Source organism: Leuciscus leuciscus (genome assembly GCF_965113295.1).
Source record: "Leuciscus leuciscus genome assembly, chromosome: 1".
In the NCBI taxonomy this organism is placed as follows: Eukaryota; Metazoa; Chordata; class Actinopteri; order Cypriniformes; family Leuciscidae; genus Leuciscus; species Leuciscus leuciscus.
In genome coordinates, this window is record NC_138725.1 from 54,066,619 (window position 1) to 54,210,797 (window position 144,179).

Genomic DNA, 144,179 nt, shown 5'->3' on the forward strand with positions numbered 1-144,179 from the left:
CAGGTAGTTAAAACACTGTTTGCAAATCTCATGCACTCTTTTTTCAAAACTCTAAACACATTCTCACTCACCACATTCTCACTCACTAAAACACATTTCGCACTGTGATGCACTTATGTTTTAAAAATGCTAAACACAGGCAGGCAAAAGTTAAATACAACTACAACACAGTTGTCATCGTTTACACACAACGACTCAAAATTGTTCACACTTATTTCTAATGATGTGATCAAACCAACTGTACATAATACAAGTCAGTTCAGAGTCCCAAAATGGACTCAAAATGTTGCTCTGAATGTTGATACCATGGTAACAATATAAGCGAGAGAGGAGGAAGAGTATGTGTGTAAGAGGTGGTGAACAAGGAGGAAGAGGAGGAGGACGAGAAAGAGCAGGTGTGGAGAATGTTGTCAAGGCTGGATCTGCTTTAGGGTTTTTCCCTTCGCCTGCAGAGATGACATTGTCTGTGATGTGGACAAAGTCCTCTGGCCGGACCAAACATGAAGACATGATGCTGAAGCAGAATCAGTCTCTCATTGACCTTGATTCTGCAGTTGCACAAATCTTCTGAGTGACTATAACATGCTTTTCATTTAGAGTTTTTTTACTGTAACCTTTTTGGCTTTTGCAGTTGGGTCACTGTATTTTTACAGTATGCAAGAGCTGAATACAGACATTCGATGGGCCTACTATACAATATCCATTACTACACTTGCAGTGCATACAGTATACCATTTATTCACCTTACTACTGTACGTTGTCATTACTATACTTTTTTATGTAATTGAAAAATTAGTTTACTTTGTTACAATATACTTTTTTCCCCTGTAACTGCATGCTTTGGATTCTGTGTTGTCCTTTTTTTTTTTTTTTTGTAGTGTCTAACAAATGATCGGTAGTGTTTTATGATTTTGGCTCGCTGTGTGTATGATCTGAAAGCATTGTTTGATTTTGATCACAGATAAAATGGTTTTGAGGCAATTGTTTGATTTTGCCAGAAGAGTCAGAGGTTCTCTGAATGTGGTTTGAAAATTTGGCTTTGTGTTTAAGGTTTTGAGAAAGTGATTGATGGTTTCAAGAAATGTGTTTTAGCAATTCAGAAAAACTGTAACAGATACATTTGCAAGATAAAACATAATTTGCAAGATAAACACAAATTAGTAAAGCACAGAAAAATCTAACATGCTGCTTCAGTTTGTACTGCCATGCCACAGTCAGAGAGACAGCAGCTCATTAAGAGGAAACTAAAGAGTGAGCGTGTTCATTTATCAGCCGGTAATCTTGATCTCCCGAACGAAGAGGCTATTACCTGATGATTGATTTGTCTGTTTAAATCTGTTGATTTTTTTCCTTTTTCCACAATATCGTAATGAGGAGAGAGGAAGGTGGGGGATAGAATTTGATTTGCCGGATGAGAAGAATGGGAAAGTTGATGCGAGAGACGTCGGAATGTGATGAAGGAGAAAAAGGACAGAGCGAGTGATGAATGTGTAAGGGAGAGGAGGATAGATGGAAAAGAGAGCGAGAGGAAAAGAAAGGAGCAAGAGCGATAGATGGGGGAGGGGGTGTAGTATGCAAGTAGATGATTCACTGAGGGAGGGAAAAATGAGGGATTGTGCAGGGGAGGCAAATTAAGGACAAGCATGTTGGCCCAACAAGATGGATGAGGGAATACACGGAGTGGGAGAATGAGGGAAGCATTTTAATTCAGAGAAGTGAAAAAAAGGCATAAAACACTGCTTGTGTGTGGTTGTAATTTCACACTCTCTCTGCCTCCTCAGTCGAGGGAAGATTCACAAAATGGCTGTCGCTTATAGACGGCGAGTCAGATTTCGGCATATATTAAGAAGGCATGAATCCAATATGTATATTCATTCCTCCCAGGAAAGCTTGTTGTCTAGATTGACATATCCTCTTATTGAGCATGAATTCATGCTTATATGAACTAATTCTCAAAGTAAAACTCAAGCCCTTCGCTGCTCTCTGAGGCGATTCTGTCCTACGCATGAATCCGGACCTGTTACACGCAAGTCTTGTGAAGTGATGCTTTTAGCATGCTGGTTGTAGGAGAACGCTTGAGTAGGTCACGTTATATTACAAACCTGTGTTGTTTCTCGGAAACATGGCACATCTTCTCGTCTGTGTTTTTTTCCCTCCATTTTTCCGGGTTCGCTCCATCAAAGCAAAACATACTGAATCATTCACACTCATTATTAGCGCAGCAGATACATTACATATTTAAGAGACCGTTTCCCACTTATAGATGAGCCTGGAACAGATGAGTAATTACGTGGCCTGTTACTTCACTTCCCTACTGTTACTTACTCACGTCTGACTCATTTGGAAAGCCTCATGCTCGCTCACAACACGGCCTGCTTTCCCGCTGAATAGTGCTCGAGACTTCGTCAGGTGCGTGAGGGTTCGCAAACACAGAGAAAGAGCGAGTTTGTTCCCCCTTGGGTTTGTCTGTTTATTCATCAGGACTTGATGCATCCAAGTTTAGGATCATTCTGTTTTGGCACCTTTAGATTTCATTTCAAATAAAACGACACGTTTAAAATGAATCCAAAGAAATACGAAATGACTAAGGCGTGTGTTTCTGAGAAAAAAAGAATGAGTAAAAGAAATACATGTGGATACAAAGAAACAACTCAGCATTAAAAAAGCAGTTTTGTCGTAATTTGTTTGTTTGGCTTATCGCCCAATGAATGTTATTATAATGATGAATAATAATTAATAATAAAAACCAAAACAGAAAGAGTACACAAAACATTAATATTTAACATTTTTAACATTGCTTTTCCCTTTATAATTATCATTATCCTTTAAAACTTAAGTTTCAAGAGCAGGTTTGCTGTAAATTTATAGCATGCATTTAATCTTTGTATTCGTGAGTCACTTAGCTTCGTTTCTCGTAATATTTCGTACTTTATTTGTCGCTTGCGTTCTTGCAAGTATTTATTTAGAGTTCAGCATCCTCTTCTTTTCCTCCCCCCCTCCTCCTTCCTTTTTTTTCGTCTTGGCAGTCGTTTCTGGAGTCTTTCAGCGAACTCCGACCCCTTTTTTGTCGCTCGTGTCAGCGAAGGGCGTTTGGTTTTCTGTCGTTCGCTCCCATGACGACCGAATGCGATAGTAGAGAAAAAAGGAAGCAAAAAGGGACTGAGAAAAAGATGAGAAGGTTCTTTTAAAAGAATAGAATTTTGTCTAAGGTCGAACGTCTTTTGTCAGTCTCGTGTTACAGCAGCTTTGCAGTGAAGATTCTCTGTGCATCGTCCATTCGTCCATTCGTCCAGCCACAGTCGCAGCTTAGGGACACAGAGTCTCTTTTCCAACAGATCATTACCCAGCAAACAGGTTTGACTTTTTTTTGCCTCTGAAAAGTCTTGATTATTATGTTAATTTATTTATAAAATTAATAGCCTACATACATGTATGTATGTATATATATATATATATATATATATATATATATATATATATATATATATACATACATACATATATTGTACCTTTTGAAAGAGATTGCAGACCAGGCTATTTCTTACTGAATACCCTACTGCTGTGGTTCACAGTTTTTTTTTTTTTTTTATGCAAATAACAAATTAAAAATATAAATAAATATGATGAATATAGTGGAGAGGGGAAGAAGACTTATGAGGGAGCAGTAGCTTGCTGATCCATGTAGACCGACGACGGGTGGTGAAATGTTTTCTTAACAAAAACATGTCAAATCAATGCCACAAGCTACAGCTCCCGTGTCACGGCACGAAAGAACCCTTCTGCAAATCTCTTATCGCCTCTCTCCATTTCAAACCAGCCTCATTTTGTCAATGGCAAATGGCAAAATCATGCATACATGTGTAATCTTTGATCGAAACGTAAAAATCCTCCCGGTTCCTCCGAATCGTGAAAACGCATGGTACATGAAGTTTGATCTGTAATATTCCGGGCCTCCACCCCCTCTGCCCTGCTCCCGTCTCCCTCGCCCTGCTATCTGTACGGGGGGAGGTTGTGCCTCATACAGGGGTGGTGCGTCGGTTGGCTGTGTTAGTGTGGGATGAGTCTTTCAGGTCCTTCTGGATGCAGTTGTGGACCTGCAGGAAGTTGTGGTCCCTCTCCGAATTGTAGGTGGCAGTGGGGGTGCCGTGGCCACCCTTTAGGGTGTCGCCCCCACGGGTGAGTGTGTACATGGAGATCTCGGTGGAGGGCAGAGCTCCGAAACCCTTCAAGCCCACCGGCGAGGTGTCGCGGGAGTGCGAGGGGTCCGTGGAGCGGGACGAGGAGCGGGAGCGGCGCCGGTAGCGGTACCGGTAGCTGGGGATGCGCGTGATAGCCGAGCCCTGCAGGTAATCTGCAGCCCGCGCACCCGCCCGCAGCTCCCGGTGCCGGTCGATGAACATGTGCACGGCCAGCACGCCCACCATTTCAGCCATGATAAAGGACAGAGCACCAAAGTAGAAACTCCAGCCGTACGAGTAGCTGTTCTTTTTGGAGTCGCTCTTTGAGGGATCCCCCGCATTGGCTGATATGTACACGATCATGCCAATGATGTTACTGAGGCCTGTGGGGAAGAAAGCAGAGATTTTAACCCCCTAGCTATGGCTAAAATACTTATTCACAATCTAGCACGTCTTCAAGTGACTTTTATAAAAATAAAAAAGTGCCATCCCTGCAATAGAATATAAAGTAATTGACATGTAAACTAAGGTTAATAGGCCTCTAACACCATGTCCTAACTACACGCGACGCGTGTTAAAAGGTATCTTTTCCATGTTAACCAGAGTTTTTGTCCTAACCATCCACGACGGCGACACGCAACGATTCTATTTTAGAAACGGTTTCTATTTTTCTGCGACGTCGCGCTGGAACAACAAACACAAAGTGTGGCAATGATAATCTCAAGAACTGTTTATGTGCTTTATTTAATGTTTAAAGCATGCAATGTGACTTTGAATATCATTTACTGCTTCCAGCTTTGTTGCTGTAGCCTAAAAGCAACAATGGATAATTCACCTCAGATCTTGAAATTAAACAAATGGAAACAAGAACGTTGAAGAAACAAGTGTATTCTTTGACAAAGATTGTTTTTAGTAACCTAAGTATTTTTAATAATGTTTAAATGGTGTAATATTTGTGAATTTGATTATGTAGCTACTTATCCATTTTCTTGCGAGTGCCACTCTGTGCTGTGCCAGTGCTCTCTGGTGCTGTGAGCTTGCCGCGAGAGCCCGCCCACATGCTGTTCTGATTGGCTGTGGATTTTGATTGATTTTGACGCATCTCGCAGTCGCTTTGCGTCTAGTGTGGACAGACACATTATTTGTCGCTGGAATCTTATCGCATCGCGTCTGGTTGGGACACGGTTTGGGGGCTGTTCAGTGATATACACGCCAATAACAAGGGTAAGAGATATGATGAAAAGAAGAAGAAGAATCATTACACAAAATGAGAGCTATTTGTGTTTGAAGACGTGTACTAAACACAAACATTTGCTATTAAGTGTTTTGCAAATTAAGGACAAGCATTTACCATGAGCACATTGCCAGTCAGTATAATTATTTCTAAATAAAAAATATAACCTGCAAAACTTTATAATTAAATGTATATTAGTTCCCCCTTTAAAGGAGATCAGTCATATATATATATATATATATATATATATATATATATAAATGTTTTGAATTAAAACAGGATCATTAATTTGCCTGTGTCTGTGAGTTTTGATGCTGCACCAATTATTTACCTCAAAAAACAGTGACTTGTCCCTTTAAATGATCTGAGCATGAGGAAGTGACATCAGTCTTCAGAGGAGCCTTCTTTAAAAGCTGGTAAGTTTGACTCTCATTCAACAGTTATAATTTGATGGGTTTAAAAAAAAAAGTTTGACAAGTTTTGTCCAGCCCAGCATGACAACATAGAAGTAAACTGCGTTTATTAATGCTAATGCTAGGAGGCTGTGTTCTTGATTACATGGATTAAAATGTGAAATCCCACCACTTTCCATCCTGGCATGAATTGAGGTACACCACCTATACACTTCTGACTTTAATTCCTACAAACATATGAATTTTAAATCAGAAATTATAAAGATGTTCCTTATACAAGTAGAGGTTTATTCAAGTTATTGTCTGTATGAATGTTTGTGGTTTTGAATAGATCTGAAATATAAGAATTGCAATATTATAAGTCATACAAAGACATACAAACTGACATTTAAAGAAAACCTGACATGCTGTGCTTCTTTAAACAACTTATACCTCAGTTGTACAGTTATCATCAGAAGTTGATCTTTCATCATTTATATGATCTGCACTGTGTTCCACAAAGGTGCAAGGATGAAATAACTTAAATTAAACCTATTATCACAAGAAAACATATGTAATTTCAATAATAGACAAAAATTGTTTCACATTTATACATTTTCTTAATTCATCCACCATTAGTTGGCAAAAATAAATAATCATTTTAGACCCTGGATGTGGCTGAGGATGACAGAATCTTCCTGTCATCTCTATGCCTCACAAAATAAACTGTGACTGCCCTCTAAATGGTAAGGTTAACACAGGCAGTTTCACAATATCCTTAACCCCTTAGCCATAAACTAAACACTGAGTGCCTTAATTTGTCAGAGGGAGCAAGTAAATGAGAAGATCAGAGTGAAGAATTGAACTTATAACAGAGACTAGAGTGGGTGACCTCACAGGAACATGATCTGTGGCTCACTGCTGACTTCAGTCACACTCTGGTGGAGTTGTCTGTGACAGAGTGAAACCACCATGATGGATCACTGGGAAAGTGTGTCAGGGACACCATATTTTTAGAGTTTAATCCCAAATGGCCTTTCTAAGCCTAGCTACAGAATCAGGACCAAAGTGAGACCTGAAATCGACTTGCTAACTGGCTACTGTATATCACTGAGGCAGCTTGTTCAAAAAAGTCCAGTGCAAGACTGTTTCTAAGTGATACCGTGCTGATCTGTGCATTTAGGTCAAAGGTTTGGTTTCAGAAAATCTTTGTTTAACTGAATTGCACTGCTAAACCATATCGGGGGCCAGCTGACTGAACTGTCACCCTGTTGAGTCAGAGGGATACATGCATGTACATGCATTATATCTTGCCAAGTTAAAGTTTTCTTTTACATTTAGTTGCAAATTCTGCTTGTCAACTTGTCAACTTGTTGGCTTGTCAGCTTGGTAAAATAAACTGGCTAAGATCAGGCTCAAAGCGATTTGTGGTAGCATGTATAAGAAGGGGTTGCAAATGACAAACTAATTAGTAATGTTTATGTATGCTAGGGGTTGGGCGATATGACTTGATTTTATTTCACGATAATAATACACTCACCTAAAGCATTATTAGGAACACCATACTAATACTGTGTTTGACCCCCTTTCGCCTTCAGAACTGCCTTAATTCTACGTGGCATTGATTCAACAAGGTGCTGAAAGCATTCTTTAGAAATGTTGGCCCATATTGATAGGATAGCATCTTGCAGTTGATGGAGATTTGTGGGATGCACATCCAGGGCACTAAGCTCCCGTTCCACCACATCCCAAAGATGCTCTATTGGGTTGAGATCTGGTGACTGTGGGGGCCATTTTAGTTCAGTGAACTCAATGTCATGTTCAAGAAACCAATTTGAAATGATTCAAGCTTTGTGACATGGTGCATTATCCTGCTGGAAGTAGCCATCAGAGGATGGGTACATGGTGGTCATAAAGGGATGGACATGGTCAGAAACAATGCTCAGGTAGGCCGTGCCATTTAAACGATGCCCAATAGGCACTAAGGGGCCTAAAGTGTGCCAAGAAAACATCCCCCACACCATTACACCACCACCACCAGCCTGCACAGTGGTAACAAGGCATGATGGATCCATGTTCTCATTCTGTTTACGCCAAATTCTGACTCTACCATCTGAATGTCTCAACAGAAATCGAGACTCATCAGACCAGGCAACATTTTTCCAGTCTTCAACTGTCCAAATTTGGTGAGCTCGTGCAAATTGTAGCCTCTTTTTCCTATTTGTAGTGGAGATGAGTGGTACCCGGTGGGGTCTTCTGCTGTTGTAGCCCATCCGCCTAAAGGTTGTGCGTGTTGTGGCTTCACAAATGCTTTGCTGCATACCTCGGTTGTAACGAGTGGTTATTTCAGTCAAAGTTGCTCTTCTATCAGCTTGAATCAGTCGGCCCATTCTCCTCTGACCTCTAGCATCAACAAGGCATTTTCGCCCACAGGACTGCCGCATACTGGATGTTTTTCCCTTTTCACGCCATTCTTTGTAAACCCTAGAAATGGTTGTGCGTGAAAATCCCAGTAACTGAGCAGATTGTGAAATACTCAGACCGGCCCGTCTGGCACCAACAACCATGCCACGCTCAAAATAGCTTAAATCACCTTTCTTTCCCATTCTGACATTCAGTTTGGAGTTCAGGAGATTGTCTTGACCAGGACCACACCCCTAAATGCATTGAAGCAACTGCCATGTGATTGATTGATTAGATAATTGCATTAATGAGAAATTGAACAGGTGTTCCTAATAATCCTTTAGGTGAGTGTATATATCACCATATAGTTTTTTTGTTATATTATTTTATTTTATTTTTGTCATAAAAAAATAAGAACAAAGAAGCAAATTACATACAATAGGACAAATTCAATATAACGTTTTTAATTAAACTAAGTTTTTCAGGTACAATAGGTTTATTTAACATGCAGCTTTCCTGTAGCTCAGTGGTAAGAGCATTGCGTTAACAACGCAAGGTTGTGGGTTCGATCCCAGGGGATTGCACATACCTATGTATAAATGTATAGGATAATGCAATGTAAGTCGCTTTGGATAAAAGCGTCTGCCAAATGCATAAATGTAAATGTAGTTAGAAATGTAATTGTAAACAATGGGCATTAATTGTATTCGACCATTCAAGTACAATAAGCACCACATCAAGTTTAATTATTTTATTTTTTTTACATCAAGTACGTCCCAAATTCATGATCGCCTTCTGAAAGAGGCAGCTTTCTGTGCGTGCACTTTGGCAGTGTGCCACGTATTGCGCTTTATAACTTTTTTTTTACATCAATCATGTCCCGCTCTATTGTCTCATTCATGCGTTTCATGACTCTAAAGTGTCAATAGTGCTGTGCTACACATATATATTTACATACCGCGATATACAAGATATAGCAACATCTATAACGATAGACATTTTATACCGTCGCCACAACATACCGTCATACCGCCCAGCCCTAATATATGCCATTTATTTTCTGACAAAATTGTTTATGAACTTATCATGGAGTTTCTGTGTAACTGTATAATGTCCAGCTATAATGTAAACTTTACATAAAACTATACATTTGAGAAAGAAATATGTGAAAAATCGATAATAAATAACTTTAAAAAATAATTTAATAATATAATATAGCCTAGACTACCTTTCAAATGTTTTTTTTAAAGAAATTAATACTTTTATTTAACAATGATACATTAAATTGATCAAAATTGACGCAAGACATTTATAATGTTACAAAATATTTCTATTTCAGATAAATGCTGTTTTTTTAACATTTTAAAATATATTCAAATAGAAAAGGTCATTTTAATTGTAGTAATATTTCAGTAAATACAGTAAAAAAATCAAAATAAAATACTGTATTTTTGATCAAATAAATGCAGACTTCTTTCAAAAACATTAAAAAGTCTTACCAATCCCACATTTTTTAATGGTAGCATATGTAAATGGTAAATGATAAATGTTAAAAAGTATACATATAAAAGATGCATACAAAATGTAAATATACACAAAACTGATTAACTGGTGGGCAAGTAGAAATTTGCTGGCATGAGTTGGCTAGCAGGGAAAAAAAATCCTTACTGTTGAGCCCTGATTGGGGTAATGCATTACACAACTGAAGGAATGCAGGCATTGTAGGAGTTGTAGTATGTGTGATCATGATGAGTAATGTATTTCTAGAGAGTGCGTGTGATGGCTATCCGGGTCATTTTGTGTCAAATAAACCTGAGGCCCCTAGCTCAGATCTTTTAATTTGTTAATTGTTTTTCTGTAGAAAGACAAACATAAAAAGTGATGAAAGCCAAAATATTAAATGTCACATATGTATATTGCCTGAGTAATCCACTATTTTGTAGTGGGGGGTCAAAATGACCATTTTCACCTAAAATTGAGACAAATTAGAGGGGTGTAAAAATTACTTAAGAAAGATGGCAGCATTATTATTTTATTTTTACACAGAGATTGGTAGGTCTATTAGTAAAATCGTTTGACTTTAGCAATCTTTGTTTCATTATATGCCAATGGTGACAGTTCAAAAATGGCCAGAAGATAAAAGTGACCCAATACATTTTTCTAAAGTCATTTTTACCCCTCTGTAATTTGGCTCCAAATCTCAGGTGAAAATGGTAATTTTAACCCCCCTCTACAAATAGAGAATTTAGTAAATTTAATATTTTAGCTTTCATCACTTTTTATGTTTGTCTTTCTACATGAAGAATATTAACAAAATAAAAAAATTGAGCCGGGGAAGTTTCTGAAGTTTGTTTGATTTGACACAGAATGACCCATCAGTGACGTACAGGATTCCGCAAATGTTGGTCAAATACTCTTCCTTCATTCATTCCATAGTCTCACCTGCAGACACAAAGAGGATTCCTGCGCTGAGGATGATATTGTGGCGGGACTTGTAGAACTCGCTGGCAGCTATACACAGGCCACCCATGAAGAGCAGGATGACGCTGAGGATGGGGAAGATACTAGACGCTCGCACGGCCCCTACAGATGGAGAGACAGAGAAGAAGGTGGGGTGAGTATAAGATGTTCTGTTACTTGTTGAATGAATCCGTGTAAAGAGCAGAGAGAGGGAATGAGACGAATGAAGAAAGCTGTCATTTCGGGTGATTTTAGCAGCTGTTCTTCTCTGAGCACAGCCAATCAACACTTTGTCAGTAGAGTCAACAACTTCCACACCCTTTAAAATGCCTGTGGAAGAACAATCAGAGGTCAAGAGCCTCACCAAACACTTGTGCCTAACTCAAACACTCATGTAGTCCAGGACTGAACAGGACAAGAGACATTAGGCCATTTACAGATGCCTCTATTTGCACGCTTTTACATAGTATGTTCGTAGTGAGACTTCAACAAGACTTGGCTTCATTCGAGCCATGAAATGACAAGTGAATGTGTTAATGAATGTTTTTAGGCCTGTCTGCCAAGCCTTCAACTCACCAATTAGTTTTTCAACTGAACGTTTGTGCTGCTTAAAGGGATAGTTCACTCAAAAATAACAATGTTGTCATAATTGTCTATTGTAAATTTAGACCTGTTTTCCTTCTTCTGTGGAAATCAAAAGGAGATACTTTCCAGAATGTTCATGCAGCTCTTTCCTATAAGCACACAGTAACCAGTGCCAACCTCCAACCTTTCATTTTTTTGCACTGGGCAGAAACTTTTATCCAAAGTGAGTTACATTGCATTCAGTGCATGCATTTTCATACTTGTCCTGGGAATCGAACCCTTGAACCAATTGATAACACCATGCTCTACCGTTTTGAGCTGCAGGAAAGCTATAGTGAAAAAAAAAATGAAAAAAAAAGTGCTTCATAAAAGTGCCATGCATGTACCAATCTGTCTCTTTCTCTCCGTTTAAAAAAAATATATTTCAGGTCTTCTGAAGCTATACGATTGCTTTTTGTGATCAATAGTTTGAAATTATAGACATATTTCACTTAAACTCTTTGCTGCCACATTGATTTGCAATGAACAATGGGTGAGAAAACGATAATGTTCATTTTTGAGTGAATAATCCTTTTAAGATTGTCAACATCATATAACTCAAATACTTAACAGTTCTGTTAACTCTTTCATGGGTTTATGTGAAGAATGAGGCCTATGCAGTATTATGAGCTGTGACATTAGAGTACAATATTTTGTAGTTTGAGATGATTACTGTACATATGTAAACCCTAATGCTCAAAATAATTAATTGGTTTAAGTAGGGTAAACTTAAATTAAACAAATGAGTTAAATCAAATTAACATTTGAGTATTTAGAACTTTCTTTTTCTTTGAGTTCACAAAACTGACACATTTGAAGTAATCTGAATTGTTTCATTGTTTTATGTTTTATGAACATTTCTTTCTTTTAATTTAGACAAATTTAAATTGAACTGAAACTCGGCTCTGATTTCTATTACCCAGCATGCTTTGCTATGACAATCGAAAGGGATAGTAAATGCTAAAATTAAGTGTTATATAATGTTTTTTGTGCAAGATTAATGTTAAGTTAGATATTTAGTAGTGTTTAATGTTTTGCTATGCTAATTTAGAAGAGTTTCTGGGTTATGCTGGGTTTATAGGGTTACCATTATGGTGACGAGTGAAGCACGAGGTTGGTTTGAGAACAGATATATGTAATGTGTTATATTGTCCTACTCATTGCTATATTATGCTAATGCTATCAAAGCATTGTTATACCAATTAGCAAATTAGCATTTATTGAATTAGTGAATTAAAACAAGCCAAGTTTCCACAACAAATTTTTTTTATAAATTGAGGTTAAAATGTATGGATTATCTTACTCAAATAAGTTAAGAACAATTAATATATATATGAATTCAAAATAAATAAATACCAGTTCTGCTTACTTAAACTTTACATTTCTTAACTTACATTTTTTTTATATAACTGATTACCACTTTGAGGTTTTTCCAACTTATTCGGGTTTAAAGTGTACTGTAAGCGCAGCTAAATTTTTCTAACCGTGTCTGTACGCTCATCTCGCACATGCACTTTGAATTTTTGCACTAATTTGTTGGTCCACAAGGTGGCAAAACTGGTTCGGCCCATTGTCAAAAGAATTGAATACAATAATGAGAAGGGACAACAACAAACTACTGGAGATGGCAACAACAATAGACGCGAGCGCTTGTTTAAGAGATTCACGTACGGTAACTCAAGTTTAAGCAAGTACAATTTTTATCAGTTGTAACTTCTGGAAAGAAATAGAGCAGGAAGTGGACAAATCTTTCTAGTGTGCATGTGTCAAACGCCTGTGTTTGCACATGCAAAGTATCAATGGAGTATACTTTGAAAGGCTATGCATTTGGTTGTATGCATATGCTAAGCATTCACGTCAAAACTGAAGTATACTTTAGTCTGCTTTTATCATGCAGTACTGTTGTTCTCTCATGTCCTTTTCCTTTCACAGTCTTTCTCAATTCTTACTGCTTACTCATCTCTTACCTCTTCTCCTTTATCTATCTCCGTTTATAAAAAAATACTTGATATGCAAAGTTGTGCTTTCATCTGGCTAGTTAAATTTTCACCACTCCATCTAGTCTGCAAGCACAGCAGTTTTTTTTTCTGTCTCTCTGTCCCTCCCTGCTGTGCTGTAAACCCTGATATGTGGACAGTATGACAGGACTGTGAACTCTTGCTGGCTAAAGCGGGGTCTGAAGGTCCCCTGAGAGGGTCATCTGCTCTCTTGTCCTGTCCTGTCTGCCCTCACCTTCACCCTAAAACCACTGCACTTGTGCCATCTGCTGCAGATCACACGAGAAGCCAAAGTCAGCTATACCACAAATGTGCGTCAGTTTTACTGCTAAAACAACTATAGTGCAGTTTTAGCCAAATGTTGCCAGATAGAAATACCTAAAGTTCTTAAACTGTTCTTTTATGAATATTTTACTCGGTAAATGCATTGAATATGCACTGTGCTAAATGGCGATATCTGCTGCATGTGTTATATAAGGTGAGATTTTTCTAGTGCCGCAGTTCTTCTCTCCCTCTCTGAGAAAACTAAACGAGACTTCACTCGAAGTGATGAACGGCATTTTAATTTTCTTGTGCTTTGTTCCGTCCTCTCCTATCTGTCTCTTTCTCTCTGTGTTTCTCTCTATCCACTCAATCTAAGTGAGTCCCTAATAATTCTCAGTGTCTTGTTCTTTTGCTACCATGTTCCACTAGTAAAGCCACATGAGGTCAGGAATTGCCATTTGTACATGTAAATTGGTGTATGATCAATTCCTTTGCAACCAGGGTCCAAGGGTCCATTCTGAGAATGATTGTCACTCATCAGGGGAGTTAAGGGAGGCACCCAATACCCCAAATTCCGAGGTGGAAAATGGGAGAAGGCCGATTTAAATGTTATTCAAATTCTCAGTTTTTCATTTCATGTCTCAGAATGTGAAATTCTTGTTTGTAATTTCACCATTGTAACATAAAATATAACTGATGTCAGAACCACCACTGTTCTTCCCCGAACGTGCCGAATCTGCCATTGGCGCGTTGGAAAAAACAAAACAAAACAAAATAGCCAATCACTACCATATTTCACTTTCAGTGTTGAGAAAAAATACGTCGTTGAGGAGGCTAACCTCCCTTGGTATTTCAACCAATCAATATACTTGATTGGATTTCAACCAATCAATATACAATAACTGAATATTTTTTTCAGTTATTGTTTGGATGACAGCATGAATACCAATAAAAGAAAAAGACACAAAACACACAAAGGACACAAGGAAGGGTAACTTAAAGGGAACATACAAATAAACCCCGGCTGCCAATTACAGCACAGAATAATGCATCATCAATTTAAAACAATTATTTTAGAGCTTGGGCTGTACTACTCCAATAAGTGACCGTTTGTAGATATTGAATATTTGATTGCCAACAAATTTACCAAGATGCTATTCAAGCAGCAGCTCAAATAAAAAATGAAGGAAAACGCCACGCCTAAGTCAGATATAGGTAACAGCAATCCGCTTTACTAAATGGCCGAACATGTTCTTTTAACATGGACATTTAAAAGGACAGAAGGATGGATTTTTTCCTCAAGTGATAGGCTAGGTGAGTGGCAATATATTTATATTTTCTTGCTGTATGTTTTTTTTTTTTTTTTTTTTTTTTTTTTATATCTAAAAGTGACCCAAGAAAGCCATTTTAAAGCAGTTAATAAAAAATAAAAATCCTTGAGAGAGGATCCGTTAAAATTAGTGTGCCTCTATTTTAAAATACAAGAGCAGCCACTGGTCACAACTCTACAAAGAATAGTGAAGAAAGACATAGGCCTACTGACAAACTCGCTAGCAAAATGAAGCCAGTAATAAACTTATGTTCAATGATGAGGAATTAAAAATATATATTTTAATTTATAATATGTACATTTAATATATAAATGTATATATGTATATGTAATATAATATGATAAATATGTAGTGACTGTACACAAAATATATTCATTATAAACTCTCTTTCTGTAGGCTAATATTTATTCCACATTTGACTTGTATGCCAAACTAATGCAATGCTTTTAAACTTGTTTTATTTGGATGGTTAGGGTTAGAAAATTTTACTATATGCATTTAATTGTGATGATTTGATGAATTATTCAGCATATTCAGTTGCGTTGATTGCAGTTTTAATCAGTCGACAGCATTAGCATTTTTTTTTTTTCGTTTTGAAAAAAGGAAAAATACAGTTTCATGGCCTGTAAATATTGTCTATTCCGACGCCATTGGCAGAAAGGTTTATTTTGGACCCTGTTTGTAACTAAATAAAGGTGGATTTTTTTTTAGATGGATGTCCTTGCATGTTCTCTTTATCCTGCCTCTTTTTCCTCATCCCTCTCTCTGTAGGGTGTAGAGTTGCTGGGAATGGTCTGATTAAATATTAAGGTGTTCTGGGTGCTGACCCTGGTCCTGTCTCCCAAATCTCTTTCTCTCTTACACACACACACACACACACACACACACACACACACACACACACACACACACACACACACACACACACACACACACACACACACACACACACACACACACACACACACACACACACACACACACACACACACACACACACACACACACACACACACACACACACACACACACACACACAGGATGTGAAAGTGGGAAAGGAAAATATAATAACCTAAATCTATTGATCGTTGACACAAGCGTTTAAAACGACAGGCTTGAAGGTGACAGAAGTGTCCTCGGAGACCAGGATGCCGTGTTGATTTTCGGCTGTTGTGAATGGGATTCGCCGCTAATGTTTCAAGCTTTAAGGTAACAAATATTTTCAATAGAGAGAACATGCTTTACAAAAGTCATTCCAGAATACCTAATAATATGTAATATGTTCTATAAACTCAGTGAGATGCTTAGACATTCCTAGAAACAGTGTGAATCTCACACACAGACTTCATACGTTCCTAATCAGCCCTGTGGACTCACGTGGGCTCATAGAGACATGCTTTCACTCATAAAAATCTCCGGTCGGCGCTCGCAGCTCTGTGACCTTGGCTTTGACCTTTCGGATCAGGCAGCAGCGCTGTATACATGGCTGCAGAGGCTCTGGAGGAGGAAGAGAGAGAGGCGGATTCTCCCCAGGCTCCTTGCACTGATCACAGCCGGAGACTGACCAGCCTGAGGGCCTTTTCACACTGAGGCCGAACATTTGTTGGCAAATTTTCATTGCAAACAAAATTTTGAATAGAAACAATGGGTTTTCATTCTACCCCGTGCACAAATATTAGTCTGTCATTAGACCAATTTTCTTTTCTTTACGAAGAGTGGTGCTATTTTCTTTGTTTGTCCATTAATGATTCTTGAGCCAGTTCATTTCACTTACTACTACAGAAATTGCTGGTCTCTTTTGTAAGTCTGATAATATACATTACCGGTTCAAAAACAAATTATTTGGAACTTTTTATTAATCAAAGAAAAATATTAAGCAGCACAACTGTTTTTAACGTTGATAACAATAATTAATGTTTCTTGAACAGTTATTCAGCTTATAGCAATAGCATCATGTGACACTGAAGACTGGAGTAATTTTTTTTTTGCCACTTTGAGTTAATCTTGCTATTTCCCACAAAGTATTAAAAAATGCTATTAAGCTTGTTAAAATGTTCACTTTGAAAGGTGTGTGTGCACCTAGTCTCACGTAGCCAGAGCTTCAGACTGACGGCAGAAGGTCTGGACTCCATCGCAGCTTTCATTGGCCAAGGACCCACCCAGATGATGTCTGACTGACATGTAAAGCAACCAATCACAGTTCGTTTTGTTTCCGGGTCATGTTTAGAGGTGTGGAAATGTAAAATCGATGTCCCTACAATAACAGACAGGTGTGTAAAACTCTTGGACGTATTTAAAGAGTCTCTGCTGCGACTTTACATATAACTTAACATACATAAATCCAGCGTTTAGTTGATCCTGATAAGCGCTCATTGTCACAGTTGTAAACATGACGCAGTTCTTCTTCCATGAAGGGGTTTGGTGTCACGGCATCTTTATTTCCAGGCGGACCGTTAAAGAACGTGACACACGTCACCTGGAAATCCTGTAGAATTTAACCAATTAGATGATGACATTGAAAATCCTGAAGTGTGCCACATGCATTGGACGTTCAGCCGTGCGCATGATGTCTGAGGCTGAGACTACCTGTGGTAAATTGTCACAACTTATTTGCCGGTCAGTGCCACCTAGTGTACAGGAGTGAATTTAATTTTAATTTAGCCCTTTGAATATTCATTTCATCTTGGTGTGAATATACTTTTTGTCTGTGATCTGTTGCACTTTCATCTTTTACATTTGTTATGACTTTGGCTCCATTCTGTAAAGTTACATCAAACACATTTTCGTGGGCTTTTCAATTTATGTATGAATAAGTATATTTTCATTGTCTTCTGCTCTGTGTGTGAGTCTGTGAGGCTATTGTGGACCGAGGATGGAGGTTTGTTGGGGAGCTGGACTGATAATGTTGCCCCAGGGTAAGCGCGTCTCTTTCGGCAATCTGCCCAGACTCCCCAGGCATGACACTGGCACGAAGCACAGGGAAATTTTCACACAAGCCCTGTGTAGCGTTTGAGGGTCTGTCAGGGGCAGAAACACTGCCTGCGGGGTTGTTATTAACATGGTGGAATGGGCAAAGAGGAGAGAAGAGTCAGGGGCAAGTCAAGCCTGAAGCAAGGAAAAGAGAGGAGCAAAGCAGCAGTGTTTTTTTTTATGCCGCCTTCTATTAGAACGCTTTGTGCTGGTGAACTGGGGCTTTTATCAGAGGTTGTTCTCAGACTCAAAGCTGTACACAGCCGGGGCTATTGATTAAGTTATATTACCAGTCATTCTTATATTTATGCTTTCGAAAGTAAAAAATAAAAATCTACCCCTTATAAAAAAGTACTGGGTTGTGATAGGTTGTAAAGCTATCCGATAGTAATACTATAGTGCCTACACACCATAGTACTGAATGATTGTCCTATTTATGGACCATGCTATGGTACTTTAAAAATGACCATATAGTACTGTGATAGATGTCCAAATTAATACAATACTCTACAATGTTTTCATAATAGTTCTTTTATCTATCTTTATCTATCTATTTATTTTCATAGTAGCTGATCTGCCTTGCTGTCTGTCTGTGTTCGTCCATCAGTCCAGTAAACCTTCAAATCCGCTATAAGCATTTTTCAAAACTGTCAAAGAAGTCATTCAGTGTGAATTGTATTTGTGCATCCTGTTGGCTACGCCAATTCAAATGCAGTTAAAATGTTGAAGTCCTTCTCAATTAAGTTCTGAATGGCTCACAATCCTGGTAACAATCTAATAAAAGTTCCTTTGTAAAATCGCCCTTTTTCTAAAAGACAACCCTCATGTTTCCAGCAGTCACACGGTAGCGCAGAGTACGTGAATAATATCCTGTCACTCCCAGACTCTGTGCCACAGCTAACACTGACCTGGGCCAAATTAGCACTTTCACCTCTCGCCCTGCTAATGGCTGGTGAGGATACGAGGGTGTGAACTGAGGTTCTTGTCCCATAACAGATAAGAGAGGGAGATCTGATCAGAGAGGAGGTTAGGAGACATGCGATTATCTAAGAGGTCATGGTTTTGATTTAAGTGGAGGTCAAAGATGCTGGTGGCTCGAGCAGATCCTTCAGGGTGACGCTGCTCATGATGACGAGCGGCTTGCACAGCACAGGACTTTAGGTTTAGGTATCTGTTCAGAAATCTGTTAGCATCCCTATTCACCTCAAGTTATGGTAGTTAGTGGGGGCTAACTAGGCTATGCTGACTAGCCAAACCTTAAACATTAGGTGCAACACACCAACCAACTCATAGATATGCCTTCATAATGCTGCATGTATGAAATAACTGCTTATGAACAACTGCTTGGAATTAGCGGGAGCTGCTACACATGGGGCGTACATAATGCTCTCTCACACTAACATGATGAATGCACACACTTTCTTTCTGACAGTGGCTGTCTTTGAACTTTCATTCTATCCATTGCTCGCCGTCTTTCCCTCACACTCTCTCTCTCACGCTCATGCTCATTGACAGCATTGTGGAAGAAAATTAACATTCACACTTAATCAGCCTCCCACAGGCTTGAATGTGCTGATGTGCAGGACAGGGTCATGCTAATCAGGTGCTTTAGCTTGCAGGCACATTGATTGAATACTACAAACGCTTATTAATCTAGCCCTGCCCCAGCACCTTGCCCTCTCACCACACACACACACACACACACACACACACACACACACACACACACACACACACACACACACACACACACACACACACACACACACACACACACACACACACACACACACACACACACACACACACACACACACACACACACACACACACACACACACACACACACACACACACACACACACACACACACACACACACACACACACACACACACACACACACACACACACACACACACACACACACATCACCCATCTAATAATTAGAAATGGCATATTTTCAAAACCAACTAGTCTGTGGGTTGTCGGTACAACTAGTCGATGAATCAGTTTTAAGGGAAGCAGGTTGATTTCAGGTTCATCTGACCCTAATTGAAAGTGTTGTTCACACAAGATGTGTTTTTGTGTTCTATAAAACTAGACAGGTGAGGAGAAGAGAATGCAATGATATGGTGATTGGTTATTAAAAGTTGGACTATTTTTTACTTGAAACTTCAGACGTTCGAAGCAGGACACAAAAAAAACAGTGTGAGATTTGTTTGCATGCATACTCAGAGAGGCTTAGGTAGCAGATAGGTCATGTTGGTTGTCTACGTTGTCGATTTTGACATTTTTATATATAGCGGTGCTGCTATTAATTTGCATGTTGTGCTTTCGCTTTTAAACACTTTGCACGTTTAAATCTTTAAATCTTTCAGTAAACATTTGAGATATATATATATATATATATGTGTGTGTGTATATATATATATATATATATATATATATATACTGTATGTGTAGTTTTAAGGGGCGTGTCTGTGTGAGACTTCAGTGTAAATGCCCACTGCTGTGATTGGCTAACATATTTGCATATGAAGTAGCTAAGTATTACAAGTGGAACTCTCTCGAAATATTTTAGCATTTATTTACTATTACAGCTCTCAAGGTTAACGAATCGTGAAAAGTGTTGATTATAGCATTTATATTTAGATAATGTATTTTCATCTTACTAAGATAAACAATGTGAAGTTGACCATTTAGTCACTGGTTTGATTTACTTTCACATAAACGGCAATAAATTATTTTGAGACAGAACATCTGACTGTACATGAATCATTACATATCAGAATCATTTTAGTCAGACACGTACACGTAATCAGTGCATATCAAACGATCTGTAACAAAGTAATAGTGACACATAGTAAACGTTTTTTACTCACGTAAGTGTGTTGCGCCATTCCTATTTTTTTTTTTTCAGTCTAACAGTATCCTCACAACTATGTTCCTTTTTAGAAAGAAATGGTAACTGCGAGGATTTTGCAGTCAGGATTTAGACCGTACCATAGTACTGAGACTGCTCTCATTAGAGTTACAAATGATTTGCTCTTATCATCCGATCGAGGTTGTATCTCTCTATATTAGTGTTACTTGATCTTAGTGCTGCATTTGATACCTATGACCACAACATTCTTTTAAATAGACTCGAAAATTATGTTGGCATTAGTGGAATTGCATTAGCATGGTTTAAATCATACATATCTGACCGTTATCAGTTTGTAGCAGTAAATGAAGAAATGTCTTATCGATCACAAGTTCAGTATGGAGTACCACAAGGCTCAGTACTAGGACCGTTGCTGTTCACTCTGTACATGCTACCTTTAGGAGATATCATTAGGAAGCATGGGATTAGTTTTCACTGTTATGCCGATGATACTCAGCTCTTAACCTCTTTGCGCCCCGACGAAACTCAATTCAAGTTAACGGAATGCATTGCTGATATATTTTTTTTTGGATGACTAGTAAATTCCTATTTCTTAATTCTGAAAAAACAGAGTTTCTAATGATTGGACCAAAAACCTATGCATGTACTAACCTAGAATACTGTCTAACAATTGATGGTCAAGTCTTCGTTGTCGGTTAGGAACCTGGGTGTGCTCTTTGATACCAATCTTTCATTTGAAAGCCACGTTTCTAGCATCTGTAAAACCAAATTTTTCCATCTTAAAAATATATCTAAATTACGACATAATGCTTTCAATGAAAAATACGGAACAGTTAGTTCATGCGTTCATGACCTCAAGGCTAGATTATTGTAATGCTCTTATGGGTGGTTGCCCTGCATGCATAATAAACAAACTACAGCTTGTCCAAAACGCAGCAGCTAGAGTTCTTACTAGAACCTAGCCTGGGTGTGCCCATGCTGCCTTGCGCGCAGCGCGATTTTATTCACGCTGCTAGGCAGCCTGGACACCATGGACCAGATTTTCCCCTCAAAAAGGGAACCAATCACAGAACGGGGAGGGAGCAGCAAGACGATGACGACGTCTATGCGACACACCGAAGCAGTTTGTTTATATCTATGGATCCAACATGGCATCAGACGCGAAGTTACCTTTCGATGCAGCCTTATAGTGTTCTAAGTAGTTTAGAACTCAAGTTTATTTTGTCTTCTTCCTCGTCGAATTTCTGTCGCTCTACATACGTCATCTGGTATAATTGAAACGATTGGCTATGAGCTACATACAGGCGCATTTGATAGACATTCGTAGCGCCCAATAAACGGCTCCGGGCATTCGTAAACCATGCCTCAAATACGAGAAAATGTACATGTGGTTCCCAGACCACGTCTCATTGAGACGAGGTCTGACGTTAGCCAGGCTAACTAGAACCAGGAAGTACGACCATATTAGCCCGGTTCTGTCAACACTGCATTGGCTCCCTATTAAACATCGTATACATTTTAAAATATTGCTGATTTACTTACAAAGTACTAAATGGTTAAGCTCCCCAGTACTTGAGCGACGTGTCCGAACTACACACAACGCTGCGACGAGCGATAAAAGGTATCTTTTCCATGTTAATAAGAGTTTTTGTCCAAACCAGCCGCGACGACACGCGACGATTCTATTTTAGAAACGGTTTCTATTTTTTTGCGATGTCATTTAAATGGTGTAATATTTGTGAATTTGATTATATAGCCTACTTATCCATTTTCTTACGATTGCCATCAAGATTACTCTCTGGTGCTGTGCGCTTGCCACGAGAGCCCGCCCACACGCTGTTCTGATTGGTTGTGGGTTTTGATTGATTTTGACGCATCTCGCAGCCTCGTCGCGTCTAGTGTGGACAGACAAATTATTTGTCGCTGGAATCTTATCGCATCGCGTCTGGTTAGGACACGGTGTTATAGGGCCCTATTTTAACGATCTGAAACGCAAGTGTCAAGCGCAAAGCGCAAGTAACTTTGTGGGCGGGTCTCGGCGCTGTTGCTATTTTCCCGGCGGGATAAATGACTCTTGCGCCAGGCGCAAATCTAAAATGGGTTGGTCTGAAGTAGCTTCATTATTCATAGGTGTGGTTTGGGCGTAACGTGAAATAAACCAATCAGAGCGTCATCTCACATTCCTTTTAAGAGCAGATGCGCTTTTTCCATAGCGGATTGCTATTGTAACGGCGGATTTGCCAGGCGCGTGCCAGGAGCGGTTCACAGCCGAGGAGAGCAACGCTCTCGTCACGGCCGTAAAAGAGAGAAGTTACATTGAAATGGAGAAACCCACCCAAATGAACTTCGGTTAAACATGATAATTTGGGTAAATGTGTAAGCAAGATGTATGCTTTTATAATAAATTGTCTGTCTGTCTATCTATCTATCTATCTATCTATCTATCTATCTATCTATCTATCTATCTATCTATCTATCTATCTATCTATCTATCTATCTATCTATCTATCTATCTATCTATCTATCTATCTATCTATCGTAATAATGTATGATTTGCAAAAATTAAAACTGCTGCTTCTGTGTAGATGAGAGAATCAAAGTGTATGCGCGTTGTGCACACGCTACATTGATTATGGCCAAGCATGCGCCCTTAAAATAGCATATGAATAACATGCGCAACGCGCCACTGACTTTAAACTATTTTTTTCCTGGTTAGTGGCGCAATTGTTTTCTAAACCATCAAAATAGCATGAAGGAACGTTTGCGCCAGAACACGCCTCCTTTTTTGCGCTGAACCGCCCAGGGAGCGCAAGTTCATTCCCTAGTTTAGCGACGTGCTTCTGTGGAGGGAAAAGCGCGCTTTTCGCGGGTGCAAAATAGGAATGATACATGCGTCGGTGTACAAAGTCAATTGCGCTGGGTGCAAGATAGGGCCCATAGTCCTTCATGTCTATTGCGATCTCAAAACTCTGGCCAGTTGATAATACCTATAATATCAAAATCGACTGCTGGGGGTAGATCCTTTTTTTATATCCGGGAACACTTCCTATAACACCCGATGTACTCGTGATCATAAGAAGAATGGCATCTACGCTAATGTTAGTCTTTATGCTTATTCCGAGGTTCACTGTAATCAGCTAGATCCGGGCCGTACCCAGATCAGATGGTGGACCTGCTCCTAGACACGACCACAACGCATGATGTAATCAGCCGGATCCGGGCCGTATGCAGACCAGATGGAGGACCTGCGCCTAGACACGACCACAACGCATCCCTGAAGTGTCAGCAGAGATTGTGTCAACTAGACTCTCCCCTGTGAAGGCCTCATCGACACGACAGCCATCGGCACTGGTCCTCAACAAACTCGTCCCATGCCGGCGTGACTTCGATCTTCAAACAGACGGAACTGGATAATATTCTGATTGTTCCAAACCAATCTGACTTCTGACCTATAATGCTGCCTGGATCATAATCATACACTGTTCGTTCATTGGCCAGAGGAGAACTGACCCCTGACTGAGCCTGGGTTCTCCCAAGGTTTTTTTCTCCATTCTGCCACCTGATGGAGTTTTGGTTCCTTGCCACTGTCACCTTTTTCCACCTTTGTTGCCATTGGCTTGGCTTGCTTAGTCGGGGACATTAAATTTAACATTTAATTTAATATTCAACAATAATATTGATCTGCCTGCATTGACACTATTATACAAGAACTGAACTGAGCTGAGCTGGACGATGAAATCACGGTTTACTCCAGAGCAGCTATATATTTATAAATTAACTAAATTAATAACTTTTTTTAAACAAAAACTTACTTAAGCTGGACTGTGATGCTATTTTCTTCTGGAAACATTTTTTCAGAAGAATGTTGTTATGGTAGTTAAATTCTGAATTTTTTTCCTGTTATGTCTATAAAGCTGCTTTGAAACAATCTGAATTGTAAAAAGCGCTATAAAAAAATGTGACTTGACTTGACTCAATATTTTTGTGGAAACCGTGATACATTTCCCCCCCAGGGTTCTTTGATGAATAGACAGTAAAATGATTTACTGTCACAAATTTTCAGTATTGTCAGTGAAATTTCTCTGAACACAGCTAAAGCTTTTCTTGTCAGTTATTTCTGAGTAAGTGAAAAACATTGACACAAACCCATTGACAGTCTTTGCATGAAAGCAGTCAACAATTTAGGTCATTTAAACCAAGGAGTGAGTACTGTTCTCAAGATAACGCAATTATAGTGAAAACACTTTGGGAGTATAAAATATCTAAATTATAAGCATGCAAGACCGCAAACTCCATATAGCACATCTGGGTAAAAGCTCCAGAAGCTGATGTGCATCTGTAAACCCAGCATTTACCATCATTTGTGTTACTCAGCTCTATATCATACACTGCTCCACAATCTACTAGCCCCTGCCAGTTTCCCCCCAAAACAACAATAAATTCTCCAAAAAAAATGTGCTTCATGGCAATTCTGAGGAAACTGAGAACATTACATTACATAGGCTACTAGATTTAAGGTTTGTTGCTGTAATGCTCTTAAACAAAATTATTAAAAATAAATAAAATATAATTTTCAGACACAAATGGCTGAGAATGACATTATCACTCTAAACGAATGTGCTTTTATCATAGTAGTGATAAGTCTAATGGGGATTGTGTGTCTCACATACCTATATGTGACATCTACTGTAGATCAGTGGTTTTGTTTCTGAACCCTGATTAACACTGCACATTTACTGGCAACCCAACATGGAAAGTATAAAAATATTGTTGATCTAAAAAAGTAAACAAATCTCTTTAAAGGGGTCATAAAATCAGAAATCAATTTCCTTGAGGTTTTGACATATAAGAGGTCATCATATTATAAGAATATCCTGAAAGTTTCAGAATTTAAAACGTCCTTGTTAGTCCAAAATCAGCTTTTATTGTTACCAGGCCCAGCGAATTGTTGTTACCAGGCCCACTTTATGACGTAATAAGGTAGTGAAAGACCGCCTCTGCAGAAGAAAATCAACTTTGGCCCCGCCCACTGGTGTTGGTGAGATGAGGAAGAGGGAAGAGCACAGGGTCACTCACTGGACTAAAAATAACATTACCTTCCAAAGGATCCTAATGCTGGGAATGTTGTTGTTTATTTTCAACAATGTGAATGTCTCAGTTGAACATTATTTATTTGTATCCGGTACATCTCACTGGATTCTTTGGTAAATCAGTCCGCAAATTCTGCGCAGACTTTGCAGGCTTTTTCGATATGGACTCGACAGTATTGCCACAACAGGTAGTAACCCTGTTCATTCTAATGCCTGATCTGTGACCAGTGATTTCTGATGTAATGATTCATGTGGCTACAGTCAGATGTTCTTTGTCCTGTCAGTAAATCAAACTTGACATTGTTTATCTTAGTAGAGTGTAAATAATCTGTTATTTAAACTTACAATAGCTGTAGCTGTCAATCAAACAGCGCATGTTTATCACTGACTGAGTTCTGGACTCGCGCCAATACTCCCGCAATAATCAACGAATCTCTTATTTACATTGTGTTTGCACTGTTAGTTATGAAAGCATTCGTTAGTGTGCAGAAATCAAGTTGTAATGACGAGATTGCTGCATACATGTCTCTGTGATCGGCTATGCTCATCACTGCAACCTTTCATGCCACAATCTAAATATAATGCCATAGAACTAATTGCATAGCTATAATTATCACTTTTCACAAGTAGTTAACATTGAGAGCAGTAATAGTAAAACATGCTAAATGAAATAAACGTTTTCGAGAGAGTTCCACATGTAATACTAGCTATTTCATATGCAAAGATGTTAGCCAATCACAGCAGTGGGCGTTTACACTGAAGTCTCACACAGACACGCCCCTTAAAACAGAGCGTTCAAATCAGAGGGCTAAAATCAGGCTAGGAAAATGCCTTTTATTTCTAAATTATGACCATTTTTGAAGTAAAAATCATACTAACATTATGAAACAATATAACAATGCAGTTCATGACAACTTACCCATGATGACATTTGGTCAGAGTTTGAATGCCATCAACATAAACAACAAAATATATGGGAAGCAGTTTCTCCTTTTCAAAAAACCTATTTACAGTATGTTGTTATGGTAGTTGAATTTTATTATTTGCATTTTAGAATTATATTTTTCCCCTGCTATCCTATAAAAACAGACCTGCTGTGATCCATTTTTGGGTCACAACCCACCAGTTGGGAGCCACTGATGTAAGTGCTACCCACTTTTTCTGCCCATTTCACACTAGACATGCAAGCAGAGCGGAAGCAGCGCGGAAGCAGCGCACAAGCTGCATGTATACAGAGCAGACGCAGCACAGTGCTTTCACACTGGCAGCATGCCGAGCACGCAACTGAACCGCTGCTGAATGTACAGACCTCCAATCACGTGCTTTTGTTTACGATCACCAGAATACAGCTGTGATGCATATAACATGTTAAACCATAACATGCTGTGTAGCGTGGTCAAAATGAATCTTCAACTTCAGCTATACTTGTAGTTTAAATAATTTAAACATGCTTTTGTGGGCTTTGCAACTCCTAGTACAATAGTCTCTTTTGTTGTTGTATTTTTTACACAGTGCTGAAAGTCATATGGTGACTGTGAAACACAGTAGACTTCACTTACATGCTTTTATGGTGAAATTGTTCCTTTTTCGTGTCAACCCATGTTTATTTTGACCATGAACAATGCACTGTCACTTTAATTCAGCATGAGCAGCACAGCTAAATAGTTCTGAGCCAAAAAACAAAAAACAAAAAAAAGTGTGTTGTGTGAAATGGGCCCTACAGCTCCTTTTTTATTTTTTATTTATAGCCTAGAAAACATTAAAGTAATTGATATACTTACTCCAAGCCAATCATCCTGTATTTACCTTTTTCAATTGCTATAAAGTCTTTTATCTGTCCATTAATGACCATTACATATCCACTAATACCTTAAAACACTCGAATCATTAACCAAACCTGGTCAGATTCCTCACTTTTTTAAATTCAAAGTCCTCCACCTATTTCCATTGAGCTCCACTGATCTCTATCACAGTGTGCAGTATCATCCTACATTTCGTGCCTCTTGAGCCCAATAAGCGGCTGCTGCGGTCCCGGTAATGCTGGGAATCTGGTACAGTACACAGTGATGCAATTCACATGACCAACTGTGATCTAAATATATCAATAATGCAGAGCATGGCCTTTGCTATTATGACCATGGATCCGCCGGCTGGGCATGTGGAATCTCTATAAGCTAAGCGATGTCATATCAGGTGACACAGGCAGTGGCCTGCACTCTCATGTGTGTGTGCATGGGTGTGTGTGTGTGTGCTCCATGCCCAGGGCCTGAGGCTTCAGTGGCATGTGCCCCATCCCCCCTGCCAGCCCTATGATGGATTGTCATGTTTGGAGTAAGAAAATGACAGAGCGCCAGGAAGAAAGAAAGGTTAAAAAAAGAGGTGGCGAGGGAATGAGGATTAATTAAATCCCCGCTCGTACCGGTGATCAGGCCGGATGGTGGGCCTGATGGTGTCAGATGGTGTCTTCCTCTTTTATTGCAGGCTACTATAGCAGCAGTCCATCCTCTGCCTTGAGCTAACCTACTGCAGCCTCCGCACATGCAAACCCGTTGCTGTTCGGCCAGCCTCATTGATTTTATCGGCCAGTGTTTTGGTATGTGTGTCTGTGTGTGTGTGTCTGGGTCATCCAGTCACAGCCAGTTTTGGCCACACCGTGGGCCCGTGAGGGGGAGAGCCATACAGACACTGATACTCCAGAGCACCTGCTGGTAGTCGACATGTTCAGCAGTTCACACCATCGTGATAACTAATGTAAAAAAACACTTTGTGTTTATGATAAAACTTACAAAAGCTTTGTCTTTATGAAACTTATGTGTCCCTGTTGTGAAATTCTTTATTTTTGTTGTGATACAATTTTATTTAGTGTAGTTTAATGCAAAAGTGTCATACTTATTCAAACTAGAGGGGGAGATGTTTTCAGGCGAGCTGAAAGTTCAGCTTCCTCAAAAATAATACTTTTAAATGAATAATTAAAATCTGTACTGGGTCAGGATTTGAACCTATGTCCACTTGTACTCTAAACGAATCATATATCATTTTAATAATTTTTTCTTTCATTTTGTCAGAGCAGGGCTTTTCAAACTTCATGTTAAAAAATCCTTTTTGTGCGAGTAAAAATAAGAAGTGTAATAAACACACACACAGCATTTATTTGACCACATTAGTATAATAAAACAGTAATATTGTGAAATATTATTAAAACTTAAAATATCTGTTTTGAAATATAATTTGTTCCTGTAATGGCAAGGCTGAATTTTCAGAATAATTTTCAGTGTCACATGAGCCTCCACAGAAATCATTCTAATATGCTAATTTGCTGCTCAAGAAACATTTATTTTAATTATCAATGCTGAAAACAGTTTATCAAAACTTAACCAAAACATGTAACCAGTCTTTTGAAATCAAATAGTAATTTTTGGGTGAATTTGAATGTGTAAAAATGCATACATTAATTCTGACAGCCCTAAAAATCTATAGTACTTAGTACAAAACCAAAATTAACCCTAGTCATAGGCAGTGGTGGATACAGAACGTCATTAATAGGTGGGCCTGGTGAATATACGGAGGGGCCTCGGTTTTTTAAGCTTATAGCTACACGCCTGATAAATATGTCAACAATAGCAGATCGGTACTTCGGTAGTGAATCTAAATAGGCCTATGCCTTGTACTCATGTCAGTCAGCCCTCCCGGCTGCTTTAAACCTGAAGGTCATCTGTCTGTCATTACACGCGACTCGCATGTAGACTATCACAACGTTAAGTCAGTGCGCGCACGGAGAACGTGTGGCCGACCCGTAAAAATAATAAATTTTTATTTTGTAGCTATTTTTCGTAGCTACTGTACATAAATGTCCTTAGGAAACTATTAAAATGAAATTATTAATTAATTAATTATTATTATTATTAAAATTAAAAACGTAAATTGATTGGGTGGGCCACCGGTCAATCTGGGTGGGCACGTGAATCCCATAAATCCCACGCCCATAAATCCGCGCCTGGTCATATGGCACCATGTTAGGACCACCCTCTCAAAATGAATGGGTGCATGATCCCCCTTGTTTAATGGTCAATGTTAGTAGTATATTTTAAACAGAAACAGGCTAAAGCTAATGGCTAATGCTGTGGCTCTCATTAGCTGGATGAAGGCAAAACAAAATTGCAGTGAAAAAGAGAGAAGGCATGGCGTAGAGTGCATAAAAGAATACATGTGAAATTAATTCAGACATTATCTCTTTTACCTTTTTCACCCTTATTACTCCTCTCTGTCTGTCTCTAACACCCTCTTGTCCCTGCTACCAGCTGGTTCACTTTCTCAAAATCTCTCTCTCGCTCTCACTCTCTCAGTCCCTCTTATTCCTTCTTTTTCGTCCTCCCCTCCCCCTCCTCACAGCGCTGTTTGGTCCTGTGGAAGATTGCAGCTCTGACACGGCATGATCTAAAAACCCACTGGCGCTTCAGAATGCTTCAGCACTCTTATATAACAGTGTGTGGATGTGTGAAATGCCTGATTCCACTGCCTAGGCTACATACCCATGATCACTCCAGCAAAGAGAAGCCTGCCACTGATAGGGCCTGTGTGAAAGTGTGTGTGTGCTTGTGTGTTTGTAGATGATGTGCTGTTACTATGTCGTATATTTCTTTCATGATTACCCTCAGCGAGCGTACACCCGTGGGTGCTTGAGAATCAGTGCAGAATTCCCTCATAATAAAATGTGCATGAATCCATACAGTAATTTTGTATGTAAGTATGCAAATGATGGGCTCTAAAAATACAGGCATGAATATACATGCGCTTTTATGTGCAGTGTTAGAACAGATGTGAACACTGAGCTGTTTTTTATTTCCCCCGGTTTTCCCCAAATCTTAATTTGCACTGTGTGGTTTTTCAAAAAACGTCAGTTCTTTGGTGTATCGCTGAACAGTATGACGCTTTCTATGACATCACTTATGTGTCACTTCACTAATGTGGCTCCTCGGTTGAAGCTCTGATTCTTTACATAACGTTTTCACGAGTGGTGGAGATGAGAGCATCCAAACCACAGTGACTACTAAAGCACAAGTCATGATACTATCTGAAATCTCACTTCTAAATGCATAAAAAATGATCCTATTCAGATTTAGCCCAAAAGCTCCTCCAAATGTTTGTAAGGGAGTGAGTTGTTGAGAAGATTTTAGTAAAAGATGCCGTTGTTATGCAAGACCCCAAAGCAATTCCACTAGCCGTGAAAATTATTGGTACTTTCTTTGGTGCCCAATTAGAAATGATAGAAAATCACTTTAATATTTAGTATATTTCAGTATTCAGGCTAAATTCAGAATACCATACTTGCATGCTAACCTCTTCACAAAAAAGATGGTTCTTTAAAGGTTCTTTTACACGTAGTAACAGTTCTATTTAGTACCGTATCATCCTGAAGAACCCTTTATATGCTGAAATGGTTCTTTGTGTTAGAGTTCAGGGTTCTTTATTCCCACCTTATTGTTTTTCAAATCTGTAACTGCCAAAGCCTCCTCATTACTGATTTTCTGGAGCTCAGCTATACAACTAAAGTTACTACACAGACTGTCAACATACTCTCAACAGGTAAATTATTTCTTTCTTAAAATGTCTATAAATTATAACTTTAAAAATTGTAACAATCATTTCCTAACAATCATGTTTTTAGTTTTTTTACTTTAACAGAAAATGTAAGTGTGAGCAGCTTTGTTCAGTTAAGGATACTCCTCTTCTCCACAAAGTAAGTAACAGAGATATGGAATTTATGATTCATATTGTTTGAATTTTTTTTTTTATTATGGCTTTATGCCTAAACATACACAGTCACAAAAAACATTAAAGCTATACCATGACTTTAATACACTTTTTCCTTTAATATGGTAAAGGGCTCATTCTGTCCATTTTTGCTAATTTTGGCCTTCATGAACATAATTGTTTTTACATAATCAAATGGAAGAGACACAATGTAACTCTAAATTGTGTATTTCAGATGCTGTCACGTATCATAACCTCATCATCTGCTGAGATAAACTGCCACTCAGAATACACACATAACGAAGGACGTAAAGACATCATAGAGGATTGTGAAAATATTTCACTGAAACTTGGTCTTCATTACATCTACATCTTGTTCAATGTCAATTGTTATTTATTAATGTATTCAGCTAACCTCTGTTGTTAGAGCACTGTAATTATTGCTACAATCTGCCATGTCAATAAAAAGTACCTAATTGACACAACATGCTGTTTTGTTTTAATGTAAAACCCAAATAGAGGCAACAAGATATAAGACCAGGCAGATAGAAAAAAAAAAATAGAAAATAAATCATAAATAATTTATATATATATATATATATATATATAAAAATTAATAATAGTAATATTAATAATATGAAGATACTAATATACTAATATTAATGAAAATAAGTATTGTTGAAAAGGTTATTTATAACATCATTAAGGTTTTATATAGCACTTTCAAAGCATGGTTCTTTATGGAACCTTGGCACCAAAAAGGGTTCTGCTACTGCTACAAGCCGAAGAACCCTAATTCCGTACTGTTTAGAACCATTTTTCTTAAGAGTATACTATTACTATTTCTGCTGTTTAGCCAGTTGTGTACTACAAATATTGTTGGATCTCATGACTAATTGATTGTGATGTTCCTTATTGTAAGTCACTTTGGATAAAAGCTTCTGCTAAATGTAAGTGTAAATATAGCAGTAAGAGTAGAATGGTAGTATGCTGTTCCAAATTCAGCCTTGGTCTTAATCATGAGAATATGTGACCCTGGACCACAAAATCAGTCTTATGTGTAATTTTTTTTTTTTTTTTGAGATGTATACATCATCTGAAAGCTGAATACATAATCTTTCCATTGATATTAGGTTTGTTAGGATATGGCAATATTTGGCCTAGATACAACTATTTGAAAATCTGGAAACTGAGGGTGCAGAAAAATCGAAATATTGAGAAAATCGCCTTTAAAGTTGTCCATTTCTATTGGCGATTGTGCTGCATCCACTCACAAAAATAATTTTTTTATATATTTAAGGTGGGAAATTTACAAAATATCTTCATGGATCATGATCTTTACTTAATATCCTGATGATTTTTGGCATAAAAGAAAAATCGATAATTTTGACCCATACAATGTTTTGTTGGCTATTGCCACAAATATACCCGTGCGACTTAAGACTGGTTTTGTGATCCAGGGTCACATATGGTAATTAATGTATTTTAAATTACATATCACATTATATTGCCAAAGCTAAAATTGATCAAATCAAACATTTCCCTTTGTGTTTTCAGTCAGCCTTTAGTTAGCAAGCTAACAGCTAAGCCTACATGTTTAGCATAGCGTTAACTGGTAAAGAAAAGCTATCATATAAGATATATAAACAGTGCAAAAGTGACAATACAGACATTTATAATGTTTCAAAAGATTTCTATATCAAATAAATGCATTTTTTTTTCTAAAAGTGTCCTGATAAAAAAAAAAAAAAAATGTATCAGGCTTTCCACATGAATAACAACTGTTCTCAACATTGATAATGATAAGAAATGTTTCTTGAGCAGCAAATCATCATATTAGAATGATTTATGGATTGTGTGACTCTGAAGACTGGAGTAATAATGCTGAATTCAGCTTTACATCACAGGAATAAATTACATTTTATAATATATTAAAATAGAAAACAGTTATTTTAAAGTGTAATAATATTTATTACCGGCCCCAAACTTTTGAACTGTATAATCTCTTTGCAGGCTTACATTTGTAATCAAAACTCCCATTGCAAATCAGGTTTATTGGCAAAATTTACAGACTTTCAGCTGTTTGCAATGAACAAATCAAAGAAAAGTAATTGAAATTGCTCAACACAACATGTGTTTCAATGGTTTCCTCAAATTTAACTGAAAATGCAACTTTTAATGACTTCCGTAGTCTTAAAATGATTCAACCCCCTGAATAGAATCCCTCACAACAGCACAAATCTGCAAAACAGGTGTTGTTAGTGTGGGTTTGAGGGTTCAGAAAAGCCCTCGAGTGACTGCAAAGGCCTGCAGTAAGATTTGGTGGCAACATGCACTGCGGTTTCAGCTTACACAGTAAGGCGAGTACTAAACGCATGCGGTTTCCATGCCAGAACTACAAGACGTACACCAGTAATGACGCAAAAGCACAAGAAAAGTGCTCAAAATTATATAAATAAGCCATAGAAGTTTTGGGATTCTGCTTTGTATGTCTGGAGGAAGAAGAATGAAGCATCTGCTGAAAAGGACACTCTGTCTACAGTTAAGCATGGTGGTGCTCAGTGATGCTCTGGGGCTGCTTTGCATCCTCTGGCACTGGAAACCAGCAGCGTGTGGAAGGCAAGATGGATTCATTGAAGTATCAGGAAATCTTAGGAGAAAACGTCATGCCATCAGTGAGGAAGCTGAAGCTTGTCCGTCATTAGACCTTCCAACAGGTCAATGATCCCAAGCATATTCCTCATTTCCACCAAGGCCATTGCTCATGAGGAATGGGCTAAGATTCCTCAGAAACGCTGCCAGAAGCTGGTGTCTGGTTAGACATCTTGGTTGCAGCAGGTCATAACAGCAAAAGTGTGTTCTACTAAGTACTAAAGATGCTTGCCAGGAAGGGGTTGAATAATTTTAAGACTGCAGAAGTCATTAAAAGTTGCATTTTCAGTTGAATTTGGGGAAAGCACTTGAAACATTTGTTGTGTTGAGCTATTTTGATTACTTTTGTTTGATTTGTTCATTGCAAACAGCTGTTCATTACAAAAGTCTGTAAATTTTGCAATAAATGTGATTTGCAATGGGGGTTGAATAATTTCGATTACAACTGTATATTAACAAATACTCTGTATTACAACATGCTTTTTCAACAAGCAAATATCAATGCTAAAAGTGCACTTGCACTACCTATTCAGCTAGTCAGTTCTTGTGGCAATGCATATAGCGCATGTCCTATATGCAGTGACTGGACTGCTCTTGAAGGATTCAGAACAACTTGGTAGTTAAGGTTAGCTAAAACACCCATTTTATACCCACAATGTTTGTTACCTTGTATTGGTAAAAATAAAGAAAATGTAAATGCATGACTTACTTTTTGAAACCTACACCACTGTATCTGCTCACTTTGTAGATCTCCAGTCACTCAGGACACAGTTGGTGACCAAAGTTACTACAGAACAGATGTCTAAGAGGATAAGACATAGACAGGCAAGGAGAAGAAAAGTAGGAAGAAGAGGAGAGAAAGTGAGAGAGACAGAAAACTGACCTATATAAGAAAGAGGCTGAAATATTTATGGAAGTAAGTGTCCTAATTCACAAGCCACTGGGAGCGTTGCGGCCTATTCGTCCAATTGCAGCTAAGGAAAAGGACAAACACACATGCGTTCATATATACTGTACGTGCACACACACACTCAGAGCGTGTAAGGTCTGCGGTAGTTCTCTGTCCCGGCTTGCATGTTAACTCGACCACTCCTTGTCCACTAGTCCCACTATTCTCCCCTTTCTCTGGGTGTCGTTCTTTGAGCGGTTTGAACTTGTTATCACAACTGTCTTTATTGCTAAACATATGGGAAGGCACAAGTGATCAAAGCACCAAGACTCATTGGCAAGGCTTTATCTGTGGAGTTAGCATGCAATGTGACTGACTCTGCACCCACCCAGCAGCCCAAAGCGCGAGACATGCTTGGACAGATCCGACTCAGACGTTCAGATTGAGACCTGGGCGCTCAGAAATTGAATGCATCATTATGACACTGTCGATTAACGATCAACCGCAATGGGGTCAATGCTGCCGCATAACTGCGTAACCTGCGCTGTTTAAATGCATGAGCTATAATCACAGGCTTAGTGAAGATTCAATTACAGCAGGTCAGGCACCTGTTTGGGGTGATGCATGAAGCTTTGATACCGAAGAAGGCTATACTGAGATAATTGTATGGTCTTTTATCTGATATCATCATCTAACCAATGGGTGTTCGGTTAAGTAGGTTAAACGGTTCTGACTGGATGGGCAAATGCTCTGAAGGATGAGCCTGATTCCTTGGCTGTGATTCTAAGGCTCTTGGCTGTACATGACATTCTAATATATTATTATTGCTAAATGTTACAGTCTGAGCTGATATAAACAAGAAGTAACATAGTTGAAAATGTTATATGTTCATTTGGATCAGTTAGTGGTCATTCAGCTGGACGGAGCATACGTGAATAACACAAAACTGTGTGTTTTACTTGACACAGCATTTCAAAAACCTGGTGTTCATGGTGATGCGTCACAACGGCCATGCTTAGTTATTAATTGTCAGTGTTTTTGTTTATTTATACGGAACAAATGTATTTACATTGTGATTTACACATTCTGCATAGTTAAGTTTACTTTACTGTGCATGTGCATAATTTTGACTATGATTGGATTATTCAAAACATTTATTTTCTTTATATATTCTATATACATAAAATTGTTGGTAAGGCTCTTTTGCTTCAGCATGCATGTTTATAGAACAAATGGGGGTAAAAGTGGGAAACTTCTGTGTGTGCTGATTGTAATTTAAAATTCGTTTTATAAAATAAGTTTATATTGATATATATTTAATATAATAATAATACTTATATTACTGCAGCGGGAGAAGTGCATGATCCAAGTTGTCCAAAACATTAGATTTGCTTTATAATAAGCACTTCAAAACTAACTCATAAGCTTGCAGTTTAAAGTGGCTTGTCCTCCTGTCAGATGCTTCTGCTGTTTAATGCATTGAGACCTTTTTTCCTCAGCGCATAATTTACATTTTACGGTTGTATCATTATCTATAAATATTAAAGGTCACACAAGTATTTCCATTTTGCATAATGGCTCATTCTGACAGCAAGCGAGTCTCTGTTACACTTCAATAAAGGAGTTGCGGACCACGCAAACAAATGGATTGTAATAGCCTAGTGTTCATTTCAGTAACAAAATCTATGACAAAAAAACGTTGTTGATGACCTTTTTTTCCGGGACTAAGGGCAACCTCACACTACAGGACTGTAAGACTACCTGAACTGCTGTGGTGCTGCCAGTTTAAGTTTTCTTGTCATCTGTCGTCGTCTTGTCATAGGGGACAGCAACGCACAACCTAACGCTTTTTGACTTTCTCAGTTTGTGTAAATCTACTTAGGGTTTAGAGTATTTATTTTTTCCCACATTAATTTCCCACGTCTAGTACAATTATGTGGTTTTGTTTTATAAATACAGTGTATACTTTTTTCTTGATATACCCCGAAAGAATGGAAGTGAAATGTGACAACATGCCCCATTGGTGGGGCACATTGTAACATGACCATATGACAGCTTAAAATGCTATCTGATCTTATCTAAAAATATATATAAAAGACAAACTAAAATACTTTCTCAGTAAAATACAATTATTACCTTTTTCAGATAAAATAATGGCATTTTTTAATAATTAAAAAATTTGACAACGAACACACCAGAAAACACAGCCATACAACATAGTTCAAAACATAATAATAATTAATCATTTCTAAACATTGACTCTGTCTTTATTCACCTTTTTCTCATGTTTTCTCAATAGAATTCATAAAAGTATAGAATAGAATAGCATAGTTCTAATAGGGGCACATTGTAACGCAGTGTTACAACATGCCTCACCTGCACAACTAGGATTTAAACCCGGCGAGTGTCTTCTGCTTGAACTATTTCGTTTGTTAAATGACAGATATAAGATTAAAATAGAGATTAAATTAAATTAGAAAATAACATAAGTAAGAAATTTACTTTTGCTATGGTTAAATAAAAGTTCAGTGATATCTTCCAAAGATTTCTGAATTTTGGCACAATTTCTTCTCTATAATATAGTGTTGATATGGCAACTTGTTAAAACACTTAGTTTTGTCATGCTAGCATGTGTGGAAGTATTTAAAACAAGGGTGTTACAACTAGCCCCATGTTAGGTTGTGCCCCGCTCTCCCCTACTACACAACACAACGCTGACGAGGTGCACAAACTACCAGAAATTTGGTCAAGAGGCAATCCTGACCAACAGAGGGGGAAATAAACATGTTCTCAAATAAATTCAAGCGAGAAATTCACGCAAGTGATTATGAGAGCTTTCCATTTATACCATCTGCAATGTGATTGGCTGGATTAGTTCCACCTTGTCGTTGCATTGCACGCACTACAAGATTCACATGGTGATAATATCAAATGATCCGGGGGTTTTGTCGCAGACCTTGGAAATCTGTCTGCGACAGCAAAATCCAGCCAAAAGTCATGTAGCATAAGCTGATGATGAAGAAGATGATGACGAGATGACACCAACGTCATTAAATGATAACTGCTGTACCAAAAACATACCGAACCGTGACTTCAAAAGTCACAATTGCAAACTGTTACCCTCCTAGTATGTTTTACTTAAAATCCTTTAATCATCAGTAATTTCGTTGACAACATTAACACTGCTTTAGCACTTATTCAGCCAGTCCAAAAACAGTCCCAATGGGCCAGGACGCGCCCTGTAAATCCAGCTCTTAGACTAATTTTTCCTCTCTCTCTCCAGTCTGCCATTGTCCTCTTCCACAACAGTTCCAGAATCTTTAATTACTCTTGGTTGTTACCATGTTGTTTCCAGTCAATTCAGGCCCTTGTTTTGATGACAGTAACTGATAGTCCTGCTTGTGAGTTTAGGATTGATGCGTGTGGCTTGTTTGACACTCACTTCCCGGGTCTGCTTGCGCAGACGAAAAAAGAGTGGAAATCAATGTTCTGTGTTTACGAGGGAGCCAGTGTACTGTAATCGGGCCTAGTTGAGCTGTACTGTACGAGCTAGAGTCTGCCGCTGCTGAGAGTCTAAACAGAGTGAGGAAACATTCACACTCTCCCGCAGAGACAACAGACCATCCTTACACAGCTGAACAGCATGAGAAAACCAAAGATAGGTGGAACAAAGCAAAAACTAGGATATTACTTGAAATACATCTCTATTGCAGTCATTTAGCATGAGAGACATTTCACTGCCAGCAACAGCTGGGAAGTAATAACCAGGCCCAGACAGAATCTATTTTTTTTATTTTTTTATTTAAGTATTGATTGCATTTTTTACTCATTTTTGTTGTTGGTGGGAAATCTGCTGAATTTTGTGAAAAGAATTGACAGTAAACATGGTAAAATGACAGTTATATTACTGCATTGTTATTGGTAGCTAAAATGACCCATTTAATATTTTAATAGAGTTTTAATATTTGATTACATTTTAATTAAAAGAACTAAGAACAAGAATAACTATTTATTTAAACAGCGGTTAGAGTACTGCATTCCTATTTGTAGCTGAAAGCTAAAATAATCCACAATATTTAATATTTTAATTATTAGTACAATTTTAATATTTGATTACTTTTTTAATAAAACATTTAAAAGAATTACTATTTTTTAAACAGCTAGTGGTTAGAGTACTACATTCCTATTGGTGTCTAAAAGTTAAAATATCCAGCACATTTTATAATTTTAATTTGAATAATAATACAATTGTAAAACTTTTCCAATTTTTTTAAAATTATTAGCAAATAATATATTTAAGTCTGTGAATCATGGGAAACCTGCAGAGTTTTGCGGGCCTGGAAATAACCTTCCCCAAACTTTTTTTCCCCAAAGATTGTATGTAGTTTAAGGATCCCCCCCACCCCAGCAGTTGCTTCAGCAGTAACAGCACTTGGGCAAAAATAGCATATCTGGTACTATTTGAAATGCCTCACAGATTGAACAAGGAAGAACAAGATGGTGAGAACATGAATACTGTCACAGAAACACTAAGGAGGCACTCACGTAAGAAGTACTCTGAGGCATCTGCTTCATAATCTGTGTCTTCTGGAAAGTGATCTATCTGCTTACACAATCCTTTGAAGTTTCCTGTAAAAGAGAAACATAGTTGCAGAGTTAGGTTTGTGAATTCAAACACCACATTTCCACGTTTTGTATGAATTTATGCTCATTCAGAGGGCACCGAGGGACATGTAAGGATGTTCAGACCCAGCGCACATGCACTCGGGTTGGGCTCGGCTACTCAAGCGAGCCCGAGGATGCGGTTCGGAGCAGAGGCCTGTCGCGAGGCCTGTCGCGAGGCCACTCCAGCAGCAGGCGGTGGCTTGTAAACAAGAGCAGCACAGCTGGTGAAGACCTGGAGCTGCTCCAACCGCTGTGCTATGGGAAGCTCATCTCCTAATGTTCATTTTTTAAGCGTGCTAGAAGAACCTGACATGCTAACGCCCAGGTTCAGACACTTTTTGGCCTGCCCAGTGAGGAACCTGCCACCCTCCGCCACTGCTTTGGCCCGTAGCGCATTACAGGTCAGTCAAGGTGAACTGGAGATGTGGGCCTGCAAACAGCAGCGATTACCGCAGCCTTTGATGTGTGTGTGGACATAAACAACGGGCACGGCACCAGGAGCACAGTGCCAAGCTTATGAAGTTGTTCATCCAACCCCCCCGTTACCTCCCCACTCTCCCTCCTTCATCTCCCACTCTCTCTTTTCCGTCCTCCCATGTGTTTCTCTAATGATTTAATCAGTTTTTTCTTCTTCTTCATGGTGCCAGGTGTTACTGGGGATATTTTGGCTGGGAGGCAGAACATTAGTGGCATGCTTGGTGAGATGAGATGAGAGTAGAGGCCTATCAAAGAAGCTTTCATGTCGACAGATTTACACTAGTCTCTCTACTCCATACAGTCTGTTCCACTAGGCTTTCAGGTCGTGAAGAAAGATAACAGGCGAGCAGTACCTTCTGCTTTTACAGGGTTAGTCGATTAGGGTTTTTTTGTCTTGTTTTTTTGTCTTGTCTGTCAGTATTGGTTTTCACTTCAGTTTCAAGATGACAGCTTTTGCTTTAAGAAAATAGAATAATGCATTTGATAAGAATACTTTGAGGTGAAGTCTGTAATTTCTGTGCCACTAGTGTCATCAAACGGAATTGCAATCAAAATGACTGTTAAACCATTCTATAATACCTGGGCAAAAAGCTATCCGTTAGCATTCGCAGTCATCTCACTGGCTGCATGGCTGGAGCTGAAAATACATGATTTAAAATCTGCAAAACAGTTGTGTCTTGAAGCGAGTGGATATACAATTAGAGTTGTAAAATGTCATGTGACTAATCACTTGAGAACTGAAAAAGAACTATTCTGCTTGGCTGGTGGCACCACAAGAATGTGCACCCAAACCTGAGCGACTGTGCATGTGAAAGGTAACAGAGAGGGGGAAAATGTCTTGCTTTTTGACAGTCCTTGAAAAAGAATCGCCCACTGGTAAAAAATCTACTATAATATAATGAAATAATTGTGATTCACAAAAAATATTATTTTGTCAGAATACATAGCACCTTTTGAATTGTGCTCAATTACAGAAAGATAAATTAAGCCAGTGGTCCCAACCATTTTGACTCAAAAGCCCTTCAATGTCCAAAACAATCTTATAAGGCCATATACAGTAAGGTAAGACATGTCCTCCAGTTTTCCTACAATAATTATGATAAAGAAGCAGGGAAATAATCAGAAATCATAGTTATTAGTTTTAGTTTTAATTTGAATTAACTTAATTTAATGATGCCGTTTTAAAGGGTTAGTAATAATGTGTTCATTTGAATAATTGGGCCCTTGGAAGTTTGCTGAAGCCCTCCTGTGTCACGGCATTTTATTATACTAAAGGATTAGAATCAATTTCACCCATAAAGTGATAGTTCACCCAAAAAATTTAATTCTGTCATTCTGTTACTCACTAAAAGATTTTCTGTTTTTGTCCATACATTGGACCCCACATTCATTACCTAATAAAAATACAGAGTCAAAAATATATATGTTGTGTGTTTCACAGAAGAAAGTCATACAGGCTTGGAACAACATGATGGTGAGTCAATGATGACATAATTATATTTTTTGGGATAAACTATCTCTTTAAGTTTTGTCTCAATGTAAAAAGGCTGAAAATGTTTGCTAATAGATTTTATAGCAGTAGCAGCATCTTTTACTCTGTTGGATTTGTCAGTTATTGGATTTTATGCTGCTCGAAGCCATTTGAGGTTGACTTTAATGCAATAAATGAATAATAAGCAAGCTCAAATATAGCTAATGGCGTTATGGTCAGATTGATTCAGGGGTTCTGTGAGAAACCCAACAAATGCACAATGGTTGTGTTCGACACCTCTTAATCAACCGAGCATCAGATATGCAAGTGCTGAGTTTGTATGTTTGTGTATTTGTGATGTTCATTGCTCTGCTTCACCTTCCTGTGCTTTGGCTCACAATCAAACATTGCACATTGATTTCTATCAGTGAGCTCTGCGGCAATTAGCTGGAGCAGGGGTGGGAGAGGAGAGAGAGAGAGAGAGAGAGAGAGAGAGAGAGAGAGAGAGAGAGAGAGAGAGAGAGAGAGAGAGAGAGAGAGAGAGGGTGAAGATGAAAGGGAAGAGCAGGACGGAGTAGAAGGAAAAACCGAACAAAGATTACAAACATAGAATGAAAGGGAAAAGGTGGTTTCCTTGAGGTAAAACAGAGAATAAGATACTGTAAACAGTACAAATGTCCTGTTCATGTATGAAATGTTATGCACTTTAGGTTCTTTATGTGTCAAAATACATATATGATATTGTTCAAGTATCAAATTACGTATCTTTAATATCAGGACCTGATATTGACCATTTTACAATATTTTCATCTTTTCTGCTTCAGCTTATAATGTCTTTCACATACACAAATGATGATGTATAATGACAAACGGCTAAATTCATTAAATTGTTTTGCCATTTTTTGCATGTGGAATTGCATGCCACTTAAAGTGCAATTGCTGCATGCGCTGAAAATTTGTTTTATTCAAGTTATTGTGTTCAGAGTAAATCAGACTCATTAAAGACGGTTTCTTTACAAAAATAAATCAATAAATACAGTATTATAAAAATATGGCCCAGATTTACTAACAGCTTGTACCGGCATAAACACTCATATCGTGTTAAAAAACTAATGTTAGTATTTACTAAAGACACACACAGTGAAAAATTAGCGCTGAAAAGGCATGAACAGGGTTATTTTTTAGGCTGAACTTTTTGCATATGCATTTGTAAGAGTTTCCCTTTCAGACACAAAATTTACGGGAGGAGAATGTTTGAATAAATAATGCAACGCTATTTACTAAGATTTGCGGTAGTCAATTTACTGGTATTTGCACCATTATTTAACACCTAAAAAAGCATATCTTAACCCATTTAGCGCTTGACATGAATGTGATCGTTGCTGCTGAGGAGGCGCTGCCGAGAACAGAGAGCACGTGTTAGAATGGCGAGAATTTTCTCCTATTTCTCCTAAATTTTACACTATTTTTAGTTTGCTGCACCTGTGTTGTTAGTAGATTACCCGCACCTGATTATCATTGTCTCTGCTTGTTTGTGACCCTACGCTAAATTTGCTCTTGGTAGATTGTGTTAGTCAAAATGGAAATGAGATGATGGGTCTGTGTTCTTTAATTTGCACATTGTCAGTAGATCGACCGCAGAACTTTCCACTCCCATCTGCGCATTTATGAGGCTGCAGTCTCGCGCTAATTTGCTGTTTAGTATATCTGGCCCTATGTTTCCTATTTGGCTGGTGCAATTCATGTTGTATGCGGGAAACGGTTGTAAACATATTTTACCAATAGTTATTAATCAAATAATATAATCAAAAGATGGACAAGAGTCCCCTAACTCTTAACTCCCTTAACTCCTAGTGAGAAACAGAGAACAGCCATGCTTGTGTGTATATCTCAGAGACTTCATGAGGACTTCATAAAATGATACCGACATTAATGTCATGAATTAAGCGTCTATCACTAGCAAAGTTGAGTCTGAAGGTCTGAGTTGACCTTCCAGTTTCAAGAGCTGAGGAAGACTATGATCTGCATCGCTGATGTAGGGACAGAGTCCGTCTTATTTAATCACTGTAATGGTGGAGAGGGGTCGTTGTACCCATCCTATCTCGTGACGTGTAGATGAGCTATGCATTGCCCTCCTGCTTCAGTTCCTCATAAAGCATGCAATTATCATTATGCTTAAAAGAAGGGGGTCAGGGATGAAGAGAAGAGAGAGAGAAGGAGAGAGAGAGAGAGAGAGAAAGAGAGAGGGATTGGTAGGGAGGGAAAACAGCAAATTTATGAGTGCTTGTGCGGCAGAAACCCCCGGTCAGCCCACGCACTAGGCTTTCCCATTCGCCATCAGTCGATGAACCTCCATCTCTTGTGTTCTCCATTTCCTAGTCTTTTCTCTCTGTTCATGTCAGTGGATATTCGGTTTCCATAGACACTGCCTGAGAACTGAGGCTGCTTGGGTACAATCACATGTATGTGGGCGTTTTTTTCAACTACATGCACTTCTTTGGTGGATTTTTATTCAAATAAAATAACAGGTTTCTTATGAAGGTAACATTAAAACTGTCTTAAACTTAAACATGCATTTATTTTAGCTATTTGTCAAATGTCTTATATTATTTCTTTTTCTTTTGTCTCAGATCCACAATTTCAGCCTTGCAATATTTTTTTATGGAAATTCATATTTTATCATTTATAAACTGATCTAAACAAGGTGAAATAAAAATAAACCACTTCAATATTTATTTTGTGAAAATTATTTGATCCTGCCTGTCTGCCTTGTTTGATAAAAAAATATTTGATCAATATCTATCAGTCAATCCTTTCCACCACAACTAACAATTTTGACCCAGTAAAGTTTTTCTTCTTCTACTGTACTAATGGTTGAGTGGAAATACTATGAAATGTGATGAATGGAGGAATAAAAGAACAATAAGGGAAAATGTTGTAATAATTTTTGAATGCAGTATTTTTATTGTACAGGATTTCCAATTAAGCTAAATGCTTTAAAAACTTCGTTGTGTGTATTTATGAAATGTTACCTGTGAAATTAGCCTTAGCTTGGTAAAAGAGTCTGCCAGCTTAGTCTAACATTACTTCGACTACTGCTACTTCCGATTACTAACAAGAGAGAGTGCAAGTGTTTACACACGGCACCAAAAGTGCATGCCCATAGTTGATAACACACACACACACACACACACACACACACACACACACACACACACACACACACACACACACACACACACACACACACACACACACACACACACACACACACACACACACACACACACACACACACACACACACACACACACACAATGATATTAGTTTTGGATGTGGAAAAAAATGAAACTGTTTTTGAGAGATTAGGTATTTTATTAATGAATTCAGTTGGTGTTGAGATGTGAAGTTAATTCCAGCAAACTCTCCCTACAGCAATGTTTTCTTTCTATGTTCAAGCCATTGGGGCCTTTATGCACCTTCCCCTTAGTCTTCTCTCATCCGTCTCTCTAAGTAAGTGCTGGATTGTAAAGATGTACTGCGTGGGTTTTACTGCTGGTTAAAAGTGGGACAATTTCTCTCTGCTGAAACTCCTCACTATTCATCTCTTTACTTTTTCCTCCCCCTTTCTCTCAGTTATACTCATTTAATTCAGAACAAGCCACGAGTTCAATTCAGTTCAAAGTGAAGGTCTATAGACGGCTTAAAAATATATTAATTGCTAACATGATCATTGTGTGTTGGTGTTAGTTAGGTCCCCAATTTGTTATGCTTCCTAACTATCGTAACTAAGCAAGGCATTTACACTTCTAAATATTTTTAGATATTTATATTACATAAATATATGAGCAATTATAAGTAACGAAAAATTATCAAATATATTTATATAAAAATATTGAAAAATAAATTTGTAATATGAATATCTTGACCTTTTTTGTATATTTTCAAATATATAAAAAAATATATCTTAAAATATATTTTTTTGGCCATATGGAACTTGTTTAAGATGGTCTAACTAGTCTCCCACCCAGCCAAATTAGTATTTAGCATGTTTAGCTGGCCCCTAACATGACCAGACTTTACCAGGGTTACATTTTAATTCGATAGTCCACTTTAGACATTCTACTAACGATAAGTAACCTTGCAACTACATGTCAATATTAAACAGACAGTCTACTAATACTCTAAATAATAAGTGTTCGTTGACATGTACTGTAGTTGCAAAGTTACATATCAGTAGTGTCTAAAGTGGACTATCGAAATAAAGTGTTAACTGTGTTGGTCCTAATCAGATATGTTTCTCCACTAGCATATCCAAGGAAGACATCTTTGGTCAACCAGTATCATCCTTCTGCCACATGTCGGACCAGCACTAACCAGCATAAACCAGGTTTAAGATGGTCTTTTCAGCAGGATGTCTACAGAAAACATCAACTCAGTAACTATATGTATAGCTCAGTATCTGTCCTCTCCTTTGTCCTCATTGTTTCATTCTCCCTTTTTAGTCCTTTCAGCTTCTTAGAGATGAATGACCATAGAAAAAACATAAAGCTCATTGCCCAACGATGGCAGATTACTGCATGGAAAAAATGTGATTTTTACTTTAATTGTAATCTTTATCTTCCCATGCTTTTCCCTTCCGCACAATTTCCATTCAGTGTGAAAGATTACAGAGGGATTATTAAAGATAATTGGGAGCATTCTCCTGCAGTCCTCCTCTCTTCTCATCTCCACCCTTCATGCGGCTCATTAGATATCTGAAGTCGTCTTCCCTATGAAGAAAGTGTCACTATGCAGCCCTTCTCACTCACGGTATGTGTGCGTGTATGCGTTAATGGTTGAAAAACAATGAGTGACCCCTTTCACAGCTCTTTTTCTCTCTTGCTGCTGCTATCATAGACCAAGGATATTGACATTTTTCCTCGCCTGTCACCGACCCCTCGGTGGCCATTGTCCTATCATCGTCTGCTCGACTAAAGACAGGCATGCAGAAGAGCCGCCCACATGCTGCTCCCCTCCAACAGTGATGTCATCCCTTCAGCTCAAGAGAAAATCAATGCCGTTGCCCACACAGTTAAAGACAGAGCTGAAGAGGGTTCGTGTGTGTATGTATTTGATGTATTTGTGTGTGTGAGTGTGTGTAGGGGGTGTCAATCAGCTCAGTTCAACTCAGTGGAGGAGTAGGCCAGATTTTTGTTTTTTTGTTTTTTTTGTGTGTTTTTTCTGTGAGAGGGAGAGCTTGGATTTTTCATCAGACTCCGCCCCATCTCATCTTTTTTTTACTGGCCTGCTGCAGGTGGGTGTAATAGTTTCAAAAAAGTTTACCAGCAGCCTCATGAGCTGTGCATTATTAGTCTGAGTTTCCATGGTTACAGTTGAGGCCTATCAGATGGTTATATCAAGCAGCAATCTAAGCCTTCAATTTGAATTTAAATATGCAAGTGAAAAAATTTATTACAAATATCCTTACAAAGTCCAGTCTTCAAATACATTTGGGGTAAATGTTTTACAGTATGTTTTGCACAATATAAATATATCATATTTTCTCATAAAGACCTACAAATAAATGTCGCCTTTACCTAAGATGTATTTTAAGACTTGAAATGTATTTTATTGCCACTTTAAGTACACTTTGTAATATTAATTTTTTCACTTGAAGGTTTAAATGAAATGTATTTTCAAATTGAACAATATATTTCTGGTGTAAACTAAATGGGCCATCCTAGGCTGGTGTAAGCTGTTCTATATATAAATGACCAACAATATATGAGGAAATATACCTATAAATATAAAATAACTAAAACTTATCCAAAATGTTTGGTCACACTTTAGTTTGGGGAACACATATTCACTATAAACTACGACTTTTGCCTCAGTAAACTCCTTCATATTTATTGCTTATTAATAGTTAAGGAAGTTGCTATATGGAGTCTTGGAGCTTGTTTAAGATGGTCTACCTTGTCTCCCAGGCCAAGCTGGTGTTAATCGGGTCCAAATGGTCTCCCAACCTTTCCTAACTGGTATTTATTAGGTTTAGCAGGCCCTCAACCTGTCTAAAACCATCAAAACAGACCAGACTAACCTAACCATCTTAGGCCGGTTAAAGCAGTTTTTTTCGGCAGTGAAGCTACTGAACAATATATGAATGTTACTTTGCTGTGGTTAAAGAGCCCTTAATGTTTGTACTGTATCCTAATAACCAAATCCTTTATACCAAAACCACAGTGAGGTGTAGCAAGCACTCCATGGTTACCGTTGCCCTCGGTGATGGGGATGGATGGGTATGGGGTTAATATCTGCCGTTGGTGTGCTAACGATGTGGCCTTAATTAACGACAGTGGCAGCATAAGGCACAACAGACATAATCGGTGTATTCATCTTAATAATCACCAGTTATTAATCTCAATAATCCTGCTGGTGAGGTGTGTGCTGGAGTACGTCGCCAGAAGAGCTCTGTTCGTACCGTTCCCAGCAGGTGCTCTGTCTGTGTGTGCATGTGCCTTGGCATAAATAATGATGCTGGATTGGTGAATGGGTGCTGTGTGTTTTGGATCGTTCCAGGTTAGGTGTAACAGCTTCAGAAATTAGATGCTCAGTAAATGTTACAGCCATTTTCCTTGTACAAATCCAGCTAAAACCAGCTTCTGATGAACTAGCTGGTTAAAACTGATCATTTATAATTTATTAGCTTGTTCAACTTGATTTAGCTTGCATGCAGTTTTTCATATGCATCGTATGTGTGTGAAACATTACTGTAGTGGTACACCTAGTCTTTATGAATACCAGCAAATTCATATAATCGTTAGTGCTGTCAATCGATTAAATTCAGTCAAACTGGTGTACATTGAGACTTGAGATAAAACAATGCCACTGACGTATTTTAAGATTTGCCAGTGCAAATTGCTTTAAAACAGCTCAAACATGCATTTTAGTCTGGGACTAGCTTAAAGGTCCCATGACATGAAATTTTCACTTTCTGAGGTTTTTTAACATTAATATGAGTTCCCCTAGCCTGTATATGGTCCCCAAGTTTCAAAAAATTTCAATCGGTGTAAATCGAGCTTTTGCTATCTTACTCTGCCTTTGAGAATAGAGACAGAGCGTATTTAGGCCACGCCCACACCCAGGGGGAAAACAAACCAACTGTCTCCATTGACTTTGCATTGCGAGAGGCTGCCTCCTTGTCATTTCTTGCTTCTAACAAAAGACAGAAAAATGCCTAAAAACTGCTGTGTGACAAGGTGTACAGCAAAGAAGCTAAAAAACCCAGAAATAAGTTTTTATTAGCTCTCGACCCCAAAAAAACGAGTGTTTAGGACATAAAAGTGGACACAGGCAGTTGAGACAGAGCGTCACGTGTCTCATTACTCTGAGAACTACGTCCGCTGGAGGAGACTGTAATCGGCAACACAGGATAGTTTATCTTACAGAAATATAATATATAAAACTGACATTTGGATATTTGGCTCACCAGTGACCAAATGTTTAACTTACTGCACACGTGGTGTATTTTTAGTGCATACTGAGTGTCAGGATCCCACAATTTACCCATTCGTTCCAGCCTGTATCCACTTTTATGTCCTCAAACGCTCGTTTTTTGGGGTCGACAGCTTATGAAAACTTATTTCTGGGTTTCTTAGCTTGTTTGCTGTACACCTTGTCACATAGCAGCTTTTAGGCATTATTCTGTCTTTTCTTAGAAGCAAGAAATGACAAGGAGGCAGCCTCTCGCAATGCAAAGTCAATGGAGACAGTTGCTTTGTTTTCCCCCTTGGTGGGCGTGGTCTTCAGCTTATGACGCGTTGCGCTCTGTCTCTATACGCGCTGATCTTGAATCTCCTCCTTATGACGTCATAAGGAGGAAATGTTACCTCCCCTGTCTCTGCTTTGCCCGCCCAGAGAATATTTTCCGCCCATGAGAAAATGCGCTAGGAAGTAGGAACGCGCGCGCGCGATTTTAGTTTGTACACGAGAGATATCATGGCTTTTGAGCGAGCGAAGCATAACAATTGCTCAATAATTGGATGTACAAATGAACACCGAAGGGTCAATACAGAGCTGGGCTTGCTGAACGTCTGAAACTAAAGTCTGGATCACTCTCTTTGGCTCAGCTAACTTACACACCTCGGACAAGTAAGTCAACTAATGATATATAGGCTAAGTGTGTTGCTTTACTGTTTATGGTTACCTAGATTTTACACGTAGAATGTGGCTGTAACATTAGCTATGCAGCTATGCAGTTTATGTGTGTGAATACACACACTGTAACGCGAGTGTTGTACACGTCTTTGTTATTTGGATAACCGTTTTCCTGTTGGTTATATGGCGCGCGCGATATCCGCATTTCAAGATCGCAGAGCTTGATGTAATTGTAATAAGATAAATACAGACGTTACAGATCTCTCATGAAAAGGCAACAGTAGGTTCGCGTTAGCTACATGATAATTAACTGTAAACCATCCGAATAAAGTACCGTATCCAGACATAATATTTTAAACTAACCATTCGGAAACGTCCTGCTGGAGCCGCTGAGTTGCATCTTCTTCATCCGTTGCTTCTCCATCTGGATCAGATTCTGGGTCAAACTGAAATGCTTGAAAGACTGCGTGTCTTCGTGCCATTGCTATATCCAACGTAAACATGCACGCCACGTTACCGTTGCGCAAGATGGTCAAGGCCACACCCACCCTCCACCTTGCGCCGCCTTTCTCCTCCTCATTAGTATTTAAAGCTACAGACACCGAAACGGCCCGTCTGAAGGAAGCTCATTCTGGGACTGGCTTGTAGTGGCTATAATTCTGCACCGAGGCTGAATTTTTGGAAAGAGATTTCAGATACAGTACTAGGGACCACTAAGGCCTATATTAAAGCCTACAAAAAGTAGCATGTCATGGGACCTTTAAGCTTTGTCTGTGAAACCGGGGTAATTGTCTTTAGAAGGCAACATAGTATTTGTTTAATTTGCATATTACTGAGTACATCTCTGATTGGCATACAGTCTACAGCAAAAGAATTTACAAGTGAAATTTTCACAATTAGAGGCCATTTGCACAGGACACATTCTTGTACTCCTATGTTTTTATAAATTGTTAATCTATGGATACATGAAAATGGCCATCTTTGACAATTGCTTTATGTCTCACGGTTTTTCAGTGTCTTGTGCCTTGAGGACAGTGTTTTTTAAGACACGTGCTTACAGTTTAAAAGTGTTTTAAAATGTGTCTTTTTACTCCATCCAGGGGTATTTGAATCCAAAATTGTGCGAACGGACATTTGAGCCATTTTCTGAATTTCTCAGATGGTAGGAAAATTGTATAGCAGTTTTGCAAATGGGTCATGACACATTATTAATTGTGTTTTTGGATTTATATTTTGTTGATTGACTTTTTTGTTCATATAAATTGACAGCTCTAATATTCATATAGTAATTGTAGAAGCTGAACTGGTTTGGCTGGGTTTGTTTTCTTAAAATGAGACAACTGACCCCTAAATTCCTTCATGGATTTAAAGAGGTCATGACATGAGAAATCATATTTGCCTTGATCTTTTGACTGTAAGAGATCTTTGTACCATTAAAACATCCTGTAAGTTTCATAGCTTAAAACATCCTCCTGATCATAAAGCATTTATTTAATCAAGCTCCAGAAATGACTCGTTTTGATACTGCGGGATCTGTGGCGTCACGGCAAATATGTATGCATATGCCAGAGCAAGACATTAACAAATATCTATACATCATCGCACCATAGGCCCCGCCCAGTGGTGTTCAGTCACTTAACGGCTGACATTTGTCTACACTGGATGTTCAGTTGCATATTCAGTTTCTGACATACTCCACGCACTTATGTCGGTCAACAAAAGGACAATGAATGCCCTTGTCATTGTCGCCTATCAATAGCCGCGTTTCCACTGTCGGGCCAGGGCCGGGCCGTGCTAGTGCGTGCCAGGGCCAGTCGCGTTTCCACTGTCACTTCCGGGGCTTGATCGGGGCTTACTCGGGGCCAACGGCCAGGATTTCTGGCCCGTCGAATACCTTGGGCCAGAGCGGGCCAGCTCGGGCTAGAGGAGTGGTTACGAACAGAGGCGGAGTTCACCTGAGTCGGGAGACGGCAGCGCCGGATGATTCTGTCAGCATTAAAGACTTTTAAAATAATTTAACTCGCGTTCATGTTTGAATGCCTTGTGTTTGTGATGCAAAAGACTATGCGCGCTAACCATAACCATAGTAAACATAGTAAACGCTTGAAGATACGCATAGTAAAAAAACACCGTGAACGCTTGAAGAAATCAGACTAATCATAAAGGCTATCACAATCATGTTTTTATTTTATCTGTCAGTAGCCTACGTCTCGTCTCATTATACCAGACTATCATAGAATAAAGCAACTTTTTTTTCGGGAGCTTCCTCTGTTTCTCTGACGGAAAATATCTGTATGGGAGTCGAGAGAGTGCTAAAGCTCCTCAGGTCGTATTTTTGGTGGCATATATTTGTAGAAATTATCATTCTTTCTAAATGTGATGTAAATATGTCCTGTAACTACCAGATAAACAGTAACAGACGCGACTGAAGAAGTAAGTGTGTCCTCTTTCTTTTGTGAAATAGACCTAACGGTAATTTATTTCTGAGTGACTAATGTGCAATTTTGACATAAATTAATTCATTATGATCAATGTATCACTTTTTATTGTAAACCTGTGGTAAAACATCGATGCTTGGGTTTTAAATATTCAAATAAACAACAAAAATGGCAGCAAACGTTTGTTTTCAACGCTGTTTCCAGTGATTTCTGATTAGTTTTCTGATAAAACTTCCATTTGTTGGTGAATGGGTTAGTGTGACGTTGTTCCAGAGAGGCGTGTTACGGGCGTGTTTTAGTGAAGCGCTGTGGAGCTTCTGGCCCGATAGTGGAAACGCAGGCCCGGTGCTATTAGCCCGAGGCTATTAGCCCGGCACGGCCTGTTTAAAGCCCTGGCCCGGCCCTGGCCCGACAGTGGAAACGCGGCTAATGACGTAATATCCACGCTATCCTCGGTTTCTGCTTGTAGAAACCATAAATATATATACATAGGATCCTCATTAGCGGCCGTTTCAATGGGCCGCTATACGTAAGGCACTAATGAGGTTCTGTGTATATATTTCTATGATACAATATCTCGCACGTCGTTGTTGTGTCGTTCAGTCATCACGGTTCAGGATTATTGATTGCGAGTACAGCAAACCCCCCCCAAAAAAGTAAACATAGATCAACTAAGGCAAGCAGGCTTTGGGAAAAACAGAAATAAAACAAGGATCAATATTGGCGTGGTGTTTTCAGGATGGAGAGAGCTTTGTGACAAACTTGGATGAGACACCGCTCTCGCATGTGTTTTAATAGACAGGTAAGCAAATATATATTGTACACACTGAGTTATAATGCTTATCAAGTCTGGTGACCAAGTCTATGGCAGTGAAATTAAATACAGTATGTTTTGCACAAAAAATATTTAGCCATTACTTGCAAATACTGTGGTTTTGTTCAAATTTACTTTTAGTACGATTGTTTTAAAACTGCGCAGCATTAACCCACCAAATCATTTGACAAATAGTCACATATCAGTAACAGGCTAATATAGCATATCATTTCATGTTCCTTGCAGCTAATTCATATGATGACATAAAATAGTGTGATCAAACGTACAGGTAATACAAAAACTAATTTATTACCTCATCCGTGAACATGATTCGTGAATTATACCATATATCTCTGGATGGTGAAAACAACATCTCCCATCGTTCCACTCTCATTCAAAGCGTCATCAAGCTTCGCCTTTGTTATTGTTTTGAAAATGCGACCTCTGGCAGCGAAAAATGACATATTTAGCTTTAATATTATAAGTGAACCTCAAGGAACATATTACAATAAAAAAAATACATGTCATGATGAACCTTTAACTATATAGATAAAGGAAAGAGGAGTTGTGAATAGTAGGAAAACATCTGAGGAAATGGGCTGCAATTTCCAACCGTTTTGGATTAAATGCTAGCTTTTATTTAGAGTTCTGAAACAAATGCATCTTTAGAAGGTTTAGACAGTGATTTGCAGTGCTAACCCAAGCATGCACACACACACACACACAAGCACACACATACATTCTGTTGACTTTTTGAGTATCAGAGATCCCTCGGCATTAGCTTTGATGCTCAGCTAGAAGCGGCCTGCACCCCACAGTCATCATCATGGAGTCCACATCCCCCCCCCCCCCCCCCCACACACACACACACATACACATACACATACACATATCACCTCTCTCTACAGTGTGATACCCATCCCCCCCTTCCCCTGGCAGACCTCCTTTCCTTCCCTTTCTCAAATAACATCATCTTTTGTGTCTTTTCCTTCCTTTCCTTTTCAGTTTTGTCACTTATATCAGCTTTCTCTCTCCTACACTGAAAAAAAAGGAAAGCAGCTTAATTGAGAATACTAAAATAATACACTTACAATCTACTTAATACATTTATGTTTGAGATGCAAACATAATTACATTGCATAAACTCCAAATGAAATTCAACACAGTCATCAAAAAGTGATATGATCATGTTGCAATAATATGTTCAAATCAATTAAGACTCAATTTACCATCAAACAGATGGTGTTCACTCAAAATGATTTTACTGCTGTTCCATTCATTTAATTAAAATGAGCTAATACAACACAATTGTGTTGTATTTTGGCACTTAATTTCATCATGTATAATTAACCTAATTCAGTTGTTGCAACATGTAAATATTGCATCAGTGTATTTCTGAAACTGCATTAAAAAAAGAGAGGTACATGTTTGTTTCAGCTTATTCTATTTTATTTTATAATTTTTATATGATGCAAACAAGACGATTTGGCTTCCATGCGTTCTCAATCTGAAAATTTAGCAAATGCGGGTTTCTGGGTATGTGTCATTTCAGTGCTGGGGAAAAAAGCATATTTTTAGACTTATGTTGAAATGCTGCCCACAAAGTCAATTTGGCTTTTATTGAAGAAAGGAAGGAAAAAAAATTCCCCGCATATATATATATTTTTTTGTCTCTTTTGAGGTTTTTATTTATTTTTAAATATTCGTGTGCGCGGGAGTATTTGGACTAGAGTGGCCGCGCACGCGCACGCGCAATACACGACAGGACCGTTGGTCTGGAGAAGGACATCTGAGGGGATTGACTTTATGAGGTAAGAATATCATTACAAATTTAATATTAAATTCTGAAAATATCTGTCCATCTAACTTTAAATACAATAAATAGTTTTTTAAGATAATCCCACACTTTTTAAATCATGTCGACTGTTTATTTCGTCGAGTGTTGTAACGTTAGCCGCTTGGTCAGGGTTTGTCCTGCATAGAAAACTACGAGGTTTTCCGCCTGACCGACTCCATAAAAGTTCGTCCCACTATATTCAAAGTTATCGAAAGCTATAGATTAATGTGAGGGACAGAAGAATATTTACATCCTAAAATTAAAGTTCACGGAAACTTGTCTTCCGTCTGCTGTGGCTGCCAATCATTCTCCGTTCATCTGCAGCATTCCAGCGTGCCTCATACGGTTCACGTTACGACAGTCAGCACGGTAAAACTCTCTCTGATATGATATAATCCCATTATAATGCTTGATCTGTATATAAAGGGCTGTGGATCTGCATAAAATTACTTCGTCTTGCTGAAGTGTTAATGCGGTTTCTAAACGATGTCGTCACTGCTACCGGTGTCTGTTAGGCCTCGTTCAGATTTTCAGTCCATCATACTAGCACTAATACTCTAATTGGCAGAATAACTGGAATTTAAAACTGTAAAGAAACAAATAATCTGTAAACTGCTGGATAGATATACACTAGGATGTGTATTTTTCATACTTTTCAATGCGCACTGTGACTCCATGGGCATATTGCACTACATCAATATAACTTAAATTGTTTTTCTTTAATGTATTTCATAAGTATACATGTAGTAATTTGTATTTTATTATTAACATGTGAAGATTTTATAAAATTACTGTCCAGAGATTTATTCAAGAATTGCTGAATTGACCCTTCGCAGGGAGCTTGATTGACAGGTGATCTGACCAATCATACTTCGCCATCCGCCATTTTGTCCGACAAAGCAGTCAGGAGAGTTAGCAGCTAGTAGATTAACATGGGAGGATTTGAACTTGTAAAACGGAGTGTACTGACGCCTTTCCGTGGTTAAAACAACATTCATTATGTTTGTTCATGTTTATTTGAGGCTCTAAATTAACTAGAAGGAAGAGATGATCGGTTCACGAGCAGCTTTAACTGATGCTCTACAGCGATCTGTCACGACACATTAAAGAGCCACAAAACGGTATTTATTGTTTAAATTTATTTAAAAAGTGACCAAATTTGAAAGGTGAGACTTTGTTTAATATGTTTAATATCAAACGTAACCGAAAAGTAACCTGGTCTGCCCTGTCTGTCAGCGTGCCGCGATGTATTTTTCACTGCGTGAGAACATGGTGTGGCGTGAGAACGGCGTAAGTTAGCTTGTCGGACAGTAACTAAGGGGGGCGGGTCTTTGCAAACGGTCAATAATACACTCACGTAGTTTAATATATTTTTGTCATATCTTATGATTATATAATTTTATTATTGTTTTTATTCATGACTAATTGTTTGTATTTCTCTTTTCAGTAACATTTGCTGTACATGTGGACTTGCAAGGCCTGTTCAGTAGTTGTAACAAGTAGGTTGAAACTATTGCAGCATTATAGGCTGAAACATAGACATTTTGGACGTAATAGTTGTTTTCCATGTGTATATTTAAACTGCCCATGCTCGTTTAGAACGTGGAATGCTCTTAAGATTCATTTGAATAGATTCCATGTGACTCAAACTAGGCAGAGACAGTCTAAAAATAGCATATTTAATTGCCATATATGTAATTGTGGAGACCTGTACTCCGAGAAAGATTATTGGGCTCATATTAATGCACATTTGAAAAAAAATGAATTGATAACGTGCATGTTTTTACATTGTAACTTTAAAACAAACATCTGTGGTACGTTTAAATCTCATAAAAACAGAAAACATAATTCTTTTTCACTTAAAGATTTTAAACCTGGGATAGTAACTACCAAAGTAGTTTCACAGGAATCAGATGTTGAAGAGGATGATGAGGTAGAGGCATGTCATGATATAGAGACTGCTTCTGATGTCTGTTCCACAAAGGACCTACCAAATATAATCAAACACAATTTTGCAGCAGCGTTGTTAAAGCTTGAACATTTGTCCCATGTACCAAGTTCACAAATTGATGAATTTTTACAAGAGCTTTACAATCTAAATAGCACTTTATCAATTCCTCTTAATACAGATGTTCTTTGTGATGCTTTTCAGAAGCATAATCTTCAAGTTGAGAAATCTGTCCTGAAAGAAATAGCTACTACACTGTGCACAGTTAACCCTATACACAAAGCTATACAAAAAGGTGGCTCCCTTAGTTCTGCTTATCAGCGTAGGCAGTATTATAAGGCTAACTTTAATGTAGTTGATCCAGTTGAATATATCCTGGATGCTAAAAACAAAAAGACTTTTCAGTACATTCCTATTCTTGATTCCCTACAAGTTCTTTTAAATAGGAAAGATATTTTAGACAACATATCACAGGATCTGAAAACACAAGAAACTGAGGCAGAAGGTCTGTATCGGTCTTTTAGAGATGGTCTTCATTTTAAGCAAAATAGCTTCTTGTCAGGACAGGACTTAAGACTGTTTGTGGGTTTATATATTGATGATTTTGAGCTCTGCAACCCCCTGGGGACATCCCGCAAAAAACACAAGCTTTGTGCAGTCTATTGGGTGCTGAGTAACCTACCTCCTGGGTCCAATTCATCATTGTCCTCCATATACTTGGCCCTACTATGTAAAACTGATGATGTCAAAACATATGGCTATAACACAGTGTTAGAACCACTCCTAAAAGACCTCAAATCCTTGGAAGAAAATGGAATTTTTATACCACAGCTAGGTAAATCACTGAAGGGTACAGTTATCACTGTTGCTGCAGACAATTTAGGAGCTCATGCTTTAGCAGGCTTTAATGAAAGTTTTTCAGGGCATTATATTTGTCGATTTTGTACTGCAAGCAAACTAGACATTCAGTCAAAAGAGGTAAGAACAGGTGCTTTCAGCCTCAGAACAAAAGATCTCCACATTGCTCACGTGAGGTCAGCTGAAGATAATAGTACTAGTTGTTTTGGAGTGAAAAAAGCTTGCCCTCTAACTAAAGCACTTTCACATTTTGATGTTCTAACTGGATACCCTCCAGACATTGCCCATGATATTTTTGAGGGTATTGTACCTGTTGAGCTTGCAAAGTGTCTCACATTGATAATATCAAAGAAGTACATTACTTTAAATGAAATCAACAAATCAATTTTAGATTTCCCATACAAGTGGACTGATAAGACTAATAAGCCACATGTTTTGCCTCAACATCTCTCAAGCAGAAAAACAATAGGAGGTAATGCTCATGAGAACTGGAGCTTGTTACGTTTGCTTCCATTTATAATTGGTCCTCAGATTCCTGAACATGAGCCTGCATGGCAGATTCTCTTGGAATTGAAAGATATTGTAGAACTCGTTGTTGCCCCAGTTCACAATGACGAGTCCATTGCATACCTAGAATGTAAAATATCGGAGCACAGACAAAGATATAAAGAGTTATTTTCTGAAGAGAGATTGCTGCCCAAACACCACTACTTGGAGCATTACCCGCAAATAATCAGGCTGTTTGGTCCTCTTGTGGGATATTGGACAATCAGGTTTGAAGCAAAGCACAGCTTCTTTAAACGAGTCATTAGACATACCAGTTGTTTTAAAAATGTCCCACTCTCCCTGGCTACAAAACATCAGCTAATGATTGGGTACCAGCTGACATTGCCAAGTCTTGATAAGTCAGAGCTAGATGTGTCAAGCGCATCTGCAGTCCCAGTGCATATTTTGAAGGACGAAATAGCTCAGGTTGTAAGGCAAAGATATCCTCATCTTTCTGAAATCCATATCACAAAAAACGTTTGGAGCAAGGGTATCAACTACAGGACAGGAATGATTGTAGTTCATGGATCTGAAGGCGGATTACCTGAATTTGGTCAAATTGAACAAATTTGTGTTTTGCATCAGAAGTTGTTCTTTATTTTGAAAGAGCTGTGTGGGTGGTATCGAGAACATTACAGAGCTTACGAGCTAAGTCAGTCCCCTACACAAGCACTTAGTCTTGTAGAAGTCAGTGAATTAACTGATGAATACCCCTTGGCTGACTATTTGGTTGGACGTGTGCAGATGGTAACACTGAAGAGATTTGTCTGTGGTAAAGGTAAGAAATCGAAACCTAAAAATATATTTAAAAACTAAAGAAATGTGTATATATATATATATATATATTTATATATTGTGAGACAATGGATGATAAATAGGGATATACATTTCTGCCAAAAATGCCATTCGAAAATCAAGGAGCAAAAGAATATCGTTCGGGAAAAAAAGCACATTCTCACAGTGACAGAAAGTGAGGCCAATTTCATCAATTTGTCATCAAACTGTTAATTGAACATGTTCTTGTCGTTTTTTTTTTTTTAGATAGTTTCTAATTCATATTAATTGTATGAAGAAAAAACTAAGCACGACAGTCCGTTTCTGCATTGCCAAACCAGATGCTCGTTAGACTAAAAAATAAGATAAATGCGGTAGGAATCAGGATACGTGTTGAGTTTATGCAAACCTGCCTTGTTACCGGCAATAGCCTACTTTTTAAACAAATTAGTTTCAGTTAATGTAACTATTAATAGCCTAACGGCCGGTTCACACCGACTGCAACTACATCACTACAGCAGCAAACGTGACTCCTGCTCGCGCTCTGAATGCACTCATTGATTAACATGCACGCTGAAAAAAATACGTGCTGCTCACGTGCCAAACGCAGATGTAACCTGTACTAACTAAAACTAACTGCTTGTATAGAACAAGCAGTGCTGATACTGGTGAAATAGTCAGATTCAAGGATCGGAACTGTTAGACAAACAAAAGCCCAACAAGCTTATTGTCAGGTTTATGTTCTGTTATGTGGACCCTTGTTTTATGATTCTGTTTCCTTTAGTTCCTATATATAAAAAATGTTGAAAAGAATACTGTAGCCAAACTTGTTTCACCATCAACATGATTTTTTTTGGTTTGCCCACAATTATTTTGTGTTCACCATTTGTTTGTTTTTCTCTTTATACAGACAAAGACATTGGACAATGACGACATCTGTACTAAGAGTAATTTTAGGCAAGGACAGCTGCCAGAGAGTTGTTTTTCCAACTGGCTTGCCTGAGACATTGACTGAACTGGAGGATGTGGTAAGGAGTCAGTGTAAACTTCAAAGTGCCTTTCGCCTGCAGTTCATGGACACACTTTTTGAGGACCAGTTTATGAACTTAACTTCAGTTAATGAAATAAAAAACAAAGACACAATCAAGATTATACACCTGACTGACTCCCTCACACCTCTGTCTGGCACAATGAACACTTCAAATTCTGCTCCAGGACATGCTGAACTTCCCTCATCCTGTTCTTCCACTACTATCATCCTCTCCTCTCCAGAGTCCACCACACGATCATCTTGGCCTGATACATTTAGCATTCCACATTTCTCCTATGATGCAGAATATAAACTTGAACAGGCCAATGGTATCTTTAGAGAAAAAGGAACACTGCTTATCCCTGATATTAAACTCAAGTCTGACATACTCGAGGGGTTGATCCAAAAAATTGTTCAATACAAACTCTATGTCACAGACAGGGAGTTTGAACAAGTCGCAGATGCACTCACGAAGAGGCATCCATGTTTAGCAGAGAGGGGCTCAGACACTGGCTATGGAGGCTGGAAAGTGAGTCTGAAATACAAACTATCGAACTATCGCACACATCTCCGAAAAATTGGTTGTCCTGAAGTTACTGTAAATGAGTTAAAAAACAAGCCAGATGGAAAACAAAGTCCTGCCTACAATGTCAAGAAACCCAGGAGAGGTGAAGTGGACTACTGCCCGTCCTACCCCATTGGAGAGAATGACCAAACGCTAGAGACTGCCAGAGTAGAGCTCCTTTCTGATGTTAAAACAAGAAACAACAGAGAGACTATTAAGACTAAAATGCAGCGAACATTTGCACTAAGAAGACGTGAAGTTCTTCGTTGTGCTCCTATGATCAGCGACTTCCTAACAAGATGGCCAGCTCTCTTTGATGTGACTGAGGTTTGTGACGGGTGTTTACTAGGGCTGGGTATCGATTCAGATTTTACAATTCGATTTGATTTCGATTCGCAAGCTATCAATTCGATTCGATTTTGATTCACACAGGACATTCACGTCATATAATTGCATAGGCTTGACATCGCGATTGCGATATGATTAAATGTGCAGCACTAGTTGAGGTTATTTTATGATTAAGATAAAACAAACAAAATCTCACAGCATTAGCTATAAAATGGAGTTTGCAAGCCTATAAACAGTGGAGGAAAACTAATACTGGCTTTTGGGTAATAGATAAATAAATGTGGAAAAAAAATAGATTCGTGGCGTTTGAGAATCGATTTTGAATCGACCACATTTAAAAAAATGATTAATCGAAAAATCTATTTTTTTGCCCAGCCCTAATGTTTACTACTTGGTGAATATTTATTGTAATGAGGCATAGCTTATTGTTGAAACTGCTTTCATGTTAATTTTCTACTTTCAGGTGAATACAGAGTTTAAAAGAATCACGACCATTCCTCTACAGTCAAAATTTCTATCTCAGCTTGACCTTCACTATGCAAATTTCCTGAAGGTTTTTGAAAGGCGTCCAGGACAGCAAGGCAGAATGCTGAAAGAAATGATGTCAGCTGTAATCCAAGTAAGAACAACAGATAGTTAAAGGTGTTTTTTTTCGTGTGCTGGGTTCGCAATGTTTTTGTCTACTATAGTCACTGTGTCTGATTATGATTTTGACTATGAATTCTTGTCATGTAGTAGACATGAAACATGTCAAGTCTACACGTTGCAGTGACTGTTGTTGTGCACTATGACACTATTTGAGATGAAACAATTGATTCTTGCATCCTGACACTCATTGTAGTTTACAGATCAATGCAACACCCTATGTCAAACAGATCAGGCTGATATCAAATGTTAGAGATGAGGCAGAAATATTTCATTAAAATTTTCTATAAAATTCTTAGTGAATGAGACCCATTTAGCTTTTTTTGTTAGTGTTGAGTAGTGTCTATAGCTGACCTTTTTCCATTTCTGCTCTGACTTCTTTTTAAGGATGACATTGATGCATCACGAGAACTTGCCATCAGAGGACTCTGCATCTATCTTAATGAGGACCCTAAAGATCTTATGCAGGAGTATGTGGTAAGTGGTTATAGCTGCATAGACTGAACTTGTTTGTTCTAGTTTTAACGTCGCCGTCGTCCTCAACCACCCCCCCCCCCCCCGTACGCAAAAAATAATTTCTAGGTTGGCAGGTATGCTATGAACAGTGGAGGAAAACTAATACTGGCTTTTGGGTAATGGATAAATAAACAGGGTTCGTACGGTCATGAAAAACCTGGAAAAGTCATGGAATTTTAAAATGGCAATTTCCAGGCCTGGAAAAGTTTTGGAAAATGAATAAACTCAGAAAGTTTTGGAAAAGTCATGGAAATTTGTTTTTCAAAATATCCGTGTACTTGAATTTGTTTAATTAATAATATTGGTGAAACAAATTGCAATACTTTTTTCGTTAGGGTGATCAGTCGAATCACGTGACTCACTTGCGGCGGATTTTGATTGTAGGCCTCCAGAAAACTAGATGGGCCAAAAGAAATGGGTTCCCCTTCATGTCCGTTTCAGCGCTTTTCTGTGGCACTGAGGACAGCGACTAAGTAGCCATACCTGTGTGGCTCTTGTGTCGCTGTCCTCAGCTCAGTGCTTCAAATGAAAATAAGCTGCTTTGCGTTTTCATATTAGCTATAGGCTAGCTACCGTCTGTATGCGCCTTTCCATTACAGATTTGAGCAAAACTTTTTTTTTCTTCTAAATATCGATAAATAACTATTGCAAAATGACGGCGTTTCCATTAACCGATGTTAAGCAACTAAAACTTATTTTTTTCCTCTCGCGATCAGTCATTCCAAAAATCATGGCAACGGAGGACGTTAGTAGGTTTATATCTCAGCCACCGCCCTACAAATTATTATTATTAATGGAAGGAGACGTGTCTTATCCAAGCATTAATGTCAGGGAAAGACCCTTATGCGAACGGCACATATATAGGCTAAGTTTCTTCATGTTTCTCCCTTGATTGTAGGGCTGTACTCAACCAAAGAAAATCTTGGTCGACTGAAGTCCTGAAATTTTCGACCAAAAATCGACTAAAAATGACGCAAAAAAAAACGTTAACTTAATTAGATGCGCACTGTGCGCAGTACTTGGTAGCCTTGTTGTCCGCCTAAATGAATTATAAATAAACATAAAAAACTAGTAGGCTATTTGCAGTATATTAAATCGTTTTTGACCAAATTATTTTGCACTGAAATGAGTCTGACACTCGAGTCTGTCGGCTCTGACAGCGTTGCATCACGTGCACCTGCGCAATATCATAGCTTATGATTTCCGAAAATAGTACTATGTTGTCAACTAGTGATATCATCACAAGAACTGTTGAGGAATATGCAACATAATTTAGACAATTATTTTTGTCATACGTTATAATAATAAGTTATAACTGTCAGACACTATCATTTCACTGTGCATGTCCTCGCACCGAGCGAGGCTGAACATGAGCTCAGCTTCGCAGCTGAGACACGAATAGACTATTAACTTAAAGCTTTTACTCTTAATAAACACAAAAGGCACGTCCACTTTAATAAAAAAAGAATATTTATTAAACAAACCAGATCAAGAGCAGAAACGAAATAAAGTGCATAACTGAAAAATAAAGCATCCTAGGCTCAAAACTAACACAACCAACAGCACAGCGCAATTGCGCATTAAGGCTCCAAATAAAAAATAAAAAAGTTAGGTTATAACACTAAAACATTGAAATATGCAAATTCTGATATGTTCATATAGCCTACTCAAAACAGACAGGGCAAGCTAACGCAGACAAGTGAGCTTACCACTTTTAGATGATATATGTCATGTTTGTCGTCGAGCTGTGGAAAACTGTTGCTTGCAAACTTTGCATTCGACCTTTTTCCTGTTATCAATTTTAACAAAATGCTGCCACACTGTCGATTTCTTTGTTGTTGACATGTTAGAAGAGGACTGACTAAAACGCTCTCACAATTAAATCAATAATATTCAGCATCAAACCTTCTATAGTTATCGCTCTCTCTTGGGTTGGGCTAATCCAAAAAAGGTGAAAACAAGGGGGGGGGGGGTTTGAAGACAGACTGTTACAGTGGAACAAGGGTACTCTGAAAACACCCCCATTAGCAGTTAGTGCTTTCCACCTGACGAAATGAGCGCGCCTCAGCTCGGCAAAACTGATGAAATAAACACGGCAAAACTGATGAAATGAACGCGGCAAAAAGAAGAACCATATTTTTTTACAGTCTATGGTTTAAACACAATTTAAACAACGTAGGGCTATTATTCCATGCATTACTTATATTAAGTTGCTCAAGCAAGTGGTCAAATATTTAACTTAAAATTGACAAAAACAGCCTTTTCTTTTGCATTTAAATTTTAATAAAATTAATCTTGCATGTCACAAAGAATGTTTTTCCACCTCCACGAATAAGACGAGTGTTGTTCATTATGTCGCCTTGTTGAAGCAAATTGTAGTTTTACTTGCTTTACCCAGGTCTTCTAAAAGTAAAAAGATGACTGAAAAATAGTAGTATATAATTAAATGCATTTATGGTGAGATAACTACATTTTATTTAATTAAACGCATTTATGGTGAAATTACCACATTTTCAGGTCAATCTTTGTTCATTTTGACCACGAAACTTGCGCTGTCACTTTAATTCAGCATTTCCAGCACAGCAAAAATAGACTCGGTGCGGAAATGATCGCTGCACTGCTGTATACTGTATTTGCCTGTATGCACCTGGAGCGGATCAACGGACTGCAACCGCGTGCAGTGTGATCTAACCTGATAACATGGGTACGTAAGGAGCACTACTGTGTGCCACTTTGCTCTGCTTCAAGTCGCTAACAGCCATTTGAGCTTCAATTTCGCTGCAAAAAATAGACATTTTGGGTGACGCGCAAGTAAACCGGAAACAGATATGCCGACTTCTGGCGACAGCGAAAGTTCATCACTACCCTTGTGCACAGAGGCTATTAGATTAGTGTTTATGTACTGCAAATTATAAAAAATGCACTTGCCCAGTAAAAACTCTAAAAGCCTTATGGCTTTATCCCTTATGGTTCGTGTTATTGTTTTAATTATATACCCATCTAATCTTTTAATACTTTCTTCAGGACATGGATGAGGATCTGTTTCACAGTGCCATTGAGAAGACCACCATGGGGATCTTCGTGATAAAGCACATTGCTGAGAATGAACCCCGAGATGTGGGAATTGTCCTTGAGGGTGTCATTGTGCTTCAGGACCTTGAGAATGTGGCTTTTGCAACTACAATGTTGTTTGGTCTAATTTATTCTCTTAACCTGAAGTACCCCACAACGTTGCGCTACACTTTTGAGATTTTGCAAAAAATCATCATGGAGTTGGATGGGGGTGAGCTCTCTATCAAGGCCCAAAACTTCAAATCCAAACTTCACCTGTGAGATGTACTGCTTTTTCACAGGATGCATGAACTAACAGTTCTCTGAGTACTGCCTTTTCTTAGGCACTTACAGTTTTGAGGTTTCTTCTACACATTCAGCACAAGTTCTACACATTCAAGTTGTGCAGAGGAGTCAGAGGACAGTTTTTTTTTATTTCATGAAATCAAATTATTTGTGCTTCAATGTTCTATTTGTTTATAAAGACAGTTTCATGAATGCAGGTATGAGATATAACTCATGTTCATGATCTTGTTAAAACATTTCTTATGAAGAGTTCACATCTTCGATCTAAAATGGGCATGCATGCATATTGCGTAGAAAAGGAAGGGTTTTTTTCTTCTTTTTTTACACACTAGTTTAAGTCATGTTGATATTTAATCACCAAAGAGATTCTAAAAAGATGTCATTTCATAGTCATTTCAAGACGTCAAAATTTTGTTCAGTGCTGGACTGACCGTTTTGATGTTTACATTACACAAGGTCTGCACATTAAATGTTGAAGAGAGTCTGAGAGAACAAAGTTCTCTTTGAATTGTGCAAAATTTTGTTTTCACAGAAATTTTAGATGTTATTTTCTTATATATCTATGATATGAATCTGATGGTTTCGTAAATGAGATTATATGTCTAGCTAGAAAATAGAGACTGCATCCATCAGATTCAGTACTTGTACTTTTTACTTGCATAATTTTTAAGTGGAGTCAGGACAGTTTTTTTTATTTCATGAAATCAAATTATTTGTGCTTCAATGTTCTATTTGTTTATAAAGACACAGTTTCATGAATGCAGGTATGAGATATAACTCATGATCTTGTTAAAACATTTCTTATGAAGAGTTCACGTCTTCGATCTAAAATGGGCATGCATGCATATTGCGTAGAAAAGGAAGGGTTTTTTTCTTCTTTTTTTACACAATAGTTTAAGTCATGTTGATATTTAATCACCAAAGAGATTCTAAAAAGATGTCATTTCATAGTCATTTCAAGACGTCAAAATTTTGTTCAGTGCTGGACTGACCGTTTTGATGTTTACATTACACAAGGTCTGCACATTAAATGTGTTGAAGAGAGTCTGAGAGAACAAAGTTCTCTTTGAATTGTGCAAAATTCAGTTTTCACAGAAATATGAGATGTTATATTCTTATCTATCTATGATATGAATCTGATGGTCTTCGTAAATTAGATAAGTCTAGAAAATAGAGAATGTTACTGCATACATCAGATTCAGTACTTTTTGTACGTTTTTACATGCATAATTTTGAATTGAAATGAATGAATGTTCAATAAATGGTTTAAATTAATGCTTTTTTATTGTTTTGTACAAAAACACATTTAAGTAACCACATAAACCATTAAAAATGTGATTAAAAAAATTATGTAAAGATAACTTGATTAGATTGTGTAGAATTAACATGATCCAGGCATCAATCTAAATTAAAAGAATAATGTTCAGCTAAAATGATTGAATTATGTTAGGTTAACTTAAACGGAGCATGTACACATTACTTCATTAAAATACATGTGATTAACACAAAACTATTGTACAGAAACTATTTGAATGTGTAGGATACTGTGAACACAAACAAATTATGTGGAACCAGTGTCCATAATTCAATTGAGTAAATCCAATGGAATTTTTTTTTCAGTGTACATTTTTAACCCCACCCTCCCCTCTCACATCTCCACCTGCCCCTCATGTTGGTGACAGCGTGTGAAGTTGATGTTGCTGATGTTCTGTCTCAACCAAAGCTTGTAAATTCCTAAAATGTTATGCCTTTGGTACTGCTGTGCAGCAAATACAAAACGGGCTACTCTGGGACTGCAGTCATGAGTATCTGACCCAGCTGAAATTCACATCAAAGCTATAGAGATGATCCTTCACTCTTTCTCTCCACTGGAGAGCTAATCTGAGACTCCAGACCAGTTACCAAGAACCAGGTCATCAGAACTGACAGGGTGCTCAAGTAAAGAAAGAGAGAAAGTGGAAGCAATGGAGGCAAGAGAAGGAGAGATGGAAAGAATGTTTACGAGAAGTGTATGCTAGACTTGAATGCCTGAGACAAAGTGAGAAAAGTAGAGATTGCAGAGAAAGGTTAAATGATTTAGCTGTAGTCACGCCCACCTAAACTGGTGGCATGTGCCCATATATAAAATATTTTTAATGAAAAATAATGTTATATTTAATAAATTACATTATTACAGTATATGTGTATAATTTTTTAATTATCGTAAATATATATTTTTTATTCAAATATAAGTAAACATTTATTTTAACAAATACTGTATATAGGCCTAATATAATATAATATAATATAATATAATATAATATAATATAATATTCATTAAAATAAATCAAATATATAAGCTAAGTTAAACCAGCTTTTTCCTTTCGGATTCTCCCGAACATACAGTATAAACGAGGGAAGGGGAACGGTGAAGAGCTTACACTTCAGATGTCACCCTGTCTATTTACCGCACATGGTGTCGCTAGTAGGACAACAGATGTTCTTATCCTAGTTTCCAGGCAAACTTTTTTGGGTCATCCTCAATTCATTTTTCACCTTGAAGAAAAGAGCAGAGAACAGAACAGAACTCCAAATGAATGATAGACAGATTCATTAAACAAAGGACCATAGGACCCACATGTGAATGAGAGCAAATAAAAGGTCAAGATGTCCAAACATTTTGCAAAGAAACATGACTTAATGGTGCAAGGAAAGAGGGCAGTGGACATAAAGTATTTTCATGGTTCCTCACCAAACTATAGGAAAGACAATACACAGTAAAACAGAGTGAAGGGTGATAGGGATAAAACAAGTGAATGAGCACATGAGGAGAGAGGAAAAGGAGGATAGAAAGGAGAAGAGAGAGGAATGGGGCTTACAACCAATGGGGACTGGAGGGCGTTCTAAAAACAGCTGGTCAAAGATCTGCATGTGCTGTTCTTTTCTCGCCTCTCTCTTTTCTTTCTCATTCTCTCAGTATCTATATCAGGCTGAGGTACACGGTGTTCATGTCCGCCTGAAAGGTGTTTAATCCCACACAGGCAATAAAAAATAAAATAATCTTAACCCTTTGATGCACAACATGGGTCTAAAGTGACCCGACTGAGTTTTTATTTTCTATATCTTTGCAAGAAATTAATTTAATCATTCAGTATTCCAGGTATTCCTCAATTAACTTGTTTTAGATCATTACAAATCCTTATTTTAGAACTGGGCCCTCATTAAATTCTGGAATAATAAAAATAAAAAGGCCTATTTGTGTAAAAAATATGTACTATTTGAGTTACATAAAAGCTTTTTATTTGTTTTCTTCCTAATTGTCCTTGAAATAGTGGTCAAGATCTAGACTTAGTGGCCCATCTAAGATTATCTCGTCTCGGGCACAGGCAAGACTGTCAGCTGGCCTGATCCCCATACTGATTGGCTTGCTTCACTCTGTCTCCTCTCCACCAATAAGCTAGTGTGTGGTGGGTCTTCTGGTGCACTATAGCTGCCGTCCATCATCCAGGAGGATGCTGCACATTGGTGGTGGTTGAGGAGATTCCCCCCTTCCATGTAAAGCACTTTGAGTTCAGAGAAAAGCGCTATATAAATGTAACAAATTATTAAAAAACTAAACGCAGCCACCACCCGACCACAGGAGGACATCAGCTGGAGGGCCAGTCGAAGAGTGCACCAGGCCCGTGTGCAAGGAGCACAAACGTGTAGTTGTCCTTTCCTTCCCTTCCCTTTGTGAGACATGTAAGAACTGAGATGGCAATTTAAGATGATGTGATTTTATTTTGTCCGTTTTTTTACCACAATTTTTTACCACAATTCACTACAGCTGTACTACACTACAGTTCAATTTCAGTGTTATCGGTTATACATGAATGTTATGTGTTACAGTAAATGTGTTGATCTAAATAACTGCTAAAAGTAAACGGGTATTTTGACATAATTTTGTGTTTATGTGTCCGTTCAAGGGCAAGGAAACACGAAATAGGAATCAATTCAGTGTTCGAGCGATGTCTGAAACGCGCCTCTCTCTCGTACGTACAGATAAGGCGCAAGTTCCGATTTTCGCCTCTTCTTCTGCGTTCAAAATTGTTTGAATGTGTAAATTGGCAAGACAAAACACGTCCAAATTATAAACTTTCACTCTATGATGGTTAAATTTAGCAGTTAATCCACGAATCTCATGCATGCCGAACCGTTGGGCCTGATCCGTACGTATCACGGATCAACTGTGATCCGTTCCACCCCTAATCCTAATGCTAGGAAAGTGGTTATTTATTTTCAACTATGTTGTGAATGTCTAAGTAGAGCGTTATTTGTTTGTATGTGAATGTCTTGGTGCAGGTTTTGCAAACAGACTTTTACAGTAAGCAATGAACCCAACAGTAATGTTAGTAACTGTGTTAATTCTAAAGCTTAATCTGTGATCAGTGATTTCTGATATGTAATGATTCATGTACAGTCAGACATTCTTTGTCTCAAAATCGTAATTGCCAGTGACTAAACGGTCAACTTCACATTATTTAGTATACACATACACATAGTAGCATGAAAATAGTCTGTTATTTAAATGTATTAAATTATGTACAGAAAGTGATCAAAGAACGCTCCCTTTACAATCACTGGAGCTGTCAATCACACAGCACAAGTTTATCTGGACTCTTGACAAAACTACCATTATAATCAATGACGCTGTCTACACTGCACAATAAATCTCTTATTTGCATCATGTTAGTTATGATGAAAGCATGCGTGAGAGGGCAGAAATCGAGCAATGATGAGATCACTGCATTCATGCGTTAAACAGATGTATGTAATTGGCTAATGCTCATCACTGCAACCTTTCATGCATCGGGAGTAGATCTGAATATAATGCTATAATCAACACTTTTCATGATTAGTTGATCTCGACAGTTGTAATAGTAAAAACGTAGTAAAAGATATCAAGAGAATTTCACATGTAATACTTATTTCATATGAAAGTTGTCAGCCAATCACAGCAGTGGGCGTTTACACTCAAATCAGAGGGCAAAAATCAAATAAAGAAATAAATAATGCCAACTTTTGATGTAAAAATAATACTAACATTATAAGCGCACAACAGGAAACACTATAAAGTCATAAAAAATGCCGTTCATGATCTCTTAAAACAAGATACATTTGCTTAAAAAAAAAAAAAGGTATCTTGAGTTAATCTTGAGTTAAGTTTATTTTTCTTTCTCCAAAGGTTTTTATTTTCAAAGGTTCTGAATTGCAGGATAAGAGCCGCTTTCCCATTGCAGACATTCAACACACCTTTTCAGTTGATTGTGCACAAGAATGAATATTCACGACATCTTTGCAGTATAAATGTGGCTATAAAATTATAATTGTATGCAAAGAAGACACAACAAATCACAATTAAAGTGATAGATCGAGAAAATGTCCTTATATTTATAAATTATGACAACTTTTGATGTAAAAATCATACTAACATTTTAAGCGCACCCCAGGAAACATTATAAAGTCATAAAAAATGCAGTTCATGACCCCTTTAAAACAAGATACATTTGCTTGAAAAAAAGAAATTGGTATCTTGAGTTAAGTCTTATTTTTCAAAGGCTTTTATTTTCTTGTTTTTAGAATTAATTCACTCATTAACCATTTCAGTTGTATCCGACTCTTGGTGATTGGTCACCACACGCGAGAGTTGTCCATGAATTTTCTTGGTAAATTTTTTTTCGGGATCGTTCGCTAGGTCTTTCCTCAGCCCTAACGCTTACATGGCTTGGGACTCACACATACACACACACACACACACACACCTACGGACAATTTAGCGTCTCCAGTTCACCTATACTGCATGTTTTTGGATTGTGTGAAACCGGAGCACCTGGAGGAACCCCACGCAAACACACGCAGCTCCACGGCTCAGTCGGGACTCAACCTTCTTGCTGTGAGGTGACAGTGCTACCCACTGAGCCACTGTGTCGCCTGTTTTTAGATTAAACAATACACATTTTGTCAGATTTATGTAAATGTATGCAAAAAATCTTATGCAGCTTTGCTTCTGATGCTGATTAAGAAAATTATTTTTGCAGCTTACCACACAAGTCCTGATTTATCACATATTTGAATTGTGCCAGTGTTAAAGACTGATGTGAGTAGTCCTGTAGGCCTTTATTGGCCAGACTTTAAATCTGCACTTAGAAATATTATCAAAGATCATTGAAAATCAAAATGAATAAATTAATTTTACATTTCCTGAAGGAATTACCATGCTTAAAGGGCAGCAAAAGAATAGCTTTCAAGTTTATGTTTGGTTCTGAATTGCAGGATAAGAGCCGCTTTCCCATTGCAGACATTCAACACACCTTTTCAGTTGATTGTGCACAAGAATGAATATTCACGCCATCTTTGCAGTATAAATGTGGCTATAAAATTATAATTGTGTGCAAAGAAGACACAACCAATCACAATTAAAGTGATAGACCACCCAAACATTTTTATTCTGCCATCACTCACTCACCCTCATGTCATTCCAAACTTGAATGACTTACTTCTGTGAAACACACAACACAAAACAACACTTTTCAAAATATCAGAATAAAGAAATTCATGCAGGTTTGGAAGGACATGAGGCTGAATAAAAGATGAACTTTTCATGAAATATACAAAGTTCTGTCATGAAACTCTAGATGGCACAGGCTGATAGGTCCTTAACTCTATTTGTAGCAATCACATTGTCAGTGACATAGCGCTGGCATCAGCAACCAATGAGCTTGCTGCTCAAACATTCAAATACTGGCATTGTTTGCTGTCAGCAGTCTGCAGCACGCTTTCAGAAATCCTCTGAAATTCAACATCTAAGATAATTGAACGGCCTTTCTCACGCTATATCACTATGCGTTTTTGTGTGGTCTGCTTTGTCAATTCCTTACGAAGTAACCATACACAAAGTTCAAAATCATGTGTCATGTTAACAGTCCTGTTTAATCCTTAAAGTGAATTACTAAGCAAATTTGCAGCTAGTGAACATGCAATATCTTGTTTATGAAGCAGCAGCAGCAAGCAGACAGTGTAGTTGCCATAAGGATACAGAGACAAATCGTTGCTGGCATGTGAACTCTTTTTAAAGTGAAATAGGCTTTCCCTTTCATATCACATTTCAAACGGAGCTAAAGCTGTTCTTAGTACTTTTGTACAGCAGCAGCAGAAGCAGCATGTATAACAAAATCAGATTGCATGTTAGCTAATATATTTCAACAGTAATGACACCTTTATTATTTCCAAGGGTGATGTTTTAATTTTTACGTTATTTATCTATTGTTCCAAATGACTTCTACATATACAATAGGACAATAGAGGGTTTGAAATGATGATATTAAATGATACTAAATTATCATACTATTTGCTCAGGTATATTATCAAAATGACTTAAATTATGTTACTATCAGCTTGCAACGCGATATCTATTGTTAATGAGAACACACAGGATAGGTTGTCCTGTCCCATCCCGTCCTATCTATGTTTATCATTGTGCAGATGCATGTCTGCCGATGCAGCAGCCATTGTGTTGTCTTTCCATGTCTCCTGCTTTGTTGGGGTTATTCTGGAAAAAGGCTAAAAGTATCTATAAAACAAAGTTTGAATTGCAGTGATTTGGCTGATTCAATTTAAGTTTTATTACTCATGATTATGGGATCACACCCTGAACAGAATGTTTGAGGAATATCAATAAAGTGCTGCCTTGTACTCGCTGTAATTATTATAGTAATTTGCACTTAAAACCATCTATTCTTATTCTACTGAAACATGTGTAATATTACCTTTCTGTCATGCAGATGTGAGGTGGTCAAACAGAAAACACACACATGCTTAGCTCTGAAATCTCATGGTTCATAGGGGGTGTGTTCACACTTCCCTTGCACTGCATGTGTACGTGTGTGTGCAGGCTCACTGTGGTGCATGCTTTGTAAAACACACCGAGTGACTGAGGCTGGGCTGCTCTCATTAACACAGCCACTGGCCGGCCAAGAACCCTCACCGACCAGGTGCTAATTTGATTTAGCTCACAGCGGCCATTCCCCTACCACTGAGACACAGCCCGTCAAACCTGCTCCTCTTTTCTAATATCACAAATATACATGCAACATAACATTTGCTTTACACACTTCCAGACATGCAGAAATAACACCTACTATTATGGCCTCCCCATTGAGCTGTTCCTAACAAGAAAGTACAACCTTTTTTTTTTTAAAGTAGTATACCATGGTAATACTATTTTTATTTAAATGTTTTATCCTTTTTCATGTACACTGGTAATCCCATGTTTTTTTTTTACATGTTCCAATGAAGTGTCAATTCAAATCACCTTTATTTATATAGCGCTTATTACAATACAGATTGTTTCAAAGCAGCTTCACAATGATAACAGAAAAATAATGCAACAAAGTTTGTTTCGGCTGTACAGCAGATCTAGAAGATAAGTGTCATAGTCCAGCTTAAATAAGTTCAGTGATGGTTAATTTTTGTTGTAAAAAAGTTTAATTTAGTTCATTTATCTATACAGCTGCTCTTGAGAAAACAGTGATGTCATCGTCCAGCCCAGTTCAGTTCTCATATAATGGTGTCAATGCAGGCAGATCAATAATATTGCTGAATATTAAGTGCCCCCAACCAGTGCAATGAAAACGTTTTTATTTTAATTAGTGTTTAAATTTTAATTAAATATTTTATTTAGTTTTTATGTACCATCTCATATTTTTATCATCTCCTAGTTGTTAAGTTAGTTTTAGTTCCCCCCAGATTTATTTTAGTTAGTTAGTTAGTAAGTTAGTTAGTTAGTAAGTATTTTAGGGCTGCCATTCGTATCATCATCATAAAAAATAAAAATAAAAAAAATGTAACATTTTATATTAGACCATGTTTCAAAAATAGAATACAACTAAAATTTATTTGTAGCCAATTTATTTTATGTAATACAGTGGCCGAGAGAGCTCAACGCGCTGCAACTGAAGAAAACACATACAAATAGAAAAACACCCGCAAATTAATAAAACATCTTCATCAGTTTCACAACACATGTGTGCTCCAAATACTCACAACACAACCAAATACAGAAACACGCTGCAAAAGTTCACAACACAATGGTTTCCAGGGGACCCCAATAAAAGTGACGAAACCAGCTGGGACGTGCTTATAGCTCGTGAGCTCCCTATGCCCAACTCCCTTCGAAGGGCAGAGCTCTTGAAGTGGGGACTTTGGAGTGAGCAGGGCACTAGTGTGTCATTATGTAGCCGTTTGGAACGCACTTAGTGAAGGGAGCAACGAAAGACAGCGTTTTCACATTGGATGTTCCCATGACAACACAGCACGGTGTCCATCAGCTGAATAGCTGTTTTTACGACTATCATTTCTTATTATTGCTGTTAACATAACTGCTGTATTATTGCTGTTAACCTAACTGTTAATATACATTTTATACAAAAAAGTGTTTAAATATACATTATATAGCCTATCTGTGTGTATATAAAGTGTCTCAGCTTTAAAACTTGCCGTCTCATCTTTGGACCCTGCATTACCTAACATTTCTTATTAAACTTATTTAAACATAACATGCCAAAATTTGTGTAACTGATGAATAGATTTATATCTTACCCTTCTTTTTCTCTATCTTCTATAGTTTTTTTTTCCAGCTCATTGTTAAATCTTCTTTTCTCATTTGTATTCTGATGACACTGAACATAATTGTATACAAAGTTATATGTCATAAAGATGCTATCTCTGTATGTTTTGCTAAAAAAAATTAAAAAGGAAAGAAAAGGAAAAGTAGACTTTGAGCTATAAGCACGTCCCAGCTGGGTTTGTCACTTGTTGGGGTCCCCTGGAAACATTTCCATTGTGTTCTGTCCTATTTGCAGCGCGTTTCTGTATTTGGTTGTGTTGTGAGTATTTGGTGCACACATGTGTTGTGAAACTGATGAAGATGTTTTCTTAATTTGCGGGTGTTTTTCTATTTGCATGTGTTTTCTTCAGTTGCAGCGCGTTGAGCTCTCTCGGCCACTATAATTATGACCGCCGCTAGCGGTCATATAGGGATTGTCAAAGTTTTTTTTTTTTTTTTTTTTTTCATCTACTGAATTTTTCGTCAACGATACCAGGGACACCGAAACACCGGGGAACATGAAATTTGGTGGGCATGTAGCCCCACTAGACTTTTACGGAAAAATTTCGTTTGGTCCCCGGGGGCCACTCCCCCCCCGCGCTGGGCCCCCCCAAACCCCAAAAATGCAGTTTTTCCTAAATAACTACCTGAACCGTGGCACCGAGGATGAAGACATTTTGATGGTATGTTGGTCTTAAGGGCCCACATCAACCTAGCCCATAATCACTCATTTGTGATTTGCGCCCCTCCCATAAAAAATGAAAATGCAATATTATTCTGCTTTAATCGCCCCTATCTTCAGTGGAGATGTTCAGAACTGCACCATATTTCATGTGTATGATTAACTTGACATCCTCTGGGGGTATCCTCTGCTAAGTTTCGTAGAATTTCATCCATGGGGGGGGTATAAAATAAATTAATTTATGTGCACATTTAGTGACTGTACACTCATCGGCCTGTAGATGGTGCTGTTGAGCGAAGGGTTGCTGGTTTAGGATGATACTGTCACACACACACATGCAGGAATACAAACAAACGCAAGCATGCACACACACTGACATCCACACGCACAGACACACACCCATACACACACATACAAATCCACATGCACAGACACACACACACAAACACACACGCGCACACACATGTACTACGCACGCATACATACACGCACAGACACACACACACACACAGACACACACATACACATACACAAACACACACACACACACACACACACACACACACACACACACACACACACACACACACACACACACACACACACACACACACACACACACACACACACACACACACACACACACACACACACACACGCACACACATACACGCACACACAGACAGACATGCACATACTACTACTTTTTTTAGGTATATACATAAACACGCAATACAGCCAAATTGCTCCACGTCATTTATTTTTGTGGAAAGCCAGTGCTGGCCTGAGCGGCGGTCATATTTTGTACCGCCATGCGGTACATCTAGTTTTAGTTCATTTTGAAGTTAATTACCATTCAAAAGAACTTTACATTTACTTTTGAACTCTCTATTCATCAAAGAATAACATAGATAATTCGAGTTTTGTTGGAAATGTGGATTATGTTTTTAAAAAGGCAATGCAGAGATTGCATTTTATTCGGAGGCTAAAACAGCGTGAGCAAGAATATTTTAGAGATGGTTTATAAGAATCTTGTGGAGAGTATTATGTGGAATGGAGTTCTGATTGTTAAAGCAAAGCAGAAATTGTCTAGGGTGGTTAATGTAGTTTGCGCAATTGTAGGTAAGACACAAAGACAACCGAATGAGATATATTTATCAAAAGTTAAACAAAAAGCATTGGTTATTATCGAGGATTCTTCTCATCCCTTACATTCTAAATTTCAGTTGTAACCATCAAGGAGACGTTTTAGACAACCTCTGGCAAGTAAAAACGTGTACCAGATATCATTTGTGTCAATTGCCATTAGAATTTTAAATGTTGAGAAGATATGAATATGAGTAGGGGTGGATATATGCATAGATTGTATATGTACATATGGGAATGTTATTGTTTTAATTGTTTTATGTTGTTATGTTGTGTTGGTGTCCTTGTGTGTGGTGTATAGTGAAGCCAAAGACACATTTCAAAATAACAATAAAATAACTAAACTAAACTAAACTAAAACTAAGAATCCTGAAAAAAAGGTAGGATTTCCACAAAAATATTAAGCAGCACAGCTGTTTTCAACATTAATAATGATGATGATAATAATAATAATAATAATAAATGTTTATTAAAGTAATGAATGTATTGATGTAATGATGCTGATAATTCAGCTTTGACATCACAGGAATAAATTACATTTTATAACATATTAAAATAAAAAAAACTATATAAATTGAAAACTAATAGAATATTAGTTATATTTCACAATATTGCCGGGTTTTTTTTTACTGTATTTTTGATCAAAGGAATGCAGACTTGGTGAGCATAAGAGTCTTCTTTAAAAAAAAAAAAGTGATTGGTAGTATAAACTAGATAAAACAGCCGCTTTGAGTAAAGAGGAGTAAAGGGACAGGGAGTGAAGTGAGATGTCATGCGAGTGTGAATGAGAAGGAAGGGAGGGTGAGAGATGAGTTTGGGGAGAGGGGTGGGGGATCAGGAGCTGTTGATTTAGTTCAGCATCATTACATGATGAAACGGCAAGCATTGGACTCTTTCTCATATGAAGAGGCGCAGCTGGTAAAAATCAGCAACGCCTTTGAATGATGCCAGGTTTGTCATTAGGTGTTGCTTGAATGCATTTTCTACTATATCACTCTAGAAAGAGTGCTGTTTAGGGATGCACAATATTTCGGTACCATATTGGTTATGGGTGATGTTCTACTTTTCCTTCTTTATTCATTTTGCATGATCATTTTAACTATATTTTTACATTTAGATAACATTTGTCATCTAACACTCACTTAAATGTCATCTTTAAAAATGTTAATAATTTAAGAACACTGTTAAATGTAGCAAATCTCAAAATAAATATACATTTTGTTATTATAATGTTGGGATGTTGTTTAAAATGACTGAATGTAGCTTTTAGTGTTTTCTTTTAAATTTATTTAGACAAAATGCTCTACCTTTCAAAAGTTTGGGGTCAGTTAGAATTTTGTTTGAAAGAAATGTATTATTTTATTTAGCAAGGATATATTAAATCGACAGTAAAATTTATAATGTTACAAATAATTTCAAATAATGATTTTCTCTTGAACTTTATATTCATCAAAAAATCTTGTATTCTGTATAAAATGTATCATGGTTTCCGCAAAAATATTAAGCAGTCTTAATATTTTTTATATTAAAATATTTTTTCATAAAAATATTAAGCTCTCTTCAACATTGATAATAATAAAATAAAAATTATCGTGCAGCAAATCATCACATCAGAATGATTTTTGAAGGATCATGTGTCACTGAAGATGGGAATGATGGTGAAAATTCAGATTTTCCCCACAGTACATTTTCAAATATATTAAAAAAGAAAGATGTTATTTTAAATTGTAATAATTTTTCACAATATTACTGTTTTTACTGTATGTTTGATCAAATAAATGCAGCCTTGGAGAGCATAAGATTTTGTGTAGTATAGAATTGTAATATCAGCCATTATCGTAATATTTATTAACAATTATGTTAATACTTTGACATTAACATGTTAATGCTCATGCTCATGCAACACTGTAAAACTCACCAAGAAGACAATAGTGAGGTCAAAATTTGTGCACATATGCTGAAAATGTACCAAATAAACCAAGGAGGGAAAAAAACACTATCATAGACTACATTATGTACCAGATTAGTGTTTTACACTCTCAACACCCAAGGGCCTTTTCTCCCTCCCATGTGATTTTACATGTATGAGTGCATCACTTCACCCCTTGTGTGCATGTGTGTATAAACATCCCTGATTCTGTGTGCTGCTCCAGGCATAGCTCTCAGTGCCCTATGGTGTGTGTGGGCTGCAGGGCGGGTTCACTGCTAACCAGGTGCTGGTTTGAGGGGGTGGATCAATAACATCTGCTTTTATGCCTCCTGTGTAATTTTCTCTGTCTCTCAGGTAGAACAGCTCATTTGCAGTCTTTCACTTAAACACCACAGCACTTTTAAAGTGGAGTGTGTAACTTTGTGTCACATGGAATTTCTGATATCTTTTGAATGGCATGACTGTGTATAGTGCATGCTTGGGCCCTAATCCACCTCCAGTATAAGGTACGCATTAGTGTAATTAGCAAATGTATTTAAATATGTGTGAGTGCATTCACTTCAAACATACACATTTTACAAAAGTCACTGTAGTTTTTTTTAAAAGCAATATCCCTCACTGATGGAGTTCAGGCTGTTACTGATACAATTGTGCCAGTAAGATCCAATCAATTCAAAAGCTCAATTACATCATATCCTATAAATGAACCTGTGCAAGGACGAGGACCACTGCCAGTGAACCGGTGTACAATGTACTTTACACACACACACATACACACACACACACACACACACACACACACACACACACACACACACACACACACACACACACACACACACACACACACACACACACACACACACACACACACACACACACACAAAACCGCACGCACACACACACACACACACACACACACACACACACACACACACACACACACACACACACACACACACACACACACACACACACACACACACACACACACACACACACACACACACACACACACGTTGGGTTTTCACGTTTTATAGGGATTTTCCATAGACATAAGAATTTTGATACTGTATCTTTACTACTTACTACTAATTATTATTATACAAAACTGATGACATACACTGAGATGCAATTAGTAGTGTGTATAACTATTATTATCATTATTATTATTATTATTGGAATTAGACAAGTGAAAATAATGTAAATCTGGGATGCTTTACGTTCACAAAGTACATTATGAGTAAACTGTAAAATGTAGGCTTCAGACAGAAGTGAAAGCATTCCCATACATATGCAAGCCAAAATTCTTGTAAACTACTCTGAAACTAATCAAGTGTCGCCCACAGGCTAACAGAAACTATAAGTCAGATATGACTTTTTACTCTGTTAATGATAGTGGAAGCAGAATGAGTCTGACAGTAAAGAATGTTTCTGTTTCTCATCTCATTCTAACACGTCACGCTCTCCATTAACAGACTTGCCAGAAACAGCAAAGGCCACTGATGGTGCATGTCACTCATCATATAGTCATTTACATTCAGTAAACTTTTGAGCCATCTCTTTGTCAGACACTTTTCTGGATGACTAGTAAAAAACAATTAGTTGTGCAATCCTTACCTGCTTATATATATTCTTTCACCCCTGTATGAAATCTGTGCACTGCATGAAAACATCTGTGCATGAAAACATCTTCATCAGTTTCACAACACATTTGTGCTCCAAATACTCACAACACAACCAAATACAGAAACATGCTGCAAATAGGACAGAACACAACGGAAATGTTTCCGGGGAAGCCAATAAGTGACGGACCCGACTGGGACGTGCTTACGGAGCTGTCTACTTTAATTTAATTTATAAAATGTAATTTATTATTTTATTATTGTGCAAAAAAAAATGCAAATATTATACTGTTAAGACCCATTCACACCAAGGACGATAACTATAAATATAACGATAAAGATATAGTTCTAAAAATCAGGATGGGACCCAGGCAAATCAGGCTGGTTTAAGATGTTTTCTTTTCAGCAGGGATATGAAGGTGTAAAATTTCAAGCCCAAAAGCAAAAGTATATTTTTCTCCTTTCCCTAGGTTCCTGCCTTTGTAACTCTGACTGACATGATCTGAACAGAACAAGAAAAATTAGCTTGATAACAAAACACCACAGCAAGCAAAATAATTGTTAAGGTAACAGTATCAGTACCACCCCCAATATGAAATAATGTTGGTTTAGCCATAAGGAGAGCTTAAATCAAATGTCAGAACATGTACTACTGCCAATTCTTCCTCTGCAACACACACACACACACACACACACACACACACACACACACACACACACACACACACACACACACACACACACACACACACACACACACACACACACACACACACACACACACACACACACACACCTCTCCAACCCTCCCCCTTTCTACCGGATTGCCTTAGGCAGAATGATTAATTTGTTGCTATTGATTTCTCTTCCTGAGCCAAGAGAGCGACCAAGGGGGGACGTAGTGTCTGTGTGCATGTATATGAGAGAGGTAGAGGAACAGAGCGACTTCAGGATGACGGACAAGTTAAAGACAGACTCTGTGTGAGATGTACAGGTAAAAGGAGACAAAAGTACGGTGGCCGAGAGAGCTCAACGCGCTGCAACTGAAGAAAACACATGCAAATAGAAAAACACCTGCAAATTAAGAAAACATCTTCATCAGTTTCACAACACATTTGTGCTCCAAATACTCACAACACAACCAAATACAGAAACGCGCTGCAAATAGGACAGAACACAACGGAAATGTTTCCGGGGAAGCCAATAAGTGACGGACCCGACTGGGACGTGCTTACGGAGCTGTCTACTTTAATTTAATTTAATTTATTATTTTATTTTTGTTGCAAAACGTACAGAGATTACACGTTTATGACATACAACTTTGTATACAATATACAAAATGCATTTGTAATATGTTCAATGTCATAAGAATACTAATCAGAAAAGAACAAGCTGAAGACTAAAATAAATTAAAGAAAAAAAGATAGAGAAAAAGAACATGAGGGAAAGATATTAATATATACATCAGTTACATTGTACACATTCATGTTATGTTAAAATAAGTTTAATAAGAAATGTTAGAATGAAGGGTCCAAATCATAGACAGTAGTCTATATAAGAGGTCCAAATATGAGACGGCGCTGCGTTGTCATGGGAACATCCCAGGTGAAAATAATGAGGAAATTACATTGGCTTTCGTTGCTCCCTTCATCAAGTTGCTCACGAGCAATAAAAAACGTCCCAGTCGGGTCCATCACTTATTGGGTTCCCCGGAAACATTTCCGTTGTGTTCTGTCCTATTTGCAGCGCGTTTCTGTATTTGGTTGTGTTGTGAGTATTTGGAGCACACATGTGTTGTGAAACTGATGAAGATGTTTTCTTAATTTGCAGGTGTTTTTCTATTTGCATGTGTTTTCTTCAGTTGCAGCGCGTTGAGCTCTCTCGGCCACCGTACAAAAGAGATGTTAAAGGGATAGTCCAAAAATGATAATTCTGTCACCATTTACTCAGCTTTATGTCATTTAACGTTTTGTGTGCGTTTCTCAGAAGTTACTGCAGCAAAATGTTCCAGCTGTTATTTTCATACAACGAAAGTGAATGGTCACCATGAATGTCCCGGGTCCCCATGCATTCCCATGATGATTGGAGGAGTAAGAAGCTCTGTGTTACATCACTGCCTACTGTAGGCAGCTCACTTCTAAGGGGATGTTCACTCAGAACAAGCTTTAGGATTAAACTGCACTACATTTTGATTGTTTTTATATGTGAACATGCGCTAGATGAACATGTATTTGCGCTCATATCTGTTTCAGTTTCTCGCTCATGACAAATTGGTGTTCCAAAAAAAACGAGGTGCTCAAGTTAAAAGAAATTTGACTTTTAAAAAACATCACTGTAGATCTTACGCTTTTTTTTTTCTCCATCTCACGTTTTTAAACGCAAAACACGTTTTAACAGCATTCGAATCATCATATAACCATATTTGGAACACTCTACATAGGCACCAACTATGTGTGCCACACAAGTGCCACTCTTTGGGGGAGATTCAACTCTTTGCTTTCAATGTAGTTTAGCTTAAACATGTGGCTATGCTATAAAATGTAATATTTGTATATGCCTAACATGAACATTAGATTAAATTAATCTATTTATTTTCTCTGAACCATTTGTATTAGCTTTCAGTATTGAAATAAATGCAAGTACATTATCAACATTTCCCTCATCTTGTCCATCTTTGTGGATTTTTTTTATTTTCTTGGAGTGCACGGCAATGCATTCTAGGATTGCATTCTGTACAAAGTGCATTTCCGATGCTGGTCAAAACAAGCTATCTTAGGAGCCTGCATAATTAAGCAGCTCACTAGGATTTGGAACAGGGCAATAAAGTCATACAGGTTTGGAACAACATGAGGGTGAGTGAATGATGACAAAATTGTAACTTTTTTTCCTGAACTCTCCCCTTTAAGGAGTGAGTAAAGAGGGAGGGGGCCCTGAAAGAAGGAGACAAAGACAGAGACAAAGGGACTGAAACGTTAGTCGTGACAGTAGATAGATGCATGTGGATGGATGTTCAGAATGAATAGGAGGACATAGAGATGAATGCATCCAGGATTCAGTGCACTGCTTCGCTGCAGATTTTCCCCTCTGATCCCTAATGAAGAAAAAAGCCATGGTTGCAGTCTGGATGCGTCAAACCACCTCCCCTCTTCCTCCCCTTTTCTCCTCCACTCTTAATTTTTTTCCTATTTCCTTTTATCACACATTTCCCTTTTGCACACCTTTTCCCCTTTCTTTGGCAACTGGAAATTCATTGAGTGCATACCTTCTATTCTGCAGTGAAAGGAAAGTGAGCAACACTACAACAATAATTTTCTTAATTAGAAAAGCATCCTTTTAAACTTGTTTTACCCATTGGCAAATACCCCCCTCTTTAAGGGGGCCCTTTTTTTAAGTCTCTATCAATAAACCTCACTAAATTTGGATAGTTTTATACTTAAATCAAATGTATGCTAAGGTGGCAAAGTTTTTTTCTTGTTTTAAGATATTTAACAATTTTAATATTAAATACAATAATGGTTTAATATCACATTCAATCTGTAAAATCAATATATTTATTACTTTTAATGTGATACTGCAATATTTTTTTTTGCATTAGTTTACTTCTAATGTATTTATTAATCTTAATGACATTTACTAATGCATTATTAAAATAAAAAATTGTATCTGTTTGCTAACATGAAATAACAATAAAACAGTTGTATTTTATTAATTAATGTTAATAAGAAGTAATAAATCCTCAAACAAATGTATTGCTCACTTACTAATGGGACTTTATTGTAAAGTATTACTTTTAATGTCTTAAGTCATTTAAATTGTAAAATTATCTTAAGATTTAAAACTTTTTATAATAGTTTAATATTTTAATAAATAATAATTTTACTGTCCTAAAATGTGACAAATTTTGCTTTAAATTTAAGTTGACCAAGAAAAACCAAGAACACTGATTATTCAGCCATTTCTCTGTTGTATTGCATGTAAAGACTTGCATTGCAAACCCCCCCCCCCCCATCTGCCGTATGTTCGTTGCGTTTCAACACTTTGAATTTTCTTTACTACTATCACTATGCATGTTTCTTCCTTCATTACGTTGTGTCTCAATCTCTCCCTCTCTTTCTTCGTGCCTGTCTGCTTTTCTGCAGCCTTAATGGGCTGCTGCCGTTAAAAGGTGTTAATTCATTCTCACACTATCTTCCTCACTCCCTCCCTTCTCCTCCTGCTCCTCTTCTCTCTTTTCCTTTTTCCTGCTGTTGCTATGAGCCTGTGACTCGTGACGCTGTCCTCTCATCTTATTACTTCCTGAAAGTGACACACAGCAGCTTGACGTAGTGTGTCTGCCATTGGTCCCCTCCAAATACCGAGACACAATGCCTAAGTCACGCAGAGACACACATGCACACAAACTGAGTATTTAGAGGGGAATGTGTTGTGCCACCACCGCCGCTGTGACCCTCAGAGCATGTTGTGTGTCTACGTTTGGGTGCGTGGCTGTGAGCCTGTGAGAGAATGAACAAATATCAGAGCAAAATAGAGAAAGATATGAATCCAAGATGGCAGCCTTGCTGCCATTCACTCAAGCCTAAATGCTCTACACTTCACAACACAGCAATGCATTTCTATGGACGTGTTGGCATTTGATTTGTAAAAGTCACTCAGTCAAAGTGCCTCATTACTTTTAACCCCAAAACCCCTGATGTCACTCAAGCAACAGTGTACTTAGCTTTAGCATCCACGCTAGCTCTGGTCACTCTAAGGCCCAGAGGGAGCGGTGTGTGATCTCAGCGTAATTCATCTGATTAATTGCTTTAATTAGGCTCATGCAGGGCTGAGCAGGGATGCATTGCATGCGCTGCCTCACCAGCTGAGGAAGCACTGACAGTCAGAGGTCAGGGTCACTAGACCCCTGTTACTCCTGCCTCTGACTTTCTGTTCCTCTCCCAGCACAGATTGACAAAAGTCTGAAGAATCTAGAATCTGCGTCACTAGCAGCACCAAATCATTTGTTAAAAATAACGTTTGTTTCCCAACAAGTTTTCCTGACTTAATTTTTTTTCTTTTCTTTTTCTATTTTTAAGATTTCTATTACAAATAAACTGTTTTTGAACTTTCTATTCATTAAAGATTTCTGAAAAAAAGTTTCATGATTTCCACAAAAAATATAAAGCAGCACAACTGTTCTCAACATTGATAATAATAAGAAATGTTTCTTGAGCAGCAAATCATCATTAGAATGATTTTCTGAAGGATCACGTGACACTGAAGACTGGAGTAATGATGATGAAAATTCAGCTTTGCATCACAGGAATAAATTACATTTAAAAAAATATTTAAATAAAAAAAAGTTATTTTAAATTCTAAACATATTTTACATGAAATGTTTTGATCAAATTAACGCAGCCCTGGTGATCAGAGACTTCTTTCAAAAACATAAAAAAATCTTACTGACCCCAAACTTTTGAACGGTAGTGTATATTTTAACCAATAATATATCTATATAAACATAATGGAAATATATAGTATTACATCATTTGCAATGACCATGGTAGTTCTATGGGCTAATGCTACAGACTCCCTGTGTATGTGTATTATTTCCTCAACTTTGCACAACAATGTTGTGATTTTGCTTTTTATTGAAGTTTTTGAAATGCCTATGTAAAAAAAATTATAGGAAAAATACTTCTCGAACCAATGCCACTTAACAGTGGGCGGTCACTATTGTACTCTATACATCAGAGCCACTGTGTGTATTCTCTTTAGAAAATCAGCTCACAAATGGCTTACTTGTAGCTGACTCTGCGCATTGAAGGAGAAAGTATTTTAACATGACACAACTCATATTTAAGCTTGTGTTCACTCCTGAGTGTGTGAATGCATTTACACTTGCATACACATACATACAAGCACTGTGAAGATTAGAGACTGTTTGTCCTGAGAGTGTAAAGAGAAGCCATGCTGCTCTTCATTAAAAATGCATATTGTTCCATATTACTCTAAGAAAAATAAACACACACACTTGCCTATTCCAAGCCCAGCAGAGATTCAAGACAGGTAGAGGAAAGTGGGAATAGAGGGTACGAATGACACAGCTGACAGGAAGTTCATCATCATCATCCTCCATGACCCAAACTGCATACTTATCTATGGGCACATCTGCACAAAAAGATGATAGCAGCTGTCTCTTTTGACATCCTGTGCAACCTTTTCTTGAGGTTATCTTCAGAAGAGAAGCTTGTCGTCAGCTCTTTTGTGAAGCAGTCATTTTTGTGACCTGGCACATACGGAACCCTTTTTACACATGAATTATTTGATGTTTGCAAAAATTATAACACCAGGTGCACATAATGTCTTGCTATAAACCCAGAATAGCCTCTACTTTCAGAATGACTTCAAATCAGTGTTCTTCAAACCAGCGAGATCCTGATTTGTATATGAGCTTTGATTAAAATATTTATGGTTGACATGAAATCAAAATTAACCCTATTTATTTCCTTAATGAATGTTGCTGGATTTCTTGTATATGATATATCCATTATCAGAATAATTTGACCCAAGAAGCAACACTGTATAAGGTATTATGACTTATTTTCAAAGCATGTATCTTTAATTCAAATGTATCTTGTCTTACTTAACAAGTATGAGCAATTTATAAACAAGTATGAACAATTTATAAATGAGTGAACAAGTAAATTTCCCAAGTAAATTTATTTTGAGTATTTTTCAACATCTTTTTTTAACACTTTTTTATGGTGTCAGTTAATTCCTTTAAATGATTGCAAGTATTCACTTTTTAGAGCATGTCAGCAACTACATAGAAACATGACAACAACAAAAAACAACAACACTCAGAACACCTTAGAAACCACGTAGAAACATGGTAAAAACCACCCAGAACACATCTGCAACAACATAGCAACATGCTAAAGCCATTCAAACTACCCTAGCAACCAAATAACAATTTGCAATAAAACCCCACCTAAAACCAGATCACGCACGCACGCACGCACGCACGCACGCACGCACGCACGCACACACACACACAACAAAAAACAAATCAAAACAAAAAAAACACAAACAGATCACCTTCATACCAACACGTTTAAAGCCCTCAGTACACCTTAGTAACTGCATAGCAACACCCTGCCTGGCCTCATGGTGAGTTTCATATGGTCAAACTGCACTTGCATTTTCTTCTGAAAATCTTCAGTCTAAAGATATTGCTTGCTTTTTTTTTAGGCTGAATATTGAAATTTACACTGCCCTGCAAGACTCTGGCTTCCCTGAGATAGCCGGTCTTGTTGAATTCTCCCAGATGAAGTTGACAGTGGCAGTCTCCTGACAGCAGTATGTTTAGCCAACAGCACCATTTGCTGTGACTGGAGGCTTTGCCAGCACTGGTGCCTGATGTAAACACAGCCATCTGAGCAGATCTGCTCAACCACAGCACTGCTTGGCCCCTTTGGACCCAGACACCCGTACAAAGCGGACCTACATAATTCACAATGGTTTCAAGAATTGCAACTAAAATTGGGTGCAAATTTTCAGCACTGAATTGGGTGTTATTACACTAGAGAAAAAGACAATGTGGGACACACACACACGCTAAAAATGAGGAGGGAGGAGATACTCGTACCATCAGAATGAGACACAGGGCACCATTTACTTCCCATCAATAGTCTTCAAAGTCCCTAGCAGAGCTGAAATCAATACAGACACAATGTGGACCGTTATACCTGATCTCCCACTTAGAGCAGGAGAGGAAAGTGGAGTAAGATGACTATATATGAAACCTGATACTATATAGTGCATGTCTTGTAGTTTCGATAATTCAGGCTAAACAAGTGCATAACTTAACCAACTGCAGTTAAAAGGATAGTCCACCCAAAAAAGAATTTACTCACCCTCATGTTGTTCTGAACCTGTATGACTTGGTTAATCTTCAAAACACAAATTATGATAATTTTAATGAAACCTGAGAGGTTCTGTCTCCATTGAAAGTCCAGTTAATCAAAACTTTTTAAAAAAGTGTCGTAAAACAAATCCATATGAATCGAGTGGCTTAATCCACGGGGGAGAGTGACTCGTGCGCAAGAACAAGCCTCATTGGTTTTTGTGCATCACGCTCTCATATTTCTTCACAAGACTTGGAATAAACTGCTCAATTTATGGATTCGTAATACAATGCCTTTATAACCTTTTTGGCTCTTTTAAGTTTTGGTTACCTGGACTTTCAATGGAGGGAGCGAAACCTCTCAGGTCTTATGGCTTTATGATAACATGAGGGTGAGTAAATGATAACAGAATTTTCCTTTTTGGGTGAATTATCCCTTTAACATATTCATGTGGTTTCAGATGCACGAGGGACATAGAAATGCAGCGTCTAGCTCAATGCACATATTTTGAAAGCCAACTAATAAAATGTAGTTAATGAGCCCTGCTGCTTTGTACCTAATAAACTAAAATACAAATTGAGGTAATATTGTCTTTTGGGATTTTTTATTTGTGTGTGGGAAGGAACTCAATTTGTCATCTCATTGATGTTAAAGAACTTACTGTGCAACTTTGTGTGACTTTAGAAAACACTTTAATTTTTGCTTCTCTTCTACATTTGTCCCTGTGCATATGTCAACCTCCGTCTCTTTCCCTCGAGCACATAGCGGAGGGGGCAGAGGGGGGTGGATTTGGCCGTATGCTCCTGCCTGGACTGAGGAGCGTGACTGTCAGCACCTCGCCAGCTAGGTGTTAACCGCAGGTCTGCAGAGGCGGAAACATCTCAGTTCATCCTCTACACATCCAGAGCCTCACCGATGCTCTTCGAGAAGATGTCTGCTCAATACGTGAGTACCCATGGCACGAAAATAGATAATGAATAAATGAACATGTTTAGGGACATCTTAATGAGTTGTCTGAGTGTTGTCCTATATGAAACATTACACTTGAGGCTTGTAATACATCAGGACTGAAGCAAACACTAAGCAGCATGTGCTAAGATATGATCTTCTCCAAGGTGAGACTCACCCATAGGATAGAAAAAAGATATCATTAATTTCTGAAATGACAGCAATGAGATTAAATGGCAATAAGAGAAAATGGAGAGTAAATGGATTCTCATGCTTCTTAAATTGCTCTCTTGAGTAAAAGACTCCTCACATGTCTCCTCTGTAGATTTAATGTCACACTGTGCCAACTATCTATCCATCCATCCGGTTTTGTGTGTATCAGAATTTTTTCTTGTATAGATATACAGACAGTAAAATGTTTCTTGAGTATCAAATCAGCATATTAGAGTGACACTGAAAACTGGAGTAATCATGCTGAAAATTAAGTAAAAAGTGTATATATTCTATATATACTCTCTCTTTCTCTTTCTGTACTATATTCTGTGTGTATACATACTCTCATTGTATGTAAATAAATGCATCATTCATTTCCTAAGGGTTTTTCCACTCTGAGACAAAGCTGATAGATGAAGAATAACTGAGGTCTCCAATAAGTTTCTTGATCTATAAATGAGGAGCATCTGAGCACTACAGGTTTCTTCCAGTTTTTCTCCTGAATATTTCACACTTCCTTTAAACAGTTCTGGACTAATTTCAACACACTTTATAAAAGACAAATTAAAATTCAAACGTGCTCTGCAAGTCAATGGTATGTTGGGTGTAAGATGGGGTATCTGATCACATCCCCTCACTTTAGTGATGCATGGTGTTTGGGTTCCTCTCTGACACAAAGCTAATGCACTGTAATGGATTGCAAATGAACTGTGCCAAGGACACCACCAATTCATCACACCTGAGAGGGCTGCAGACTCCACCGCCGCTATCGGGGGAAAAACAGCAAAACACTTTGACTTAAAATGAATGGAGCAGATATAGAGTTAATCAGCATTTATGGTGGTATTTCCCCTCTCTGCCTTAAATCTGCAAAATGGCCGTCAGAGAAAGGGGTAAGGGAATAAATGAATGATCTCCTTTAAACATTATCACAAAATTGGCCTAATGGTCTACAACAGTGGAAATGAGATCAATTCTATATAATTGGTCTTGCTCAGTATAATAGTATCACAGAGATTTTGGCACTTGCTGTACATGCAAGAGGACATAGAGCGAATTTTTTAATTACCCCATACTTCTTTTCTGCCATGCAGAACTCCACATGTCAATGCTTCAGTTGGAACCATGAAATGAGCTTTAGTGCAAATCCCTTCTGCATCTGTACCAAACATTTCAAACAAATCTAATATTTTGTTTTGAATGAACTATGTGCTGTATTATTTACTCATCCTCATGCCATTCCAAATACATTTTTTTATTTTTCTCTCAAGACTCTCAAGCTTCAAAAACGACAAAAAGTATCATGGAAATAATCTATACAATTTACATTCCAAGTCTTCTGAAGTGATTATATAAGAATGGTGTGAAGAACAGACAGAAATTTAAGAACAAAATGCCTGATAAAATGTCTTGATGCACCATATTTTAATACATTCAAATATATTTACAAAGGAAATTAATACACTACAACGTTCAAAAGTTTGGGGTCAGTAAGATTTTTTTTTTTTTTCGTTTGAAAGAGATTTTAAGGCAACATGCACAGCTTTGAGGCTTGAATTGAGGAACTGATTAAGCTGATAAAATTAAGGAAAAAAGGCTACCTATTTATTTAAGAGAAATATCTCAATTATGCGATTTTTATTTAGGGACACCATTGTTAGTTCCCAGCATGCTTTGCACATGGCTGGAAATGGAGAGTAAACATTGAAATGAAGTGTTATTGTATGTGTTTTTGAGTAAAGGGAAACATCTGTTAGTGTTTAATGTTCAGTTTAGTTTGACATTTGAAAGAGTTTCTATTATGTTGAAGTTTTTGTTACCATTGTGCAGAAGAGTAGGGCTTATGGTTAGGTTGTGAATAACTGCATGTGTTAACACTCTGAAGCATTTTGCTTTGTTCCTTAAGTAATAACTTTGCTATAATGATAATGCAGTAACAAATTTTGTTTCTGTGCTGTGCTATCAGCATATATTTTTAAATATATCAATATAACTCAAAGTCTAATATAAATAGGTAAATTCCATTCACTCAAATTCACACAATTTTAAGAGTCAACTTAAAATAAAAAAACATATTTCACAAAAAATATTAAATTCATTGTGTCATAGACTAAATAATTTAGGGGATTTTACATTATTTATTAAGGTAGATTCCATGAAAGAAATCAAGCCTGTGCAATATTGTTACCATACTGTTACCAAGTAAGTAGCACATACAATTTTTTACAGTGCAGCTTCCACAAAAATATTAAACAGCACAACGTTACTAACAGTTATAACAAAACATTTTGGGCCCTATCTTGCACCCAGCGCAATTGACTTTTTACACCGACGCATGTATCATTCCTATTTTGCACCCGCGCAAAGCAGACTTTTCCCTCCTCAGACGCACGTCGGTAAGTTAGGAAATACACTTGCGCTCCCGGGGGCGGTTCAGCGCAAAGAGGAGGCGTGTTCCGGTGCAAACGTTCCCTGATGCTATTTTGCAGGTTTAGTAAACAATTGCACCACTAACCAGGAAAAAATAGTTTAAAGTCAGTGGCGCGTTGCGCATGTTATTCATATGCTATTTTAAGGGCGCATGCTTGGCCATAATCAATGTAGCGTTTGCACAACGCGCACTTTGATTCTCTCATCTACACAGAAGCAGCAGTTTTCATTTTTGCAAATCATACATTATTACGATAGATAGATAGATAGATAGATAGATAGATAGATAGATAGATAGACAATTTATTATTAAAGCATACATCTAGCTTACACATTTACCCAAATTATCATACGCCTGTTTAACCGAAGTTAATTTGGCTGGGTTTCTCCATTTCAATGTAACTTCTCTCTTTTACGGCCGTGACGAGAGCGTTGCTCTCCTCGGCTGTGAACCGCTCCTGGCGCGCGCCTGGCAAATCCGCTGTTACAATAGCAATCCGCTATGGAAAAAGCACGTCTGCTCTTAAAGGGAATGTGAGATGACGCTCTGATTGGTTTATTTCACGTTACGCCCAAACCACACCTATGAATAATGAAGCTACTTCAGACCAACCCATTTTAGATTTGCGCCTGGCGCAAGAGTCATTTATCCCGCCGGGAAAATAGCAACAGCGCCGAGACCCGCCCACAAAGTTATGGCGCTTTTCCATTACCAGTACCAGCTCAACTCGACTCGACTCGCCTCGTCTCGGCTCGGCTCGCTTTTCGCTCCGTTTTCCATTGCAGATAGTACCTCCACAATAGTACCTGGTCGTCATAGCGACGCCGCAGGAAACTGCCGTGACTTATGGTGTGTTCACACCGAACGCGAATCGAGCGTCAAATTCGCGTCTATCGCGTCTAGTTAGACGCTTGCACATTTAATCCATTCGCGCGTCCGTGTCACTAGCGAATAAATATCCCGCCAAAAAGAGTATCAACAACAACACTTTATTTCTGCCGTACGTTTCCGTCATGTCTAGAATAAGACGTATTGCTGCTTTGTATTTGTTGTGGAAGATCCAAAAACGGAGGACATCCAAATGTCGACGTGTCTGGGTTCACAGCACCATCCAGAAACGCACTAAACTTGGTGAATTTCACCGTCTTTTAAAGGAACTGCGCCGGGATGATAGTCGCTTCCAGCGTTATATGAGAATGACGGGTGCCCAGTTTGATACCTTGCTAGATAGGGTTTCTGACAGGATTTCACGAATGGACACCAACTACAGGCGATCTGTCTCAGCTGCGGAGCGCCTTTCCATCTGTCTGAGGTAAGGGCGGGGCAATTTCATAAAATAACGTCAATACCAATAAATATACAGCATAGCCTATCTATCATTTTTGCTGTGATTTAATTCCAATATATTGTATGAAATGATAGTATATATTGTCCAATGTAATGAAAACATGCCGAAACAAATGAATTATGTTTATTTGTATAGACTCTAAATATTAATAAGTCTGTTTTGTCAGGCCATAAAATGATAAGGGGAAAAAGATTTTCTGAACGGAGTTTGGATCGATCAGCACTGTAGCTTCTCAATATAGCCTACCTATTAAAAAATATATAGCCTACCAACATCTACTTAAAATAGGCCTACATTTAATGCTTCAAATATAGGCTACATAAATGTAGCCTATTTTAAATACTTTATATTAAAAAAAACATTAAGGTAACATAATTAAAAATAGTTAATAGTTAATACATTTCTGGATAGGCACACACAGCAACAATTAGCATCTCCTCCATTTTCGACAACAGTGAGGGAACCTGAGGGAACGGACGAAACCGGTGACGTTTCAATGAGCTCTTCGTTGATTGGCTTGCGCAACTAAGCGTCATGCGAATTTTCCGCTCGAGTTCAATTTTTTCAACTTGCGCGGAAGACGCGATTCAGGAAACGCGTCGCTCAATTCGCGTCATTCGCACCGCCCGGCAACAATTCGCGCCGATTCGCGTCTTTGCATTGACTTTGTATGTAATCTACTCGCGCCAATAATGAAATTCGCGTTTGGTGTGAACACACCATTAATCTTTTACGCGAGACGCGCGAGATACACCCGCTACCCACACACACAGGACAATGGAGGAAATCGAGTGTATGCTGTTTTTGGATGTTTTTGTTTTTGTTTTTGCTGTTTTTTATTCAGGATACTCCGTCTGGCGCGTTCAATGATGACGCAGTGAATAGTGACGATTCTCTCTGACCAATCAGCAGTCTGCCTTGTTTTCACGTCACATTTTAGTATCGCCTCAGCTCGCTTAGAACCTCGCCGGAGGTGGTACGAAAAAAAGTACCTGGAAGCAGGTACAGGTACAACTTTTACACAGTGGAAAACCAAACAGAGCCGAGTCGAGTCGAGTCGAGGCGAGCCGGTACTGTGTAGTGGAAAAGCGCCATTACTTGCGCTTTGCGCTTGACACTTGCGTTTCAGATCGTTAAAATAGGGCCCTAAATGTTAGCAAGAAAGGCATGTGGCTATAAGGTATTTACCTCAAAATTCCTTTATTTTCATGCCATTGTACCATACTTCTGAAGTTTATAATCTCGTTTTAGCTTGCCTCTGCTTATCTGATTCATTCATTCATCAGCTATAATCAGTGATGTTACACTGTAGAGGCCGTTCCCACACACAAATCCTGGGAGTGTCCTCTATTGATCTGTTTCCTGAGTCAAAGTGCAGAGGAATCACACAACACACCAGGACCAAAAAAAAAATTCCATCCATATCTTTCCCTGGTAAAGGCAAGAGAGATCCGTAAAAAGATGATTGGAGAAATAATGAAGGACACCACTCGGCTCCTCCTACTTGTGACAGGACTGTCAAACAGTTACTTTCATGACCCTTTCTAATTTCACCACACCATATACAGTTTATTACAATGACTCTCCGATCATTTAGCAGTCCCTTATTGTTTGCAAAGTGCGTAAAGAATGTGGAAGAGCTCTTACAAGGGATTTTACTAATGCAGATGTGCATCCCAGTAAACGGTCAACTGAGTAGGGAGAGATACAGAAGTTCCAGAATAGCATGAGTACTCCTACACATGCACCTGCCAACATTCAGGTACAAAGAAACAAATGCAGAACAAGAAAGCAAGCGATGTAGAAGAGAGAAGGTGAGAAATGAGATGTGGAACAGACTGTTCTGTTGCACTCTGATCACTGCCGTCACATTCAACCTGCTTTCAGAGCTGAATCAGAATTAGAATGATTCAAATGGTATTCCACCCGGGCCGTCTCCCAATCCAATATTAATAATGCCCCTGAGACCCTAATTATGTTCCCTCCTGTCTGAGCGGCAGAGGAGAATTTTGTCCTCTGATTCTGGCAGAGGTTGTCTAGATGTTGCAACAAAAAAAAAGAAGAAGAAAAAAACGTGTCCTGCATTTGAGAAGTTCAAAGTGAGACCTGGCTTGCCAGTACATTAGCTTTAAATAAGATCATTATTCATCAAAACAAATAGCTTCTGTCATTATTTAAATGGACAGTGAACCCCACAGAAATTTAGTTATGTAATAATTTACTCATCCTCATGTCTTTTGAAACCTATATAACTGATTTACCTCTGTGGAACACAAAAGCAGATATTTATAGCAAACTGTTCAAGCTGCACCTTTCTGTCTTCTAAATGAATAAATGCAAATGTAAACCCCTTCTTAAAAAAATATATTGTATGGCTTCAAAAGACTTGAAACAAATGCTACGTTCACACTGTCAGTTTTTGGGATTGACAACCGCATTTAGGCCGCGTGTCCACTAAAGCGTTTTCAGTCAACTGAAAGCTGTGGGCGCTTGAGAGCATTTTGGCAGCGCAGCGGTTTATTTTTTTTCCATTGCTTGCTATGATATGAAATATCCGCGGAAGTGTTACTAGCATCTCATTTCACAGAGAGTTAGTTTCTGTGTTCTTTCTATATAAAATGTCGATACAATGTAACGTATTTGCTCTGGCTCTTGTTTGAAATTATTTCGTTCCATTATTATGCTTGTTGTTATCATCTGTTGACGTTGTACAAGCAGAATGTGACGGTTGGTCAGTGTGGTATTTGTCCCGCCCCTCCTCCACGGTGATTGGACATCTGGGTAAAAAGTGATCGTGATTAGCACTGGGTTTTACCCAAAGTTGACACACAGCTCATATCTCCATCATTGTAATCTCCATCATTGTGTGTGGTTTTACCGAAAGTGAAACCACACACAAAAAAACGCTACACATGGTAGACACGTGTTTGTGCAATACAGAGCGGTTCAACCCTCTCATACTGTAGGACGTGACAGACAACTAGTTGTCCAGTCCGGTTCCGTTCACACAGTGCAGGTTCCCTTTCTACGCCAGAATAGCAAGGCTATGGGAACTCTGCATTTTTGCATCTTTAAGCATGTGTGAAATCAATCCAATGATGTGGTGGGACGTAAAGCTCTATAAATAGCACCTGTACCAAACAATGTCAGCTTCTGTGCATTAAGCAAACATTCTGTGTGAATTTATCTGTTCTATTTATTGTTCATTTGTCCTGTACCATTCATTTAAAGTACAAACACATTATAATGACGAGAAAAAAACAGTTTCAAATCGTTTTTATATTACGGATGGGGAAACACGCGATTTGTGCGTTGCTTGTTTGAGAGATGAGCATGCATGGTCAGCTCTCGAGGGGGCTGATTGTGCTCATTGTGAGGGTTTACCGTTAAGAATGCTCTGCTCCCACCTGGAGCTCTTTGCGGAGGGCGCCCAGGCAGTTCCTTGCAGTTCAGGTCCGGCTTTTGGCGAGGCAGAGCAGCGGCTGAGATCGTGAGAATCGCAAATGGATCTAGTGGAGTAGGCTGTGCTTTTACTCTGCCCTCACCCGTTAGGTCCAGCGCCTTCTGTCCGGGATTGAAAGCACGATCTGCGGTTTCTTCCACCCAGAGTAAGGGCCCAGTGCTGCAGCTATCATGCTTATGAGGAGCTGGTGAAGGTTGTCACTTGAGCTGTGGCTAAATTAAATAATGACTTGTCAGCTGAGAGGCAGGACGCTGAGAAGTAAACTCGACAAGCGTTTCCTGCCTGGTAAAGTGCAACTTTCACGTCGGGGCCCTCCGTGTGGAGATTGTGGAGGAAACCATTTTCTGCTCCTGTTTTCAGCCCCCAAGTCACCAGTTAATCAAAGTATTATATAAAATATGGGGCAATGCCTAAGGTGGAGCAGATGCTTGCAAACTATCTCTTCCCTTACATAGCATCGTCTCTAAAGACCCTGACATTACCCACCAGGCCATGCAGAACAACTTCGGCCTTGGTGGGTAAAGTAGGTCAGGCTGGTGTGTGTCTGTACACAATAGCAATCTTGCAGGCATACCAGGCTGACCTGCTAAGAGACCCTGACGAGGGCGAGGAGGTGGGTCCGGATGCAGGCCACAGATTTGCAGGCGGTGGTGTTCCAACGTTACCTCCTTCACCAAGCTCAGGTCTCAGGGGGCTTTCTGTGTGGGAGGCTGGGAGCAGCTCCAGTCGTCGACTAGCTCCCCATACAAGGTACAACTGAAGCAAAGCATCACACTGTCAAACAGTTTCAAAGACTGTTAGGTCTGATGGCAGCTGCGTCCAGCTATGTCCAGGTATCACCCCTTTTGGTTTGCTGTACATGAGACATTTGCAGTGGTGGCTCAAGACCAAGGGGTTTCCAGGAGAGGGGCAACCCGCTCCGCATCGTCAAGGTTATGCGCAAGTGCCTTTGTACTTTGATGATTGGGAAGAAACCTTGGTTTCTGTCCCAAAGTCTAGTGTTGACAGGCTGGGGAGTGATCCTTGGGGGTTGTCAACGCAAGGTCTGTGGAGGGGTCATAATTCCCTCCCAGACCTGAGGGGCCATCGTGTGCTTGTCTGGACAGACAACCCATCAATGGTCTCGGCAATCAGATCGCTTTGTGTGTGAACGTAATGAGGGCAAAAACATGATACTATTATATAAATTATTGGAACTAACCCTTTAAAATGTAGAAAAGGATCCACTACCATTTTTCATGTTTTTGAAAGACTCTTAAGCTTACCAGTACTCCATTTATTTGATCAAAAGTAAAAAAAAAACTGTAAAATAATATTGAAATATTATTCAAATTTAAAATAACATTCTATACTCTATTTTATTTTAAAATGTAATTTATTACAGCAGTTTTCAGTGTCACATGATCCTAGAAATAAAAAAATCTTAACAATGTCACATGATCCTAGAAATAAAAAATCTTAACAATCTAAGGTCCATATTTTAACGATCTGAAAGTATCAAACGCGAAACGCAAGTAACTTTGTGGGCGGATCTCTGTGCTATTGCTATTATACTGGCGGGATAAATTACACTTGCGCCCGACGCAAATCTAAAATGGGTTGGTCTGAAGTAGCTACATTACTCGTAGGTGTGGTTTGGGCGTAACGTGAAATAAACCAATCAGAGCATCATCTTTGTTATGAATGCTCCGAGACACGAAGATTGATCCAAATGCAGCTTTATTAAATAAGGGTAATCCAAACTCGTAATCCAGTAAACAGGCAGTGGTCAAGGCAGACAGCATAAACAGAGTAGGGGCAGGCAGAACAGAGTCAGAAACGATAAACAGTCGAGGGTCAAAAACAGAAAACAAACACGGGAAAAACGCTCAGAAATGCAGACTAACAGTACAACAAGACTTTGCGATGAGTGAATGTGAAAACCAGGTATTTATGGTGTGAGTGAAACAAGGTGATGAGAAACAGGTGAAAGAGATGAGTGCTGATGAGTCCGGGGCAGTGCGTTATGGGAAATGTAGTGTTTGAAGGAGTGATCACAGTCTAGTGTGGAGTGGCCTCTGGTGGCTCTCGAAGGCACTCCAGCTGGTGACCGTTACAATCTTACATTCCCTTTAAGAGCAGGCGCGCTTGTTCCATGGCGGGTTACTATTATAACGACGGATTTGCCAGGCGGACGCCAGGAGCGGTTCACAGCCGAGGAGACCAACGTTCTCGTCAGGGCCGTAAAAGACAGAGAAGTGGGCATTGTATGGGGATGGGAGAAACCCTCCCAAATTAGCTTCGGTTAAACAGGCGTATAAAAATTTTGGTAAATGTGTAAGCTTATCTATGCCTATTTTTTCACCACAATGATTTCCCTCATGTGGAATATTTTTCCTTGTAATTATGTATGGTTTGCAAAAATGGCAACTGCTGCGTCTGTGTGTAGATAAGAGAAGCAAAGTGTATGCGCGTTGTGCACACACTCTACATTATGCCCAAGCATGCGCCCTTAAAATAACATCTGAACGCGCCACTGACTTTAGACTAGGTTTTTCCTAGTTTTTAGAATTGTTTTCTGGAACTGCAAAATAGCACCAGGGAACGTTTGCGCCGGAACACGCCTCCTCTTTTCGCTGAACCGCCCCCGGGAGCGCAAGTTCATTCCCTAATTTACTGACTTATAAGTCTGTGGAGGGAAAAAATCCGCTGTGCGTCAGGTGCAAAATAGGAATGATACATGCGTCGGTGTACAAAGTCAATTGCGCTGGGTGCAAGATAGGGCCCTCAATGTATTTACGGTTACTTTGATCAATTGAATGCATCCTTGCTGAATAAAAGTATAAAATTCTTACTGACCCCAAACCTTTGAACTGTAATGTCTGTGTATATACATACATAACTTTTTTCCTGTTGCTTCATGAACTTCCAGTGATTTTAACTTCTAAAGGGATAGTTAACCCCAAAATGAAAATTCTGTTATCATTTACTTACCCTATTTCATTCCATACCAAATTTTTGGGTGAAATATCCCTTTAATGTCACAACTATACAGCTACAAATATGCCACCTTAAAACTGTAATGATCATGTGACAAGACAATGAGAAAAGTTTTTGAATGAAGTAGCATTATGAAATAGCTCATATACATTGGCTAAACAATCTGTCAGGTTAACATATAATATATATTTTAACCTGACAGAATGTTTTGGCATTGTATATGCTGGCTCCCACTGTTTTTCCCACGGTTTATCACATCACTGGTGTTTATAGGATAAGTGGATCATGGTTTTAAAGTGTTACAGAGAGAGTGAAAAGCCATGGTGGGCATGCCAAAGAAAACATTGTTTGTTTTTTCCTTTGGTAGTGTAGAGCTGAACTGGGATGATTGTTTTGGGGCAAGTGGCCCGTGTGAGCGAACTGAGGCATGCAGTAGTGTTGTAATACTGCATAATGCCACTTTAGACCTGGGTCATTAGCTGGCCTGGGCAGATATATGCCAGGCTGGTAATCCTTATCTGATCAGTTTATGAGAGTAATCCGTCTCTACAGCAGTGCCAGGCATGGCTAAGTCCCACGGCCTGTCTGTCTATATCACACATACATAAGAATATGGCATTTTTAAACAAAATGTGACTAAGAATTTTGACCGAGATGCGATTCACAAATAACAGCACGAAGCGGCCGTACTTGATTCAGTCGACCTGGATGAACGCCGAGTATGAGACCTCACACGCACTTGCTTACAAAGAGCAGATTTGTGAGCATGAACCAGCGAGAGGTGAGAAAAATGCAAGAGTATTTTGCACCCCCTCCCGCTGAGGTGGCGCGGGTTATCTCTTCAAACACACGCTTTGGCTGCCTGCGAATAGAAAACGTGCACAGGATGTCCATTCATTAGCAGCAGCCCCCTGTAGCCTGGGAAATATTCAAGGCGACTCAAAGCGTTCAGAAGAATGATCTGTCCTATTGGGAAAGTTGCTGTCACAGAGATTCGGATGATAAGTGTTGGGTATGCGAAGAATATAACTGCGCCTCCTTTGTCACTGTACTTTGCTGTGCTGTTCCTGGGCTCTCTCTGTGCTATACCCTCACACTCATTGTTAGAGTAATGAAGATTAATAACGCAGATTAACTGTTCTGCCGAAAGTACACTTAGGTCTGAGTCACTATACGGTAATGGCGACCCACCATATAGCAGTTTGTGTTTTATTACGACAATGTTTATATGTGTACATGCATGTACTGCAACTCATACAGCTGCAATGTTATGCTGATTCATATTTGGTTCCACTCACTATAGAGACACATTCTAATCTGCAGTGGTACTATAATGGCTCTGTGGGTGTCAAGAATAAGACCTTAACAAGCTGTCATCTTTCACTGAGAGGTGCGATAACAGCAAGTGCATTGTGCTTTGCTTTTGTGTTGCAAATGTTGCCCTAATTATCTGGTTTGACAATTTTTGCTTTGAGATTTAGGATTAAAATATTAATAATAAAAAAGTTCAAAATATGCAATGGCCATTAAAAGTATTTGGACATTTAAGCCTAGTTTAAAGTATATGAATTTCATTGTATTAGATAACAAGATGTCAAACCAAGTGGCATCTGCAAATAGATGATGCTAGACAATTTTTTTTTTTCAGAAGTAACTTCACATTTCTTTACCATTTCTGTAATTACTTTTAATAAGCTGTTGTCATTGTAATTTATTGTAATTTATTTATCTCAAGAATAACCACGTGTAATTCCCTATGTATGTATCACTATGTACCATAATCCACTTAATTTGACAATTAAAATACTTTTTGTCCACCAGACTTCATGTTTTTCTTTAAGTGTGCTTGTTGTATTTGTTTTAATAATCGCCTGTTGGTTTTATATCTAATGATATTTATCATTTTTAAGTGTGGCTTAAGTGTTCAAACACTTTTGGAGCCATAGTTAGTTCATTGGGTACAAAATAAATCTGCTGACGCTAGAAATAAATGCAAATGTACTGAAAGCAACTCTGAAATATATAAGAATAAAACATAAATGGATACATGACCCCGCTACAAGAATAGCTTTAAGATTTTACAAATTAAAGCACTGCTTAATTAGCTATTGGCCTCTATAAAAGTATTTTTTGAAGCATTTCTCAGACTGGTGTAAACCTCCATAACTGACAATAGTTACATTTTATGCAGCATTAAAAGAATTTGATACAAGTCAAATACAGACATACACTACAGTTCAAAAGTTTAAGAAAGACTAAATCAGTACTTTTAACTATTTTCAGCATGTTTTTGACCACCAAATCAGCATATTAGAAGGATTTCTGAAGGATTATGTGACTCTGAAGCCTGGAGTAATGATGCTGAAAATTAAGTTTTGCCATCACAGGAATAAATTACTTTTTAATTTTAAATGATATATTAAAATAGAAAACAGTTATTTTACTTTGTAATAATCATTTACAAAATCACGATTTTTACTGTATTTTTTTTATCAAATTAATACAGCCTTGGTGGGCATAAGATAATTTTTCTAAAACTTTTTTAAAAAATGTTACCGACCCCAAACACTTAAACAGTAATGTACTGTAAGTATACCAACAGTACCATACAGACGGTTTCCAAGGGTAGATGTTAAATATCTGAAGCTTTGTTAAAATTGCTGAGGACAGTTCAGTTGAGGGTGTTTCCTCTCTCTCATCAGTTTGGAGCACTCCAGGGACAAATTACACTAACACTCTTGCCCACCTGCATGCTGTAAATCTATTCCTCCCCAGCAAATCATCTTCTGCTCTGACCACTGAGATTTACATCCTAGCCTGCCTACACACAGTCTATGAGATGGTAGTGCAAGATGGGCTCTGAGAGGCAGCACCTGGTTGATGGATCCAACCATGTAGGTTGAGGGATAAGTGTTATTTACTGTTGCAACTAATTGCTTTTTCCATAGTCTGAGCATGATATCTGTGTGAGCCTGAACTGAGAACAGAAGGAAGATGTTTTACATTGAAGCAGCAATATCCTCTTTTACTTAAGACTTATCATAGACCAGCACCTAATTTTGCTAAATGAGCTGACTGTATAATCAGCTATTTAAGTGTTCTACTATTTAAGTTTTTTTTTTTTTTTTTTTTTTTTGTGATTTTATCCAACTCATTTTGGTGTTACTGGCTGTTCAAAAACTATAGGATTTATTTTGTGACACAAAAAAGGCAATTCTCCAGTGTTCAATTCTGGCAGCGTACTATCAGTTAAACCAAAACAAAAAGTATGCCATTGCATTGCTAATACAAAGAATTTGACCTCGGTCTGCAAAATCTGTGTAACTGAGAGCTAAAATGAATAAAAAATTACAAATGACTGACTATCATGTGGAATTTTGTTGGGCCAGTGACACACTTAAACACAGGCACTACAAAGAAGGCTGTTGGGAAATATTTTACATGGAAATGTTGATCAAGTTCCTCTTGTTTAATCTCATTAAGCACTTTTTGATCCAAGAGATTCTCCTGCACACCAAATGTAACATAATGACAGATGTTGTAAGCCTGGAGTATTTCAGGTATTTTGACAGACAAAACTTAAATGGTTCACCCAAAAATTCAACATTTACAACAACGTCTGCTCTTGCGTCAACACAACACATGGATTGTGGTGCTCTTGTGAAAGCACGTTGGAGATTAATATTTTGTAAATAAAATTGTAAATTCTATTGTTGTTTTTTCTTGTGCAACACTCGTGTTGCTTCATAAAATTGAGGTTAAATCACTGGAGTCACATGCATTACTTTTATGATGTCTTTACTTACTATCTGGGGCTTGAAAGTGATAGTTGCGTAGGCTGTCAATGAAGGGACAGAAAGTGACCTAACCCTTTAAGGATAAATTGACAGACAGATCTAAAAAGCAGATGTTAAGGACACACTGACAGATGTGTTCAAAGTCACTTGTCTTGCCATGGTCAACATATGGCTATGAGAACTCATGCTGTCATGATGATAATCAAGATCAGCAGCATCTAATCTCCCCTGTCAGTATGCCTTGTAATTGAACTCATTTGACTGTAAATGTCTTTTCTTCATCATGTCTTTGCTAATTCAAAGTGACCAGCCTCTTTGAAATAATGCTACATAGATTTTCCTCCATAGGTCTTCCTGTGCTCTAGAAGCAGCAGAGGATACATATGGCCGTGTGCCTCAGAGACCCAGGCCATCTTCTGTGCCTCCGCTGAGCCCTGGTGAGGATGAGGGAGATTTGTTATGCTCCGTGACCTCACAAGGTGATCTTGCTTGGCCAAAGTCAGCAGTCAGTGCAGCCACTGAAGCATGACAGGAAATCAACAGTCTGTGAATGTTGACCTGACATACAGAGCCTTTCTGAACATGGTTCATGTGAGTAGCAATTTTTTCCCATGGTGTTACCTATAGTGGAAGTCCAGTACATGCATTTATCTGCTGTTATATCCATAACCTTCCAATGCCGGAAAATCCATCTTAAAGGCATAGTTAACCCCAAATTGTTTTTTAAAAAACTTTTTTTTTATTATCATTTACTCACCCTCATCATCTTAAAAATAAATCTAAAATCTAAAAAAAAAAACATCCATTGTAAAGAACCTTTTACAGAATGGAAAGGTTCCATAGATGGTAAAGATTATTTGGAACCATAGATGCCAAAATAATCATCTTTTTTTTTTTTTAAGTGGTCATTTCAAACCTGCATAACTTTATTTCTTATATGCTGAACACACACACACACACACACACACACACACACACACACACACACACACACACACACACACACACACACACACAAACAAAAGGCCATAAAATGAACAATTAAATGGGATACAGTGCTGTTTTGGTCCTTTAAGACATTCTTCAAATTATATTCATTTGTGCTCCACAGAAGAAAGAAAAGTCATTTGGAATGACATGAGGGTGAGCATATGATGACAGAATTTAACTTTTTTGGTGAACTATCCCCTTTTAGCTTAGAATGTGGTTTCTAGTTGGCCTAAGCGGTCCATTTGCTGGTCCAAGCTGGACATTAGCTGCAGCAAATCTATAGTAGACCAGCAACAAACCAGCTAATAGCTGTTCTTATTAGATTCATGTTTTCAAACCTGTTTTTAGAACGTGATCATCCAGCAAGAAACCAGCTAACAAGTTACAACACGCCATAATGTAAGAGACAGCATTGATATCTTTTTACAACAGTTTTGTAAATCAGTGTGCGCTTCTGTCGCTGTCCGTGGTGCTGAAAGCGGAGCTTTTAAACCATCATGAAAGCAGCAGGCCTAAGATGCGTTTCCGTAACAACCGACAGTAACACGTGTGCACGTGCTGAGATGGACCCTCTAATGCAAATGGGGGACCGCTAAACGTCATCGGGTGGATAAAAGAGAGCATGGCAGTCGTCTTACCTTCCAAGCAACATGTCCTCCACAGTCCCGAATGGGTCATCACCTCTTCGTTCTTCTTGCTGGTCTCGTTCTCGTTGTTGGTCTTGATCTTACACACGCCGCGCGAGTACAGCCAGTAGTCCGTGCCCACCGCGATGGTCATGAGACTGAAGGCAGCGAATGCGCCCACCGTGGTCAATAACATCTGAACTCCGCGGTCAAACACACCCATGTTTCCGCATTCCATGAAAGGGGGACCCCCTTTCCTCTTGATGTATAGGAAATAAATATTTGAAAATTTACGGGACCAAACCAAATTTAAAAAATGGGATATATTTGAGCGAAAGGAGGGGGAAGGGGGAGGATGCGGTAGGAACCTTATGGTTGCGTTTGGGTGAGAACCGATTAAGGAAGAAATAGGTGAGCCTTTTTGGCTGTTTTTTGTTTTGTTTTGTTGGTTTTTGGAGAGGAACGCTACGCTTTCCGCGCTGTTCCAACAAAGAGCAATGTTAGCCTCCTAAATCGTTTGTCCTTGTCTTTGTTTCTAAACGAGGTAAGATATGCAGCAGCTAGTGCTACAGCTTAAACTTACACATTCACGCTGCAAAGCCACTAATCAAAGATAATAATTAATTGCCGAGGCCTGTAATAATGGCCTGAGCATGTCATTCAAACGCCACTGCAATTAAGCCAATGTTAAACAATAGCTACTCGGTTTTAATCATGACAATTTTAGGCGCGTAGATTTGATGTGTTAGGAATTGAGGATAAATACTGGTTTAGGAAGAATGTGGAATTCAGACTGGCGTTGACGGAGTAATGGTAGGTTTTGCTTCGGATCGGAATATATCTAAACAATTCACTGTGTTACAACAACTGTTGACCTACGTAGCTGCTTAACCAACACGCTGTCTTCTCTTAATATGGCTAAGCAAATACTAGTCTATTCTAATCAAGAGGGAAAGACGCAGAGAGAGAGAGAGATAGAGAGAGAGAGAAAAAAAAACCCCAGAAAGAACAGGATAAGCTCAACTGAAGTGCAGGAGCAGAAAAAATATAGGATAGATGGATGGATGGCCAGGATAGTCCAGTTCAAAACCAACGAAAAGAATGTCCAGGCGAATCTAAATCTGCTGCCGCCGCTCTCGCATCAATTTGACAAATCAAGTCAACGATGAAATGAGGAAATTCACCGAGAACAAAACATAAATGACCAAATTAGACTTATAAAATAAAGCACTACTATATATCCTTTTTCCTAAAATTCCGATCCCCAGTTTCCATATGTATCTCCTAGCTCTTTGAAGGTTTCTTCCGAAAATGGCAATCTGCTGTTGAATATGGTGCCGTCGAGGATCCGGTTAGAGCAAGGAGCATCCAGCAGAACGAGCCGACCATTACTCGTCATAGAGCCGGCTAGAAGAGACCGAGGAGGCGGAGGCGCCGCAGCTGCTGCTGTATTCTAGACCCGTCACTGATGCTCGCTTATCCAAATCCGCGCTGGCTTTCTCGCACCCTGAACCGTCCCGCTTGCAGAGCCCTTGCGCCATATAAAAGACAAAAAAACAACAACAAAAAAACCTGAGAATGGGGAACGTGGTGTGCTGGGAAAGGAGGATACGGGTCTGCTTCGGTCCCCTTTGCTTGTGTGTTAGTGAAGATTGAGAGAGGGATGTAGGCAGGCGTGCTGTGGCTCGAGAGAGAGAGAGAGAGAGAGAGAGAGAGAGAGAGAGAGAGAGAGAGAGAGAGAGAGAGAGAGAGAGAGAGAGAGAGAGAGAGAATTATACAACAGAGAAGGGATATGTGCGGCGACAGAAAAGGGTGCAGTTAAAACTCTCATTTGTACGGAGCGAAACATTCGGATATTAACTCACGTTCTCGAACGAATATAGTAGATTTTAATCGATGCTCAGGCCTACATGCTGAGTGACAGTGCTGGGTTATATCGGACTGCATGTTATGTGGATTATGTAATCGAGTTTTAAAAAAAAAATCAAGTTCTTTTAATTAAAATAGCTTACGTTATATTTTAAAATACACCAAACCACGTCACGTTCAGTAGCTGTTCGTCAACTACCATAACACTAGCATTTTAAACAAAACACTTTTTTTTTTGTTATTTGTAAATAATATCAAATAAATGATATTGATATGACTTTTTGTATGTTCGATACTGATACTGATCTTATCGGTCAGCGGTCGTTCAGCGTACTGTTGCTATGGTTACCTATTGTTCCTTCTGTTCTCGAGCGGCTTTAGCGCACCCTTTTTTTAGTGTAGGCTACTGCAATTTAACCTATATTTGCACTTTCTGAAACCTTAAAAAATGTTTAATGTTTATATAGAGATATATATTCTCACGATTAACTAGTTGCTTATTAGGATGCATATTACTAGGATGTTGGCTGTTTATTAGTAATTGTAATGTAGTTAATGCCTTACTGAAAATTGGGGGGGGGGGGGGGGGGGGGGGGATCTCTTTATTGTATAGCCTATATATATTGCATATTACTTGGATATTACTAGCTTATTAGCATGCATATTACTAGGATATATATATATATATATCCTAGTAATATGCATATATATATATATATATATATATATATATATATGCTGTTGAATATAAATGTAGGCTATCATATATACAGGTGCTGGTCATAAAATTAGAATGTCATCAAAAAGTTGATTTATTTCAAGAATTCAACTTAACAGGTGAAACTAATAAATTATATAGACTCATTACATGCAAAGTGAGATATTTCAAGCCTTTATTTGTTATAATTTTGATGATTATGGCTTACAGCTTATGAAACCCACGAAATCAAAATCCCAGAAAATTAGAATATTACATGAAATCACACAGTAATTACACAGTAATACCATGGTCATTGAACCAGGTTTTGGTTCTTTTGGCAGTGTGGGCAGGTGCAAATCCTGCTGGAAAATGAAGTCAGCATCTCCACAAAGCTTGTCTGCTGAAGGAAGCATGAAGTGCTCTGAAAATATCCTGGTAGACGGCTGCGTTGAGTGGACAGCACAGTGGACCAACACCAGCCGATGACATGGCTCCCCAAACCAACACAGACTGTGGAAACTTCACACTGGACTTCAAGCATCTTGGATTGTGTGCCTCTCCATTCTTCCTCCAGACTCTGGGACCTTGGTTTCCACAAATGAGATGCAAAATTTGCTCTCATCAGAAAAGAGGACTATGGTCCACTGTGCTTTATTAAATCCAGAGTCAACGCAGCCGTCTACCAGGACATTTTCAGAGCACTTCATGCTTCCTTCATTTTCCAGCAGGATTTGCACCTGCCCACACTGCCAAAAGAACCAAAACCTGGTTCAATGACCATGGTATCACTGTGTAATTACTGTGTGATTTCATGTAATTCTAATTTTCTGGGATTTTGATTTTCGTGGGTTTCATAAGCTGTAAGCCATAATCATCAAAATTATAACAAATAAAGGCTTGAAATATCTCACTTTGCATGTAATGAGTCTATATAATATATTAGTTTCACCTGTTAAGTTGAATTCTTGAAATAAATCAACTTTTTGATGATATTCTAATTTTATGACCAGCACCTGTATATATATATATTTATATATACACACACACACACACACATACAAAGTTTATCAGGAAACTCTAGATGGCGCAGGCTAGGTCTTTACTCAATTTGTTAGCGATCACATCGTTATCTACATTGTTTGGACCTAACAGAGTTGGTGCAGATTTCACATTCCTGTTTTTACTATATACAGTACATGGCTAATGTGTGTTATTTTCATCACATAATTAATATATTGTAACTGATGAAAGGAGAGAAATGAGTGCTTTAGAAATGTTTGCTCTACAATCAACAATAGTTGTCAAATCTGATATCAGATATAATTATATTGAATAAGTTTGAGACTGCCAAAGTCATTTAAAGTTGCATTTTCAGTTGAATTTGGGGAAACCACTTGAAACATTTGTTGTGTTTATATAATATTGTCATCTTTGATTTTCCAGCTTGGATATTTATTTGATGCCATTCACACAATACAGTATGATATGCCATTTCATTTGGATTCTATCACCTTTTGCACCTCCCGTGACTTCATTGACTGCTATTCATGTTCATTGCATGTCCTTAATTTCTCATCCTTATGTCATCCCATTGGCCACTTTATAAAGCAAACATTTCTCTCCTTTCATCAGTTAGTTCAATGGTTTACAATAAATTTATTATTTGATGAAAATAAGTATGTAGATGTATATAGCTTATAGTAAAAACAGGAGTGAGAAATCTGCACCAACTCCGTTAGGTCCAAAGCCACATAATATATAACGTTACCATGCTAGAGCCCTTTTAAGAACCCCCCCCCACCCCCACCTTCTCCTGACCAAAGGACATGCTTAAAATTCTAGTCTGGTACAGTGCGGGCCACTCCGGATTCAAAGCGCAGGCGACAGATGAGGAGAGCACACTGACAGATACAAAGAGGAAGGGGACGGGAATATATGGAGTAGATTTACTGAAGCAGGGAATTGGAGACTGTGATTTTAGATTTGCAGAGAAAAGATAAAGAGTTTAGGAAATGTACATGTGTTCAAGCATAAATAAAATAACATATGAATGCATCCAAAGCTATGATTATCAGTGGAGGCAGATGGATGGGTGAAAATGGGTATAGCTTTAAAATAGACCATCTAAAAAGAGACCATATAAAATAGTTCACTAGACACGAGCTCGGTGCATGTCAACATCTTAATGAACTACTTAAACTTTATATGCACTGATAAATTTAGGGGCAAACATGATAGAGGTGGTGTTAGAGCATGAGAAAGTGGTGCAGACTGGCTGGTCTCCATCATTAGTCTCTGTGTGTTTGCCCACTCTGTTCCTGCACACTAATCCAGGCTCTATTAGCTGTGTCATGATCACTGGAATGAACAATGAGCAAACAGGAGTTCTGGCTTCGGCCACTGAGTATGAGTGTGTGATCTACTGTGAATCAGCAGGGAATGATTAAATTGACATAAATGAATGGGTATTTTAGAGATAGAAGTGTGTAATTAATGCTGAAGTGTATTAGGTAGCATCCATGTATGATCTTAAATCCATACTGTAAAAAATGATTGACCTGATGACCATACTATAGGCTATATAGTGAATAACTTACATTTAATGGAATTTTACGGTAAAATACTTTTACAGTAATAATTTTGTTCTTGGAGGTGAAAATTAACTTCATCGTTTAATTTACAGCAAAAAATGTAAATTGACATTCCCAGAAATTCCCTGCCTGACACTTCACATGATGTATTTTCGTTGAAATAAGTGTTTCTTTCTTAGTTTTTTCTCATCAGTTATGTACATTAGGGTTTCATGTTACATCTAACGTTGTTAAATTAATGTTTATTGCATTTTTAAATTTCATGTGTCACCTTGATGGTGTTTAGCTCATCACATTCAACTTTTCCACATGCAAAGAAGGACAATATTTTTTTTTACTGTAAAAAAATGTTGTCCTTCTTAGCATGTGGAAAAGTTGAATGTGATGAGCTTTGATTCATCATGTGACTCTCATCATCACTTTGTTTGGTGGTTGTCAGTGTATTACAAACATGTGGGCCTTTAATGTCAGCTAAACATTAGGCAAAAAAAAAAAAAAAAAAAAAAAAACGCTAATCAACTGCTTGTTAAAACACCCCTTGAGCATTGGCTTAAGCAAAGCTTAAAGTGAATTTAAGCAGAAGAGAGAGCGAGAGTGAGTTGTGGAAATGCAAAGGATAAGGTAGCTCTTTGAACTGCCTCCTTTTTTGTGGTTTCATTAATTGGATGTGATTATGTGGAGTCTCTTTAGAACTCGCCTCAGGGCACACTCTGTCTTTGGGGTAGACACTATTTCCCTCTGCTGAAGGTCCTGTAGATAATTGATGCACTGGTTTGAATACACCTTGTCTTTGTGCTGCCACATTCTCATGTCCAACACCGAGTCTAGATCTCTTTCTGAGGTCTGAATAAACCACTTGGGAACTAGTCCCTGCAAGGCCTTAGTGGCACACCCCTTATTCTATGTAAGCAACATGGATGATTTGGCTTAAAACATTTTTATTTTATTTTAGGAAATACAGGTTTCGATTGGATAAATTGACAGTAGAACACTAAAATTAGCCTGTGTGAACCTTAAACATAGGACCATGGATTTTTGCTACAATATTTTGACAGTCATGTTGATTCATTTTTGGATAATGAAACTTGAACTCGAAGATGAAAAAGATGAAAAATTTGAAAAGGACAGTTCAGCAAAAGATAAAAATTTATAATCCCTTTTAATCCACTTTTTTAAACAATGGCAGGCACACTATTCTGTCTTTATTTTTCATTTTCTGAGAATTCAGTTAAATGATTAAAGAAACTATGTAAAAGTTCATGTACTAAACAAAATCTGGTTTGGGCCACAAAAAATCTTTTTTTTTCTTTAGAAATCTTCATGTGCCTATTTACAGCCTTGACAGTGATTCATACAGGATCTGGAAGGAAGTGGGTAAATACTGAAATGATCATAGGACTGCTTGTTTATCCCCGATTAGTGGAATTGGTTGTCTTACAACTCTGCCCATGTTACGACCATACCCGGTCTCCCCTACTATTCATCTGAAACGTAACAATTACGAAATAATTATTGCTGTGAATCTGCATGCACAAGCTGAAACCACCAAGCATTCAACTATGCTGAGGCACTGCATTAAATGCAAGGCTCCATCAACAGGTTGCACACTGACACCAGCTACTGAGGGCGCAGTAGGTGTATGTCTCTGACAGCAATACCCTGAAGCAGTTCTTTACATATTTGCATTGCAATAACATGCTTTATTCAGTTCCTTTTGTAAATAAATGAATACAAATCATTTGCTAAAATTGTGGAAAAATCATTTTTCTTGTCAATTTAATGCTGAGGGTTGTAGCCTAGTGGTGATACACTGCTCTGGATGAGAAAGCTATTGTATTGCCTGAGGGGAGACACCGACATACAACACAGTATATGACTGCATTTGACAGGCTCATACTTCTGACTTACCATCTGCCTTTAACTATTCAGCTCCTATTTTAGTGCTCATACCCAGACACATTCATACACATTGGGCCTGAGCAATCTTCCCGTACAGTGGACTAGAATGCCCTCTTTTCATCTTATGTGGGGCAGAATTTAGCTGGATTAATAGGTGGAGCTATTTGCTTGTCTAGATTTGGTTCAGCCCAAACTTTTAATTAAAAATCCTTGCCATTTATTTTTCAGAATAAAAATGTCCAGTGCATGATGTAATCTCTCTCTCTCTCTTTCATATTCTCCCGATTTCCAAAACTCCTCCCCCACTCACCAACCCCTCTTTCCTGCTCCCTGTTACCTTGTGCGTGAATCTCCATCCTGTTCTCAGGCTGGGGAGAACATAGCTGAGGGAGAATCAATATGTTTTCAATTTGCAGCAGCGACTTGCTCCCTCGCATTCTAATTACAGCTTCTGCTCTTTGTAAGTCTCTCAGCAAGAGAACGAGGGAGAGAGACGCCACGCTGCCACCACCATTCACAGCATCTCTGAAACATCCAGCTGTTGGAGTAGGTTTCAACTGTCATAGCCTTATGTTGAATATGAGGTCATAACTGCATTATGTAATTATTCAATGGTGACTTCCCTGTTTCCAACAGCCGTAAAGAACCATTTTATTGTCTATCTATCTATCTATCTATCTATCTATCTATCTATCTATCTATCTATCTATCTATCTATCTATCTATCTATCTAGGCCTATCTATCTATCTGTCTGTCTGTCTGTCTGTCTGTCTAGCAACACCATAGCAACCATTCATAATACCTTAATAAACACACAACAATGCCCTAGCAACCACTCAGAATACCTTAGCACACGGCTAGCAGCCACTCAGAATAGCATAGCAACACCATAGTAACCATTCAGAATACCTTAGCAAAAAAACAAGAAACGTCCTATTGCAACCACTTAGAATATCTTAGTTAACATCTAACAATGCCATAATGCCCACACAGCACACCTTAGCAACCACAAAGCAACACAATAGTAAACATTCAGAAAACCTTAGCAAATGCCTAGCAGTGTCATATTGCAACCACTCAAATATCTAAGTAAACACCTATCGATCACTCAAAATAGCATAGCAACACCATAGCAACCATTAAGAATTCTTTAGCAAACACTTAGCATTGACCCCCTTAGACCTTAGCAAACAAATAGCCACACCTAGCAACCAACTAGAATACCTTAGCAACCACCTATTTATGCCTAGCAGCCAATACTTGAGAAAACACCAATGTCCTAACAACCACCCACAACACCCTAGCACTATGTCTGTGAATTTTGCATGGCCAACAATCTCATTTTCTACAAAAAATTTAAAATAAATAAATAATCATAATAATAATAAAGTTTAAGACTATCTTCCTTAAGACTAGTTTAAGTTGTATTTTTTGCTTCCATATAAATCCATTCTGTCTACTGTTGATTCTTTAAGCCACTATGGAAGTAAAGTAACAAACAGAACCAGGCCAACAAGATACTTGTGGTGCAGCCCTGTGACTCTGTATGAATGAGAGAGAGATAGAACAGTGGAACAAGGAAATAAAGCATCAGTATAGGCAAAATGTACACAAGGGCTCTGTTTCCATGGCAATAGCAGACATAACCTTACCCCTCCGCACACATGCACACACTGATAAATACCAGGTTTTACATGCTACTTTGTGCGTTTCATAAAGCTTACCTCGAATAAAGGATCTCTTCACTCTTGTACTTTAATCTCATTGATGCCCCAAGAGAGAATATCTTTACGGGTGTGCAACATGATTGAGAAAGTGTTTCATGGCATTAATGATGCCGCTTGGTATGAGACTGAGAGTGGCTTTTCAGGATAAATAACTCTTCGCAATTTATAATTTTATCCTTCCTGCTGTCTCCTCCTTTTTTATTAAGTTGACTAAATTGATTAAGCTGACCCCCATTGCTGCACAATATGCATGCAAAAACATGAGGTTGGATGTTTAATAAAGCCTCCACGCTCTTGTCCATCTGCAATGCTGTCTCTGCTTTTAAACAAATGTGGACTTGCCATCATTTACCATCTGCCACAATGTTGAAGGAAGGAAAGAAGGAAGGAAGGAAGGAAGGAAATAATGAAGGAATGATGAAAAAGGAAGGAAGGAAGGAAGGAAGGAAGGAAGGAGGGAAGGAGGGGGGAAAGTAGAAAAGAAGGAAGGAAGGAAAGAATGGAGGGAAGGAGGGAGGAAAAGGAAAGAGTAAGGAAGGAATGAAGGAAGGAAGAAAGGAAGAAAGGAAGAAATTAATGAAAAAAGGAAGAAAATAAGGGGAAAAGAAAGGAAGGAAGGAAAGAATTAAGGAAAAAGGGGAGTAAAGAAGAAGAAAGGAAGAAAGGAAGGAAAGAAGGGAGGAAAAGTATGGAAGTGAGAAAGAATGAAGGAAAAAGGAAGGAATGAAGGAAGAAAGAAAAGAATGAAGGAAAAAAGGAAGGAAGAAATGAAAGAAAAAAGAAAGGAAGGAAGGAAGGAATGAAGGAAAAAAGGAAAGAAAAGAAAGGAAAAAAGAAAGGAAAGAAGGAAGGTAGGAAATATGTAAAACAAAAGAAAGAAAGAAAGAAAGAAAGAAAAAAAGAAAGGAAAGAAGGAAGGAAGGAAAAATGTAAAACAAAAGAAAGACAGAAAGAAAGAAAGAAAGGAAAGAAGGAAGGAAGGAAAAATGTAAAACGAAAGAAAGATTCTCAATACCCAGTGTTGATGACTGCGATCCAAGGTAATGTTTATTATAGTCACACAGCATTTATTTGCATGTTATTAATAAGAAGATCGACAACAACAAGGAGGAGGAGAGGAGGGGGGGGGGGGGGGGGGGTGTTGCTAACATGCACACAGGCTGCAACTAATCAAATTCTGCTTGATTCAGTGATATTGGAATACTTGACCTTCCCAACTGCTCCTTTCCCAGGAAGACTTCTCAATCCAATCCAATTAGCCTAACAGTGTGTCACCACTACACCAGCTCTGAGCTCTATAAACACACAGCTGGAAGTCTCCACACATACTTTAACACAATACAGCCAGTTATTCACACACAGTTCATTTAGTTTAAGTGTAATTCAAGAGTCTTCCATGTTTCTCCGTCATAACTCTTTTCTGCCACTTCTGATTTGTGAGTTCTTGGAGAGTGATTGAGGTGCTGTGAGTTCTGGACCTCAAGGCTTTAAGAAAAACTTGTTTATAACAGTGGTTATTTAATGAATGCAATGACAAATATATCATGTTTATAAGACTATGATGGAATATTGAACTTGAAAGTCAATGTGTTGTTTTAAAACAATTGTGGTGCATGCTGCTCTGTAGTTGTTTAACAGCGCCCTCGTGTGGACTGCATTGTACAGGTCAGTTTTGTCTTCTATCTTTACAGTCCAATTCAGTAAGGATCTCCTTTTCATTGAGGTCATACGTGGTGTAACAAAGAAAGAGAAACTTGTGTACATTTCATATGAAAAATTTACTGACTTTTAACTAACCTTTTCTTTTCTTTTTTGAATCTGTCTTGAGGTTTAATGAAAATACGAATCTATCATGGAATACAGACATGATTCAAGGTGTTTACCAGAGTGAGAGTTGATTACATTCGTGGCCTAATGGTTAGAGAGTCAGACTGGTAACTCAAAGGTTGCAGGTTCAAGTCTAAATACCAGCAGGAAATGACTGTGGTGCCCTTGAGCAAGGCACCGAACCCCCAATCGCTCCCCAGGCGCCGCAGTGAATGGTTGCCCACTGCTACCGGTGTGTTTGTCCACGTTTTGCAGTGTGTATGTTTTCACTACTCCCTTCTCCTAATGCGTGTGCACTAGCCTGGATGGGTTAAATGCAGAGGACAAATTCCGACTATGGGTTACCATACTTGGCCCTCGTGCCATATCACACATTAAAAATGTCCTCAAAATTCGGTACAGCTGCTTATATGACCATTATGTGTGCATTTGTTAATTTATCATGTAAATTAAAAGAAAATATGGGAACACTTCACAATAAGGTTAATAAGTTAATATTAGTTAATGTATTAACTAACATGAACTAACAATGAGCAATACATTTGTTACAGTATTTATTAATCTTTGTTAATGTAAGTTGTAAGGGGTGAATTCTGGAATCCACTGCAGCTTCAATCTAATGAGGTATTAATCAATATTTTTTACTTCTAAACTTGAATGACTTCTCTAGGCTTGTGAGATTTTACTTATAGAAGTTACCAGTGTGATTACTGAAATGTTCTTTTTATGTATTCTCTAATGTCTGCATTACATATACATTTGCAATACCGTACTTTAACTGTAATGCAATTACTTTCCACTGCACTTTTACTCGGATAGCTTCTGTCCAAACTTTATTTGCACTACTTTCCATTGTTATACTGCTCATCTTAGCCTAACTTATTACATATATCTATCTGTAAAACTCTGTTTATTGTAATAGCCATCATCTATATATTATGCTCACATTCTGTTTATAGTAACAGCCATCTGTATATATATTCATAGTACATATTCACCTGTATACTCTGTTTATAGTAATAACCATCTGTATATTATGTTCATTGTACAGATCTATCTGTAAAAATTCTGTTTATAATAATAGCCATCTGTATATTATATTCAGTACATATCTAGCTGTAAATTCTGTTCACAGTAATAGTTATCTGTATATTATATTCATAGGACAAATCTATCTGTAAAATTCTGTTTATAATAGTATTTAACTCTATATTTATTCAATACATATCCATGTTCTGCACTTATGGAACCACTGTATATCCTGCACTTGCTGCTATTGCACTTCTGGTTAGACCTAAACTGCATTTCGTTGCCTTGTACCTGTACTTGTGTAATGACAATAAAGTTGAATCTAATCTAATCTAATGAAATACCTGACAGGTGACTGAAGGGTCTGGCCCATGCAGACAATGCAGTTACAGAGCTTGCTCATTTAACCCTGCTTCCAGAAATTAAATATGGACTCGTTTTGTTTGAGAGAGGTCTTCAACGTGTGTTAAAACATCTAAGGGTCATTGGAACCAATAGTTTAAGTGACCATTTCTTAGCTAAAGTCTTTACTGTTAGATTAAAGTGTCCTCTCCTTGAGAGAAAGAACATGTTATCTTGATGTTGTAAGAAGACTCTCCTGTTTATAGTTAGAGCCTAGCCAAATCCAACCTTGAAGAAGCTGTGTGTCTTTGTGTGTGTTTGTATTCTTGGTTACAGGTTAAGGAACAAGTGGCATTATTCGAGATTGACTGACTTGTTTTCTTCGATATGTTGGCACCCAGCAAACCAGATCTGCGACCTGGAAGGTCACGACGTGCCTAAATTCAGCCGCATAATCAATGGAGATATGCTTCAGTCTATCTGTTAATGTTAGCCAATCAGAATCATTCAACCTGAAGCAAGGACGTAGCTTAGACATTGGAGTATGGTATAACTGCTGTGATCTTTGTAACTGTAAGTGGGGCGGCCTACGAACTCCTTGTGAGTCTTGAAGCTGACTTCTGCCTGATGAAACTGTAAACTCTCTTCAGTAAAAACTTTCTTTAATTTATTATAATTCTGACTCTTGTCTTAAATTTGACTGCACTTCTAACTCCTGGCCTTAATTAATCATATCTGGTCCTTGGGTCTTTAACTGTAAAACCCCTAACATAGTTAAAGGTGCTCTAAGTGATGTCACGCGTTTTTTAGGCCAAACATTTTTTGGTCACATACAGCAAACATCTCCTCACTATCCGCTAGCTGCCTGTCCCCTGAACACACTGTAAAAAAACGCGGTCTCTCTAGACACCACAGGCTCCACAAACGGCAACAAAAACAAACTGGGCTCACCCGCACCACGAAACACAACAAACAGTGCTCCAGCCAATCACCGACAAGAAGTATTTGAGGGGTGTGGTTTGGGGGTTAGTGCGCGTGGACATGAAGGGGGTGTGGAGGAGAGACGAGAGAGAAGCATGAAGAGGGAAGTTTGAATTATGGCCGACACACGACTAAAGAGACGACGTTCTGATGAACAAATTGTAAAGAAGAGGGACAAGGATAAGGAACGCACGAAATCCCGAATTTACATCGGAAAAACCCTCTAAATGTGGCGAGAACTCCGCCGGCAGAAGGGCTTCCAATCAGACATTCAGTTGCTGTTTTTGCAGAACAGGTAAATCCATTTTTCTTTCTAAATTGACGTTCATGTTCGCCAAACCAACACAAGGATGTAATTAGCTAGAACTATGCAGTCAGCGTTAGCTTTGGTGAATACAACATATATGTTTCTAGCAGCTAGCGATCAATCTCTATTGTAAATGGACAAGCAAATTCACAGTAGGGCGACAATTTGTGTGAATTATTGTTTTCACCCACGGTTTGTTATGGATTTGAATGTTCATTTATAGGCTATTGACAACTTTGACTAAATTTGTTTACGACGCCGCCGTTGTTTATGCTCACTGGGAAACGCGAAGCTAACGTGATCTTGCTATTATTGCGTCCTTGTATGGGAGCTATAGTTATAACCTCAGTGGCGAAACGATTTTAAGACAATGTTTCTCTTTTTCTGCATTCTGTTCTGCAATATATAAAAGCATTTATCTAACTTGGTGACTTTACACATTGAATGAAGTATCAGTAAAACTTAACTTTGTTTTTAGTGACTACTTTGACTTTCCTTTATGCCGGAAGCGAGGGGAGGAAGGAGGAGACGGGATGAGGAGGAGGGAGGGTCTAGCTAGCCTCCGTTTTGTTTGACAACAATTCGAATGTCAACACTCCCGGCATCACTTAGAGCACCTTTAATAAAAATACAGCTGTTCATTGTTTGATCATGTTAGTTCACAGTGCATTAAGTAAGGAATAATTGACGACAGGCCGTTGAATTATTAGAAAAATAATGCACACCCCGAGGTGGTAATGCGGTCACGACGCGAAGCGGAGTGGCCGTTACACCTCGGGTGTGCATTATTTTTCTAATAATTCAACGGCCTGAAGTCAATTATTCCGCTTATACTACAGTTACCACACCTCGAAACATTGTTCAGATTATGTATTTCAAGACGTTTGTAAAGTTTTTGTCATTAAAACGCTCTTGTATGTAGGACTAATTTCTTACGCATCTAATCCCATGCCTTCGTTGCTAATTCCAAAACGTCATTTCAGAGTTAGTAACGGAGGTTTGAGCCGCTGATAGCAGACTAATGCTGGGTTAGGGTTAGGGTTAGGTAGAGTTAGTAACGGAGGTTTGAGCCGCTGATAGCAGACTAATGCTGGGGACACACGACTAGCTGACACATTCTCTGACTGGTTTCATCGACTGCAGCAGATTTTAAACACCGACTTTGAACACAGACTGAACGCGCTGAACACGCGTTTGGTCATGATCAGTCATAAGTATCAAATTACATTCATAACCGGCCTTAAAGTGTGTTCCCGGCTTTATGCAGTTATTAATGCAGTTATTAGAGAGAGATGTTGCAATAATGAGACAGAAAAGCATGTGCGTCAATATTATTATTTATTAATTAATTCAATTCGTTTTAATTAATTCGTTCATTCTTTTTTTCTTTCTATTATTGACAGATGACAGACTAGCCAAATAAATTAAACCCAAAGCCCTTTTAACAAGTAGGCCTATCAATAATTATTTATTTGTTAAATTATCTGCAATAAAAATCCGTGCTGCAGGACTATCCATTTATTTAGCCTATATTCAGTTTAATTTTCTATTGATTAGATAGGACTTTATAGTTTATTTATTCAAATTAAACTGCATGTTTCTATTGATTGTGAAGCTAGACATTGAAAATTGCAGATCAAGCGCATGGGGCGAAATGCTTTTTCTTGTTATGAATTGTATCCTATTTTCCGTTATTACAGTTGACTACGCGAAGTGATATGGAACTGTAATGCGGTCAAGACCTGCCTGGAACTACTTTAGCCGTGCGTTTCCCTGAAAATAATGCACACCTTAGAACGTTCGTCAACCAATCAGATTCAAGCATTCAACGGCCCTGTAGTATAACTAATATTAACTAATACAACCTTTGATTTTAATAACATATTTTGAAATTAATATTAACTAAGATTAATAAATGCTGAAGAAGTGTTGTTCATTCTTAGTTCATGTTAACTAAGGTAGTTAACTAATGTAAAGTGTTACCGAAAATATGACTAAATTTATCACGCCCATGAAGCGGGGTGGTCTGCAAGCGAATTTGGAGCAAGTAACCTCGTTCTATTATCCCCAAAATCCAGCTCGACACTGCGGGGATGGCCTGCCATGTCCTGAGTCGAGTGGCAAATGTTTGAAGTATTACAGGTTGAGCAGGAGAACCGCACTTGTTACAGTACTGAGAGGAGGAATGCCCTTTTTGTGAGAATGTAAATTTTTTATTTGGTTTGATATAACAACAAGAAGAGGTTTGGGTGCGCAAACTGTTAGGGCGGGCCCAGAACCAACAGCAAACACATCGTCTCCAGTGCTCTGAGCTGAAGAGGGGAGTGGGAGACGGGCACATCCGGCCTTGGCGGGATTTAACCCTTTCCTCCTCCATCCTGAGGCATCAGGACTGCTTCGGCTGCACAGGGTCCAGCTCTAGCTTGGGGCGAGGCCCTTGACACTTCGGAAATGGCCTGGCATGGCTTGACTTCAGGCTCCGCTTTCAGCTGGGGTTGGACTGGCGCTGAGGTTGGTCTAGGTTGCTGCTGAGTCGACTGAGCTGTCTTGGAGCGGCTGGAGGCAGTGGAGGAGCTGGCTCTTTTGGGCAAGAAGGGACTGTGATGGCTTCTGGGCTGCAATGTAGCGCTCCGAAAAGTCATCTACTGCGGAGCCAAACAAGCCCGACTGGGAGACTGGGGAGTTGAGTCCTGCCAGCGTCCTTAATCTCTGTGAGATTCAGCCACAAGTGGCACTCGAGCACCACTGGGCTGGCCATTAATTGATTCTCATTAATAATCCTTAAACATTGCCGGGTCAGGTCCAGACTATCCATGTGATGGAGAAGTTTGACCTGATAACCATGAAGCACCACCATTGTATGGGGTGCAGAGGCGGCCTGGCTGTCAGCGGAGAATGCTCTGGAGGCGAGTGCTGACGAAGTCCTGCAGGGTTTGGAGGGTGACTAGCCTTGGGCGGGCAACCGTCAACCATGGAGAGAGTGGTCAAAGAGGAAGAGTATTCGGGGTGCGCCATGTCTTGGTGAGCTCCTGGTGGACTTCTGGGAAGAATGGGGCTGAACGCTGGCGAGGGGCCAGGCTGCAGGAACCCTTCATCAAGTCGGCTGTGGGTGGGCCGACCAGTCCAAGCCGAGCTCTTCTACAGCTTTTGTGAGGACTCGCAAAAGCTCTGTGTCCATACGAGGCTGCATGTCGTCAGACATTTCGCCTCGGCTAGAGAATGGAAGGCGATGGGCGTGATCCGGGCACGCAGCGTCGCGAGGTTCATCTCCTCGCAGTGTAGGCAGCTGGAGCTCAGAAGAGCTACCTCGGCATGGGCGTGGGCGCAGCCCAGGCAGGAGACGCACTCGGGATACTAGGTTAGAGCGGGCAGGTGAGCAGTCTTCATGTATTTCACAACACTTGTTTGTGAACGTGATTTGCACGTGATTCTTATTAACTGTGGGTCATATTTCAGTTTTCTTTTACCATAGCAAAGTCTCTGAGGACTTGATACCTTGTACTTCTGGAGAGTTCAGGTAGGTTGCAGACCTGGAAAATGGTGACACTAGAAAATAAAGGGTTCCTGATGGTTTCACACCTAATTCTTCACCTTAATTCCTTCTTCTTCTTTTTTTTTTTTTTTTTTACAGTTGATAAGTCTTTTCTTCTTGGCCTGTTTTTGTATGACCCTGCTGAACCAATAAGCGTTTTTATGTCCATTGGTCACGCCTTAATTTTGCCATTTCTAATCTTTCTCATGAGCATTTAATAATTTTTTACTTTTCAGTATGAGTTAAATCTCTTATTTGGCCCATTTTACCTGTAAAAGAAAACCTGCATAATAATTATGCACACCTGAATATAAGGCATTTTTCACTCCCAGCCTTCCTTAACATTTATATATCACTTATAAATGATTAAATACAAAATTTATAGTAGGGCTGTAAGGTCCAAGTGAAGGATGTAACACTTCAGATATACAAATTATTTTTGTTAGATCAAAAAGAGATCAAACATTTTTTATTAAATTAATTTTAAAAACATAACTGCAATATCTTCAGTGTTTTTTTAAACTGGGTATTGTTGCAATTGTTGCTCCACGGTCCTACCTTGTGAATACGTGGCATGGGACTGTGAGACTATCCGTCACCATCTGGTACCTATGCAAACATCAGCTAAGGATGATAAAAGTGGTACACAAGATCAGTCCTTGGATACATTCACTGAGCCGCACCCTGTCACTCAGGAATCAGAGTAGCAGGACATTCCTGATTTGGCGTCTACACCTAGAACTAGGTGTGGGAGACGGGTCATGAAACCTGTAAGGTTGAACCTGTGTGTTTTACTATTGCATTATTGATACAAATGCATTGCCACTTAATGTACATAATAAAAAAATAAAAAAAGATTGTTCGAAATATGAAGACAAATGTTACAATTACTTGGTTTGCTTAAAGGTATACTTCACCTCTGGAAAGATGAATGTGTATTTAAAATAGGTCATTTATGTAGAAGAAATGTGAAATTATTTTTGAATTTGGAGCTTTCTAGACTGAGAAATGCCAGAAAATGTATTTTTGGCTTATGTGGATAAAAAAGACAACAACTCCCAGAATGCACTTGCTTCGCTGCCCTACGAGGCCACTCCCAAGCCACGCCTACCGGTAAGAGAGTGCAGTTGAAAACAACAAGGTTAGGCTACTAGTGAGACTCCGTGACGAGTTTGCCCGGGATTTCGAGATCGCCCAAAATGCCCAAAAAGGCTTTTGCGTTCTACAGTCGCCATTCATCATGTTTACTGTGGCGAGCAGGACGAGGCTGAGGGGCGCGGGAGAACGGCGCGAGGCCGGTGGCGTGATTACTGAGACGCACTGCTCTCGTATCTCTCACACGGAGGAGCGGGAATTTTCTTAGCAATGTTAAAACGCACATCAACCGATCACTTGTTTAGCGTTCATGTAAACACTACATTCAGATTCACCAATCGGAATGAATTCAGTTAGATTGAAACAAAAGGTGTGCATGTAAACAATGAATGGCAACCGCAGAAAGCAAAAGCCGAATCCCGGACATTTTGGAGGATCTCGACGGCCGGACATGTCCGGGAAAAAGAGGATGGTAACCCCTACTACTCAGCTTTCTCCACAGAACAAGAGCCTGCTAGTTTAGCTTCCAAAGAAAGACGGCTGACACTGTGTACATTCTGTGAGTGAGATCCCACCCTCTATGGAGAGTTGAACACATGCGGGACAGCTCCTCCTACTGGCTGTAGTCTTTAGCCTCTGGCCAAAAACTCTCCGATGACGCAAAATGACGATTTTTGCGTCATCGGAGGATTTTTTCCAGACAAAAAATACATAAATCTCTTGTCTCAGGGGGATATGAGGGTGGAAAGCACGGTAATTCGAAAATACTACAGGTTTTCTACTAATACAAAGCTTAAGAATTAGATAGGAGCAGACCTTCCAGCTAAAGAGGCAGAATAATCCTGTAAGGTCCATTGGCTAACATTACATTATATGATCACGCCAAAGCCACTAGATGACAAGCCTGCAACCTTTAGCCGAAAAAGCATAACGGCTAATGCTAACGCCGGTACGGTACGCAGGGAAGGAGAGCAGAGGCCGTTTTTTATGAATGGATGTCAATGGGAAATAGGCTTCACTACACCGAATAAACCGCTTTTGTGAGGAAACACCTTATCATTTAAGTAATCGACAGCCTGTACGCTGATCTTCAACAGGTTTTACGCTAAACAATAATTTTTGTTGGGAATGATATGTAGATTTTACTATGATAAAAGGTTATTTTATAAGGGAAGGCAGAGAAGGTAATGTCGCGACAGGCAGGACTCATTTACGGCATTACCATTGTATTTAATAGTAATATTATTGAGTGATATTGTATACAATATCTAATAATAATATATATATTGTCTAAAGAAAGTAAAAAATACAGATGTTTTCTTTCTTTGGCTTTCGAGCCATTCCACCGGATGGGTGACCTTTCTGTCCCCAGGACATTATATGTATAAAAATGCATGAAAATTAACTCTAAAATACATTTTATTATTAAGCAAAGTGGATGGAACAAACACATTATCCCAAAAGGCATGTGAGCTGTGCAAATACTTCTCGCTGCAGACTGTAGTAAGTGATGTCACGTATTTGCATCACGTATGTTACGTGTGTCTTTAAAATGCATGCGCCATATCGCGGTGACAGCGCATGCGTCTTATTTGTGTTACGAGGTGACGTCACGTGTTTGTTCTGCATATTTGACGGTTTTTATTTAAAAAACTCCAAAGTAATAATGAAAGCAGCAAAAAGGAGTACAGCGCATATCCATAGTTTTAACTATGCCTGATCTAAGGTAAACTTATAAGGAATTACAGAGTACTGTGTAATATCTGTGTAGTATTTTATTGAAAGTTTTATTTTCACATTTTGTTGCACCTCACTGTGTAAATTACAAAATTACTGTAAACATTAATGGCACCTTATATATTTCTTATTTTAATCATTCCTCTGTGATGGTTCTTGTTTATTTTTGTGGATTATATATTATAAAACATTTATGCCAATAAAGTAGTTTGAAGTTAAACCAACTACATACAGTACATTGTTTTTGAGTTGGCATGCATAATATGGGATACAGAGATTGACAAACTCATAACAGTGATAACTTATTTCAAAACAAAGATGATAATTGTGTAATAGAGATATGTACACATACATATAATCACATATATATCTATACATCAACAAAGAAAGACAGACACAGGCAGACACAGACAGACAGACAGACAGACCATTCAAATCTACTCAGCCTGAAATTCCCCTCCATCATTGAAAAAACATTTAACCGAGCAATAGCCCTCAACCTCCTTATCTGAATAAAATCCACGCAGGACTCCCCTTCTGCCATCACCTACATACCCAGGTAAATGCTAATTTAGATAAAATACAAAACAAACAATATTGAATCATTTTGAAGAAAGGCATTAACATAGTACAGAGTCATAGAATGATTTTTTATTTTAAACATATTATTGGAAGATGTTAGACAAAGATATGCTTGAGTGTTATTGCCTTTGTCTGTAAAGTACCTAAGATACTTACTTTGTTTATGAACAACAAAAACATAGCCTGAAAGCTGGTTTTCAAGCTGAAAGTTTGAAGGTTTTGAAGGCAATACAGTCTATCAGAAAAAGACAATAGACAGACAGACAGATAGCAAGACTTACTCAAGTAACCTTGACAGAACTCACTACTTATTAAGGATTTAAAGAGCTTACTGTCCAGCCATTCAAGTGGGCCTGTTCTCGGAATTTGGGCTCACTGACAACGTCCCTGAAAATCTTGCACGCCAGTGAAAGTCTCAGGAAAGTCACATCGCCATCATCAGAATGTCAGGAGGCATCTGTCCAAATTAGCCAACAGTCAGTCTAAAATGTAACTTTACATAATACAAATTAAAAAGAGAATAAATTGATAGGAGTTTATACTGTGCTTACCTTGGTCAAGTAATAAACAGGCAGGGGGGTTTCCATCGCCTCTAAATTGAAGAGTAAGAATAAGAGTAGCATCATTTTCAAAACTCAGTTATTTGTACGGTTCAAGAATTAAAGTGAGAACCAATACCTGCTCTCTCTCTCTCTCCTCTACTCTTTTTTCCGGAGTTCTTTTCTTTCAGCATCTGGCCTTCAAATGTTTAAAATATAAAGTCTCATAAAGACAGTTTGTTCTTAATGATATCTCCAGGACCAGGGTTGAAATCCACTTGTTTACATTGATAAACGCAATGATTATTTGCAATCTATAGTTAAAAACACTTTTTGGTATTTATTTTAATCTGCTAAATTTATGTTCACAGATAAGTTGGCAACATTTTAAATACAGTACAACTTGATCTAACTTACTTCAAAGGATAGTTGCTCAGCAGAAGGATGCACCACCATCTTGTAATTGTTAGCATGTCACTCTGGATTTAAAATAAATAAATAAAAATAAATAAAGGATTACTTCATTGAAATCAAAACACCCCTCCATTACAATGTAGAGTGCACACTACAATATGAATTAAAGCACATTAAAGCAGACATTAAAGAAACTGCAATTAGGTTTTGTTGTCTGGGAATGCCCTGAGAATTAAATAATAATGATAAAGTTAATACATCAAAAGCTGGTAGGCCTGTTATGCTTAGAATGGTTGCTGCTTGTTATGTCACAGCTGTACTCCATCCATGGCCCAGGATTGACATGTTTTGCTAGTTGTCTGTAAAATGTAATATTTAAATGCAAAAAAAAAAAAAAAAAAAGATACAATCTGATACTGAGGAACAACTTTTTTTTTTTTTTGCAATTCATGCAACAATCAACATGACTTCATTAATTTAAGTCTTTCTGCTCTATTTTAAGACATATTCCAAGCCTTAATTTGTTTAAAGGCTATTTAAGATTTTTACAGATCCTTTTAAGATCTGCAGAAACCCTGTCATTTCGAATGCTAATACATATCATAAAACATGTCATAACTTTAACTTGTTTTTTTATTTTATCTGGCATCTCTTACAATTAAAAGCCGTTAACACAAACCCACAATTGTTTAAACAGCATAAATAATGCTTACTGCCATCGAATCCATCGCTTTCGAACACACGTTAATATCATCCGAAATTAATTTAAATATAACTTGTAAGTTACATGCGTAATTAACAGCAGTCAGTACGGCGCACGTGTGTATTATAAACACGATACTTTGCGCATGCGTCGTAACATACGTGACGTCACCGCGCTAAAGTCTGCAGCTGTGGAATGTCAGACAGTCACCATCAGTACATCCAGACAATGCGCCATTCATATTGTCTAGGGCCGGTGACGTGACTAATAACACTTCCATATGAAAGTGTTTTTCATGAGAGTAGCCTTACTGTTGAGATGTGCATTTGACGGGTTATTAACGCACAATTCTTTTGAAACCTTGAACCTCTGTGCTGAGGGGCGGAGCAAAGAAAACGCAGAGAAAAGAAAGCGAAACTTAAAGCTCCGGAGCAAAAACAAAAGATTTCCCTCCTGCTTTCTCAACTCAGTTTGACAAGTTTCATCACCAAAGCTTACCATCAGAGACTACTCTGAAATAGGCTACAATGGGCACCAGGTGGGTAGGCTACATTTATTATTTATAATTTTTTTATCATCTTGTTTTCCATATTTATGATTACACAAAGTTACGTCCAAAATAAAAAGACATGTCAGGATGTAGGCCTAATCAAACAGAAAAAAGACAGCAACTTTAAATTCTGTTTTCAACGTGAATTAAGAACATTAGGCTAGTTTGTGGAAGTTTAGGAATCAAACACAATTTTCTTCAGATGAGATAGTCTATCACAAAACAACAGCCGAGAATGCAGAAAAACAAGTTGGCTATTTTGTATCTTTCCATCAGTTTTGTTTGGGTGTGGGAATTTAATGTTCTTATAGCTCTTACAGAGTCCCATAACCTACGGTTGTTTTTTTACCTAGACTTCTGTGATCTGCCTGTTGGGTGATTTTCACATTGTTGTGTAACCGCTGGGTTAAGATTCACTCACAGTAGAAATGATGTTCCTCCTCACAAACTAGCCAGCCTGCTGGGGTATGTAGCAAACCCACTGCTGGTTTGCCAAACCGGATTTGACGCGGCCATATTTCACATATAGCCGCGACGCGTTTCAAAACAAAATCAGCTACCATGACTTGCACTTGCACTCTCAGACTACAGACTGTGTAACATGTACTTACCATAGCAATAACAGTAAATTATGCATAATTACATGCAACTAACCCTCAACCAAATCCTAATCATACCCTAAATACAGAGCCGTCGCATAGACTGCGCAACCTCGCGCCACTAGGGGGCCTCGCAATCCTGCTGTTTAAATTTTTTTATTGTATTTTTTTAATATTATTTTTAAAATAATGTATTTATTTTTATTAATACATTGGTTGTGTATGATTTTGTATCAATGACATGTCTCCGTGAAGGTCACATAAAAAAACTAAAACAAAAAAAATCCAACAAATTAAAGCAGGGCATAGACGCCCTATTGGCCGCTTTGGAACGTTGCTGCGATACGTCAACGCGTCCGCCATTTTGCGGAGGGCAAGACTGCGCTGTAATCAAAAGTAATCAGGTGAGCTGCGGTTTTTCTGGATAAAAACCAAAAAACATTCAGTGGTTTGTATGTGGTGTACAAAAAAGTTCCATCCCTAGTTATTTAAAATCTCGATAGTTAGACTTATAAAATAATTTTTTTAATAAGGAATGGCCAAAGCTCAGGCTTGTCATGTATTTGGCTTTTTATTCTTGGATAAGAATTGTGAACTGAGATATAATTAAATTTTCACATTAAATGAAATAAAGTTTTCTTATTGTGGAAAAAGCATATTCTGTCATTGACCCGATTTTAGCAATAACAAAGATCCTTTATGGTAATACATAATATGGTACAACTACAGTGCAATGCAAATAGTAAATATAAGATAAAGTGAGAAGTAGGCTAATAGTAAATAGTTTAGTCAATAAAATAAACAAACAGTAGCCTATACAGCAAATAAAATAGTAATGAAAAGTATAATTATATAATATCATAAGTACTATAATATAATAATAATAATAATATATTGATAATAGCATATAGTTTATGTATAATACTATAATAATAGCAATAGAATATGAAATATCAATTACAGAATATAGACAATAAAAAATAATAAGTTAAATAGTTACTATGAATAGTACAATAATTTAACAGCATAACTATAATAGATTGATAATCGCAAGTGGTATATTATTATAATAACAATAATAAATAATGTAAATTTATATATTTTAAAATATTCTTACATAGGCTATATAAAATAAAATGACTCAACCCTGTCTCTTTTTGTTAAATTTCAGTTTTTAAAAGGTATAAGAATCTATACAAGTCAAGAAATAAAGTAAACGATTCAGTCAAACATACAGCAGGCTACAACGTTAAAGTTAAATAGCTTAAATATATAAAGTTATGAAACTTCACTTTGCCCTCAGTCAAAACGATTTGCCAAGGAACAAATTATAGATTATTGAGACCAAAGATCGCCCGTTAGATATACACAAGACGAATTATTCTCATGTTTAACCACTAGACTAAAGACATCAGATCCAGCGGCGAACGTCAGAAGCACTAGCCGAGGTAAGGCTGTTCTCGGCGGGGTACATGAGCGCTGAGCGCCCGGTGATCGCTGGATCTCACAACTCCAAAACCGTCAGATAACATTTTTAAATAGGCGCTATCTTTATAAATAAACCACAGATTTGAGCTTTAAACAACTACATTGTCGACTGAAAAACTCTTAAAACTACATTTCGTGACACAATAACAGTAGTATTTTTAAATTTCGCGGCCTTTCTCCTCTGAAAATAAAAATAGTAAATGCAATACAACCAGAAACAAATTTTCAGTTTTGCTTGTGAAAGGTAATTCCCTGGGACCTGTTTTCAATTGTGTGGCGATTTGTAAAGCCCCAAGCAGCACACGAAATAGGCATTTTTCTCAATTCTCGTTATGAGAGGTATGGGAAAGTTGCCCTCCGCAGTATGGCGGCGCCGTTGACGTACGATCCAGCAGCCAATAGGGCGTCTATGTATTTATTATGTCTATGCTATGCAGTTTCGGGAATTTCTTCGCTGTATTCTCGCTTTTTGCTCGCAGGTTTCTCTAGCTCCCCCTACAGCGTCGGAATAGATATTTGACAACACTGTCGAAAAACTCGTTGGCGACTCTCAGATACCAGAGGCTAGTAGATCAACGACATCAAAGCAGATGGGACATTCTTTAAAACATCTTCATTTGGGTTCGAACAGCGTGTGGGAGCGCAATAATGACAGAATTTTAGCAGATTTTTTTGCCGTAAAGCAATTCGTTACATCGCAAGACCTGATATCACGTGATACTCCCTGACGCTGAGTATCAGCGGCGGCCCGCCGGCCCAAAGTTGCAAGGGTGATTTTTCGGCTCACAGGCGCTTGGGGGGGTTGCGAGACGACCACCATTCAACCCAAAAAAAGTCATATAACTATTCCAATGACTCCGAAGCTGTTCGGTTAAGGTAAAAAAGTTACTTAGTTCACCTTTAAGCGGGTTTTTCATTGCGCTATGTTATTACGTAATGCGTCCTCACTGAAGACGGGAAAGGGGTAAAGGAGCTAAAGCGAGGGAAGGCCAACATGTCAGCTGCAAGAGAACGCAACCGATTTAAGCATCCACATCAAAGAGCAGGGCCTTGCATTTCAAGTTCGCACAGGGCCTCGCACCCCGCCTGCGACGGCACTGCCTAAACATATAGTAAGTGACGTCACTTGCAGAGGAAGCGCAGGTTACTGAGAGAGTGCAAGTCTGATAGTGCAAGTGCAAGTCTGCAGCCAGACGCTATTGGGAGACACTACCATATTTACATTGTTGAATAATGGGAGTGTTTGACGGAAGGTGAAGCTGTAATCCGACAGAGGAGACAGAAAGCATTTTTCTTCTTTAATATCACTTAGCAAACGCAATATATTGTCTGTATCTGTTGAACCATAATATCCATTCATTTCCAAAATAGACAGGTTTTATTAATATATTAGCCTATATATAAATAATTTATATAAATTAAATGAATATATTTAGCCTAACATTTGATACAAGAAAGATGGAAATAATAACCATGGGTCAAAAATGTACCCAGCTTTTAGTCTAAATGATCTGACATTGGGTTAAAATGTGTAACCCATGTGTTCTGTCCAATATTTACCCAGTGTCTGGTTGCAAATTGAGTTGTTTTTAACCCAGCGATTTTTAGAGTGAGTGTAAAAATGTAAACACACCACAACAAACTGTAGTCAACAACTTATAGGTTAGATCTTAATATGAACTACACCAACCAAGAATAGCCCTTCTGAATGGCAGGAAGGCAAAATTTCTCTGAAAATCTGCTCTGACTGCTCAGAATTACCTACTAAGTAGTTTAAACTGTTATGATTAAAATATTTTGAAATGCATTAATCACATATTTATTCAGATAGGAAATATCATAGTTACTATGTAAATTGCTCTGTTTTGACACAGGGAACAATTACAGGAGCTCCTGTCTGAGTATGTAGTGGACACACTCAACTACATTCAGACAGTTAAGGACTTCTGTGACAAACAACAAAAATGGACCCTTCAGAGAGAGACAGAGCTGGAGAAGATGAGAGACATCAAGGACCAAGCAGACCAAGTCAGTCTTAGGTTTGACCATGTTCAGCGCTCAGAGAACAAAGCCAAGGCTTTTGGGGAGTACCTGTGGAGTGGTTTAACTCAGGTCACGGCTGACTCCAGACTCCAGGAGCTGGAGAAGGAACTGGGTGCCGTCCTGAAGGACACACTTGAGGGTTTGGAGAAACTTGACAACTTCCTGGATGCAGTGGAGAAGCTCACAGTCACCTCACTATTTGTCTTCACTGGACGGAGCTTCTTGCCAAAGGCTGAGAGTCCTGAAAGTGTGCGATCAGTCATCACAGCTGCCAGAATGGCCTCTCCTCTCCTTATCCACTTTAAACGAAATGCAGAAACCTTCTTCCTTCCTTCACTCAGTAACTTGGACGTCCTAGCTTTTCAATTAGACAAATACATACGTATCACAGAAAAGATCTGCGAGAGAATGGAGAAAAAGTTAGTACTGACATTCATGCAATGTTCATTTAAAAGGATAGTAATTTGATAAACATGTTAATACACACAGATTATCACAATAATCTCAATGGCATTTACTAAATCAACTAAATTGAAGGTTTAGGTCCATAGTTAGATCAATATTTAATATTTTGTTTACATTTACAACCCCTCACAGATCCAAGAGTGTTTTGTGGACTGAAGATGCTTATAGGCAAGTATTATAAATATTAGGGTAATATTGGGGTAAGATTTAAACATCTTCATTATTCATCATAACCTATAGGCCAAACTGAGTGGAATCATTCAACCTGAATTCAAAGATGATTTGCTTTTATGACAATCTCTAAAATATAGTCTTTGTTAATCCTCCTTAAACTCTTTACAGATGTAAGAAGGCTCAACCTGTGAAGTTCAGCTTGAACTTAAGTGAGGACTCCATGAAAAAAATGCTTGATCATTTGAAGCAGTTGTGCAAAATAAGGTGAGACCTGTTTTTATGATCCGATGTTTTCTTCACACTCCGGTGCATCGTGAAATGTGGCTGTAAACTGTATTTTTTCTATTAATGTCTAGGATGGACCCGAACACAAAGCTGACCTTCATTTTTCAGGACCACGCTCTGCACTTCATTGGTTTATTCAGTAAGTGTCGCTCTAGAATGGAGAAGTTCCTGTCAGACCTGGAGGAGAATGCAGTTCAGCTGGACAAGATGAAGATGGGGGCCAGTATTTCCACTGTGGCTGGAAGTTCGGTTGGGATAGCAGGGGGTGTTTTGTCCATTGTTGGTCTTGCTCTTGCCCCTGTCACTGCAGGAGTGTCATTGGCTCTCACTCTGACAGGTGTCGGTCTGGGGGTGACCAGTGGGGTCAATAGCTTAGTCACAGGCATCACTGAAGCAGCAGTCAACAGTCACCATGGGAAAAATGCACAGAACATTTTTCAGAGATACATGGATGATGTGGGGAAGATTTTAGACTGTCTGGAGCGGGCCTGTAGTGAGCGTATAGAGGAACCCAATGTTGTGGATATGTTTAAAGCAGGAAAGTTGATAGCTCGTGCAGGAGGAGTGGCCAAAGGTATTGATGCTCTGGTAGATGCAGCTTCAGCTGTTAAAGTACTCAAAACTGAGGAGGTGATTGCGACTGCAACAAAGGTCGGGCTCCAGGAAGCACAAAGTGCTCGTAGCATTCCCAAACTGGCAGCAGACCTTCCCGACATTGGCCAGCTGGCAAAAGGGACACCACTAGCTCTCTCAAAGTCTGCTAGAGCTGGATTCATCACTCTAAATGCCCTCTTTATTGGCTTAGATGTCATTTTTATTTGCCAAGACAGTATAAGTCTGGCCAAAGGGAGCAAGAGCGAGGCCTCTCTGCTCATCCGCTCCAGAGCAGCTCTATGGAAATCTGAACTGGAGGCCTGGCAGAAGATCCATGATTCCTTATGCATAGGAATTTGGAGGTTTAGAAAGAGTCAGGAAGTGTTGGAGCAACTTTTTCTTCCTTAAAAAGCTTTCAAAAGTATGTTTCAAGATTGAGAAGAGCTGAGATGAGCATCAATTTAGACCAACAGTTAGACCTGCTGTCTGGTTTGTTAATGTATAGCACATGGCAAATTAATGTTTTGGGAGTTAAAAATCCTTGCATACTGGTGGAAGTCTGAGCTGAAAACTTTGTGTACATATGATTTACACTGTGAAATATCACATATTTTATTATAAAAGGTAATTGCACTTATGTGTGTGTCTTATGCGTCACACGTGTTATTTGCTATTAGGGTGTGAGAGTTTCAAGTGCTTCAGTTAAACAATGACAGATCAAGTGATATTATAAAATGAGTGTATAAGCATAAAAGGAAATTCTGAAAGATGCCGACTGATTGTATCAGAGGACTGAAAACTAATGTAGCACTTTTAGCATTTTTACAGTAATTCTGGCCAAAGCATTTTGTCAAAGACAAGAATGAAAAGAAGACAATAACTTTTGCACATTAAAGAAAATTTAAATACATTTTAATGACAAACAGTTTCACTTCTAAAATGTCACAGAAAACCCCTGGTTTAATTTAGCATTACACAATTGTACAATTTTAATTTATTTTTAAATTTAAAATTGAAACCTCAAAACTGGTAAAAGCAGAGCAGAACATTGCGGAAGTCATACTATCTGTACACTTTTAAACTGTTAATGTCATGATATATTCTTTTGTTACCATGACAGAGCATTTTCACAAAAAGGAAATGTTTGAATGAAAAACATTACAATAATGTATTGCGCTTTGATATTGTAAATCATTAACAATAATTATGTAAATAAAGTGCCTGAGCATGCTTGTGTCCCTCATTTGTAAGTTGCTTTGGATGTTACAGGTTAACTCTGTAGTGTCTGGATCAGGTACTACACATGAGAAATGATGATGGCCTGGCTTCTGGTGGTGAGTTGTGGAAGTTGCAGGGGTGGATATGACTGTTTTATCCTGAGGTCCTTTTCATAATTCATTGTTGTTTGCAGCTCTGAAGAAAGTTACTTCTGCCACTGATAGGCAGGTCATTGTTCTTATTGTATCTAGCTGAGGCTTTCTGTTCCTTATCTGTAGAAAACAAGAAAAACATCCTTGACATGAGCAAGAGTGCTGCTGTTCGTGATTTGACTGTAGTCATGAAGCCGCAGTTAATCAGAGACTTTGATAAACTTGTTGCTCACATTTGATGTAATATTCAGTTACTATGTCTGTTTTTGCTTCGCCAACGAAAATTATTCCTAACTAATCTAAACAAAATCAACCAAGCAGCACACAGTAGTTAACAGATCTATCTATCTGTATTTTTTGAAAGCATTGAACTATGAATTATCTAAGAAATTTCATTATCAAGAAATTTCATTATAAAATATAAAAGTATAAATAATAAAATATAGACATATTTGAGGTTTTTATTCTCATTTAACTTGTGTTCAGTTCTTTTTCACAAATATAACGTCACATGTTTTCCTTTTTTTAAACAATCAAGAAGATTAATAATATTTTAAGAATATTGTCTTACCGTCCAATATCTGTTGGTCTGTTCTCCTTCTCGACCTTCTTAACTCCTTTGCCTTCAATGACTCTCTCACTTTCTCTATGTTCTCTTCCCTCTTCTTTAGCTCTTCCTCCAATCTTCTCTCTTCTTCTATCTCCATTTCTCTGGCATGTTCCAACACCTTCTCACTGTAGAGCATAGTCCCTCCATTGGTAGCCATCATTTTCGTGATCTTGGCCAGAAGTTCAGCCACCTGGTTCTCACCTTCTTTGGAATTGCTGTACAGAGCATGAAAACGGCCTCCACATTTCTCAACCAGCCTGTGTAGCTCCACGTTCAACTTCACTTCTTCCTTTAGGGTGGAACCACGTAACTGTTTTCTGTCTAAGACTGTGAAGAGCACCAAACTGCAATTCCAGGCTTCTGGACCAAACAGCTCAACGTGCTCCTCCACGGCACGGCACTCACGCTGGGAGAACGAGAATGACAGTGGTACCACCAGCAGCAGGGCATGGGCACCAGGCTGGCACAGACTCATACTCCTCATTATCTCCTTCTTCACTGTCCATACTGATGCAGAGGAGCCATTGACGTTGAACCATTCCCAACCCGGGGTGTCAACAACAAGCACCTGCTGTCCTCTCACCAAACCCTGACACGGGAAACTCACTCGAGTCTTTACCCCAACCTCATCAAAGGCTTTCTTGGCCAGAATGGCATTACCAACAGCACTTTTCCCAGCTTCTGTCACTCCAACCAGGACCAATCTCAGTTTGGGAGAGTCAGAAAGATTAATCCCTTCTTCTGTGGAAAAAAAAAGATATAGACATGACAAAAATTGTATTGTCAGAGCAAAACAAAACAGGCTATTAGAAGTTTTTTTTTTTTTTTTTTACAGTGTAAGGACTGATTTTCCTGCTAAGACAAAACTCACCCTGCAATAAAGCCATAAAATGCACCCTGGACAGAAGATAGCAAAGACAGAGCACAGGACATTGCCCTGCCCAAACTTATCTCCTTGTCTCCTTGTTTGACTTCAACTCATTCCCCCTCTCCCTCCCCCCTTCCTCTTCTCGCGAGTCAAGTCACCAAAAGTTCACTAAGAATGTCTATATCACATATGATGTATCTTGTGAATCTATTGTTTTTCCTTTTCATGTTTGGTATCATTTTAAGTGTCTCAGTGTGATTGGTAAAATGGTCTTAATTTCATTACAGTCATTGGTTTAATGAGAAAGATTGAGAATTTAGGAGAATCCTGTTCTCCTCTCTGGGTGATGTCTCTTCAAGATATCTCCCGAAACCAGGTGTTACCCCCTGGGGTACATGAATTGACCTAAAACAACTCTAAACAATGTTTGTATAACCCTTTTGTTCTGGTCTGGGTATTTAAGGGTGGGTGACAGAGCAGTCTTTGGGACCCTTTACCAGGATCATCCCCCATACAGTGCTGTTTCAGTGTTTTCACTATATTACAATTAAATCCTAATCTAATCATGACAAACTATATATCGTTGGAAAGGTCTAAGACTCCTAAATAGATATTCTAGCACTGTTTTTTGTTAGCAATTATGTAGGAACAGTATAGGATTAATTTATGACGAGTGCACTGGCGGAGTTAGGGGGTGGCCAAGCTTAGACCAAGGGTGGCCACGGCCACCCCTTTGGCCACCCCTCTCACAACTGCTGTTTCGGTCTCTTTTTTTATTGACAAAAATTGCGTTTTTTAAAACGCTGAACCGTCTCTTTAAGACCACAAAAAATATGAGACTTTTCAGACGCACTCCAAACGAGTGCGGAAATGTGCAAGTGCCGAATGAGCTTCAGCAGAACATCAGACAGTGATATGCACATAGTAAATATAGAGTCAATCTTTCTCAACTGGTGGGTTGCAAGACCGTTTTGATTAAGTCGAATAGTGTGCAGTCAACAACAAACGTAATTCTCTTTTTTTCTGATGCTACTTTTAGAAGATGTGTGTGAAAGCTTGTGACACTTCTGTCAGATGCTGAGAAAAGGGCGTTGTCCTTATTCAGATGGCTATCTTCGGTAAGATGAGATGTTGTCAGGCCAAATGTCAGTAAAACTAACTAACTTTTCTGTCATATGGCTGACAGCCGTTGTATTGTGCTTGCGGTACGCACATCACGCGCAAATGCGGCGTGCTGTAGCCGTAGTTGTCGTCAATTAACTCATGTAAGAATCAAAAAGGCAATTAAAGCTGTCAAAACTGCATGCATGTATTTGTTATATATGCGTCACATGTATCTGGATTAAAATATTCTGCTATGTGAGATCACAATATAAAGCACAATATGTGATATGTGATTGAAAAGGAGGTTCTCTGCGCTTCTGTAATCCACAACAATCCGGTGCAACCAAGGCAGGACAAAACATGTGATATGTGATGTTTTAATGTCCAAATAAATGTGAGCACTGTGCATTTGTACTAGACGATAGGCATCCATTTTGCGTTAATTTGTCAAGGACAAACAAAAATGGATAATTTTTAAATCCATAAAATAACTAATTTTACATTCTGGCAACATTACATTATGAAAAACATAACATTTTACATTATGTGCTGTTGACTTCAGCCTTGTCCACATTCTTGCACATGGGGATTCAAAAGAGAACTTTTGTTTTCCTTTTTAATTTAGGTATTAGGAACTGTTGCAATTATTTATTTTGACAACTAATATAGAAAGTTAAACTTTTTTTTGACAAACTCAGAATTGGTTGAAGAGTTGATTGATTATATAAAACGCATTGAAGGTTGAATAATCTTTGGACTACAGTATTTATCTGCATGTTATCTCATCCATGAAGATGCAACAATGTAGAACAAGCTATTGGAGATTTTGAGAACTAGAACCAAGCTAACTGAGCAAGTTGAACTTTAGCTATAGTGTGTGCCCTTTTATTACTATTTAATTAATTTTAATATGAGGTGGTGGGTAATAATAAAAAAAGATAAAATTCACTCAGTATTCCATGATTCCTAATTCACTACTATCTCAATTACAATTAAGTACAAATTAACTTTATTCAGTTGTGTAGGCACTAAAACAGTCCAATACATTATCAAATAATTTTTTATGATAAAATAATTAAGATTTCTGTGCCACCCCAGACTGGTTGCTTGCCCTTGCCTGGCCACCCCTATGAAAAAATCCTGGCTCCGCCACTGGACGAGTGCACCTCAAAAAATCTACATCATTACAGGAGTTCTGGTGTTTGTCACAAAAAGTCGATGCACACACTTTTAATAATTGAAAGTTTGGTTTTCATGCTAAAAGTTCATAATAAAACATATAATCTAGTATTTGTCAATAAAAAATTATAAAATAATATTATCCTCTAAAAAGTATAATATATATATTATCCTCTAAAATATAATATCTTTTTTATCGCCTTTTTTATTACATCACATATTTTATTAGTTATCATAAATTAGGTACCATTTGAAAGCTTACAAACTCAGAATTCATCCTGTGAAAACCGTTTTTAAATTGGACGTTGCGTTACCATAGAACGTAATCGGTTACTAACGTAACCTCGGTTCTCTCTAGAAGAGGGAACGAGTATTGCTTAAGTTAGCTTACGCTACGGGTAAAGTCATCTTTTCTCGAGATATGAAGCCAAAAAATTATCCTTAATTTTTATTCATTGTCAACGCAGTGCAGCAGCTAGCAGACCTAGAGCAGGCTATCTAGCGCGCTCATTGGCACACGCACACGCGCACGCGCCCTCACGCGTCACAGCCCGCCAGAATGGGAGTGGCTTAGCGTATAAAAGGAAGGCTCGGAGGCTGATACCCTGGTTTTCGTCGACTGAAGCGAAATGAGCTCGTGGCGAGAGCACGGCGGGTTACGCAATACTCGTTCCCTCTTCTAGAGAGAATCGAGGTTACGTTAGTAACCGATTACGTTCTCTTACGAGAGGTTCTCTCGTATTGCGTAAGTTAGCTTACGCTACGGGAACCCCTTGTCAACGCCGTGCGCGCCCAGCATCCACTACATGAGTCCCAGGGGAAACCCGGGGAACACTGATAAGTGGGAAACAGGTGGCCGACAGTTTATTAGTGGGCCAGCACATGTTCATAAGCACACATTAGGGGGTGTAGAGCGGCTCGGCCGGTCTATACTGACATAACCCTTTCTAGTGCAGCTCAACCAGGAGAGCTAAATCGAGTAAGTAGCCCGCGCACAAAAGTGTGGGCAGGGCATACACACGACTCAGACTGATAGAAGTTTAGCCTGCAGGGCGGGGACTTCCAGGTTATAAAACCTAACAAATGTAGAGGGGGAGGCCCAGCCTGCCGCTGTACAAATGTCATGAATGGAAATCTATCGCCCCCTTGCACAATAGTTTCGCTATTTCTGTATGAAGCAGATGGGCTGCTTCTGTATTCACTCTCGTCTCGGTCCGTGCTCGAAAGCGCAGGGGACGGCGAGTGAACTGCAGCAAATAGCCCCGTTTCACAATGTTCAGCACCCATTCTGACACGCCCGGGATAGCTTCCCACGCTTCCGCATGCATAGCTAGGGGTCGAATGGCCTCTGGGTCCCGGCCGCTGCACTGCGCGGGATAGGGAACTCGTAGCAGAGGAATTTGCGCGGTGCGCACGCTGTCGATGCTGGGGAACGGGAGCTCGCTGATAGCGATAACTGGCTGGACTGCACTCAATGACTCGGTCACTTGGGACGGAGAACGTTTTGCAGTGAGAAACCCGTGACGCGAGAGCGGCGCGGGTGTTAATGTGTTTATCAGTAAGTGTGAGCGCTCGTGGGCGGGCACAGGGCTTACATTCATAACATGGCCAGTGTTGGGGAGCTTTATGTGATCTAAACCCCGGGGCAGCTGTGTGACAGAGTGGGCAGTGGGTAGGTGTGAGCACTGACTCGTGGGCACAATTCCTACGCTTATCACTCGAGCGGCGCGTGCCCGCTTTGTGAGAGTGAGCTCTGTGAGAGACACAGGGGAGATCGTGCTTGTGTGTAGGGGTGAGCACTGGGCTGTGGGCACATCTCCTACACTCAAAACACCGTCGGCGTGAGCCGAATAACCAGAATTAATACTCTTTTTCAGATTTCTCTGGGTCGCTGTGCGAACGGCGTTTGTGTGCAGGCGAGCGAGTTGTGTAACTGACTCGTTGGCTGCAAAATACACATCTGCAGTCGCCTTTTTAGGTGACTGACAGCGCAAAATGCTTTGAAGGCTCAAATGTATAGACCCTCATAGTTACTCAAACACCATCATGTGAGCGGGAGGGTGCGAGGGGCGGGTTCACTTCTGCATGTGAGAAGCTGGCCGCGAGCTCGGCATAAAACACTTTTTTCAAGAGCCGGACTTGAACGCGGGTCTCTGGTGCGAAAGCCTAAGATTCTCCCACTGAGCCACAGGGGGAGAATACATAGGCTATCGGTTCGCGCGAGCATATTATAGAGCGTCGTCATGTTCCGTGTCGGCGTTAGCTTGCAGGCGTGCGTGCATTGTAACAGGCTCGTTTACTGCAATATTATTATTTCCAGCCGCCTGAACTCAGAGGGAACTGAGAAATGTGTGAGGCTTGGAGATTGGCCCGGCCTCAGCGGGGCTACAATACTCTCTCCTCCTTTCGCCGGTGAGTGAGGCACGCGGGGTGCTGAACATTGCTCGTGACCGTCCGCTCTAACATCCCTTGAGAACGGCGCAGTTTGCGCGGCTCAAGGTCAAGGTCAAGGTAAACTTTATTATCTCACAAGGGGAAATTCATGTGGTCATTCATTATACGCGCCCTTGTCACAACATATATCATCAAACAAAACAGAGAACAACACATAAAAAAGCACAAATTGGAAATTGTAACAGACACAGTCCGACATTTGACATTAAAAATGTCTAATACTATCAGTTATCTAAAAACACGATGTGCTTGGTCATTATAAAATCTAATTGCCGTAGGGACAAAAGATTTATTGTACCTTTCGGTTCTAATTCTATTTTGTAAAATTCTACCAGTTGACCTATTACTTCTCTTAAATTTTTGGTGTAGAGGGTGAGTAGAGTCATTGAGGATTTGGTCAGTCTTTTTTAAAATGAGTTCATTGTACAACTGAGCTGCCAACACCTGGTCAATTCCGATGATTCTGCTGGCCATCTTGATCATACGCTGCAGTTTCATTTGGTACTTAACATGCATGTTACCAAACACACAGATAAGGCCAAAGGACAGAACACTCTGAAGAAAGCTTTTATAAAACATTGCAAGAATATGTTTTTCTAATCTAAAGTTATATAACTTCCTAAGGAAGTACATCCGCTGATGCATTTTCTTAGTTTTGTTCAGTGCACATTCATTAAAAGTTAATTTCGAATCAATTTCAACTCCCAGGTATTTATACATTGAGACCCTCTCCACTAGTTCCCTTTCAAGGCGGTAACTTCGACATTACGTCAACTGTGACGTATATGGGAACTCCTCCCTTCTCCATTTTGCTGAAATCTTATGGGCTAACGCCAGCTGGGGACAGCTGGCCAATTGACGCGAAGCATGCAAATACTGACAGGCTGCGGGCAGTATAAATGCATGGGTTCGTGGCAATAACGTCAGAATCTCTCTTTTCACGCTAAGAAATCATTCGTCATCGTGAAGTTGCATTAGAGGACTAATAGTAATTTTTCTTCGACGCATCCGATGGCTACTACATGCCAGTTATGTGCGGGCCCCTTAGACCCGCCCGACACTCACCTGTTCTGTGTCGCTTGCCTGGGCCTCGCCCACGCTGAAGCGGCACTAACGGACGACACGTGCGCCCACTGCGCCGAGCTGCCAGTGCGCGCCCTCAGAGCCAGAAGGGAAGTGGCTCGATCAGCAGCGGGGATAAGGCCCACTGCCGCCAGCGAGCCGCTGGTGGGCCCTCCCCCATCCGACGACGAGGTCTTCGATGCCGTCAGCTTCGCGGACGCGAGCTTTCGCCCCCCCCCCACGCCGTCGCGAGCTTCGTCTCCTTTGGGGCTGGTGGGGAAGACGACTCCATGTCACTCTCGGCGTCGGAAAAGGATTGGGCGTCTCAATCCGAACGCCCCGACCAAGAGGGCCCTGCAGACCTCCAGGATGAGCTCGTCAGGGTCCTCGGCAAGGCCGTCTCTGAGCTGGACCTCAAGTGGAGCGCTCCGGACGAGCCAGCCAAGAGCAAGTTGGACACTTGGTTTCTCCAGTCGAGCCGTCGTCAGACTGCATCGAGGAGAAGTACCCCGTTCTTCCCAGACGTTCACGAGCACGTGGTGAGGGCGTGGGCTGCACCCCAATCGGCGCGCACCCACTCGAACACGCAGGCCATGTTCGCGCACGTGGACGGGGCAGAAGCCCATGGATATGTGCGCATGCCCCCCGTCGAGGAGACCGTTGCCGCGCACCTGTGCCCGTCTTCATCTGCACTGGGGTCGGACCGCAGCCTGCCATCCAAGCCGTGCAGGTTCACCGCCCACCAGGCGGATAAGGCCTACGCATCTGCGGGGGAAGCAGCTTCAGCTCTACACGCCATGGCGATACTACAGGTGTTCCAGGCGAAGCTACTTCAATCCCTAGACGACGGCACAGTGGACGCTGACGTCATCAGGGATCTGCGCGCGGCAACGGACCTCGCGCTGATGGCTACCAAGCGATCTGCTCAAGCCATCGGCCGCTCCATGGGTTTCATGGTCGTCCTCAACAGGCACCTATGGCTAACCCTAGCTGACCTGAAGGACACTGACCGCAAGACGCTCCTGAACGCTCCAATCACTCCCTCCGGCCTCTTTGGTGACGCCGTGGAGTCAGTCACGGAGCGTTTTTCTGAGACGCAAAAACGCGCGAAGGCGATGAGCCACGTGATGCCCCGTCGCTCACTCCAGCCATCGGCGAGATCCCGCTCGTCTTCGGCTCCTCGCCAGGCTCAAGTGGTGCCCCGCCCCGAACCGGACGCCCGTTTCGCCCGCGGCCGGAACAAGCAGTGGACGGGACCTGGGAAAAAACGCCAGGGTCAGAGTCAGAGGAGGAGCCCGCGCCGTGAGAGAACCAGCGCGCCATCCTCGGCTACCAAGCCATCCACCTGACAGAGCGGTCAAGAGGAAGAGAGAGCGTGCGGGGGGGCCCTCCCCCAAACGCCGTGTTCTAAAGCACCATGTCCCCCATGTTACCCCGGGCGACAAGTGCATTGTGTGTGCAAATGTTGTTTCTGTTTGTGTGAGTTCCACAATAAAAACATGTACCCCTGCACAAAAAGAGCTTTTTCTTCCTCTTACACCAAACACTGTGTCACTCGCCCTGCCCCAGAGCAGCGCAGAGTCACAGCCCATAACTATAATGGCCTCTCGAGGGCACGAGAGTGTCAACATTACACCAAGCCCATCGCGAGCCGCCCTCCCGCCAGTGTTTTTAGACTCGCGGGGGCGGGGCTCCAGTCAAAACACATCGTCACTAGCTACGGCGGCAATAAAGCTAACGCGTCCGCTGTGTCACTTCACGGACGCGTGGGAGGCTATTCCGGGGCGTTTCACCGTGGGTACTGGGAATAATTCGGCACGGATATTCTCTCCAGTTCAGACGCAGGCCACCCCGCTTCAACGGCGTGGTCCCGTCACTGACCTCGCCCCAAAACGTTCCCGTTCTGAGACAGGAAGTTCTCAGTCTGCTCGAGAAAGGAGCGATAGAGCGGGTCCCTCCGAGCGAGCAAGAGAGCGGGTTCTACAGCCGTTATTTCGTGGTGCCAAAAAAGGATGGAGGACTCCGTCCGATACTGGACCTGAGACCCATCAACCGAGCACTTCACAAGCGCGCGTTCAGAATGACAACACTGAAACAGATCCTGGCACAAATTCATCCCGGGGACTGGTTCGCTTCAGTGGACTTAAAGGACGCCTACTTTCATATTCAAATAGCGACGCGCCACAGGCGCTTCCTGAGGTTTGCTTTCGAAGGGACGGCTTAT

The 144,179-nt window shown here is 38.9% G+C and overlaps 3 protein-coding genes and 2 long non-coding RNA genes across 6 annotated transcripts; 1 reads left to right on the forward strand and 4 right to left on the reverse strand.

Annotated features, from left to right (window-relative positions):
- Positions 1-2,128: 2,128 nt before the first annotated feature.
- cacng2a (calcium channel, voltage-dependent, gamma subunit 2a) lies at positions 2,129-106,917 on the reverse strand. Its single transcript, XM_082143303.1, has 4 exons — positions 105,248-106,917; positions 39,667-39,750; positions 10,650-10,790; positions 2,129-4,561 (listed from the first exon to the last, which is right to left on the reverse strand). The coding sequence occupies exons 1-4, from the start codon at positions 105,471-105,473 to the stop codon at positions 4,017-4,019; spliced, it is 996 nt and encodes a 331-aa protein (XP_081999429.1). The 5' UTR covers positions 105,474-106,917; the 3' UTR covers positions 2,129-4,016.
- A 17,908-nt stretch (positions 106,918-124,825) lies between these two features.
- On the reverse strand, positions 124,826-126,051 carry LOC309479615. Its single transcript, XR_014199333.1, has 3 exons — positions 126,006-126,051; positions 125,787-125,911; positions 124,826-125,689 (listed from the first exon to the last, which is right to left on the reverse strand). It is a non-coding gene; the product is annotated as an uncharacterized lncRNA (long non-coding RNA).
- An 81-nt stretch (positions 126,052-126,132) lies between these two features.
- LOC309479625 lies at positions 126,133-127,223 on the reverse strand. The gene is made up of 3 exons (XR_014199336.1): positions 127,121-127,223; positions 126,411-126,472; positions 126,133-126,192 (listed from the first exon to the last, which is right to left on the reverse strand). It is a non-coding gene; the product is annotated as an uncharacterized lncRNA (long non-coding RNA).
- A 94-nt stretch (positions 127,224-127,317) lies between these two features.
- On the forward strand, positions 127,318-134,538 carry apol (apolipoprotein L). 2 transcript variants are annotated; one of them, XM_082142613.1, is made up of 6 exons: positions 127,318-127,648; positions 131,622-131,775; positions 131,884-132,209; positions 132,388-132,423; positions 132,598-132,693; positions 132,786-134,538. In XM_082142613.1, the coding sequence occupies exons 1-6, from the start codon at positions 127,638-127,640 to the stop codon at positions 133,714-133,716; spliced, it is 1,554 nt and encodes a 517-aa protein (XP_081998739.1). In that variant the 5' UTR covers positions 127,318-127,637; the 3' UTR covers positions 133,717-134,538. The 2 variants fall into 2 exon arrangements, with proteins under 2 accessions (XP_081998739.1, XP_081998738.1); XM_082142612.1 differs by having other exon boundaries at positions 127,319-127,648; positions 131,622-132,209.
- LOC309475404 (uncharacterized protein) lies at positions 134,404-136,175 on the reverse strand (the record flags this gene model as incomplete). The annotated part of the gene is made up of 3 exons (XM_082138166.1): positions 134,404-134,798; positions 135,250-136,029; positions 136,160-136,175. 3 exons carry the CDS (start codon positions 136,173-136,175, stop codon positions 134,704-134,706), a joined length of 891 nt encoding a protein of 296 aa, XP_081994292.1. The 3' UTR covers positions 134,404-134,703.
- Between the last annotated feature and the right edge of the window lie 8,004 nt (positions 136,176-144,179).

Coding starts and splice junctions, on each gene's coding strand:
- cacng2a (XM_082143303.1), bottom strand. CDS start 105,473: ATGGAATGCGGAAACATGGGTGTGTTTGACCGCGGAGTTCAGATGTTA. Junction 10,791..39,666: donor TGCCTCAGAGTACTTCTTAC/GTGAGTGCCTCC, acceptor CTCCATCTGTAG/GGGCCGTGCGAGCGTCTAGT. Junction 4,562..10,649: donor AATCCTCTTTGTGTCTGCAG/GTGAGACTATGG, acceptor TCTTCCCCACAG/GCCTCAGTAACATCATTGGC.
- apol (XM_082142612.1), top strand. Junction 132,210..132,387: donor TGCGAGAGAATGGAGAAAAA/GTTAGTACTGAC, acceptor AACCCCTCACAG/ATCCAAGAGTGTTTTGTGGA. Junction 132,424..132,597: donor TGGACTGAAGATGCTTATAG/GCAAGTATTATA, acceptor AACTCTTTACAG/ATGTAAGAAGGCTCAACCTG.